Raw genomic sequence first — 135,115 nt, forward strand, 5'->3', positions numbered from 1 at the left:
AAAAAGTTGAAGAAGCACATACTATGTCATTTTTGAACCAAGCGGTCGTACATACTTTGTACTGTCAATCTGACTTCAGAAATGGTGGAAGATATGTAGTCTCCATTGTTTTGAAGAAAAATAATAATGGATTATTTCTTATTCGAAAATGACGCTGTCAAAGAAAGATCAGCCTTTACGTCAAGTGTCAGAAGCTTCGGCTTTTCCAGTTTCGGTGCTGGAAAACAGAGGTCAAGTGGCCGTTTTGGCTCTAAGAAAATGATTTTCGGTTAACGCAATTTTAGTGGGCATAAAATATTAGCAGCTCATGTTCTGTAAGAATATAACCCAGATTGTACTCCAGGTGATTCTCTTCCTTCCTCTAAGGATCGAAATACCCCGAAGTCGCTGAGTGTCCGCTATTAAATATGCTTGATCGATTTCCTTCGCGAAAGAATTGAAGAAATCTTTCAGATAGAGAGCAGTAGGCTTTAGGGATTCTGTTCAAAGGGAATAGGTTCAATGGCATTTTGAGAGAATAGTTTTATTCAGTCATTCGATCAGGCAACAAAAAAGATTGAATATCCACGAGCCTTATTATAAAAGTGTGATTTCTCTTTTCTTTTCGATTTAGCCTCAGAAACACATCGGCTTCTGTATTTTGTTTTATAATATTAAAATAGGCTATTTTATTATTTAAAAAGTACTCGATCTTATAACTAATAAACATTTGGATTGTTTAAAAAAATTCTTCGTATTTTAAAAATATTTCTTAAAAATTACTTTTAATTTTGAGATTTTTTGAATGAGCGTGATAATCTGATATAGTCTGCTCAAGGTGATTCGCAATCAAATGTTTCATTGTTTCGAGTTGCCGTAACATTTGCTACTTAGAAGCTGCTCGCAGAGTGATTAAATTATCGGAGGGTGGGGGGGGGATATGTTTTGATGGTTTGAAAAAGTAGAGAGAATCAAAGACTTGTACTACCAAAGTTGATCCGTTCTCTTACTGCTGTCACCAAAATGCACTTGACAACATAATCACTCTATAAATAGAAGTGAAACGCTAAATAGTTAGAATACTTCAGAAATCTAAACTAAAAAGCAGTATTCCTTCAAATTTTGCGTGCAAATACACATAGGCGGATCAAGCATGCCCTCTAAAATAATCACACATGTGAACTTATAAATTTTGACTTCTAAGATATAGTGCTTTTAATTAATTTCGCATATTTTAACTCATAATAACTAGTTCTATTAATAATATTTTGGTTTTAGAATTTTTCTACTACTCTGATTGATTTAATGAATCGTTATCGATAAGTAATATAAATTTAATTTTTTTAAATAGTAGAGGGATTTATAAAATTTATATTTTTTATTCGCACATATAAATATTTATATTAAATACTAGCCGCCTTTGGCGACCAGCCGGTTCGCCAATCTTAATGTGCGTTAAAATTTTAATAATTAAATATTTTATGCAATTCCTACTTTAATAGCTTCTTCATCAAAATATTTTAAAACTTCAAATTTTGATATATAATTCACTCATAATATTATAAACGCCTTCAGTAATAACGTAATATGTATCTCTCTAATTTTCTGTTAGTTCCCGTAGAATTTATACTATAAATTAAACTGGAGAGGATTAATCTGCAATTAATATAATAATATTTTTTTTACTGAAACAAAGGTTTTTTTTTTTTTTTTTTTTTTTTTTTTTTTTTTTTTTTTTGTAATATGATTACTGAAAACAGTCACTGAGCGTTTAAATTTTATTAAACTTTAACAATGTTTCATTTTAAATGCGTCAAACACTAAGAAAATAAAACGAATCGTTTAAAATAATCGGTTGAAAACAGGTTAAAAAAACTACTTAAAAAACGATGTACTTAAAACTATAAGCGTATACAAAAAATATGTAACTAACATAAATGCAATTTAATTACAAAAACATGCAACTAACCTAAAAATAATTTAAATCAAGAATCATCCGTTGATAATATTGTCTACTATCGGAACATAATGCGCATGCGTGAATTTTCAACGCCAGTTACGGTAACGCAAATGCGTGAATTTTCTACGCCAGTTGGGGTAACGCTATGCAGATTAGAAATTTTTAATTTCCTTTATTTGGTGTTATTTTAATTCAAAAGTACTTAAGAATGAATCTGAAAGATCGATTCATTAACAATGTTTAATTTTAAATGCATCAAACATTAAGAAAATAAATAGAATCGTTTCAAATAATCAGCCGAAAAATCTTAAGCCTAGCCTCATGACTGTTGGGGGAAAAAACTGAAGCCGTACTCATTTGGCGGTGGGGAAAATAAAAAGATTTTTTTGGCGGGAAAGTTAGTTTTTAATTAATAATTAAAATTCTAATTAAAAATTAAAAAAAAGGGCTATCCTATCTTTTAAGTTAGATCAAACTGCACACGGTGTGCAAATTTGATTAAAATCGGTTAAGTAATTTAGGAGTCCATCGCGGACAAACAATGTGACACGTAATTTATATATATATTAAGATTACCGAAGTAATATATCCGTATAACTTATTATTTAACTGACGCGCATATAAATATATATATATATATATATATAATCATTCAAATATTTATCAGTTTCAAGCATTAATTTTAATGTTATTGTTAGGATATAATTCTTCAATTATTTTGATAATCTTATCCAAGTCAAGGTTTTGGATGTGAATTCCTAATATTATTAGGCTTTTTAGCATTTAAAATATTGATTCGCAAATAATTTTTTACCTACAGCAGAATACTGAAACTCCTTTCGCATGTACATGTAGAAATAGGAATATTATAGCAATAAATAAATATTTCTCAAATTATATATATATATATATATATATATATACTAATTAGTAATAAAATCAAAATTAAGCCAAATAAAATAAGAATCCGGTCTGAAGACTTTTTCAAGGGTCACCCTCAGGCAGGGATTCAAAAAAAGGGATTTTTTTTCTGTAAGGAATCTGATTTTAGTCCAACAGTGTTGACCCCTCGTAAAATCCCCTGAAATTAAGACCTAAGAGATACACTGTTTTTACAAAAAAGAAACAATACAATAAATTAAAAGAAAACGACCACCAATTAAGCAAAAACTAGTCATGAATCTGGATTTTAAAGATTTTTTATGAAATTTAACTGTTGGGAACAAATAAGGATAGTTTAGAAAGCAAGTCTTAATTTTGTTTTGTTTTTTCGCGAAAGCTAGCATTCTTTTATCTAATTCCTTTTTCCCCGTGTTCTTAAAATATAAGTTGCATTAGAGTTATATTCATTAATTAATAGTTCTTTATAATAATATTTACAAATTATACAGATATTATTTGCTGATTTGTCTATTACTATAATAAAACATTTTTCTTTTAAATTTTTAATTCTTTTTTTAATGTTTTGCTAAAATAAATCCTTTGTTCTTTAGATCTATCAATATCTGTATTCATTTTTGTTTTAATTTCCTCTAAAATTCTCACTTTCTATTCTCCAAATCTTTTCCAATAGAAATTAAGATTTTATTATTGTTTATTTTTTCTCTTTATCTAAATTAAATTCCTCTTTCCATTAACTCTCTTAAAGAACTGGATTCAATAATTTTTAAATTTCCTGTAATAATATGACCTTTATCCACATCTATAAAATCTTTTTATCTTTCTTTGTTACAGTTACAATTACAATCTGTTTTATTTATTTTATTTAAATTTTTTGCTATTGTAATTATAATTACAAATTTGCTTCCTTAAAGTTGATGTATAACTAAAACAGTTGCTTTATCCGTTGAAGGAAAAAATATATTATTGTTACATACAATTTTAGGTAATTTTAGTTTTCCGAAGTTTATATCCAAAAATTTTATCACACAGAAATTTTTGTTTAAATTATTTTTATTATTAATTAGTAAATCGTTTTTACCAATATTAAGCTTACATTTAATTAAATCAAGAATTATACATTTAGTGTACGAATTTTTAAACTTTAAATCTCCGAATTTATTATTTATTAACCATTTAATTTTGTTATTTCTAAGACGAAAAATATATTTCCTAATTTTGTGGATGTTTTCACTATTGTGTTCCAGATTCTGAAATTCCTCAAAAATAATTTGAAAATTTCCACCTTTACCTCTCTTAAATCTTTTACTATAGTTTTCTTTATTTAGAAAATCTTTAAAAATATTAAATTTGTAATATATATTTTGATTACTTATATATTTATATTTTTGATTACTTATATATATATTTATGTATGTATGCAATTTAAATCTTTATTAATCTCCTAATTTTTATCTTAATTTAGCCCATGTTGACTTCATTTTAAAAGGTTCTCTTATTTCCTGATTAAGTTTCCACTCATTTTTTTATTTAATTAATTCGGCACGCGCTCTGTAAAACTGCTGAATTCAACAGGTTCTCATGCTCTAAGTGAAAGTATAAAAGTCCTTAATGCGATACTTAAAATTCCCTTGTCTAAAACGACACGTTTCAAAGAAATCCCTATAAAAATCTCATAATAAAACCATTGAAGGAAAAAATAGTGGTGTGTTCTGCTCTTGTATCACGATGTAGACTGGCATATTTCTTATCACTTTGAACTTATTATTATTTCTTATCACTTATTCTTATGCCTAAAAGAAACTTCATGATTGAGATGAGCAGAACGAAAGTCTAATTCATTAAAAAAAAAAAAAGCGTAGCGAAACAAAAGGTTAAAATGTGCAATTGTTGCCATTCATTTGCTTTTAAAACCTGCTCGTATTTATTATTTAATTCGTTTTTTTTTATTATTATTCACTTCTTATTCTTTTATTATAAATTACGTTAAATGAAAAAAAATTCTTTACATTTATAGAGAAAATGTACAACTCATGAATTCCCTTTAAATCAATTAGAAATAAAAATTTTAAAAAACAAAGTGCATTTTTAATTTTAAAATTTGCATTTGTGTGTTTTCTATTCTTCAAAAGATGCTCGGAAACTGGCTATATTCAAAAACTCGGTAAAAAAAGTTGCCAATATTTTGAGGGAATTAAAAATTATAATCTTTATATAAATAAAGGTCCCAACGACTACGTATGAATGCTATAGATCTCCTATAGGACTGGGCCAAAATAAACCAAACTTTGCGTATTTATTATTTAAAAAAGGGAAAAAATATTGTTAACTTTTCAAAGTAGAGATTTAATTAAATATTCAGTTAATTAGAAATAAACCGAAAAGTTATAATTTTTTTCATTATTAACTTCGGAGTAAATTATTCTAAAAGAAATGTTTTTATACCATCTTAAAATTTTCAATGATGCAATTTGCAACGCCCCTTTTCAATGATGCAATTTTATTTCCATGCAATTTTTCCCCGATTTTCACCATTTTCCGAATTTTAAGTATTAAGTATGTGCGGGCGATTTTGAAATAAGAGATTTTATCGGGTGGTTTTTATTTTTTTAATCGTCTGTCTCAGTTGACATTCTAATTTTAATTAAAAACATGCCGATAAAAATATTATATGTATTATTATATTATATAAAAAATTATTTTTTATACTAAAACTGTTATACATGAAATTATTTTAATTTTATGATACGGCGGATGTGCTAATAAATGAGGGCAGAGGGAAAGCGAAATCTACAAAACATTACAACAAGTTCCTCGACGTAAGATCAATGTTTCTCTCGTTAATCCTTGAAAGGAACATCTCCTTCAACGGGACAAGTGGAATTATTTGTCGAGTTACTGTTGCAATTTTACCCTCTTCTTTATTTTATAATCTCACGGTACATTCTTTTTTCTTCATTTATTTAACGGTAGAAGGAAATTGTAGAATCTGTCAGCCAACTGAAGACAAAGAAGACCTCGTTGATCTGCAAGCACTCAAATAAGAAAACATAATAAGTCTTTAAAAAATATTCTGAAATGTAAATGAATGTTAATTATATTTACAATATGTTCGAATAGATTGCCCTTATAAAAAGGAATGTCTTTGCTTCACAAAAAAACAAAATTAAAAAAAAAAATCTTGGATGCCCTACGAAATGTAGGAGGCCTTAGGCAGTTGCCTTTTCAGCCTGTTTGATAACTTGGCCATGTAATCACCTACCTAAAAGAAATTTTAAACAAGAATTGTTATCAAGCAATTGGAAATAAAATTTCTTCCGCGCAGAAACAATATAAAATGAAGAAAAGATACGGGGATGTGATTGTTTGTTAAGGTGAACGGAGAAAACTTTATATCTTGTCAATATTAAAGTTATCTATAAATAGTATAAAATGAAGTATCCTGAAAGCGTCTGTATGTTAAAAAAAGAAAACCTCGAGAAATACTTAACTGGTATTGTAGGGCATTTATTGGGGGAGGTTTTAGTATATTGGTCATATCAAAATTAAAAAAGGAGTTTTATAATTGCTATTTTAATTATTTTCTTACTACGATTCGCGCATGCATAAAACAGCAGTATCTGTGCTTTGTATGTATCCGCGCATGTCCGAAAACCTCAAATTGCGCATGCGCAAATAGCAAGAGCTGTGGTATGCATATGCGATATATTTCTTTGTTTACGTCTGATTTTAAACAGCGATTCAAAACTCATTATGCTCAAAAAAAGGAAATCAAACCTTGGCGGGAGCACATTAAATGTTAAAATTCTTCGTTTCTTGAGCGATAATAAAAGTGTAGAGGAAAGAAACGTTCTAGCGAATATCAGAGAAAGAATGTCCACACATAGGGAAGGAGATTCTTCTGTCCAGAGAAGTAACCGTCTCTCTTTAAATCACACTGCAATTGAATTACAGAGATAAAATGAATCTCATGAGGATCGAAGTGATCGTCTATCTGCTGACAGAGAAAGACATTTAAATTTGAGACAGAAGAGAAGTGAAAGAACAAACGTTCCTGATATTTGGTTCGGAAAGGAGTACTCCGTCCTGAATTACGATCTATGTGTGGATTACAGAAATGAGGCTTCGGTTTCAATAGGAATAATATCTATAGTCTGACCATATTGTTCAGCTTTTAAATGGAAAGATGAATAAAAAGGCATGTGTTGTTTAAGAGGGAAAGTTAAATTAGAAGAAATCCACCCCCCTCATGAACCATTACATTCACTTCTTACAAATGAACATCATCTTTACTCGATACCCCAGACCAAATTTATTATTTAATGGACACAGTTGTGTATAGTGAAGAAGTGTTCATTATCCAATTGAATTTTTAAATTCTCCTGATCCATCTGGTCTTCTTAAAGATAACAACATTAATAAACTTAATACTTTTGATTTCGAAAATTTATACACTAGTCTGCCTCATGAAAAATTAATAAAGGTCTGCACTTTTATATATGACGAATATTTAAATGAAAATATCATTCCTAAAAATAACTGGCTTCAGTTATGTAATTTTAATATTGCTGAAAATTACGTGTTTAATGGTATTAATTTTTATAAACAAGTCAAGGGCATTCCAATGGGAACAGCTTTCTCAAGTGCTTTAGCTAATATTTTCCTGCATTACTATGAGAAAAAAATAATTAAATATAATTTAATAAACGGGTGGAGATATATTGATGACCTACTTTTGATTAACTTCGACAATACTAATATTATTACTAATTGCTATCCAAAAGATTTAATTCTAAAAGATACAAATAAAAATCAACTTGAGGCTACCTTTCTGGATTTAAAAATCGAAATTGCTAATGATAAAACAATAGTTGGTATATACGATAAAAGGGATGATTTCAACTTTAAAATAACAAAACTATGTAACTACCATTCCAATCTAAACTCTAAAATTTTCAAAAATCTAATTTTCTCACAAGTTAACAGGATCAAAAGGGTTTGCAATAATAAAAATTCTTATATTGAAGCATCAAACAACCTCCTTAAAAATTTAATTAAAAATGAATTTCCTAGAAATTACTGTAATGTCAATTTTTTAATTAAACAAGGTATGGTTTGGGATTAATCCTTTGGCTTAAATAAAAATAGAACTTTCCTTGCATATTGGATTACTCAATAGATGGCGCTGGGAGCCTACATCTGTTTACATAATTTACCGCTAGTTTTTTAAAAACAGGGAATCACAATCAATAGTTTAAAGTTTTCTTGACTGTTAATGGTATGTACTGGCCTTTTCGTTTTTAATTTTTAATTTTAGTGCTATTGTTTGTTTTTATTGTTATTTTTGTTATTGTATTTTTACTTTGTTGTGGTTAATTTCTTCTTATTTGTTGTTTTATATTTCCTTTCTGTTAAAATGGTATATCTCTTGAGCATAATTTCAGGGGATTTTCGGGTCACGAGGAATCATTTTTAGACAATGTCTGTTTTTCCTCACAGAAAAAATCCCTTTCTTTGAATCCCTGCCTGAGGGTGACCCTTGAAAAAGTCTTCAGGCCGAATTCTTTTTTTATACTTTTTTTATATTTTTTATAATTTTTTTGGTTTAATTTTTTTTTATTTTTTGTTATAATATATATATATATATATATTGTAATGTGTAAATAAAAAATATGAAAGTGTAATTTTGTTTTCCTTTAATGATCTTTACAAATTAAAATGAAATAACTGATTCATAAGTTTCATAAACTTAAAAAAAGGTATCTATACCTTTTATATTTCATAATTTGAAATTGTAAACATAATTTATTTAATATATACTAATCTGAGTTTCATGTTCTTTCCTCTGAGCAAAGTGAAAACATCAAAGTCTCAATATTTATAAAAGTAATTACATAAGAAAAAAATATATAATAATTTTATTAGTAAGCTTTAAAATATTAACTTATCTAAGAGTAATTACTTATTTTTAAAAAGAACTATATTTATAAGATTCAACATTCAATAATATTTAAAAAAAAAAAGAACATATGTAATTTTTCAAAAACACTGCCATAGTCATTTGTTAAAATGTATCCTTTGGATAAAAAAAAAGGGGGGGGGAGAAAGGATATAGGAAATGAAAGAATAAAGCAGCACCAAACGAATTAAAAAGCGACATTAATTAATTATGCACAAACAATTATTCCATTGAAAATACTAATTAAAATTTTAATATACGAAATAAAATTATATAACTACGAAAATTTGGAGAAAATAATTCAAAATAATATCTTAAAAAAAACATCAGAAGTTTTTAATAATTGATCGGCTAGCGTAACATTTACTAAACAATGGTTTCATCTACGTTATCGGCAGACATCCCGACATGCGCAGAACGGTTGAAAATTGAACAGAAACGGTTTCTTTGGTAGCTGACACGTGACCGTGAATTGACCCCATTGACGATATCTAATTTTTATGAGCAAAATATTGGTTTTGGATTAAACGTATCAATACAGTTTCTGCGTTTTCGATTTCTGACAGAGAAAGTATTGAAGATTCAAAAACAGAATTTTTCTTCCAGTTATTTATGAAACGTAAAGTCCATGCAAAGACATTTATAATTTTATCATCATTAAAAAATCTAGAGGCATACCCGGGGGTTGTCTCTTCAGACAAATTTACACTGCTTAGTTCGGTTTTTCTTCTTTCTGTCTCTATCTCGTTAATGTCATAGCAAATATTATCTAATGGCCAGCATTCCGAGGGCATTAAGAGCCAATTGGGGTCATTCAGACTTCAGCATATATTTAATAGAGCTCTTGATAATAAATCAGACGGGTTAATATTTCCTGGCACATGGTGCCGTAACTGAGGTCTAGATAATTGTTTGATTTCTTTCACTCTATTCGTAACAAAAACTGACAAATCTCCTTGTTCCACCAAAGAGCAACTGAAGAATCAGTCCAGAGCATGATTCTCATATTTGGTAAGTCAAGGGCATTACAAACAGAATTCGCCAACCTTGCCCCAATGCAATATGTCATGAGTTCGAGGCGCGGTATGCTTAAAGTTTTCAAGGAAGCAACTCTAGATTTCACCCGTACAAGAGTAACTTTTACTCCATCCGAATCAAAAGATCGTACAAAAATACAGGCTGCATATGCTTTTTTACTGGCATCTACAAAAACATGAAATTCAGAAGCTTCTAGAATTATCATATAACACGGAATTTTTTACATTGTTCCATAAAGATTTATCAGTTAGACATTTACACAACTCTCCAATAAAATAACTTGGGAGTATTTCTTCCCAAGAAATTTTACTCTTCCAAGTTTCCTGTAACAGAAGTTTGGGGAGTAAAATGGCTGGGACTAAAATACCAATGGTATCAAATATTTGCTGTACAAGGGACAAAATTAATCTTTTAGTAACTCTAGTTTCACAAGTTAAAAGTTTTGAAATTAATGTTACACATTAGAGAATCATTATCAGGATCCCATAGCATACCTAAAACATAAGTTACAGCAGATGATTTGCACATATATTCACATGGAAAATTACTTTCCTATCCTCGGAGATTGAAGCAAGCTCTCGACATCTCCTTTTGCTCTGTTTCAATAAAATGTTTTTCTTCAGTAAAATTATTCACACTTATAAGACAGTTATCAACATAAAAAGAACTTCTTAATTTCTGCACCACGTCAGCAAAGTCATGAGCAGCGTGATCAAGGAGATGTTCAATTGATGCACTTAAAATAAAAGGGCTAGAAGTAACTCCGAATACAACCCTAGAATACCTATAAATTTCTCCTTCTTTACTAAGATAGAAAAAACGAAGATTATCCCTATCACGTGGAGCAATCTCAATTTGAAGAAAGGTCTTTTCTATGTCTGCACTTAAACCTATCGGGAACATTCTGAATCTATCAAGAATATCAGGTAATAATTCGATTAAATTGGGTCCAGTAAATAAACATTGGTTTAAAGACGGTTTTCCCTTTTCTCATGCCGAGGCATCAAAAACTTAGTATTTTGGTCTTAGTATTTTGGCTACTATTTTTAATAACAGGTTTATGCAGAAGATAATGGCATTTTTCGTTTAATTCTATTTCTGGGACTCTTTCAATAATTTTTAAATTTTCCCATTCATTGAATATTTTTTGATATTCGTAAAGATAACCATTATTTAGCGCTGTCGTTATAGTTTTCTCATGTCGTTTCGAAGCTAATTCTTTATTATCTGGCAAGTTTGAAGAATATAATTTCTGTGGTAATTCCACCTCGTACCTGTCATCTGGAAGAACAGTTAATTTTTCATGAAACTCTTTTAACTGCTCGTCAAATAATTTCCTTTTTGAAACATTTTCAGTGGGATCACGAATACCTATAGAATCAATTTCCCACAATTCTTTTAAGGAAATATCATTAACATACAAAGACAGAACTGTTTCCATAGTAGAATCTACAACTATTTCATCATTACTGGAACCGAGTCCAGTTTCTTTGAAAGTAACAGTCCATCCTAATTTTGTATGAATTGCAGCTAAGCCAAAATTTAACTGAACACCCTTTCCCGTTAATAATTTTCCAATTAGATCTTCTCCTAATAAAAGGTCAATTTCATCTTCGTTACAAAAAGCATCAGATAATTCGATCTTATTTATTTTTAAATTCTCTAATATATGCTGGTTTTCTACTTTAGGAACAAAAGCATAAATCTTACGTTCAGAAAAAACTTCACTGCACAATTTAAATGAGCCATTTAAATCATTAATGTCTATCGCATATATACCATGCTCTAATGGAGCAATTTCTTTCCCTCCGAATAGGCCATAAATTACCTTTTCATGTCTGAGAGGTTTTAGTTTCAAGTACTTAATAACTCTATCACTAACGTATGAACGGGAAGACGCACTATCTAAGATTCTCCGAACTCGAATTTTATTTCCCTGACCTACAGTTTCTGCACAGATAGTCTGCAAATATACTTTATCATTATAATTATTACTCGACAGATTATTTGCAACTTCACTACTTTCATTAACTTTAAATGAATTAATTCCTTTTTTATCAGAACACATTAAAGTTACATGCTGCTTATTACATTTTAAACATTTCAGTTTAATTCTGCATTTTCTACTTGTATGGCCGTAATTCAAACATTTAAAACAAATTCTCTTTTTAAACAATATTTGTTTCTTTTCATCATAAGACATTTTTTTTAGTCAAAAGACAATCGGAACTCAAATGAGATTTCTCACAAAATACACAATTTGGCTTACCTTTGGGTATCCCATCATGAGAAGCATTTGTACATGGCTGCTGTTGCTACATCCAGGACATCTGCAACTATAATTTTATTATTATTTCGTTTAACTATTCCATTGTTTTTACCAAATACCTCTAGAGCTAAACTTATCATCTCCTCAAATTCGACTTCATGACTCAAAAAACACATTAATTTTTCGAGAGATCTATGACTTACAGAGTCATCATTATGTTCCGAAACTCGGCTCCTTTCCCAGGCACTTTCAGATAGACATGATTCACAAAAGGCTCCTGAAAGTCCGCAAGTTTTTCTTTCGTGCGTCCCAAGCTTTCCAAAGCTCTTAGTTTCGTTTCCAACATGTCGTAGAGGCTCGCTAAATCAGGAGAATTCCTTCCGGCAGTAGCTGTTCGGTAAATATCATAATCTAAATCTTTTAAGCAGACAATTCCCTTTCAGACATTTTATAACTGCTACTATTTTTATTTTGTTAAAATATTATTAAAAAGTAAAAGCAAAGGATTTTTTTCTTTGATAAACATATTTTTTTGATATTATTTCGTTTATTTTTTGTATAATAGCTGATGATCAATTGTCAACCTTCTGTAATCTAGCAATGTTTGTAAGATATGCTGTTAAGTTGAAAGAATAAACAAGCCGATGGAATTTTAAAATGCTTGGGGTATTATTTTAGTTTTTATGAATTTAAGATGCTCTGCAAGCTATAGTTTGAAGCTTAAAAAAACGGGTAGTTTTCTAGAAAGCATGCAAAATTGTGGTGATGCGGATGTGATTGAAGAAAAAGGTGAGTAAATTAAACTTTCATTTTCCGTTGCTTTCATTTTCAATTATGGAAGATCTGTTGAAAAGACGTAGTCCAGTTAGGGCGAATTTTACGAAACGTTATGATGCAGTAATAACGGCGTTGAATGAAGAAAATTTAAATCGTGATGATATTGAAATAAAACTTTGTTCTTTAGAAAGAGTTGCTACTAATTTTGCAGAATTTGATGACAGCGTATGTAAAACATTAGTAGCTGCTAAATCTGAAAAATATGGAAAAATGGAAGAATATCGTGAAAAATTAGATGCTGCACGGATTCGTGTAAAAACACGTTTAGAAAAACTTTCTTCTGTATCCGAAGATCCGGAATCAGTTAATGTAGAGAAAGCTAAATTAAAACTTCCCGAAATAGAATTAATTAAGTTTGGCCGTGAAGTTAAAGATTGGCTTAGCTTTTGGAGCCAATTAGGCAGAATTCCTGAGGACGTTATCATCGACGATGAAGTAAAATTTCAATATCTCATACAGAGTATAATAATAGCAGTAGAGCGCGGGAAATAGTTGATAGTTATCCGCCAACTGCAAAAAATTATGCTAAAGTTGTTGACAGCCAAGGCTAGATTTGGCTGTGAAAAACTTCTTGTTGAATACTATGTAAGAGAACTACTTTCATTGGTAATAAAAATGCTGTTAATATGAATTCAAAATTGAATATAATACAACTCTATGATAAATTAGAGTCATATTTAAGGTCACTAGAGTCTATTGGAGTAACTACCGAAAAATATGCTGCTATGCTTTTCCCGCTAGTGGAATCTTGCATTACTGAAAATTTATTGAGAGTATTGCTAAGAAATCCAGAGACAAATAAAGTAGATGATACAAATTCGTATGACGATAAATTGTCGCAATTGCTATTATTATTTCACCGAACGGAAGTTGAAGGGGAAGAGAGGATTTTGATGGCAAAATCAGGCTTCAATTCCACAGAAACTCGAAGGCAGGGTAAAAAATATCTAGAATTCGAAACTCCTGTTCCCACGGCTAATGATTTGGTTTATGAAGCAAAATCTTTGAAATCTTGTCTATTTTGTAGAAAAGTACATAATTGTCAAGACTGTTTCAAAGCACAAAAATGTCTTTGGGAGAAAAACAAGATATTTTAAAGAAGAATAAGGCCTGCTTTGCCTGTTTAAAGGTGAGACACGTTTCTAGAAAATTTAAAGCTAATGTTGAATGTATCCTTTGTCAGCGAAGACATTGGACAATTATGTGTTCTGAAAAGTTCAATAACGCCAACTTTTGTCCCCCCATGTGCCAGCACTGATTTAGATATAGTGTTATCAAATCACAGTGGACTGGAAATTCTTTCGTAAACACTTTTAATATTAATTGAGACTGGTGGAAGAAGCAAAGTGGTAAGAGCATTATTCGATACAGGATCGCAAAGATCATATATTTTGAAATCTGCTATTAATCAAATGAAAATAACCACAGAACGAAGTCAAAATGTAACACATATAGTATTTGGCGGTGCTAGTTCCAAGAAGAAACATAATTGTTATAAACTGTTAGTGAGAAATTTGAAGAAAAATTATTCTTTTAAAATACAAGTTTTGGATCAGGGTATCATTTGTAGTTATATTCCTAACATACAAAAGTGTCCCTGGGTCAACTAGCAACAGAATAAAGGTCTCCAATTAGGGATTGCAATACCGGTATACAGGTAATTTGAGAAATTTATACAATTATACTGGTATTCACAAGTTTAAATGTCGTTTTTTTTTTCGGTATTTACTAGAAATTTTTTTAAACTGTCTCCACTATATGTTCAGGGATCGCCAACATAGCAAAACAGTATACATTTTGGTTTTTATGTTTCCTTAACGGATAAAATTAATTAGACAGTGAATCGTACAATCAAGAGAAGTGACAAAATACTGTTTCACAATGGTTTGTAAAACTCTCCGCGCTTTTACGCATGTGTTAGGATCGGTTTAATTCGACACAATAGGTGTGAGATTAAAGATGAAAGCAGGAGATGTCAGAGAGATTCTAATTTTTTAACAGCTAATGCAACAATAAATTTCATGTTGCAGTCACTGAAAGAACAGCACACATCACTATCTGAAGAATTATATATTACATTGAAAAATAGCACAGAAGAAAAGCATGCCGAAATAGAAAATGTCTTATGGTATTTACATAATTATAATGATTTTAAAAATGAAAATGGTAAAGAAGAAATGGGACTAACCAATTCAAATCTGATCAAGTTTATAGAAAATTTTCTTAAATTTTTTTACCCACAAAGTTATCAAAATTCAGAAGAATTCGGTACAGTTATCGAAGATTATGATGACACTAATGTCGATAGTGAAAAGGAATTGTCTCTTGAACAAAAATTAGAATTAACAATAAATAAAAAAATTTCAGCGAACCAAAATACAATGCAGAAATCAGCTATATCCAAAACCATCCGACGAGAAGTAGATTTATTTGAAGATGAGGAATTTAGAGGTAAATACTTGGAAAAAATATATCGCGCATTGCTAACAGTACCACGAACTAGCGTAGGTGCCGAAAGAGAATTTTCAATAGCTGGTAATTTTTGCACAAAATTACGTTCCAGACTTAATGACAGTCAATTGATACATTATGTTTTTTAAGATAACATTTCAAAAATTTGTAATAGTACCACAGACTGAATAGTGATATTTACACTTTTTTGTGGTTTAAATAAATAAGATGTCCCTTTACTTTTTTGTGATTATTTATATACTGTAATAATTTGTAAGTTACAAATTATTTTTTATGATATTTACACTCTCTGATTAAACTGGCAAGTAAAACAAAGAAACACCTGTGCTTTCTTTATTTATCTTATATTTCTATTACCGATATTAAAACCGGTATCCCGGTATTAAGATCTAAAAAATACCGAATACCGGTATTGAATTTTTGCTCCGATATTGCAATCCCTATATTCAATTCACTGATGTTGGGGAAAGCTCGATGTCTATAGAGTTGTCCATTGGAACTGATTATGCTGGAAATCTCTTCACAGGAAATATATGTCCCTTGTCATCTGGTTTGATTGCTGTCGAAGCTTATTTGGGGTGGAGTGTAATGGGCAAACCAAAAGCTGTTTTCAACAAAAACTCCTCTATATCTCTTTTTATTCAAAGTAATGACATTTCAGACCTGTGGTGACCAGAAATTCTAGGTATAATGTACCCATGTGAGACTGATAATTCAAAAGACTTAAAAAGTAAAGCTTTTGATTATTTTTGCAGAAATATAAAAATTGACATTTCCAGAAAGGATGGAAGATATGAGGTAAAGCTTCCCTGGATGCGCAGTCAAGATTAACTATCTACAAATAGAGACATTGTTGGGAAAGGGCTCGTTTCTACTAGCATGAAGTTGTTAAAGGGCGATCAATTTGAATTTTATGATACTGTCTTCGAAGAGTGGAAGAAAGAAAGTATTATAGAAGATTCTGAAGAGAGTCCTGGTCACTACCTACCTCATCGAGGAGTATTTAAAAATGATTCCACCACCAAAGTGCGATCAGTTTTTGACGCTTCATTCAAATCAAGAGGTAATCTCACATTGTTTGATGAAAGTTCCAAATTTTATAGAGACGATACCTTCAGTACTTATCAAATTTCGGGAGAAAACTTTTGGTGTTGTATCAGACACCAAAAAGGCATTTCTTTCAATATCTGTTGCTGAAGAAGATAGAAAATACTTGAAATTTGTGTGGTGGAAAAATGAGAGCAGAGATGCGACTAAAGTTTATCAGCCTGCCAGAGTAGTTTTTGGCCTGAATTGCAGCCCCTTTCTGTTGAGTGCTGTCATCCACCATCAAACAGTGTTATTTGGACCAGTGTTATCTTCTCCTTACCATGATACTGCTGTGAAGTTAAAGTACTCATTTTATGTCGACAATTGTGTGACATCTGTAGATTCAGAGCAGGAACTGCAACATTTAATTGAAGATTCCACAAAGCTGATGGCACAAGCCAAGTTTGACCTTAAAGTTTGGGAATTCACAGGAGAGGCAATTTCCTTAAAAGATCCCAAACCAACTCCTATTTTAGGACTTTAGTGGGAAAAATCAGAAGATGGGCTTTTTTGTGATAATTCTTTACTGGAAATGCCTCCCGATAGAATCACTAGACGTGTGATTTTATCTTATTCCAATAGAGTTTGTGATTCGATTGGTTTTACCTGTCCAGTCTCTTTGCAACCTAAAATATTATTGCAAGAGAGTTGGCGATCGAAACAAAACTGGGATTCAGAAGTCTCCACGGATATGAAGGAAAAATATTTCTTAAATGGATAGAAAATATTAAAATGTTGCATCTTGTGAAAAGATTTAGCAGCTATGTTTCTTCTTTTAGCTTTCACGTATTTTGCGATACTAACGGCATTTCATATGCAGCAGTTGTATTCATCCGATGCCAATCAGTCCATGGAACCTCTGTACAATTATTAGCTGCTAAATATAGAACAGTTCCATTAAAATCCATTACTATACCAAGACTGGAATTGCTTGCCTGTTGCATTGGAGCAAAACTCTTAAAATTTGTAAAAGAGAGTTTAAATATTGTAAATGTGAAAACACAGTTTGGGACCGACTCTACCACAGCTCTTCAATGGATCAGACGAGACGAACCTTGGAGTGTTTTTGTCCGCAATCGAGTGAATGAAATTCGGAAGCTGTCAAATATAGACGATTAGAGACATGTTCCAGGACCATTAAACCCCGCCGATTTACCCTCTCATGAATGCTCCATTTTGAAGCTTCCACGTTCTAAATGGTGGGAGGGACCCAAACAGTTACTCTTACGTGAGGATTTGTGGCCAGAATCTAATCACCATATTAATGAAGAGATTGTCTCTGTAGAAAAATGTGGCAAATCAATTAGTCTTGTAAACAACTCTCCTGTTACTGCGAGTTTTTTCTCTCGGTTTCCAGCTATACCAAAATAATTAAAATTTTGGATTGGATTTCAAGATTTCAGCATAATTCTAAGACCGAAAAGGAATCCAGAAAAGAGGGTTGTTTGACTATATCGGAAATAATCGGAAATAAATGAAGCAGAAAAAAGGATTATTAGGATGATTCAAGAAGAGTTTTTCACAGAAGAAAATCAGTTTGAGGTTTGAAGACCCTCAATGTCTTTAAAGATGAGGAGAGTACTTTAAGGATTAAAACAAAATTAACTGAGAAGGATGACTTGCAAAATTTTAGATACCTTATTCTTCTTCTTGGCAAACATAGGTTAGTAGAGCGTCTTGTCAGAGAGGCTCATATAGAAAACTGGAGTGCAGAGTGCATGCTGGAGTGCAGATTATACTATCAACATTTCGAGAAAATTTCTAGATTATAAAGGGAAGAAGAATCGTTCGTAGAGAAATTAACAAATGCTTAAGATGCAAGAGATACAATTCCAGGAACATACAGATCCAACCTATCGGCTTGCCTCAGGACAGAGTAGAAGAATCAGCTGCGTTTGAAGTGAACGGCGTAGATTTAGCTGGACCACTTACGCTTAGGGAGGTGAAAAATGTTAGATAGTTCTTTTCACATGCGCAGTATATCGAGAAATACACCTCGAACTAACATTGTCACTTGATACTAGATCCTTCCTCCTTTGTTTTCGGCGGTTCATAGCCAGACTAGACCGACCAAAGGGTATTTACAGCGATAATGATACTAACTTTGTAGGCGCTGAAAATTTGCTGCAAACACTGGATTGGAATGTGATCGAAAGAGAAACTTCTATCCAAAGAATAACATGGAAATTCATACCACCCTCTGCACCCTCGTGCGGTGGATTTTGAGAACGGATTGTACAAACGGCGAAAAAAAAACTTCTTAGACGTGTTTTAGGGAATGCCTGCTTGTACTATGAAGAGTTAGTTACTATCTTATGTGATTGTGAGTCGGTCATTAACTTCAGACCTCTTACGTACTTATCCGAAGATCCTAATGATTTCATTCTGCTCACTCCATTAATGTTTATACAAGATATTTCGACCGTGGGAGTGCCCGATTTAAAAGGCGTCTGAAATATCGACTAAATCTTATACAACACTTAAGAAACAGATTTCACCGTGAATATTTAGACATATTATTACAACCACGGAAGAAAAGCAATTATTATGAAGTAAAACCTGGAGAAATTGTCTTAATTGAAGTTGATGCAAAGAAAAGATTAATGTGGCCAATGACTAAAATTCTTGAAGTTTATCCAGGAAAGGATAAAAAAAACAGAGTAGTGCGATTGAAAGCACCAGGCGGTGAGATTGTTCGTCCTGTTCGTCGGATTTATCCCCTTTAGATAAAGTGTATGCAAGATGAAAGCGCTTTAAGTGAAAAACCTCTTACAACAAAAAGAGTTAGAACTGTAAAAGTGCCATCAAAAAATTTTGAGGACTTGAACAATGCAAATTACTTTGTATCCAATGCTTATTTACCTTATTTGCAGTTCGATTATTAATGAATAATCAAAGGTGGGAGTGTTCGGTAAATATCATAATGTAAATCTGTTAAGCAGACGATTCCTTTTCAGACATTTTATAACTGCTACTATTTTTATTTTGTTAAAATATTATTAAAAAGTAAAAGCAAAGGATTTTTTCTTTGATAAACATATTTTGTTAATATTATTTCGTTTATTTTTTATATAATAGCTAATGATCAATTGTCAACCTTCTGGAATCTGGCAATGTTTGTAAGATATGCTGTTAAGTTGAAAGAATAAACAAGCAGATGGAATTCTAAAATACTCGGAGTATTATCTTAGTTTTTAAGTTGCTCTGCAAGCTAAATTTGAAGCTTAAGAAAATGGGTAGTTTTCTAGAAAGCATGCAAAAGTAGCATTCTTCACAACAAGAGAAAGAAAATCATGCACATAGATCTGTACTAAAAGATCATCCCTACCAAATCTTATTTTCAACTGTTGAACCGCTTTAGAATAATTTTCAGATGTTATTGGAAAACTGGAAACCAATCTTGCAGCTTTAGATTCAGGAACAATCGCTTGATATAAATACTAGAATTTATCGATTTCAGATAACTCATCCAATTCATGAATTTTAGAAAAAATACTCCAAAATGTGAGGAATTCTTTCGGATCACCAGAAAATTTCTTTAATTCAAATTTCCGTAGTTTCAATTTCTCTGCATTGTTTTTTGAACATTATGAAACACGTCTGGAATTTTTATTCAAGAATGTCGCCACTTTCGATTTCAGTTCGAGATATCTATCTCGGTAATTTTCAGCCGCTTCAAAATTTGTTCTTCGCCAATGTTTGTTTCTTCGCCAAATTACGATAACGCGCCAAAGCTGGCAACCTCCAGACTGGCAAACTTATTATTTTTCGCCTTTATTATGTGTTATGATTGGACATTGCTCCCTCGCTTTTGAACATTTCGCAAAACACGGAACAAGACCGTTGTTGGCGATTTTTGAAAATTACGCAGAGGGTTAAACTCCGGTCGTACCTCAATGATTTCTATATGGTGGCTATTCTATATAATGGCGCTATACAGGCCAGACCGTTTGGCCTACAGTTATCAAATTTGGTACATGTATACCTTGGAGGTCGGAACGTGCACCTGGGGTCCCTTTTTTTTTAATTTTTAGTTAGAATTTTAATTATTAATTAAAAATGAACTTTCCCGCCAAAACAATATTTTCCTTTTCCCCACCGCCAAATGAGTGAGGCTTCAGTTTTCCCCCCACGCTAATGAGGTTAGGCTTAACATTTTTCGGCCGATTATTTAAATGATTCTGTTTGTTTTCTTAATGTCTGATGCATTTAAAATTAAACATTGTTAATTAATCGATCTGCTCATGATGAATCTGAGAAAATTTTGTTGACAAATTTTTGAGATATTAAATAAGAAAGATATTCTTTAGTGCCCATAAAGTTTAAACGCTCAGTGACTCTGATTGTGATTCTGTTTTCAGTAATCATATTATATAAAAAACTCTTTGTTTCAGTAAAAATATTATTATATTAATTGCAGATTAATCCTTTCCACTTTAATTTAATGCATAAATTCAACGGGAGCTAACAGAAAATTAGAGCGATACATATTACGTTATGATTTAAGGCCTTTATAATATTATGAGTGAATTATATGACTACCAAAATTTGAAGTTTAAAAATATTTTGATGAAGAAGCTATTAAAGTAGGAATTGCATAAAATATTTAATTATTAAAATTTTAACGAACATTAAGATTGGCGAACCGGCTGGTCGCCAAAGGCGGCTAGTATTCTATAAATCACTCACCAGATTAAAGTATCCTGTCGCGAACGCCACAAAAGTTACATCTGATTTCGTTTCAGAAGTGTTTCGATATATCAGGCCCTTTAACCCATTAACCGCTGCTGTTGCTTTGACGCAACGGTCAATATAAATAAATATAAAAAAAAACGATTAAACAAATTTTTGAATAAATTACAGTTTTATGCTAAAGAATAGCACTACTAACAAATCAGTGAAAAAATTAACTTAAAAATATTATTTTACACCTAATAATTGATGTTTTACTTTAAGTATTTTATTTTTTGTTCAAATTTCCAAACTCATTTTTTTTTCGAAAAAATAAAAATTAAAAACAAATTGGGGTTTGGTTGTGAAATACATTACGATGGAAAAGAAAGGAACCTCAACCAAAAAATGAAGAAAAAGCTTCAATTGATCGCATCAAACGAACCATAGAAGATAAAACTAGTGCAGATATTTTCAATCTTTTTTTTTTTTATTCAGATGTTTTGTCTACTTCTTGTGGAACAGACAAATTCATATGCTCATTAGAAAAATCGTCCGGATGTTACAGTGACCGAAGCCTATATAAGAAGATTCATAGGGATACTTCTTCTTAGTGGATACCATTCTTTGCCTCAAGAAGAAATGTATTGGTCGCTTGATAGAGACATCTATCAAGCGATTGTAGCCTGTAGTTCGAAATGCAATGTCGCGGCTACAATACAGAAATATAAAACAGAATTTGCACTTGGCAGATAATACTGCAATTGATATCAACGATAAATTGTATAAAGTAAGACCGTAGTGAAATTTATTAAATACAAAATTTCAACAATTTGGTGTTTTTTTCCCATGATTTGTGTATAGATGAACAGATGATTCCGTACAGAGGTAAACATTCTGCAAAAATGTTTTTAAAAGGAAAACCTATAAGGTTTGGTTATAAATCCTGTACTTTAGTTTTTTCACGTGGTTATGTGTTCAAATTTGACATTTATACAGGTAAATCAGTTGGATCCAACTCATCAGAATACGAAGAATTTGCCCTTGGTGGGAGCATTGTTTTAAATTTGCTCAATTTGAGTGAAACTCCCATAAATCATACCAACTACTTTGGCAATTTCTTTACCTCGTTTTCTCTACTCTCCAAGCTAAAATTTCTAAATTGTAATGTCCCGGGAACTATTAGAGAAAAATCGCCTCGATAAATGTTCGTTAGAAGACGTAAAAAGCATTGAAAAAAAAAAGAAAAGAAAAAAGGAAAGGGGTTATTATGATTTTCAATACGAAGAAAACAAAAATATACTTGTTGTTCGGTGGAATGACAACTCTGTTGTGACAATAGGGTCAACGTTTGGACAAACTGAACCATTAAAAAATGTTTCTCGATACTCTAAAAATCAGAAGAAAAAAATATTAATATCTCAACCTCACTGCATTGAGTAATATAATCAGAAAATGGGTGATGTATATTTGTGTGACAATTTTGTTTCCAATTACAGAATTAGGTTTCGTGGCAAAAAAATGGTGGTGGCCAATTTTTTCAAATTTCATCGATGTTGCACTAACAAATGCTTGGAGAATATCAAGATTTTCTGAAGAAGGAAGTGAAAAGTCACTGTTGGATTTTAGACGAGAGGTTGTGCTTCATCTGTTACAGACGCCCTTGGATAGTGATATAAATAAGAAAAGATCAGCTACAGGATGTACGAGCAAATTCAGCTTTACAAACCCAATACCCGAAGGACATTTTATTGTTAAGTCTACAGCCAGTGGAAGACTCCGTTGCAAGTATTGCACAGCCGAACTAATGTTTTAAACAAACTGCAATTTTTGTGAAGTTGCTTTATACCACAATTGTAGTAAAGCATATCATACTTGAAGTTTATATCACCTTATTCTTACATAATAAGCTTGTCAACTACATTTATTTCTTAGTTTTTTAATAAATTAAAATTTTTAAAGAAGTGTTTTGACTATTTTACACCCTTTAATAAGCTCACAAAAATTTCTAGTTTTTAAAACGTGAAGAAAATGCGGCGTAGTGCTCGGTGATAACGATAAACATTCGTACTTCTTTTCCGCTGACGTTGCGTCAACGGAACACCTTATATTTTTAAAGGTATGTGCAATTTCCTTATTTTTACATTAAATTACTATTATAAGAGGTCAAAATAATAACTTGTAATGTTTGCATCGAAAACAAATAATGATTTTGAGTTTTGACGTTTAATGGGTTAAATCTACTCGATTTCTTCTTTAATTTGATGAATTACTCAAAAAGATGATAAAATCTATCAGTAAATACAGGCATTTTAAAATCTTTATTTAATTTAGACGCAACATATTTTTATCAATTCACACTCAAAACACGGCTGTGTACAATGCTTATATACAATCAGTTACGAAACATATTGATGGAACAAGAGCACGCAGGCTCGTGAAAGTCCGTTCACTTCAGTTTGTTTTTAAGTGTGGACAGTCTTCTTCACAACCTGTAAGGCACGCTTCAGATTATTATATTTGGCGCAGCATAGCCAGTTTTGGCTCTTGCGCCATAAAAATCCAATATCCAATCCAGATTATTATATTCGTTAATACCCACTCTCCATACCACTGTTCCGAAGCAATAAAGACTTTTGCTGAGGAAATTCTCAACTTTTTGCTGTCGGGAGAAGTGGGCAAACGGCCACAGATGGAGGGCTGTCCTTTTTCTGAGTGATATTACAATCTTCCTCTTCGTTTCTCTGTGAACAAACCACTATTCTGAGTGATTTGTAATCCAAAATAGCAAGTTCCTCACAGTTATTCGCCAACGAGAATTGCAGGATCCACACAGTTCCGAGAATAGTTGGATCTACATAGTGATTCGCAAATGAACGACCTATTCAAAAATTGTGATTTGATCAAATCGTTCTCTTAGATTATCCGTTCTTTTCGTCACTTTCGTTCACCAACGGAGTGATGACATTCCTGTATTGAGTGTTAATAGTTTCATTCAAATCTCCATTTCCCGTGGACTTTTATTTTTGGTTTGAATCGTAGTTTGTTTCTGTCACATTTTTTGAAAAATGAGTGTATTTGGTGGAGGTGATCAACAAAATACTTCTTTCGGAAAATTATCTTTTGGAGCTACTACAAGGTTTTAGTTTTAATTAGTTGTTTTTTTATACAAACGACAGATTTCTGTATTTTTTTTTTTTTTTACTTCCAAGCAGATTTTTAGTCTCTTAAGAATTGCAATTTGAAAATGCGTGGCATTTTTACCTGAGAATATTTATGCATTCCTAACTCTAAAACCCGTTTTTTATTTGAGTTTGGAGCGAAGTTTTGAATAAAGGAAGATATTATTGACTTATAAAAATAAAATATAGCGTGCAACTATGTTTAAACCAACAGTATAAAATTTACTGTTGGTAAAGCATTCATGGTGTAGATGCGTTTATTCATTTAAATTTAGATGATCGCTAATAATTAATTTTAATTTTTGTTTCCATTAGTAACGAGGAAGAACATTCACAATGTTAGCCCTATTGCAGTAATTGCTCATTAAATGTTTGAGCTTATCTCAGAAGTGCTCCTTTGTGTTAGAATGTAAGAATTGTTATGATATTTCTCCTCTTTATATAAATGCTGCTAGTTTTGTCTTAGGTAAATAACAATAGAGAATTGTTATAAAAATGTGCATTAGCAGATAAATTTCTTTCCCTTTTTAAAAAGATTTTAGAATCGATACTAATTAACCAATTTTTGTAATATTTACGAGAAAAGTATCAGGAATGTATATTTCCATGAATGTTTGTTTCCTGTATCGTTAAAAGTTACAATTTACTATATATATTTGAAATAAGTATTGATGAAATAATTTTTTTTAGCTGTGATAATTAATTTTTATTTAATCTTCTTTTCCTGTTACATGAGTAATTTATATAATTTTTTTTCCAGTACTGCACCAACTAGCCTAACTTCACAAGCTTCTGGTGTTTTGGGTGAGCATTATTTATATACATAATACATGAAGCATATTTTTCTTACAATTTGGTTTATTTATTTGAATTTATTTTGCTATTGTGAAATTTTTCTTTCTTAACCACTACAAGGTAATAAAAATTCTAGAAAAAACATTTCTCTGAATTATTAAATATATGCTCCTTTAACTTATCTTTTCATTTTTTTATCATGTCATTTACAAAATTTGTAATATGAGTATTGCATTGGTTGTGTTTTTTAATTTGCGAGTTAATTAAATAAAAAGAATTACATGTTTTCTGGATTATCATGAAAATGAATAAAAAAATTAAATTAACATATATATTATGATCTGAAAGCAGTGAATTTCATAGTATGATGATATTAATTTGTAAGGTAGACAATAAATTTTCATACAGTTATGCGTCAACAGATATTATAAAAGTTTGTAGTCACCTTCCATCAATTTAATTTTTTTTTTTTGCTTGATCTGCATATTTTTAGATTTATGCTTAACCTTATTAATTTCCCTAGCACACACTTAATTATTTCATCATTATCAAAAGAGTATGATAAGAACAGAATTATCTGCAGCCATCTAAATTTTTTCTTCAAGAACTTGAATCTGTTCTGAATAAATTTAGATTCGTTAAGCTCAAAATGGAAAAAGTAATCCAATTTGTTATAGTTGAACTTTATTCAGATTTTAACCAATTTTATATATATATATATTGTAGATTTAAATTTCTTATTTAAATCTAGCCCTTCAAAAGTACTATTACTTTAATATTGTCAGCTGTAATTTTTTTTTTTTTTTTTACAACTAAGAAAATCTTAGTGATAAGAACTGAATTTCTACTTTTCTTAAAATAAGTTTTTACTACATTTGGCATTAACTTATGTTTGCCGAGCTTAATGCAATTTTGCTATCACTAAATAATTTCATTTATTTTGATGCATTACCATCTCCTAATTTAAAACCTATTATTACCAATATTATTACCAATACTCCTATTATTACCAATATTTTCTTTTTTTATTTTGTGTCGGTAAATGATAACTTTTCTGTTATCATTATATGATATTTTTATTCAATCTTGATTAGAATGTTAGTAAACTGTATAAATAGAGAAGATTACATTAAAAGAAAATAGATTATTTCATTCATAAGTACTCTGCCAATATGCGCGTGATTTTATTCTACATCTTTCATGAATAAATTTGGATAATCAGTTCTGGACGAGCACATATCATCTAGTATATTGTATATGTTGATTAGAATGTTTGCAAAAATTGAGTAAATATTTTTTTAAAAAATTTATCAGAAACCTAATAATAAAAAGACTTTTTCTTTCTAAATAGGAAATTTTTATTCTTCCTTGATTTTCATAAGAATGAGTTGAACACTATATTTTGCACATTATTAGGGATTACTTGCAGTACACACACACAAAAAATAATTCTGAAAAATTTGGACTTCTAAAAAAAGTCAGGAAATTTTTTTTGTAAAATCTGGGAAATAATAGGGAAATTCAAACAGTAGAAGTACTGGCCATCATGTAAATAACTTGAACATTTAACCTCGCCAACCATTGTGGTCTCACTAATAGAAAAACTTTATTTTACATTAAATTACTGTTAAAACATTCTTTGATAAAGCATACATTGGTGGAATCTGTTTTTTAATTTTTCAACTTTATTTATATTATTATAAATTAGAATTTTGTTATTTGTTACTCTTCTGTTATTTAATACTGTTGTTTAGTAATACATTTTTTTTTTTTTTGTATAAAAATGCTTATGCTTTGTTAATTTTTCAATAAACAGAGCTGTTTCTTTTCATATTTGATTACTGATCTTACTTAGATTTTAATAAATCTTTAAAATGTTGAAATAAAATTCAAATTTAAATATTGCATTTGGTATACATAAATTCAGAAACAGTATCTTTTTACAAGGCTCTACACCTTTTGGAGGATTTGGAACTACAACTTCATCTACTCCTTTTGGGGGATTTGCCTCAACAACAGCTACTACTGCTTCTCAATTTAGTGGTTTCGGAGCTACAACTACTTCCAGCACTCCCTTTGGAGGATTTGGAACTGCAACTACAACAAGTGCTACAAGTCTTTTTGGCGTTTCACAAGCAGCTCCTACATTTTCTTCATCCTTATTTCCTTCTGCTACTACATCTACCTCATCATTTCCAACATTAGGGCAAACTTCCACTACTCAACCAGCAGGAGGAGGAGGTTTTTCTTTTGGTGATTAAATTTTTCTCCTTGGATTTTAATAGAAATGTTGAATGTTTAATAGAATATTGAATGTTTATTGCTATATTAATTGCAATTTTGAATATCTATTCTTTAAAGTGATAATTTGCCAAAATTATTTGTAACTTCCAAAACATGAATGTATTGAATAGAAATGTCTTTTTATTGAATTAAATAAGCAGATTAAAAGCTTGTTAAGAAATGTGGACATCAAGGTTATGATAGAATGTTATCAATCTTGTCTTTTGTAGAAAGAAAAGTAATTCTCAATTTTTTAGAATTTTTGATGTATTAAAATATACTTTGAATATTGTTCTATGTTTCTTAACTTTGAATATTATTCTTTTTTAAATGTAAGATTAAAAGATTTTAAACTTTTCCAAAGAATGAACTTGTATTTCGAACGTTTACTAAACACTCGTATCTTTTTACATATTCATCATTCTATTCAGATTCTTTAGTAATATGTTGAACACTATCAGAAGATAGTAATGAAATAAGTTGAGTTACTCAGTTTTTAATAGGCATATTCATGATTTTAATATGATGCTTGAAATATGCTAGAAATGGACATATTTTTTTTCAGGGCTAAAACATGCTATGATATTGTAAATTTAGGTTACAGGTTGGTCAGATTACTGCACAGGTTCTACGTGGTATATTCTTGAGACTCTTGCTTCAGATTTAAGTTTTCGAGTTTATAGTGTCTAATTTATACCTTTTGACAATCTTTCCACTCTTCCATGTTCTCTTTTCAATTGTTTGGCTATAGTTTGATTCTTTTTACATCTTGTTCCTTTCTTATGTTCACTTTTGCTGCTCTTGTCTAATGTACCATGTAATTTCTGTGTGAATTCCTTATTTTATTTGGGATTTCCAGTAAATAATTTACCTTATTGAACACCTTATGCTTGAGTTTTACAAATAAACATGAATCTTTTACCAATACTTTTATATCAAGTTTCTTACTTTTAATAAGATTCTGTAATGAGCAAGTTACCTTTCATCAATTATTATTAAAATTTTCTACAAATTCAATTTTTCATATCATAATTATATCAAAAAATAAATTTTTTAAAGAACTTTCTTGTTAATCTAACAGCATATCCTTCTATTTAATTATATTAATTTGAAATAATTAATCAAATTAAATATAATTGCTTTTTTTATCTCGGAAAAGTTCTCAATGAAAACACAATAGATATTCATCGTGAAATATCATATATTTCATTAATTTTTCCTTCAACTTGTAAGTTCATGTATAATATTATCACAAATCATAAAAACTTATAAAATCTCTTTTTCAAAAGTAAGATGCTTATAAAATCAGATAATTTGTTGAAATCTGAAATTACACCACTTATATGGTGAAGAATGTCAAGACTTCTTCTTTATTTGTGTGAAAGAATAGAATATGATGGGAACATTCAGTCTAGAGAAACAGCGTGTTGTTGTTGGTGTTGTTTAGTTTACTATACTTCTATTTTCAAAGTATCGTACAAAGGCTATTAGTGATTCCCCCTTTCACCCCACACACACAATTTTTTTTTTTTTTTTTTTTAATTCTGCATATTTTTAAAAAGTTTCCTACATTAATTTTAACCTTTCAGAATAAAACTAAAAGTTTGGTTAGTTCATTTTTGCAATTTATATGTGGTTGCTACTCTATCTAATTCCATTGATATTTTAAATTTACTATACCATTAAACAAAATGTAAATATTTTTTCTCCCATCTGTAACATGGAGGTTTTCTGTATTTGAAAATAGAGAATTTACGAAACTGATAAAAATTTACAGAATTCATTCATTCCATCTTTTTTTAACATTTTAATAGAAATTTTTTAAATACAATAAAGTAAACTGTAGTGATAAAAACCAAATTTCCACTTTTCTTTGTATAATATAATTTGATTTATCATTCTGCTCATGTGCAGGGGGTTTTTTACTGTTTGGCGAGATAAAATTTTATGCAATTTTGCTGGCACTGAATAACTTTTTATTTTGATGCAATATTACTTCCTTTTAGTTTAAAAGTATATACTATTTTTGTCAATATTTTCATGTAGCTATTTTTTTTTTTTAAATTTTTTTAGTAAATCATAACTTCTCTGTTATTCTCATATGATATTTATTATTTAGTCTTGATTTGAGTTTAATGAAGCAGTATAAATAGGAAATAGATTATTTCATTCTTAAGTGCTCTGCCAATATGCATGTGATTTTGTATTACCTCTTTCATGAATAAATTTGGATAATCAGTTCTGAGAAAATCCCATCTGATGGAGCACATATCTTATATTGTTTATGTTGATTAGTGTGTATGAAAAAACTTAGTACAAATATTATAAAATTACAAAATTATGTTTATCTGAAACCTAAAGGATAAAATGATTTTTTTTTTGTTTCCTAAATATCAAATTTTTATTCTTTATTAATTTTTGTAAGAAAGAGTAGAATACTATTTTTTGCATACTATTACAAATAAATAACAGGAAAAGGGCAAGGGAAAAAAAAAACAGTATTGCTGGCCATTCTGACAGAAGAACCAAATAGTATTTGGAATTGAAATTTCAGCTTTGCAATTTAAAATGTAAATTTAAAATATTTTTATGGCATTCTATTTCCAGTTCATTTGTTTTAATGTGAATAAAAATTTTTTTAATTGTATTGTCTCTTGCATTTTCTTCATTCTGCAAAGCACTGGTCAAAATTAATATTAAGATATTCTTATGGAAACTTTTTTTTAATGAATTTTATTATACCTAAATTGTGAATGTGTTTATGAATTCAGTATCTTTTAGTAATTTATATGAAATTAACAATTACAATTAATGTGTTAGAACTAACTGTAAAGATATTTGCATTGTGATCTGAAAGTCCACTTTGAGCTGCATATTTTAGCTTATTGACTGAAACTGCATAACAAATCTCTTTAATGCTTTTTCCTTAAACATTTGGGTGCAGTTAGCAAAAAAAAAAAAAAAAAAAAAGCATGCATTTGAAATTTAATAGTGGAAATATTTTATTTAAATGTATTAATTGCATTTCTGCATCTAAGGTATTATTATGTATCTTGAATTTTTCAAAAAAAAAAAAAAAAAAGTAATTGAAAAGGCCCTTGAATTTCTTTTCTTCAGTATAGATGGGAATCCTGATTAGTGCCAATAGCATCTGGTATCTAACTCTATGAATAATCAAAGACTTTTTCATGGAAGTTGAAACCTAGTAGTTTTTCTATAACAATAAAAAAAAATCAGAGAAATATAATATTAATTATTATATTAACAATGAAGTAAATGGTTGCATTAGCAATCTGTTTAGCTCTTTTTATTTGTATTGTCATAATATGGCATTTACCATGATGAAAAAAACTTATTGCAAAACAATGGACTAACAATTGCATTTCTAAAGTAATTTTGTTTTATATGGAATGAATTGAAATTCTTTGAATAACAAAATAATTCATATTAAGTGCTTTTAAAAATATTTATTAAGAACTATGTCATTCAATATATATGAAGAAATTCTTTCAAAAGGTTGTAAGTTTTAAAAAAAATAAATTGTGCATATTTTTTAAGAATAACATTTAAAATGCTTTTTGAATATGAATTTTTTTCCTAGGTGGATTTGGAAATACTTCTACCAGTTCCGTAACATTTGGAACAGGTTCTCTAGTGCCTGCATCTAGTATTGCACCAACACCATCTTCTGTAGGTCTTGGTGGAGTAGATTTGCAAAATTCATCTTGTTTAAGTGGTATGAAATTTTATTTAGTTGTAATAAAAATAATTCTGAATGTAACCAAAGTGGCACATCATTTTTATAGAGATACTTATGATATTATAGTATTACTAGCTGACTCGGCAAACGTTGTTCTGCCTTATAAATTATTTTTATTGAATATTTTGGTTGTTAACAAATATATTGTAAGTGTGTAAGGATGGGATCTATGACAGAAAGAGGAATGGAGCACTGTAGATGATGATCGCCGACAAAAACTAAAAAACACCAACCATTCATTTTCTCAGTGTATTTCATTAATGTAACGAACATATACATTGTTAGAACTCTTAAAAGTGTAAAAAGTAATATTTTTTGTCCTAAAGTATAAAAATGAAATAAGGGAAATCAATATTCATTTCGAAGAGCAATTGAGTGTACGATATTTTTTCTCAGTCTGTTTTTAGCCAACACAAATAAGCTCGATAGTTTGCCCATGCGAGAACATGCCACGTGCGAAAAACATGGTGTGCCCAAATCTAAGCTGCAAACAGGCATCGTTTGGTCTTGCGACTTATTGATTGTCACTGAAAATGCGAATCTAATAGGAAATTGAACGTGTTTGAATTCAATTGGCACATCTGTGAGAATCACTGGAATTTGTGGCAGCAAAAAATTTCGGAATTTGCCATTCAAAATGGTGGTTTCGACAACGTTTTTCATCAATTTTTTAATGACCAATCGCGTGTCATTACACAGCCATGGTGGGTTCAAATTAAGAAGTAAAATAACCGGAGATCCAACTTTCAGTTGTAGAAGGTGTGGCGACATGCCTGGCAAATCCAGTGAGTTCAAAAACTCTATTGGGATAATTTACAGCTTTGTTAGCATCGCAAACTGTATCAATCAATTTGTATGATACCAAGTCGCAACGACTGCTGTATCTTGAAGTTTAAATCGTCAACGTCCACATTTTTTGCTGCCAAAATGGCTCTTTCTGCCAGCCTCGCATGATTTATGTATTATGCGCATACATCGGGAAATATGCGGTCAATGAGATCATTTTGCGAATCAATGATAGTGCAGAAGTTTGTGGGTCATTTTATGCATCCAGTATTTTCATAGGCAGCAACTTTTCCATCACTGATATCTAACAACTGGTCCAAGAATGTGTCAGCAGATGGATCTTGTAGCATTTGGACGTGCATGTTTCTTTTTAGCTGGACTTTTTCAACATTACATCACAGTAGCGATGATTTCAAGCAAGCGTTGATCTCCTCAGTGTACAGTGAACGTGGATAGGAACACCCTAATTACCTAGCGTTATGAAATATACTTTACGACCTATTCTCATACTTACCAAATGCACATAAAAAATTCCATGAAAATCGTTCAAGCTGTTTCGGAGGAGTATGAACACAAACACCGTGACATGAGATTTTTATATATTAGATAGATTAGCTGGACTTTTTCAACATTACGCCGCAGTGGCAATGATTTCAAGCAAGCATTGATCTCATCAGTGTATGGTGAACGTGGATAGGAACACCCTAATTACCTAGCGTTATGAAATATACTTTACGATCTATTCTCATACCTACCAAATACAAATAAAAAAATTCCATAAAAATCGGTTGAGCCGTTTCGGAGGAGTTCGAACACAAACACAGTGACATGAGATTTTTATATATTAAATTTCTTATATTTGACAATAAATAGTGTAATTATTGTATAATTAATAATTAGTGCATTTAAAAACTTTTGTTTTGTAAAATTTGCAATGCCTATTTAATATTTAGGTATAAATTTTATTTTGCATTTTTTTTTTTTTTTTTGTTTGTTTGCTTGTTTTGCATATGCTGTAAAGCTGATTGGACTGTAAAAATATTCAGTGTGAAATATTTTTATAGATTGTAATATGAACATTGAATTTCCATCTTCTTTATTTAAACTATAAAATTAAAACTATTTTTAAAATATCATTTTTAATTAATTACATTAAATTTATGGGAGTATTATGTACTAGTGTGCAGTACATAATTTTTAATTTAAAACTCCAGATTAGTAAATATCTGATATTTTAAAATATGGAAATCATAAAATTATATGAATGATTTTTTTTTGTATTTAATTTTAATAATTTAAGCTTTTAATAGATTTATATATCATTACAGGTAACAACATATCTAATAAAAAGTAAGTCCTTTTAAGAAATTTTTGTCATTTTTTTTATTATTGAAATGATGCTTTCACTTAATAATTTTTTTTTTAAATAAATAGGGATAGCAAAGCTGTAAAAGAAACACAGATACCAAATGAAATTGCAGTTACTGTTGAATCTTTCAAGTAAAGTTGTATTTAATTTGTTTTTTGTTAGATGCTCTATTTCTTTCAAAAGAATGATTTCCTAATTTAATAATTTTTTAATTAATTGCAATAAGTGACATTTATACTAAACAGAGCTTATTACATATTTGTTAGAAAAATACATCGAGTTTTAAATTGATATAAAAATAATTTTCACATAGTGATTATTTCAAAAGTTATCAAAAAATGATGGAAAGGAGATATTGAAATTTTCTTTTCTTTTACAAAATAAACAATTTTTTGCTTATGATCCATATCAGTTTAAAATTAGAATATTGATTAATTTTGTATGTATAATAGCATGTTCTTGCATTTTTTTTTCGTAGTTATTTTAAGACATAAAATTACTTCTTTTGCTTTTGGAAATGAAAACCTATTTCACTACATTAAAAAAAAAGAAATTTGAAAATTTTATTCTTAATTTATTTTAGATTAGTTTTCATTGCCTTGGAATTGATTCATATATGAAGTAAATAAAAAGTTTTTTGCATTGCATTTTTTTAAAATTTTATTACTTGATTGTGAAATGAATTTTGTATTACTTGATTGTGAAATAAATTTTGGGAGGAATATTTAGATTCTAGACTTTTTTAAAATATAATAATACAGCAAGAATAATTTTATTTATAAAATGGAAATTTTACTATTTATGTCTGTAAGTAAAAATATTTGAAATTAATATTTGAGCATTATTTTGCATGGTAGTGATTTGTTTTTGATGTTAAATACTACGATAATTTAGTTATTACTGAATGCATTTAAAAGAACCTTTTATAAATTGCATATTTATTAAAAGACAAAGATGTATATATTTATTAAACTTTCTTTTCAAATTACTTTTTAAGTTGCATTTATTGTTTTAAAATTATACCTTTATTATGCTTGAGTATAGAGGTATATATGTCAAACGTATTAAGTCAAAATGACTTAGTACATTTGATCAATATTTTTTTAAAAATATTTTCAGAAAATATGTGAAAGAGCAAAAAGCAATCCGTGAAGAGATGAGTCGAGTGTCCAGTAAGAATATATATAAAGTTCAAGAACTTGTAGGCACGCTAAAGCAACAGCTGTCCATAGTTTCCAATGGTCTCCACAGAAATGCAACTGCAATAGCAAAATTAAAGGAGGAATCAAATCAGGTTGGATCCTTTCAAATTTTTTTAATGCATTGTACGCCTTTTAATTATTGATATTTTCATGTGATGTGCTTAAAATATTTCCTATTCTCTGTTTCTGTGCACTTTTAAATTTTTTCTTTCAAAGATGAATAATCTTTTTGCAACACAGATGTATTCTACTATATATATATATATATATATATATATATATATATATATATATATCATTGAGAATTTTAATTTTTCACTTAGAATAATTTTTTTAAAAAATCCATTTCTCTTTCTCTCTCTTTATTAAATTTTAATACTTTATACTTCTTGGTAACATTGCTGTTATTTTTGTAAACACTAATGACTTTTTCATTCACTAATATTATAACCTTTTGTAGGAATATCTTATTTCCAGCGTTCTTGAATTAATTCATAATACATTGAGCATAGAATACTAATGATAGCGCATTTAAATTCTAATTCAATCAAAGGAGACTCAGTATTCAATTATGGGAATTAAAAAATAATCAGCATTTAAATGAATCTTGAAGACAAGGGTATAAGAAAAGGGTACAATAAATTCATTACATGTTATTTTGAATGTTTTGAAATAAATCATAAAAATTTGGAAGATACGTGCTAGTAATTATAATTCTTTATTGAACAGTGTACATATTAATCCTCCTTCATTTCCTTATTTTCAAATTTTATGCTTATGAAAAATTATATCCACTGTTAAAAAAGCTTTAAAATATATATCTTGATTTTTAGTTTTAGGTTATTGGTTTAAAACTATGGTTAAAATAAAACAAAGCAAACAACAAAAAAATGCACTTTTGCAGCAGGAGGAAATCAAGACCAAGTGAAAACGCTATCACTCGAGACTCTTTCTTCAATGTCTTTGAGAGGAAATACTTTATATAAAGAGAGAGACATTTTTGAGGAGCTTACTTTTCTTGCCAGTTTTATCCTACATTTTTCAGGAAGATTGAAAGTTCAAACTTTTAAATTACAGTAGATTGTTCATAGATTTAAAATATTGGTTCAAAATTAAAGAAATTAATGATTAAATTTATACTGAGAAAATTATTTGCTGATGCTGCAATTCATCACCATGTATATACATATCCTTTTTCCTCTTTGCACTGAATAAAATATAAAGTGATTACTATTTTTTAAATATCTTAAATAAAAGAATTTTTGAAAAGTAAAGTGAATATTCTTTCTGAAATACCTTAACTTTTTCCAAAAATTCTATTAAAATAAATGTTTGAGATGTAAAATGATATTTTATTAAATATCTCTTTTAAAAGAATGAAAATTGTCCATACGAGTGCTATAAAGCTAATATATAAGTTATTTCTAATTAGTGATTACAAAATTTTTGATTTATATGAATATCACTCAACAATCATAGAACTGCAAATCAGTAGATGACATCCTTGTAAATTATGAATAATTAAATAAGAAAAACTGTCAAATGGTTTAGAATTTTCAGCTATTGTAATTATGGTTTTACTAACAAACTTTTTCATTTTTTTTACTAGGAATTAAAGAATGCAGAAATTGCACAAAGAAATAAAGATGCAATAACTTCAATGCAATATGAAAATAATGCTTCTACGGAGTAAGAATTTTCATTATTTTTGCTGATAATGTTCAGAGATCCTAAAGACTTACATTTAAAATGTTTACTTTCTTTTATTTTAGATACTTTCATAATTTAGCAAATTCATTTGAAAAACAGATGCAGTCCTATAGACAACAAATAGAACAGTTGGAGAGGCATCTTTTGTCTTTGTCACAGCCTTATACTCTAACGCCAAATGGTTTGCTTATTGTTTTTTTTTTTTTATTATTATTATATTAATTGTAATGTATGCTGAATAACTGAATAAATTCTAATTTTAAACTTATTTTTTGAGAATTTTAAAATATTATAATCTTGCTTATTTAGGTTAATAGTTTGCATCAAAGATATTTTCTTTGCATTTTGTTTGGCCTTAACTTTTATCCTGCTAAATGTGTTTTATTTCAACTATTTTCTTTCTCGAGCTTGTCATTTTTAACAGTACCATGAGAACAGAAAAACTGAAAACAGAAATTTAATATATTTCTGTGTAATATAAACCATTCATTATATTATACAGAAATATACTATGCAAGAAATATACATATGTAAGAAAAAGAATCTCTTGTGGAATTTTTTTTAACACCCACACTAACCAAGCCTACCTGATTGATGGTAAGGCCCATAGTGAGTCAGTGGGAAAATCATAAGCAAAAATATACATGCAACATCCAAAATAAGAGTGATAGTTGATTACATAAAACAGTAAAATTATAATTATAAACAGTTCATTTAATGGTAAAAAATGTGAATAACCCTGCAAATCTCAGAGCAAATATTTAAGAGCATAAAGGTACAGACACAAAAATACCCCAAAAGTTATAAAAACCAAACAAGAAATGCATAATGGACAATAAATAATTTTTTAAAGAAATAAAATTTTTATATCAAAAGTGTTACAAAGTCTATTTTAAACGTAATACGAAATATTTAAACAAATAAAAACAGTAAACAATAATAATCTCAAGATTATTTTTATAAATTTAAAAGCACTTAAGACATTTTTGCAACATTAAAAATGATGATCACTTGTCAGTTCAAGCACTCAAGACCTCAACATATAAAAAAAAAATCAAACAAGCAAGCAAAAAAAAAAAAAAAGCCACTAGCAAGTTGGCAGAACTAAAGAGGTTCCTGAAGGTTACACCTCATGAGACTTGCACTCACTTTTAGTAGAGGGATTAATTGTGTGGATTTATTAATTTTTATTTTTATATTAAAATGTGGATAATAAAAGTTTTAGAATATAAAATTTATGAAATACAATATAATTTAAAAGTAAATATAAATTATCATATCTACAATTCAATAAAATTGGTTTCATATAAAGCAAACCCAAAAGGGAAGCATAAAAGAAAAACTTTTGATATGTCTAAATATATAAAAAGAGAGTCCAAATCGCAGTCACATGCAGTCAGTACAGAAGAAATTTCTCAAACAACAACAAAACTACATCAGCCCAAATGGCAAGTGTGAGTAAAAAACACCTCAGATTTGGTACAGTCAGTTACATAGAATCTATAGTTTTTCTCCAAATATTTCAGATACACACTGTTTTTCTGTATGTTTTTAAATCAGGCGACATAGTGTTGAACTGCAGGCTCTTTCAAATGAAACTCTTTAGTAAATGGTCATTTAAGTGTTTAGCAGTCAACATAATGCAATTGATTATATGGACATAAAGGTGAATTCATTTTTTAAAAATTTGTATAGATAGCAGGAATAAATCATATGCTGGTAAGAAAAGAAATTAATATTATTTGAAAACTTGGTATTCACATAGGACACACATGTCCTGATCCTTCTGCTTGATTTTGAGTCGTACTTTCCCAAAAGTATAGCCAAACTGTAGCTAGTTCTTTTGTGATTTTAAATTTTATTCAAGAATAAGGGTTGGAATATTTATTTTACCTTCCAAAGTGGCTAATTTCACATGGTTAACCAGCAAGCTGATTACCTAGATCGTTGTCATGTGCTTTGACCGAGTCGAACATAACCAGATCAACTTCTTGACAAAAATTGATTTTAATTTCGATTACAAAAGCAGATCTAGGTCTAGTACTCAGCAGATTCAATGGAGAACAGAATATCAGTATGAATATTAATTAATTCATTACTTTCTCATCTTTTACTTTTGCAAAAGATATTGAAAAGTCATTTTATTTACTTTGGCAGCACAGTCATGGACACAGTTCAAAATTGGTTCAATCTAAGCCAAACAACTTCTACGAACAAGGTATACAAAGCTTTGTGATGCAAATGCTTGCGTAAGTTTGGTGATTACATATAAAAAAGTCATTTCATTTTGTGTCACCGGTTTCATTTGATTCCTTATATTTTATTTTAATTTGAGACTTGTTTGTTTCTGGGATATTATTTATTGCCCTTTTTGCAAATTATCATAGTGGCTATACTATTTAATCCCAGTGATAATTAAGCTTTATAAAATTCGTAATAAAATGCAAACAGTTTTACTTCATTCCCATTTTCATAAAATCATCTCCTGGCCAATAGGTAAAATGTATAGAAGACTGCCATTTGTAGAGAGACTTACAGTACTATTTTGCTTGATTATTCATTAAAAGAAAACATGATTAATAATTTTGTATTCATTGTAGAAAAACTGTCAGTCTTCAGATCTTTCTCATGTTGAGATTCTTTTTCTTTCATATTTACTTTTCATAAAACTTATAAATACTTAACTGATTACTAAAGCATCCATGCTTAGACAGTATGAATATACATATCAATCTTCCATCATGTGATTCATGTTCTTATTGTTATAGAATGGACTGCAATTAGAAAAAGACTTCATGATACATTTGTCACTTTAGCTGCTCAATTACAAACAGTTCATCAAGAAGTTCAGGTAAGATTAAAATATTTTTAACAATTTATATTACAATATTTAAAAAATAAATTACTTATTAGACATACTATTTAAAGAGCTAGATAATTTATACATTTCTTAAACTTAATCATCAAGCTGTTTATACTGTATTTTAATGTTTATCTCTACTTTACTTATAATAAAGGAGAAAGTGTGTGTTTTTTCATCCTCTAGAAGTCAATTTATTTGATGTAGAGTTACCAAATTTGGTACAGATGTACTTTGGAGCATAGTAATGTGCACCTTGGAGCTTTTTTTTTAATATATAAGATTGTAATTAATTAAAAACATCTAAACATTTTTTTTTTTTTTGTAATAACTTTCAATATTTTTTTCCCCAAAAGACTTTTTACACTATTTTAAAACTTAACTCTTTATTAGGCAGATTTGCTCTTTGAAGCAGTTTGTTTTCATTGAACGATTTTTTATTCCAAATGCTTTACATGGGTATTGTAAGCATGTATTCTATGCAGATTTTTGGGTAATAATTAAAATAAATTTCTAAGAATTAATTTTAAAACGCTAACTATATTATGTATATCCTACTTACTTAGCATGTTCACCCATAAAGTTTTTCCTGCAACTTCTTATTTGTAAATTAAAGGATTAAAACGTATTAAAAGTTATCTTTTGTAATGATGTCAGTTTATTTGTTTTATATTTTTTTCTTGAATTTTGACAGTGTTAAAAAAATATCTTTGCATAATTTCCAACAGTTTATATCATGATAATGAGATTCAAACTATTTTCATTGTTTCATCAAATATTTTCTATGATTTTCTTCTATTATTGAAAATTATAGAGAGATTATCTTTATTATCTCTGCAGCTTATGCAAAGAATAATAAGTTGAACTTAATAGCACAGGGAAAGAAGATAATTTAGGGCAGTTTAGTAGCATTGTGGGCACTCTGTTATAATAGTTCATTTACAAAATAGGTAGAGAAGTATAAGTTTATTGAAATAACTAGGCTCTGATGTCTATCACAATTTGATTCTAAAATATATTTTTTTTGAGGAAATCGTGATCAAAATGAGTTACACAAAAGTGATTTATTTAAAATTAAACACAATGTTTTCGACAATCATCCCTTTACTGAAAAGGGCAAGTTTAAAAATAAAAACTCAAGGTATCTAATAGTTACAATAAAAGGTAAATGTTTTTTATATGGTAGACCTAGTATATTTGAATGAAAAATAGATTTATGTAATATTCCAATCTTGATACCACAATATTTAATCTACTCATGCAATGTAATTTCAGAAAGATGATAATTGTAATAAGATTTCTTCTATTTATGTAATTATGTTTAAGGAAAACTGTAGAATTTTTTTTTATATATATTTTTAAAATGTTCAATTTTTATGTACATGTTTCAGGTTCTGGTAATTTTTGTAATGTTGTAAAATTTGTAGAAATATTTAGTATTATTTAAAGACAAAAGATGGCATTTTTATTTATTTTTAAACAATAGTTAGTTAGTATTGAAATCTACTTACTTATTTATAATTTTGACAATGATTGAATATACATATGGCATACTTGGGTTTTTAGATGTGATCTAGAAATTATGTTTCATTGAAGATATTTTCACATTCAGTAGCTTCTGGTATCAATGGCATCTGATTCCTAAAAATTTCTTATTCCTGATAGCCTAAAAATTCTAATGATGAAAAAAAAAATGTGTGTTTATGTCTAAAATGCAATACTCAAGGAACCAAACAGTACAATTTTAAACATGAAACTAATTATAAGTAAATGTAAAATTTTTAAATATATTTAAATGTTTTGAAAGAATATATGAAAGTTAACAGTTTGTTTTTAATCTCTTGTTTTGTGTTTAATTTTTAGCTATATAAAGAACATTTCATAAATAGTCAAAAGCTAACTCATGGTGATATGCGATTATTTTTGGAAAAGTATAAAGAAAATATGAAAGATTCAATGCCATCTACACATCTACCAGCATCAGTGACATATGGCCCATCACCTTTTGCTGCTATGCAGAGTGCTGTGGGAAAGGCAATAACTAATGTATTTAATCGTTCACAACAACTGCCAGGTAATATTTTTACAAATCCTTGCACTGGCATTTTAAAATGTACCCTTAATCTTGTTTACAAAAATGTTACCTTCTTCTATGGACATATTTGTTCTTTTATTCAGAAAATGAAGTGAATTATAATTTTTCATCTAGAGCCACTGCAATAATTTTATTTTAATGAATATTTTATACTTCAAATATTAAAGTTGATACATTAAAAAAATGTATTTATATGATTCTGTTGTTGTATTTGACTTTTCCTTTTGTTCCAAGTATTTCAAAATCGTATGAATTTATTTTATATATGGAAAAGTAAACTTGTTCTCTTGGGGGAAAAAACAATGTTATAAAAAGTGTGATTTGAATAATTTTAAAAACTGGACTTAGAGAAATTGATGATATGAGAGAATATGACAATAATTGCCTTATCTATTGGGTGACATGCTTAAAATTAATGTTTTGAGTATAAATGCATGTTTATAATTTTTTTAGTACATTCGTTAACAAAGAAAAAAATAGAACACATCTTTTTACTTCACAGATTTTTTCTTATTTATTATAACACCTTTATAAAATTGGTGTCAATAGAAATGACTCAAAAGATCAGGTTTGTTCTTATCTACAAAAACAAGATTTTTCTAAAATTCAATTTAGACCTTTTTATGTATGCATATCTCAATTTCATGCTGAAATTCTTGAAATAAACTTCACTTTATTTGCTGAAGATTCTGCCCCAAAAGAGTCCACTCTCTGTGGATCATACTTTAAATCAGCCTAGTTTTTATTCAGAAAATTTTTAAAATAATCAATATGATCCTGATTTATTCTTAATATGAAAATGATTTTTCAAATTATAAATATTTTATTGTTTTTATTTAAAGATTCAGGTATTTCTATCACTTTTCAAATCAATTCATCTTTTATCCTCTTTAGCTGATCCTCTTTTTTCAAAAAATTACTTTTATGCTGAATGATCTAAACTATTTAAAAAAATAATTTCTGATTAAAGAGATGAGAATGGAGAACCACTGAAATCATGGCGTTTTTATTAAAAAGGAGGGAATTTATTTTTATGTGGAAATTATTATTAATTGGATATGAAACTTATTAAGTTCCATAGGGTTATTTTACTATGACAGAAATCTTACACATTTGATTTTTCCATAAAGTTTTGCAATATTGTAATTATTGCAATGCTCTAAGCAAATATAAAACAATTAAAGTTTTATCTAATAATATTGCATGGAAACAAAAATAATTTAATGGGTTGAAATTCAACTTATTCGGTCAAAGAACTACATGAAGGTTATATTTAATGCTATTGAAACAATATTTGGAATAAACATTTATTACTTGACTGCAGGCAAAGAATCATTCTTCAAACCATGAACCATTTTAGTGAGTTAACACATTTCAGATCACTCTGAAGTTTAAAAAGAAAGCGTATTTTAAATTATACTTGTCTGTTAACGAGTTTGCTAACTGAAAAATAATATGAGAAGGTTAAAATTTGTTATGTGATCTTTACATCAAAAACATTAATTTGAATCAAATTTTGGACAAAATCTATCTTTCCATTGAAAAGTTTGGACAGATAGACAAAAATTCATGCGAGTATGATAAAAAAAAAAAAAAACTGGATGAATGAACTGGTAAGCTGTTTTGTACAAGTTTAATCTTCGGACTTATATATAGGTGTCAAAATTTGAAATTTTAATTGTATCAGATAATTGAATTGGTGTCTGTCTGTTGCTAATTACTGAAATGCAATAAGCATAACGTGCTATAAATGTGAAATTTGGTTTGTAGTTTTGGCATGTAATCTGTTTTTTTGGGAATATTGAATTGAGTCAGTCATAGAAATCAGATTTAAAAATAATCGAAAAAGGGGGGGGGGTGAAATTTTCTGTGAAGAACAGGAAAATACAGAAAATCGTAAGTACCTTAATTCCTTTTTGTTTCCCATCATTTAAAAATTGTCAATCTCTGAACATTGTAAGAATAAAAAAAATCGTAGTCACAGCATCAAAAATGGAAAAACTATGTAAGTGCACTCACTCCCCCCCCCCCCTTTATTTTTCCTTTATAGATCAGTTTAATGTGATTTCAGAGGCAGTTGTTTTCTTCCTACGGGATTTTCGGATTGCAGCTAATGAGGATGCACGAGACTGCTGTAACTGCATTTGAGAAAAAAAATAAATTTCTCTGATAGAAAGAGAGTAACATTCCATCTGCAGAAGAATTGTTGTAGTATTTAGTCACTCGTATGGGAGTTCAAAGAATAGTTTTTTCATTATTATTATTTGAGAAATTGTGAGTTTAATCAGTGCAGATAAAAAAAATTTAAACAATGAGCTACTCAAAATCAGTATTTAATACAGATTGGAAGAATGAAAATATAAATCCTGACTTTGCTGAATGGGTTAAAGAAATTTCATTAAATCCTTTAACTGCATGCTGCTCGCTTTGTTAGAACACAATAAACTTAAGTAATATTTGAAAGCAAGCACTTATTAATCATGGCAAGAAAGAAAAACATATAATACTGTATGCCATTTCCAAAAATTCATTATTGATATTGGGCTTTATATATAATAAGAATACAGGAGCAGATGATTTAATGTCAAAAAATAAATTAATTTCGAAACTTTTAATTCAAAAACATTTATATAATTTGTGAAATATAAGAATGCTTATAAATGTGTATTCCAACTTTGCAAGGCTATTTAAAAGAAAAAAAGTACAACCTTGTTCATCAAAAATTGCAAACAATTGAAAGTTAAAATTCAATGCAATTATAAATGTTCATTGTAAACCCTTTCAAAAATAATGAATATTAACATTATCAAGGTGATAAGATAACTTGTCCCATACATTTTCAGTATCCCTGATGTGATGTTTTGAAAACCTGTAAATATGCATGTTTTAATTTTTTCAGCAACTGCTGGTAGCAGAGTGAACACCTGTTATTTGATGTAGTCCCGGGAGGGAGGGGTGACATTTCCATACATGCATTTCTCCATCCTTTCTAAGCTTCATGCTCCAAGCAAGTAGAAAAATTTGTAGGATGAATTATTTTACCACTTTGATACCTTTGCATTTCTAGAGGGGCTCATACTGAATACTTATAAATGTGTTGAATTTGTACTGTTGTCAACTGTTATTTTTGATTTCTAATGAACAAGAAGAATGTACTTTGTTTTATTTTCTTATTATAGAGCTGCAAAGTTGAGTTGCTCATTTATAAATATCTTGTATAATAGGTTTTGAGATATTGCTGAAAATTCAAAAAATTCCTTTAACATTGGGAGAATCATTTTTCGAAACGCTATTACTGTCAAAATTATTATCAGAATTCCACAAATTTTTATTAGGAGGTTTATTTAATGAAAATAAAGCGATTCAGCGGAAAAAGGAAAAATTTTAAGATAGTAATTAATCAGTTTCTCAATTCGAATAAGTCCATTCCTTTGAGATATTTCCATCGACACCAATTTTGTGAAGCTGTGATAGTAACAAAGTTACAAAGGATTCCATTTTTTGTTTTTGTTTACAACTGTAAATTAGCTGACTAAAATCCATTCTCAAAAATGAATGAAATGTTAACTGAAGATTCCATGAAAAACCAATTTAAAGAAAACCATCCTTAGAAAAATTAAATATTTTAAAATCAATTTCAGTGGGTTTAAAAGAAAATATATGCATATTAACTAATTATTAATAATCACTTTAAAATAATACTGACTTCAAATTTTAAAACACACTATTTTGCATTCAAAAAAAAGTTGAAAGGAAAATGTGTAGTAGCAGGGTTGTCATGCCACTGGGAGACAGGAAAAGTTGGGAAAATACAGGAAATTTAAAAATTATCTTAAACAAAACAGGAAAATGCAGATGAATTTGAACATTGTCATAAAAACAGGGAAAATACACTAAATTTTGTTTCTAGTTTATAGTAGCTATAGCTTCTAAAAACAAAATAATACCATTCACGATTGTGTAATGCTGAAACTCGCCCCTTTTTTGTGCCACCCCCCTTTTATGTATGTATCATTCCAGTTTCAATTTACAAGATAATTGCTCTTTTTTCATGAGATACCCGAATTGCAGCTAATGAGCATGTGCAAGACTTTTGTAACTATGTTAAAGAATAGGATACATTTCTCTAGTGGGGTTAGCAATATTCAGTCTGTAGAAGCAGCGTGGTGGTGTTTAGTCTATCATACTCGAGTTTATTGAATGCTTTGCTTATTATTTGAGAAACTATGAACTTATTTAATGTAGATTAGATAGTTTTTGTAAAATAAAACAATGAACTGCTCAGAATTAGTGCTTAACATCAAGAATAATTATTTAAAGCTGAATTTTTATGGGCATTAAAACTTGTAGCATGACATTTGTTCTTTACTGCATTCAATGATATATCGGAAATATTTTCACGTTTGTTTCGCTGAAAGTAAAATAGCTAACAAAAAAAAAAATTATGTTAAGCTGTACAGAAAGGTCATACTTTATTTGTTATGGATTATTTTTATTAGCCGACTAAAAATTTAACAGAAGCTGCAAAAATTGAGTCCCAAATATTTGAATTTGAAAAAATGAAATAAATTTTCTTTAAAAAAGGAAACTTGCCTTCTAATGTTTTTAAGTAATCATTAAATGATTTGTATCATGATAACAAAAATGTATTGTCTTTTATTTTACCAGAGTCCTTGTGTGACTTGCAGTTAAACAGCTTGAGAGATAATATATTTCCCCTCTTAATATATGAATTTTACTAAAGATATTTTTTTTTCTGTATGTAAATATAAACCTTCTTTTAATATACTATTTCAAATAATGTTAAATTGTTGCTTCCTTTCCTTGCTTTTTCAACTCTTTGAAATCATATTTCAGTATAATTAGTGCATGAGTGCTAATCATACATTATATTGAATATATGTACAGAGAAAACACAGATAATTTTTTTTTCTTCCAGATTTGAGTGGCAATCCTAAGTAGTAAATAATGGGAGAGATAGAGCACAGCCTACATTCTATTTATATCAAAATTTCTATACTATTAGCAAACAAGAAGAACAAACTGTTAACACTCAATAATTCTATCCTTCCCAGTCTTTTAGCAAAATAGCATCAGAATCACGAGAAAAAGAAAGAAAGAAAAAAAACTTTGAATGATATAAAAAAGAGGTTAACAAAGGAAATCTAATTCTCTACTTTCGAACCTGTTATGTAGTTACAAGATTGTAAATTAGAATTGTTTACATTAGATACATAAGTAACACTTTTAATAAAATCATAGGAAACATATTGTTTTACATATATATAGAAAGGCTTAATTTATTTATAAAATTTTGTTTACTCTTCTTGTTTGTTAACTCTTTCAAAAAAGAAAAAAATATGTATGTCATAAAGATGAAACTTTTGACTTCACATTTAAGAAATTTTGTTTCCTTAGGTGGCAATTCTTCTTTTGGAAGTTTAGGATTGTCTGGATTTGAAAGTGGTCAGTATTTCCATTTTTTTAAGTATAATCTTATAATTGTAACTTTTATATAACTATAAACAAATATTATATATAATATTTACACATTATATATGATAAATTGTTTTCATTGTCAAGCATTTTAATGTTTAAATGACTCTAATTTCAAATTCATACTTTTTGTTATGACTATTTAAAAGTTAATTGTCAAGCTTGGCCAGTATCATGAACTTATTTAAAAAATGGGTTAGCATTTTGTTATCATTGAGATAGTCTGTTTCACTGGAATTTTTTTTTTTTTTTTTTTTTTTTTATCTCTTTCTCTCTTTAAGCATATTATTAGTGTTGGCTTCTTTCAATCGTCTATTATGGGGGAAGGTGGGAACCTTCAATTTTATATTATTTTCTGAACCTTCAATTTTATATTATTTTCTAAATAAGTATGCATTATTGAAAAATGTGAAACGTTTTTGAATGCTTCTTATTACTCACTATCTATAAAAGCTAAATTCAAGAAAAGTGTCATTCATCTTATAAATATGTTCTCTATAAAATATATGTAAACTGCTTCTCATAAGGGGCATCTCCATAATGCAAATGTAAATATTTTCTCATTGTAACTCCATATTTTCCTTTTTAAAATTATTGTAAATATTGAGAAATTCTCAGTTATATAAAACTTTATACTAATCTGTTCAAAATAACTCGTGATATACAGAGAAAAAAAGATTTAGGGACTGTTTTGATATGTGCAAATATAGCAAACAGGTCTAAAGAGCAATGAAATAACAAATTCATCAATAATATGAAATTTAAATATATCCTTTTATTCTTTTAAATCAAATTTTTGAGGCAGCTGAAAAACACAAATGCTTATCCTTTATTGAAAACGTCATGCTGCTGATTTACATGCTCAAGTATCCATCAAATGATGCTTTAAATCATTTTTTTAAGTTTTTAAAAAAATTACTTAAGTTTTTTTTACCATAAACAGGTACAAATAATAGCAATTCATTTACCAAAACATTTTTACATTCATTTTTTAAACAATTTATTTTATCAAAGTCCAGTAGCTCTGCATTATTCACTCAAAAGGAATTGTTTTTGTATTTGATTCAATAAAATTTTATTTATTCACACATTTTACACTATATAATTGCGTATTTTAAACAGAATTTTTATTCTGTGCATTTTTCAGCAATTAAAGATCTCGCAAATCATACATTGATATACAATCATACAATCGCAATACATTGACTAGTAAAAAAGTGAGGGAATTAGTTTTTTCCTCAATTTAAAATTTATTTCAAAGAGAAAAATAAATATAACCTTGATTTTATGTCATTCAACTTATTAGAAAGAAATTAATGCTATATGTGGAAAGAAACTAAATTGAGAAATTACAAAGACACTAACTATGAAATAAAAACTAATTTAGGTTACATACCTTCCATTTCTTCTCCATCAGATTTTTAAAATTATTCTTTAAAGAAATCAATTACTTTACTTTGCTTCTGGTTTTGATCAATTACATCACAGATCCCATTCTCAATACATTTTGCAAACATTTCTCTTGGCCATCACTATATGGAAAGCATGCTTTTATTTTTTTCAAACATTGAATATTTCCTTTCACAAAAGGAATTTCATGTCCTTCATTATCATTTTGATTACCACAGGATCTCACCGATTTTCTAGGTATTAAATCACTTAGAATGATGTAATAATGTTTATATCGTAAGTTACATAATCTTCAAAATAATCTGAAATGGGGGACTTTCATTTTATTTTCAAATTCGTCATCTCTGACCTCTGGAAAACTGCCTTTTATAAAAGAATTTGAGATTCATTTATTCCCGAAATATCTAGGCTGAAGAAATCATTTGAAGAGTTTTTGTATTTACAGACTTTTTCTTGCCCCAGGATTGTATAGAAAGGTATTTTTCAAAAGTTGGTTTTGAACATGCATTTTAAAACTATCACAAAATCCTTAAATTATGAGACAGAATTTTTCTTGTGACATTGCTAGGAAAAAATTCCTCTCGAGTAATTTTAAATTTAATGTATGCGGGTGCCCTTTAATTGATAAACAAAATTATTTCTGTGAGCATATATGTCTATTCAATTTGCAGAAATAGTTTCTAAAAGTTGTTCTTCTCATTCAAGCTTTTTTTTTTTTTTTTTTTTTTTTTTTTGTCTGAAGTATATCTGGTGTGTTCTAGAGGAAAGGTCTTCACATTCTTAAAACACCTTGTTTTGTTTGTTTTTTTTGACGGGGGGGGGATTTCCAACAACTAATGGTCTTAACTTTTCACTCCTGTCTGGATTGGTGTTTCCACCTATTCTTGGACATTCTGAATTGACTGCAGCAGATTTGCTTGTAGAGTAAATTATGCATCATCTTAGAATTATCTGTCTAACTGTTAAAAGCTAAAAATTCTTGAATTCCCATTTTAGAAGTAATTTCTATTGCTTTCTCTTGAAAAACTCAGTCATTTATGGGAATGTTTTTTGCACAAACCCCGTTGAACTGTTTAAACAAGAATTTTTATTCCTCAAATGGCAATGATTTCAAAGTTTTTCTCTTGTGGGCTATTTTCCCAAATTTTCCAAATTTTGGTTCACAAATCTGCTTGCTTTACAATTATTTGCAAAGTTGATTATGCAATATTGATTAATTTAGCCTTTACTAAATTACAATGGCCCCCACCTTTTCCACCAAAGAAAATCGCTCTTTTTGATACTATAATTTTAACATCCAGAAGCCAATGAAAAGTCTCAAAAGAATGTCAGCTATCAAGATTGTAATTACAGCTGTTAAACACAATGTAAGCAAGCCCAGATTTGAAGAATCCCTCCTTTGTCTTTGTATGACCAAGGGGATAGGAAGAATTAAATAGAGATCTTAATTGAAAACAAAGATTTAAAGAGATGGGTTGGACTAGGGTTTCTGAAAACTGCATTACACTTGTTGGCAAAATGGCTTAGCTTCCCCCCCCCCCAATCGCAGTGGCTGGCCATTTTTGGAAGATTATGCAGAATTCTTCCCCCTGGAAAAACGTTAAATGCTAGAAATATCTTAAAATGACATTAAAGCTTAAATCAACATTAAAGCCAGAATTTTTTAACATTACTATAGGATATTATTTGAAACCATTGCAGGTTGACATTATAAGCGGAAAAATGTTAAACTGAGATTTCATTGCATTTATTAATTTAATACAATGCTGGAAGACATACTTTGTCTTTAGTTCCAGTTTAGCAAATTTTTATTCCTGCCAGATAATCCTTTTGTAAAATTAAATTGCCTCCCTGTTGTCAAAGTAAAAAATTATGCTATTCTGAAAGCTTTTGGCTACATATCCTAAAAACTATTTGATAGAATTGAAAAAATTTTGAAACATTGATGTTATAATTTTGATGTAAAAATTTTGTGAATTCCTATTTTTTAAAAATTTAACTTCCGAATTTCTTAATCAAAAAATAAAAGAAATGAATTTAAATGGTTGAATTTTGAAATGAATGAATTTAAAAATTAATTAAATGCATAAAATATACTTCTATAATTTAAAAGTAGACACGTAATTTGTCTTTTTAAATGTGCATTGATATCTGAGAGTAAGATTTATTGTTAGTCATTATATTATAAAATATGTTGAAAAAAGATGAAACTTGCATTATATTGGGAATTGAAAATTTCATTATTTACTGGTCATCAACCATTTACTAAAAATTTTAAAATGTTATATGTATTAGAACTCTTTTAATCTTTATAATTCAGATATGTATTTGAAATTGGATCTTACAATTTGAAAATATTGAGTTTGTATAAATCTAAATATGAAGATGACCTCTTCTTGAAAAAAATATTACATACCTTACAAAGTATATATTCCTACTGTAATAAGCATTTACAATTTCATTATGTAATAATTGTTTTACAGTAATGACCTGTGTCTGTGTTTTTTAATTTACTTAGTTTATACATAATTTATGCATTTCTTTAAGTTTATGCATAATATAGTAAAGTAAATGTAATTCAAACAAGTTTTTGGTAAAACTCTTCATTTTAGATATTACTGAGTTCGAAAAACACTTTATTCTGTCTATGGCTAATTTAATTGAACAACGTTGTATGCTAGATAGATTAAACATAATATACAGTCTTTACACCAAATTTGTAGATCTGTCAAATTTTGAGCAAAATCTATTTGGAAGAAGTCTGTCACTCTGATTGTTTGAATATAAGCTAATACAATAACTACAAAATGAAGAAAACTAGATAGGTAAAATTTTGATACACAGATTTAAAATCTATAATATAGACATCTATTAAATTTTGAGTCAAATTTAATAAGAGGTTGACCATCTGTTGGTCTGTATTTTCAGAAATATGTAAATGCTATAACTCAAAAAAACATACATTTAAATATATCAAATTTAATATGGGACTTTGTGATTACTGTGCAGTTTTGTGTTAAATTTTTCTTTTAATCAGTTGAGAAAAAAAGTGTTTAAAACGTAAATTTGATTTTTGGATACTATTAACTACATGATGGATTTAATCTAATTGCTAAATTCATGATAAAAGTTAATATTTGTAGCTATTGTGCATCAGTACCATTCAAGGCCTTCTCTGGAATAATACCATTTTTTAGTGAGTTTGCAATAAAGTTTTAGGGAGACTACTCCTACTCCCATTTATGCCACTGTTAGAATGTTAAAAAAAAAAAAAAAAATTCTAATCGACTTCCCTTTCTTTTTCTAACTGTACAATTGTGTTGAAATATCAGATATATATTTAATTGTCCACAATTAATTATGGGATTGTTGTAAAATAATTATCTATGAAAATAATGATTTTATTTGTGATATAGAATCATGGAATAGAATAACTAAGCAATTTATTTATGATGGAAAGTATTTTTGCTAATGGAAGGATAAAATATGCACTTATTGCTAATAACTTGTTGCATACAATCCACGCAACAGTGTGAAAATAATTTTGTAAAATATTTTTAAATAAAAAAAAGTTATGAAATTTGTTTATTTAGTTAAAATCTATTTTGAAAATCAATGTAAATGAAGAGAAAATTTCCATATAGTTTGAAATTCCATGCTCTTCTTCAAAAGAATAATAGTAACGTTGTATGATTTAGAGGCATTATGAACAGTTCATAATTATCTAAGTATTAAGAATTATTTTGTTAACTCAACTATTAAAGGACTATCTTATAGTATGATTTCAATCAATTGTTTCGTCTTTTCCAAAATTGTGTTTAAAAAAAGTCTTTCGAAATTTATGCTGTTCAGTTTTAAACCAGAAATTCTTAGCTACGTTGATATTGTTTCTTTTCAAAAATAGTTAAATGCTTGTTGATCAAAATGGTGCATTTAATATACAATGGGCATAATTTAAAATATGAATTATAGTTATTTTAATTTTATTGTTAAATATAAGGTTTTTCATCAAACCCAGTGTATTTAGTTGTTCATTAGTATATCAAATACCTTTTAAAAAAAATGTATAAATGTGTGATTTAATTCAATTTTGCCATTTTTTAGGTACAATTTCTAGGAGTACAGTGCTAAATATGAGTGCCAAACGAATAGCCCCCTTTCAAAATTTGACACCTTTTAAACCACTAGGTAAATAGTGGTAAGAGTTACTTTCGTCATGCTTTTATCATGTACTTTGTCATATTTTTTGGTGCTGTTTTTCAGATTTAGATCTTCAGTGAAATTAGTTTTAAAATCAAAAATTTCAACTGAATATGTAATACTTTTTTAGTCTCTGTTTTTAAATTAGCACTCTAAATTATTACTGATGAAATTATGTTTAATTATAAAGTAGCCTTGAAATGGATGGCTTAGATTGAATCTGATTTTATTTTAATATAATGAAAATGTGCCTTCTGAATTAATGTACTTGCTGACGTATCAAAATATAATAAACTTGTATTCTACATTATGTGTAATATATTTTTTCATTTGAGAAATTTGTGCATAGCTGAAAAAATTGAAGGAAATATAAGAATCGCCTATTGTTAGTTAAGACCTGTAAAATGATAAGCCCTCTAAAAAGTAGCATTAAATTTTTTAATATTATGATTAGACATATACTCCCAAGGTTTCATTAAATAAGATGGAGAGTTCTGTGAAAGCAATGTAGTTCCTGTAGAAACTTGTAATGAAAATTTACGGAAATTAAATTCTTATAAGGCTTTCATAGTATAAAGGTGTCAATAAGTACAATATTCTTCTTACATTTATCTATGCATATGCAAAATTTCATATTTCTGTTGGCACAATTTGCTAAATCATATTAATTTTTAAATTTATCACAAATTTGCATCAAGATATTTTTAGAAAAAGCAAATTTTATTATTTGTTTAATAGTATATCACCAAATAATCATGACTTGTCATGTTCATTTTCATTAGTCAACAATTACAACTGGAACTTTTATAAAGAAAGTAAGAGAAACTTAAAGAAAGTAAGTTATCACAGAGAAGTAACTCAAATCTTATCAATAAATTCTTTGCTTGCAGTTGCATGCATTATGTTAACTTCTCTAAAGGATAACATATTTCAATAAGGAGGAATATTGAAATGCTAATGATTTGTGCTGTATATAATTACCTCACTACAGATGAATACAATTTGTTATTTTCTGAATTCCTGGAATTCTTCTAGGAAATGTGTTTACAGTACAGTTCATTGATAGCAATCTGCAACCAACTTCCCTGGAGAGGAAGATGAGATATTATACTAATGATACGGAAATTGAGATTTTGTCATACTTTTCCAAGTTACCCTTATGCTAGTTTATGAACATTTCAGAACTCAATATTCCAAAAACAATACTATAGAGAATATTTCAACATGATAGCTGACAATTCATAGAAAAACTAGTATAGAACTGAGACTAGAACTGAGCTGATTTTCGATTTATTGGAACGATCAATTTTTTAATATCAGTTTGTTGGTATCATGGCCTATGTTGTATCTTGATTTAGTGAATCAATGTATATGAATAATATTCTTTTTAATGCTTAGCAAATAATTATTCAGAACTATTATAATTGGTACATTTGTATTAATCTCGTCTTTCAAACACGGAAGTAGGAAGGAACTTTATAAAAATATGAATAGTTATTTTTATTTATTTTTGAAAGATTTTTACCTAATGGCTTGAAAAAGATGGTGGGAAAATGATATAAAGAGGAATTTATTGTTTACATGAAAAAAACTTGATTGTTGCATGGGTATTTTTTTTATTTTATTTCTTTCAAAATTTTTATGAAAACTTATAATAAAATTATCCTCTTTCATAACTTTCTTCATTAACTTTCCAGTAATTATTATTTAAACATAATAAAAGAATTATGTATCTCCCTTTTTCAGATATATTATTATTAAAGTAATTAATTTTAAACTTCAGAATTTTTTTCCCCTAAAAAAGTGGTAAATGTAAATTTTTGGGATAATTTTTGATACTTTTATAAATTAAAAGATTCATATTGATACCTGTAATCCAAATGTATCTCTTTAACACCAGATGTTAAATATTATTATTTAAAGATCTGTTATAACATTTATGCAATTACAAATGTAAATATGAATGTTACTGACATTCATTCAAAAATTCATTTATTTAAATTAGTCTCAAATCGGATATGTTTAACAAACTATTCAAATATTGCCTTCATTTTTTAAGGAATTTTTTTGTTTAATTCTTTTTGTGCATATATATATATAATTACAAATGCGCATGACAGAGAATAGCTTTAATGACTGACATTTCACTTAAATAATTAATGGAGCTGCAAAATATTATAATTTATTATTTGTAGGCTTACCATATCACCAAAATTTTTATTCAGTCAGAGAAAATAAAATAAAAGATGTCAGGGAGATAGAAACAAGTGTCGAACAAAGTTTAATCAAGCATGAAAATAAATTGGCTTAACTGTTGTTACATTAATAATTGCTAATTTGCCTATGGTAACTGTTGTTCATATATTCTAAAAATGATGTTGGTTTTTTTTTTTTTTTTTTTTTTTTTTTTTTTTTTTATTGTCTTATGATTAAAAAAAAAAATGATCATATAGGAGAATTGGCCACATGGTGGCAAAAGGCACCAAGTTGTAACTTTTAGAAGACATAAATTACCAAATATTTTAATTGCTTGTCATCACCCTTAATTAGTTTGAAGAATTTTAATAGGTTTAGATAGAATTTTTCCGCAGTGACAACAACCTGTTACTCAATACTCTTGTTTTATCCAATAAATTATCTTTTTAATGACATGAATTTGATTTTTATACATTTTATTATTAATATCTTTTTAATTTACTTTGGTTTCATTCTGAAACAATGTTATGATGAAATTCAAACTTGTCCATTAAAACACACAGTATACTCAAATTTAGTATTCATATAAATTTTAACACTACTTTTGCTAGAGTTAAAATAAATTTCATTACCACTTTTATTTCATAGTATGTATGTAGTTTCATATGTAATTTGCACCCCATATTGTCTAATTGACTGATTTAATTAAATTCATCTCGTTGAAATTTTTTAAAAAATGTATGCCATGTTAATCATTCTACTCTCTAAAAAGTCATTAAATAGAACAAAACAAACTGGCCATCAAAGATGGATAATTTTTTTATAAAACATTAAAATTATATTTTAGATAAAAATTGGTTTTAATAAGAATTTTGTTTTAAAGCTACTTTAAAATAATCCAATATATTTTTTAATTTTTTTTCATTTTTAGGCATTTTCATCTTTATATTGTTGCTCTAAGTAGCCAAGAATACAAATTCCCTACCATAGTATATAAATAATCTTGCTAAACAAGCTTCAAATGAAATTTAAACTTTCTTTAATAAAGATAACAAATATCTCATTGCAATAGCATATAATATTACTAACCAAATATAACTAAGATCTGATGAGTGATTGCTCCATGAAATAAAATAAAATGTTTTGGTCAAATTTAATATTATTGATCTCTCGTATTCCGTATTAAAAATTTACTATTTATAGAAATCTGAATGTGATTACAAATATCTGGAATGGAAAATCCAACAGCCTGCAAAATTTCTCAGATATCCCAATAGCGAATATACTTAAGGCAGCTGGCTATTAGAATTTTAAAACCTTTTCTGTATATGTGGTTAATATATGTTATGTACTTGCTCTAATATAGATTTATCCATAAATGGTAACAATACATTAAATGACAGCTGTATGTAAATATCTTTAAGTTAATGGGAATTCTTTCCTTGCTGTTTTAACCCTTTAAAGGGCCATTTTTTTCTAGTCATATTTTGTTAAAATATTTTTAGGCTTGAAATTAGAATAAGAAAAGGGATTCATTTAGCTTATTATATAAATTTAATTTGATTAATTAATTTGGTTAATTAATAATTAAGTATCAAATCAAATCACATCAGTTTGCATAAAATAAAGAACTAAAGCATCTAAGTTTCTTTCTAAAAAAAATTTGTCAGAACTTATGCCAACCTACATAAATTCATACAAAGATTGATAAATTTGGTGGGAAGCATACTTCCCACGGCCCTAGAAAGGGTTAAAAGACACAGGTGTGGATCAAAGAAAATAAACCAAGCTCTAGCCAAGCACCAACAATAGTGACTTTTAGAATATTCACCTCCTTTCAATGCTGACTCAAATGTTTAATGCTGATCGAACTTTCGATTCCATTTGAATTTTCTTAACTATCAAGAATTAGTTCTAGTAATATTTTCTTATTAGATTTAGAGGCATCACTGTGAAGCTGCTTGAGGAAGGGACATATTTGTTGGTAGAAGGATATATCTATTATTAAGATATAATTAAGAAAATTTTGCAAAATGAATGAAAAATTTGCATGGTATCCTATTCAGGAACATAATAAAAATGATTCAATGTTGGAGGAATAATAGATGTTTACTACTCGGATTTATTTCAGTTATTTGATTAGCTTTGGATATTTTATTTAGATGCATTTTTTTACATTTTTAAAATCTTTTCATTATTATTATTAATATTTTTAATATGTAGTATTTTGAATTGCTTAAAATATTTTCTTCATGGAATAAGTTTAGTTTTAAGTTAAAGATTATTTTATCTGATAGAATTAAATCTGTAATTCTGTTTTTATAACCTTTTTTGATTTTCAAATTTATATTTCCAATTTCATAATGTAGATATAAATGCTGATTAAGTAATTAGGAATGATTTTAATATTCAGAAGCACAAAGGTGTTTTAATTTGGTATTTTTTCAATGTATTTTGATAATTTTGCATAAAGATTTCTTTTATTTGTCCATGTTATTTCATAATTGGCTGAAATTGGACCTTCTAAAACTTTTTATGCCTTAATTATTCTTCCATACTTACTATTCATGTTTCGCACATTTCAAAATCACTATTCTTTTATTTTTGAATTATATTAAAGCTTTATTTAGTTGTAATCATCTAATTTATTGATAGTTAAAATTCTAGTTGTATATTTAAATCTGAAGTTAATATTTTTTAAATAAAGAAAATTTTTATTCATTGCTGAATCAATTTTTTATAATATTAAACTTAATATTTCAAATTCATAAAAAGATTAATGCATTTTTTTTTTCCTATATTAAAAAACAGATATTTTTTTAAATCAGCAGTAACAAAATTAACATTTTGAAAATGACCCCATTATTGAAAAAAATGAAGTATTATGATAAATTGTAAAATGTTGATTTTGTTTTGACATTGGCACATATTTTATTGAAACGATTTAGTACAATTATTTTTAATTGTGCTTTTCCTTTCAATAAAATAAGTATTTTTATCATATGAAATGAACATTTACTTCATTTTTACAAATACTGAAAATGCTGTCAAATTTTGAGATTTAACACCTATTACTAGTCTTTCATTCTTAGTAGTCATTTTTAAGTAAAACATGGATGGAATATACGGATGATATTATATGTATTAAAGTGATTTTTAGTCAATATTCTTAAAGGGGAGAAGATAGGTCCTCTGTTATTTTTCAGCAGCCTTTTTATGAACAAAATTGGATTTTTAAATAAAGTTTGTGGGTCCACATATATAATTTATTTTGCTAGGTCTGATATTTTTTTCTGTTCCGTGGTAACATTAAAAAAAGTATAAGAAACAATAGATAAAGAACAATTGCTACAGTAATGCATCATTAATCACTACTTTATAAATATTATTGTATATTTAAAAGCTTTGATTATTGTAAAAAAAAAAAAAAAGTAAGCTATGTACACTATCAATCTTCATAAAAATAGTCGTCATACAATATTAGTTTCATTTATTTAATATTTATCTGTTGCCTACTTCAAAATATAGATTCCATTCTGTCGTATGATATCATTAGGATATGAAGAGAGCAAAGTAATTGGAAATTTATGAAATATTTTTTATAAAAAAAGAAAGTTATATTTTTATAAATGATGATTTTAAAAACATTTATAGATAGATCATCTCTACATAGCATTTAAATTTTTTTTTTTTTTTTTTAAATCTAAGTACTTATAACTTATTAGTTTCAATGAAATTATATTTGGTACCTTCATAATTTTTGACATGTTTAAGCAGAATACTTTGTTTTCTAAGAGTTCATTTTTTTTTAATTTTATTTTACTGTAATGTATTTGTCTATGATAAAATAAGCAGACATTTTGGAATTATTGAGAAATCACGTAACATATGCCATTAAAATATATTATTTCTTAAAAGATTAATTTAGGGAGAAATACATGCATTCACTATCAACCATGAATGCAGAAAATTTTTGGGTTAATTAAATTGTTTCTAGTAAGAATCACTATGGATTCTTTTTTGTTGATGCTGTTGTTAAGTGTGAATCGTTTTAAAATTATCAGGAATAGCATTATACAAAAGATAAATAGACAGCTCAGAAAATTCTTAATGCTATTTTTATTCTCCAGTTTAAAGAACAGCTATATCTTGTGTTTAACATTTCCATAAGTTAATCATTAATAAAATATTTTATATCTTCAAGTTGGCTACTTTAATTAAAGTGAATGCAGATCTGAAAAACAAAACTGCAACTTAGGCAGATTTTATTCTTACTGATATAAGATTTACTTTGCATTCAGCTCAGTTATTTATATTTTGACCCAATGTATCGAGATTTTCTTGTGTGCCACTTTTTTAATACTTACTGAAATAAGAATTATTTTAATGATGAGAAATTATTTAATATATGTATTATTATTATGCAAATGCTAAATGATTTTCTAAATAAAGAATAATTTTATAAATCCCTGTAATCCTGTAAATCCCCGTATGAGAAACTTGATTGTTAAAATTAGTCATATGGAAATACATTGTTAAACCTAATAGTGATTATACTTATTTATATATATCTTTAAACTTAGGAATTTATATTGCCACAATTTTTAATTTTGGTATATTACTTCATATACTAGTTGATTGCATGTTGGATTTCTCTGATGAAATGATTTCTTGTACTTAATTTAGAGCATAGATTCCTGAAGATTCTGTTTTCCTCAAATAATACCAATTTAAATTATGTGTATTGTTCTTTTTCTCCCTCTCATATTATATAATTCATTTTAGTCTTAAAAAGAATTTTTTATATTCAATTCTCTTGAAAATGTTTCTCAAGGCTATAATAACTTCCAAAAATTTAACATTTCATATAAAATTAAGAGCTACACAATTTAATCTTCAGATCCTTTATTTGTAAAATTCAAGAAAATTTTGAAGGGGTTTCAGCAGCTGATTTGATGAATGAAAGAAAGCATTTTCAATTCAATTAATTATTTATTTAAAGTCTTAAAGCAAAGAAACAAAAAGCATTAACATTGGTCTTGTCATTTTGCTTATTAAATAGTTGATTTTGACAGAATGTTTCTTAGTCATTAAGATATTGCAAGGCAAAATTATATATATGCATTGTATTTTGAATCTAAGAAAAAAATTCAATGCATAAAATGCTAAGTATGTAAAAAAAAATCGAATTGTAGACGTAAATTTGTTTCAATAGAGATTATTTATTTTACCATTGCCATTTAAGTATAGAAATTTTTTTAAAAATTTTTACAGAGAAATAATTGTTGTTTAATTGTTACCATTATTTCACAAAATCTTATTGGACATTCTTCTTCCATGTTAAACATTATTTTTTTTATTTACAATCTATTAAATACTGGATAAATGCAAGAAAATTGTTTTTGAATACTAAAACCTTTGAAGATTATATATCTACATGTTGAAAGCAAGTGTTATTAAAGAGAGAGAAAGCATTGAATAGTGAGTGTATGGATTTTGTTAATCTTTTTTCTAAAAGGAAAAAAAGTGGATAATTATCTTAATTCATAATGAAAATATCACACAAAGAACATTGCCCTTTCAAAATGCAAATCGCGATAAGTAGTAAATCAAAAGAATACCAAATATAATCAGCATAATGATATTTATATACAGAATTAAATTAATATAAATCCAACATCATATTAAAATAAGCCATTGCTCTTTATAAGGACAAGTGTATATATTCCTTTCACATATTTAAGGAAAATTAATCAAAATGTTTATTTTGTCAAAATGAAACCTTAATTCTTAATACTGAAAATAATCTGCATAATCGGTGACAAATATTTTTTAAAACGAAATATCCATGTACAAGTGTGCATAATTTAAAGATAACTTCTTGCTTGCTCATACTCAATATATTATAACTGTAAAAACTAGATGTTTTGATGAATCTATAAACTTTAGAACTTTCCAAGCTCAAAAGACTTATTTTTGGAATTGAGTTATTGTATTTGTAAGCACACATAAGAAGCTGTAAGCAAGACAGAATTTGTTATACTGTCTTTACAATTAATTTTAAAGGAAACCCTGTCAGGTGAAGTTTGAGTAAGAGAACTTGACACGAAAAGTTAGATACAATTTGGTTGAGTTTTAGCATCTACAGAATAGATTCATGTGAAAGTTTGAACCAAATCTCCATCAAAGAGCTAATTATCTGCCAGTCTGCACTTTCACATAAATGTATGTGCAATAACTTAGAGAGATGAAATTTAGTTTGTGATCTGGAAGCTAAAGTTGTAGTCATGTGGCGCAAGGACTTCCAAAATGCATATACGGTTTTTCTTCACTATATTATGAAGTACAAAATGCTCATGTGCGACTCTGAAATTTGAGCATTCAGTGTTCACAACTATGCCATAGATCTCCCAACTTTTATGCAGGAGAAAAAGGGAATAACAAATTTATTAGAAGTATACAAGAAGGTTTCAGGGAAATTATTCCTGATAGTTTTATATGATGTGATTAATTTCAGAAACAAAGTGGTTTTCTTTTTTCCATATTTGAATGTCTGCTACATAAGATTTAACAACCAAAATAAAATCTTAATGATTTCATTCTATACAACAGATAAACATTAAGTCAGTAATTTTTAAATGAACTATATTACAGGCCAAACTGCAGTACCTTCCTTTGGTAGTGATGCCACAGCATTTGGAAGTGATAGTTCTGCTATAAATAATCAAAAGCCCTTTCAACTACAGAAACCACCTGCAGGAAACAAACGAGGCAAACGCTGGACAAGTACATGATTGTATTTTTGATGCCATTATTTTTATTTACATTTATGAAATAAATTCATTTTTTATATATTTGTTTTCAGTTGAAGTCTGATTCTTTCTGTAAAGCATTATCTCCTTACACGCCAAAATCAAAAACAGTTTATAAATGTCAATTTTTAGTATTATTTCATTGTGAATCAAAAAAATACATCTGTAACTCTCAAATCTTGTAACACCTACTATTATATCTACTACTCAACAATCAAAAATTCTTCATTTCATTTTCTGGAAATTTTGTTTTTAATAAAACAGTTATTTCATTTTATTGATTTTTCAAAATGGTGAATGTTATTGAGCAAAGAACACGTGTAAATAGCAGATCATATGCACCAAATCAATTCTCTACTATCAGGTAAAGTCAGTATTTTGATCATTAATTGAAGTGGATAAAGTCAAGAGAACTGGCACTTGGTTTCCTCATTTGACAATAAAATACATTACTGAGAATCGCCTGGAGCATGTCAACCAATTTTGAAAGGTCATTTAGAGTTCCAATACATCACTTTTTGGGTAGTGTAAAAAAAAAAAAAAAAAAATTGCAATATGTTTATGGGACCCAAGAGATACTTTTTCACAGCAATTCCTTTCTGAAACATACTATTGCTGGTAATGAAACGAATTACGTAATGCAATTACAGCCCAAAAACCAAGTGAATGGCACCCGGTAGATAAAACAATACCGTTAAGATCATTCTAAAAATCAAACTGATCCCGCGATTTTTCTTTGATTGCATAATACATTGGATTATCTATTCCTATTAACTGGCTATATATGTCAATAAATAATAAGAAGAATTATTAATTGAGTGTTTTGTACCATTTTGTGAAGCAATTTGTTGAAAATGGCTTAAAATGTGATGAAAAGACTCGTGGATTTGCACCACATTAATGTAATTATTTCAACAAATATGAATCCACAATTTACGTATTCACTTGATACAGCACTGAGTGATTGTTTCTTATCTCCACTATTGAAATTGCCTCTTTGTAGTCATTGCTTGGAGTCCACCAATTTGATAAAAGAAAATCTGGTACAAACTGTGAAGTAGTTTTGCAAAAAGGACTTTAAAGCATGTTTTGATGATTAGAAAAAAACATTAGAAAAAGAGCATTGCAATCATAGGAAAATACTTTGAAGAAATACTTCTTTGTCACTATTGAAGGTACATTTTAGTCACAATAATATTAAATCACTTGTAATTTCATGAAGTAACATGCATAAAAAGTAATCTCAGATTATTTTTGATTAGTTAACCAACATACAAAAATATACAAGACAAGAAACCAGGAAAATAACCTGATATATTTAAAGATAACAATTTTTGCTTATTTTTTAAGAGAAGAGGTTAAACAATAGTTCAGAGTAATATTTTTTTCCCATTATATATATACATAATAGAAGTAAAACATTCATTTCTTATAATTTTAATTATATCAATATGGGTGTTAAAAATAACAAATTCATAAAACTAAAAATAAAAAAAAAATTCTAAAAGACTCTGGAACTGTCCAATGCAATTAATTTTATTTGTAGCACATTACATTGTATTCCAGACCGAAGTGGTATGACTAATAGGTTATGTGGAAAAGTTTTTATTCATAATTCAGATTGTTTAACTTAGAAAAGTACTAAGAGAAGAGTTAAGTGCCATTAACTTTTTTGTAATAAAATTTATTTATAATGATAATCAAACAGAAATACAACCACTTTACATTGATTATAATATTTTAACACATTAATCTATAGCTTCAAGAAAACGTACTTGTAATACTGGAACTAGCATTTGATACGCATCTTGAATGTAATTATTACTGTTAGAAGCCTACAAAAAAAAATCAATGAAGCATTAAGAGTAAAAATTTACAGTTTACAATAGTGAAGAATCATTTGATGATATGAGAATTTAATTAGAGCATTAGGTTGGATTATTATGCCCAAAGATTTATTTTAAAATCTTGAATATTTTAAGGCAACTATAATGATAACTGAAATATGGATACATTGGTAATAAAATAAACCAAAACTTCATTTTCAAATTATACAATGATTTTAACATAATTAACTTGCCAAAAAATTAAACTATTCAATCAAAACTACAAATAAATTTAAGCAGAATAAATAAACGTACCTCCACATAAACATTAGTTGCTAAAGTTTTAACATCAACATTTTCAGAAAACCCTTTCTTTTGCAAAAATTCCTAATAAAGAAATATCAGAATTATTTTTTCATATATATATGTAACATATATATACATAGTATTAAAAAGAAAAGTATTCCCTCTTCAGAGGGCTCGAATTTGTTTTTTTTTTGTTGATCCAATTTAAATAAAATTTGGGCCAACAAATGACGATCTTGACATTTATCAAATAAAAGCATTTTAACATCTAAATTCACCAATAACGGTGTGTAACACAAATGGTAGTTATATGCATATGTTTAAAATTAGAAACATTATTTGCGTTACTGCACATGCCTAATAATATATTTCAGATTTAAATAATTAAAAGAATTTCGCGAGAGCATTAGTTCTGCACATGATGTTTGCATTGCAAAAACCAGCAAGAATGGTCTTATTAGATTATCATCCCCTTGTTGGATTTGTTTCATAATTTAACAGGTGTCTACAATATAAACATTAAAGCTGTGTACCGAATCTTACCTAACTCTCTTCATTTTGTAGTTATTGGGTTAACATATATTAGAACAACCGAATAGACAGATTTCCTCTGAACAGATTTTGTTCAAAATTTTATAGAAATCCACTAATTTGGTATAAAAGTCTTATGCCTAATTTCCTCTGTCTACATCAAAGAGTTTTTGAGTTATCTTTGTCACAGATAGACAGATATTTTCAAAAAACTCTGGGAGATCTAAAACGTGGAGATTCATCAAAATTTCGTGATCGAATTTTTTTGACGATTACAATACTTTCTCTATACTGTGTTTACAAGAAAGTAAATTATTCTACCAGAATCAGCAGAACTCCATTGAAACTGCACTAACTCACCATTTTTATTATTTCATTAAAATTTTGAAAAATACGGTTTTAGCGGCCTCTCCAAAAGCAACTTCCTGCAAAATTTCCTGTTACTAACTTTAATAGTTTGTGCTGCAAGTTACTCTGTCAACCAGGACAATCCTCTATATGTAAACTGAGATTTCATTAGGAAGCAGAAAAACATATGCAAGTGTTACAAACAGAAAAGCAAAAACCTTTAAAAATTATAGAGTATAAACCTTAAAAAATAAAAGTTTGGAAAATCTTTTTTTTATTTAAAAATTTTAGGTACCAGATCTAGCAGAATTTTTTTTTTTTTTTTTTTTTTTTGTATATACGTATAAAAACTAAAATTTGGTGAGTTTGGTCAAAGAATAATTTTGTAATGGATAAAGACTTTGAAGCACACACATACTGTGAAAGAAATCATGATCACTGAAAACCAATGAATTCATATTAAAATTTCATCATCCTGAATTTTACTTTCATCTGCAGACCATATATATATTTCCTTGAAGAGATAATTGCAATTGGAATATAAACATGTGCCACCATAGGACATTGGTACCATGATACGCTCAGGGATTTTGAAACCATATAAGCTCAACAACATGAAATGCATTCAGAATATCATTTTCATGCAGGATAGCGCACTTTCTCATGTTGCCATTAAAGCAATTGCTAAGACAGCAATTCACAGACGCACAAATAAATAGCCATCTTTTTTTTTTTTTTGCCTCTTTGTTTGCGGGATATCACTTCCTGTGAATTTTAGTTATAGGATTTTCTGATGGAAAATATCTATCGTCGTTAAAACATCTGTGCCAAATCTGAAGGACAGCATATGGCACTATATTCCAATCAGCTGTGGAAAATATAATTCTGCAATTTATGCACATCGTTGAACATTAAGAGGGACATAAAAAAGTAAAACTGCTCAATATCATTTAAAATTTATAGTTTTGTATTAATTTTTTAAATTTGATAAATGTTAAGTGTATCTTGAATTATCTTTAGCTCAAATTTCCCCTCATTTGGGCCAATAAAATACATTCTAGAGGCCTCTGAAGTGGAAAACTTATTTCTTGTTAATCCTATACACACATTATATATGGAACTTCAGATTCATACTTACAGCTGTTGATTCCAAGCATTTGTGATATCTTGATGCCAAATTATTCACTTCAATACACATCACTGTTGTTAATCTGAAACAAAAAAAAAAAGCCATCACTAATACATTTTTACACTAATACATTTAGTAGAGAAAATGTATACAGACATTGCAGATTCAAAATATTACCCAGTGAGGTTTGTTGCACAGTGTTCCAGATCTGGGTCTAAATTCGGCTGAACAAGTATAAGTTCAGCTGCTTTGTGGAATGTTTCAATACTCTTTGCAGTAAAATCTGCTAAACTGCAAATAGCAGACTGAAATATTTCCTAATATAAAAATGAAAGAAAAATTATTCCTGAACCACATAAAATATTTAAGATATATTTAGGCTACAAACGTTTTTATAACTGACACACATTCAACATTTAAAAGTCTGTTAAGAAAAGCATAAGTATAAAAATCTAACACACTATTAGATTTTTATAGACTGCACTCTTTGTTGTTTTTTTTGTTTTTTGTGAAATCTGGTCTAACTCTCTTCATAATGTATACCAAATGCATGATTTATAAAAATAAATATTTTCCAGATTTAAATAAAAATTTAAATCATCATTTAAATGGCTGTGTAGAAAAAAATTAAATCATAATATTTCAGACTATCAAATTTTTCATTAAGAACAGAAAAAAAAATGACCTTGATATTTAAAATTCTTTCACATTTCAACTCAAACTGAATTTCTCTTCAGCATTATTATTATGTCTAGAGGATTTTGAATGAGATGGGGGGGAAAACCACGCCTTTATTTCTCATTCCAATACTTGAAAAGTCTTCCCCTTTATCTTGAGTCATTTATTTTATCATAGCAACAAATAATAATTTATATTTGCATATGCTTACAGATTTATTAAAACAAATAATGCTTTTGTAAAGAAACAATGCAAAATAAGAAAAGGAGTGGCAACTTCAGAGCTATCAAAAAAACACAAACTAAAATTTGATTTAAGAAATCTTTCACTAAAAATGCAACAAAGAGAAAATGATGAAGTTTAATCTAAAATAAGCAAAGAGTGATCCATTCATTATATTTATCATAAGTTTTAATAAATAATATATAATGAATAAATAAACCATGAAATTTTAAAAAATAATGGAATTATGTACTGATGAAAATTTTAATAATTTCATAATAATTAAAATAAAGTTACTAATTTCAGTTAAGAAAAGTTTGTCTTTTTGTTGGAAATTATCTTATTTATTTTAATAAAAATTAATTATTTAAATTTTATTTTAATGAAAAATTAAGCATGGGTATAGCAAAATAAAATTCGAACAATTTTCATGAAATATGCTTTCAGATGGAACTCTCAGTCTAGATAGCCTGTATAAACAGGATGGCCAGCACTTCTGCAGTTTGAATTTCCCTGACATTTCCAGGTTTTTAAAGAAATTTCCCTGACATTTTTTTCAGATGTTTCTAATATCTTCAGATTGATGTTTCTTTATTTTATTCTTTTTAATTATTGCACAATATGTTCTTCGCTTTATTTGAAGGATTGTTCAATTCTTTTAACTAAAATCAAAGTAAAATAAAATTTAATTCTCATAAAAAAAAACTATCATTTTCACTTCATCTTGAATGAATTTTGTAAATGTTTGTAACAGTTTCATATGCATCAAACCATATAAGAAAATTGATACCCTTCTCTTTTTAAAAAAGTGACAAGAGTATTTATATTGATTATTGAATACTCATATTACTACAATGTGTACTTGCATTGAATAAAACAAATTAATTTCTTGTGTTTAGCAATATTTTGAAATTATAAAGTATTTTGCTGAATGTACGGAAAATTTCAAACAAACACAAATTTTTTTTTTAATGTTAAAATATTAGCCTTAATATTCATTCCATGTCATCCATTGCTTTCATTTATAGGAAGAATTTAATAATTCATGTTCATAATGTTTAAAATTAAACAGTATGAGCATAAAAAATTTTTCACGGAAATAATAGCAATAGCACCCAATACTTCATAATTCAACAAAAAGATCTTCCAAGAAGAAGGGGAAAAATTATTGTAAAATATTTATTTAACTAAAATAAATTGTTTTCAGATTATAATAATGGGTCAGTATTTTACAACCAGTTTTCAATATTAATACCTAAAATTTATACTTTTGTTCTCTTAACACATGTATGATTGATTTGACAATCCAAGGGAAAAAAGGGGGGGGAGTAGCTCCATATACATCTTTTTAAATAAAAGAGATCCATTAATCTGTTAACTGGGTATGACGAAATATTTCAATGTAAAACAAACGAAATAAAAGTTAATTACTCGGTTAACAGATTAAAGCTTAAAATCATAACAGGGGCAGGAGCAGGATTTTAATTAGGCTGCCCATAGTGCGCTAAATCATTTTCACTAATTATATCAATAACTTGCCGTTCTGATTTTTTTTAAAAATGCAAACAAAAACTTGCGGTGAAAATATATATTTACACATATATGTAATTAATTAGATATGGTTGTTAATCTTTCTTTTCCATAATCTGTTTTAGACTGTAAGTAAAAGTTTGATTTTCATTTGTTGCCGACTTTGTTTCATTCTACTTATGAAAAAACACCAGCGAATTATCATGTTCGATAAAAATTACAGATTTATAAAAAGATTCCAGCTTTATAATAAATTTCCCTGATTTTTTCCGACCTCCCTGAAATTCCCTGATGATTCCCGGTTTTCCAGTCAGCTGCACAAACACCAGAAATCAACATTGTTGTATATAATTCAAATCAAGACTGATGGCAATTAATTTCATGATTTAGATTAAAAGATTTACTTTTAGATTAAAAGTTAATATTGGTTTAGTAATATCGTTTTTTGAAAATCTTTTTGTATTTTAGATACTTCCTGTTACTCTTTTAATTATTTACCTTCCAGTTACTTTTTTTCATTATTTATTACTCTGATTTTTTTCCCATCTCTATTTCCCTTAACTTGCATGTGGCTATTTTCATTCATTCACTTGATTTTTTAAAAAAAAAAAAAAAAGAAAGAAAAGAAAATGTGAGGGAATAAACTTTTTCAATATATAAGACTGTAATATAGAAAATTTTCTATCTGATTAGCACTGCAATAATGTGAAACAGAATATGAGGTGCCTGCCCCCCCCCCCCCAGGTCTGTAATACTTGTGTAGAGCACTGACATTATTCGGCCACCAGTTTTATTCTTTGATATTTCAGATTACAATTTAAAAATTATAAAATATATTTTTCATTTAAAAAATGAAACACCAATGAAAAATTTTGAAATATCCTAACTGAAACTGCTGCAAAAATATTAAAGGTCACTGTATAAAAGATACAGTGCAGAAATCATTCCTTACATCGCAGTACCACAAATTTCATTTTAAGATATAAATTTTAACAGTTAATAAATATTCCATACTGCATGTGAATAAATAAATGTATATTTTAATAAATAAATATTATTTATTTTTCAGAATATTCAATACTGCAAGAAACAATGAAAGTTTATTTTATATTCTTAGATTAGTTTTTTTTATTTTAATATCAATCAAAGGGAGGGATGAATCTTCATTTCACAAGAAAGAAAAAATTAGCACATTGTTTGGCTATTTCAGGAAGTACTGAAAATTCTATTGAGTTAACTATGATATTGCAGCCTCCTATTAATAACTTTTTTTATAATATTTCACACAGATCCAATTAATTTAAAACAAGACTAAAATATTTTAAATATCAAAGCAAATATAATTTTGAAGAAATATACATTTAGACAGTATGAGGTGTAGAAATAAAATTCAAAATAGAACTGTAATTGAGAAAATTTTGGAACTAATGTCCAAAGATGTAAATAAATTAGAAATCTCTGCATATGATTTTAAAGCATATTTTAACAAACAAATAAATATTTGCTTTATTTTTTCTAAGATATCTGAAAAAGTAACCTCAAATGCAAAAAATATTAAATCACCTTATCACCAAAATAATTTTACCTTAGGTGGGCTCTGCATGTCTTCTGAAGGACTTTCATAACTACTGATTGTCTCGCTTATTTTTCTTTGGGTCTAAAGTATAATGTCAAATCATATATGTATATTAATTTATTTTTAAAAAGATCTTAGCAACAATTAGAAAATATTTACATTTACACAACAGCAATAAAAAACAAATATATATAATAAAATATTATAATTTTGTTTAGGAAAGTTGATTTATTACATTTAAGGAATTCATTTATTATAATCAAGAATTTCATAAGAGATATTCTTATGTTAACCTAAATTGAAGTACAGCTTCTCAATTATCATGTAATTTAGATTGATGAAACCAAGCTATGATGCTTATGAAAATGTTAAATCTAATTACAATGCATTATTATCATATTAAAGTAATTTAACACATAAAAAGAACTTTAAAATAATTAAAACTTTCAAATCCGTGCATAAAACTCATAGCATTTCAAAGAGAAAAATAAAATACAAACTTACATTTATGATGTTTTCTACATTCAAAGGAAAACTCAATTCAAGAGTGTACTTTTTAAAAACAGCCTCAAAATCCTCAAAATTTTCACAATCTGAAAAACAATATTTTTAATTATAGTTAAAATGAAGCATAATTTCCTTATTGCACTTTATATTTGTTGTATATTAAAAATACATGACAAATTGTATTAAAAATTATTTTTATAAGACACATTGAGAAATTTTTACCAAAATTATTCTTCCCATTCCAACAGTTTCAGATGAGAAAACTGTATGGTAAAATATAAAACTGTTTATTTTGAAACGTGCTTTCTTGAATTTTTGGGGTGCAGATGATAATGAATACTTAGGGAAAATGAGCATGTTAATATTTTGGCCATTTTGTTACCATATGTATGTGATGTTCTTAATACCATATTCCTAATTGATGTTAGGGTCAATTTTGGACCTACATAAAAGAATAGGGCAAATAACAAAAACTGCACTCTTTGTGCTTTTTTTTTTTTTTTTTTTTTCAAACATGACCTTTATATTTTTTGAGCCTTTATACTGAGACCTGAAAAGATTGAAAGTGTTAATAAACCTAATTAATAATATCTAAAATGTTTGGAATTGATATGATTCAAAACATTACAACAACCACACAATAATCATTATATGTAGGCAGCCTTTCAATATAAAGTGTATCACAGGAATATTTAAAAAATATTCAGAAAATAAATTTCACAAAATCAGTCCGAAAGTTTTATGATAAACTTATATACAGAACTATCTTCATTCTAATTTTAAAAATTTAAACGACCCAAGAAATCAGGTAGTTATTAGTATTAGTAGGAAACTTTTAAATATATTAGGAAAATATAAATCAAAAATGATTTCTAATTATATTTGGAAAAATATTTTTAAATGAATACAAATCTCTTAATTCATTGATCAGAAATATATAATAGGTATAAATAATAATGAGAAAGTTACAATATTACTTTTTGCTCTTAGACTTTATATGAAATACACCAAATCATTCAAAGATCTTAGAAATTAAATTAATCTCTATTATAATTTCACGATCTTGTCGAAATTATCTATCAAAATTTGCAAATAATAATGTTTAATAATATATGTAGTACACTGTGACATGCAATAAAAAAGTACGTAATAACATACAGTCAGATTCAAAGATATATTAAAATTAGACATTATTAATTTGTCTGTGATATATAAAACAGCACTTTGTTATAATTTTAGTAAAAATTATTTAATACAAATATAAAGAGATACATTAATTTTGGAAATTTTTGTAGGCTTGAAGTGTTGGAAAAGTTATAAATTCAACATTCTTGCTTTATTAAGTTATAAAATCACATTGTTACTTTATCGTGCAGAAGTCCTTAGGAATATATTCTCAAAAGAACTAAGTCACAGAGTCTGTGTCACAGTGGTATCGCTTGTGATCCCAATCAAAAGGACTGGATGAAACCCCAAGGTTTATATTCTTGCACTTATTGTCTTTATAAATATAGACACTACATAGATCATGTAAAATATCAACTGCAACAACTCAACTCAACTTGTGCTGGGTGTTCCAAATTTTTGCAGCATGCAAATACGTACGAAATGTCACACCTTTCACCTGAGATAGCAATAAAAGAGATATCTTTTTGGGGTTGTAATATATTGATGCTCATGGTCATGGAGAATTTTCTAAAGCTGAGTATTGTGAGATGGACTTACTGTACGGTGAATGTGGACACAAGGCATTATCACCAGCAATGTTTCCCTGCAGACCCGCATCCTTCTCATCAAACCATCCTAAGTGTTGTAAAACCTTTAAGGGAGACAGTCTACGTCACAAGTCAAGCTCGATCATCAGACCAGCTAAGGTAGGACAGCAATTCAACCAGTTGAAGTATTAACATATACCCTCTCATATCCAAAATACAACACAAGAGAAATCAGTGAACACTGTGACCTTTCAAAAAGTCAGGTTTGGAAAATCCTAATCATGGTGCTCATTCATACCGACAACACCTCAACTGGTTTACTGGAAGGGGATGCCGAGAAACGTTATACATGGTACAACCTCATTATAAATCAGATACAGGTCCAAACAACATTATTGGCATATATAATGTAAATGGATGAATCATGCTTTTCATAGAATGGTATGTACAATAGGCAAAGAACTCATAACTGGATGCTGGAAAATCCTACATGTTTTACCAAGCTCGACATTAAATGTGGTTTGCTATTACCATTTGGTGTGCAATTTACAATAACAAGCTGATCAGCCCAATATTTTATGATGGCACGTTAACGGGTGCACGATATTTACAATTTCTACAGATCGTAATACCCGATTTTGTGGAGAACATGACATTGTTTAATCTGAAGAATCTATGGTTTCAATATGACGGCATGCATGTTCACAAGACATCTCCGTGAAACAGTATCTCATTAAGGAATTGCGGAACCAAATAAGTGGGTATTAGAAAATAATTGGGTATTATTTAGTAGTTTCAAAGATTGGCTTCCACTGTCACCTGATCTGATTCCACTTGACTTTTTCCTGTGGGAATACCCAAAATCGCAGATGTATACGACCCTTTTATAAACATTGCAGGACGTTAAAGGTGGCATTACAAATGCTAATGATAGCATTTCACCCTTATGCTCCAATATGTGTAATGTGAAATTCAGACGAGGATCCAAACATGCATTGCAGCTGACAGTGAGAAGTTTGAACATCTCAAATAAAGGTACATTGTTACAACTAACTGTTTTTTGTTTTTCATTCTCAGATCATTTTGTCACTTCACAGTGTAGGAAATCAAGGAAAAATAAATATGTGTTTTAACCATTCTATTCTTTACATTAATGTTCACAAGATGATTTTTTGTAAAAAACCTGTGATGTTCTACATATTTGTAAATCAATTTATAAATCACTATCTCATTCTGTTTTTGATAGGAATGCTATCTCCACAGTTTACCACCAGATATAAAACTGCCAAAGGGGATTTCATTCAGAAGAAGTTGACTACTTAACTATATCTAGACAACACTTTTATGAATATAGCAGCAGCTATTCCAACATTAAGAGACTTGTAAGGGACTTTATTGGGCATACTGTAAATCATTACAATTAATTCTGGTTAATGGGAAGTTTATTTGTTTTATATTCTTTTTGCTAGTGTTCATTACATGTTCTAAATTTTATGCAATAATAATTTAGTCTTATTTGCACATATCATAAATATCATGTTTATATCATTAAATGGCATACGTGTTAGAGCTTTTGTAACAAATGTGTTTATAATATTAGGTGAGTTTAACCTAATCTGCAAAATGAAAAAGAATAACAGAACAGTCCATATGGACATAAAACAGTATGGCAAAGCAGTTCTACCTTAGTCTGCAAGATATGTAGAATAAAACACATATGCTAAAATTTCTGGGGAGGGGGGGGGGGAGGAGTTCTAATTTAAAACTTTTCAAATAGACCTATATGTAAAATAAGCACATATTTTGAAAAGGCATGAAAAATAAGATGGCACTATTTTATTATGATACCTGGCAAAATTGAATTGTTGCCAAATTCTTCAGCCTTAAATACAGTTGACACGTTGTACTACAACAATGTTAATCCAACAAATTTTGTTCTAGCTACAATATGTCAAATTTGGGAGTTCAGTAGAAATTTAATCTTTCAATTGAAATCAGTGTTCTTTAAAAAGGCCTTTCCTTAAAAAGCCAGCAAATGAATGATGGTGGATGAAAGAAATGTATATAAATGTGCCAATATTTTTATTTTTATTTTTTTTTTGGAAATGAAGATGGCTATTGGCTTGTTTCCATTGTATTTAATATTTAATTTTTTAAAAAATGGCTTCTTTTATTTGGCTTTAAAATTTTCTTTCTGCAACTTAACAAATACAGTAGGCTTAAGATGGCAAAGATATTAATATCAGAAGCAAACAAGGTCCCTCAAGAGCTTTTATTGGTCAAATGCTGATTTCAGTGATGCATTGTACATGAAAGATTAAATTTCTCCTGAATTAGAACAATATAATGTATTGCAGGCTTCGAAAGCTGATAGAATGAATAAGTTTTTGGTAAATTTTACATACTGTAACAAGAATGGTATTTAATATTAAAGATTTAAGCGACAATTCGATTCTGCAATTTGCAAAGGTTTCAATACTTTTTATTTGGCTTTAATCCAGGTATCATGATGAAAACAGTGCCAATTTACATGATTTTCCCTTGTTCTTTCAAAATATGTGCTTATTTTACGTGTTGGTCTGTAGAAATGTTTTAAATTAAGTATTTACTTTGATCGCTAGAATATTCAATTTATCTGTCATAACTTGCAAATAATCAAAGATAGAATAGGATTGCCATAGCACTTTATGATCCACATGGATGTTTTATTATTTTTCTTCATTTGGTATATTAGATCAAACTCACCCTGTATTATAAATCATACATACTTGACTCTTTTATTTGTACCTCATGCAATACAAAACAGCCAATTTTTTTCTTATTGAAATGCTCATAAGAATTTCCATAAATTTTGCAGTTTTTAATTAAGGGTGTAGAGAATTTGGCTAATGCCATGAGCAACTGAAACCTAAGCTATGCCACTACCATTCCATAAATATTTTTCTTTCTAACTAGATTGAAAAATTTTCAAATGCTATTTATTGGATTCAATTCAGAAAAGAATACTCTACATGTAGAATGAATGTAAAAATTTTAGATTAATGAAAAACTGAAAAGCACTTCTTTTATTTCAAAGATCTTTTCATTCTTGAGTTGTTAACCAACCACAACATAAAAACTTAAAACAATCAATAAAAACTATTTACTTGACTAAGACCAATTCTACTTCATTGCATATCCTATCTTAACAATACAATATTGATGAAGCACACAAGTCAATAACAGACTATGAAAGGCTAATTCAACCAATTTCCTGAACAATTAACATGGGAGTAATAACTCACCTGAAGGATCATCCAAAAATGGTATGTTTTCACAAATAGATTTTATCTCTTCCAATCTTTTTTTAACTTCTGAATGTTTAGAATGTCTCAATAAAAGTCTTTGAAATTTAGCCTGACTTTGCTTTGAAAGCATTTCCAGTGCTTCAAGATGAACTAAACCTTGTTTTTCGTCAAAAATCTGGCTGTAATGTATATTATCTGTATCATCCTCAGAGTTTTCTTTAGACTGTTCATCTGCTCTGGCTTTAATTTCTCTTAATAACTAGATCAAAACAAGAAGAAATTATAAATAATAATAATAAAATACTATGCATTTAACAGAATATATATTTAAAACATTATATTGAGAGTATTAAACAAATTTCATACTTCTTTTAATATATTATAAGCAGACTTATATAACAAGTTAATGTATACTGTCATAATATATTAATATATATAATATATTAATATATATAGTATATTAATATAACTATATAATATATTATATATACACAATCACTATATATACTGTCTTTCTCAGCAGACAAAAAATAATATTTTTCCATATGGTGTTTCAACATCCTGATGTTTAAAAAAACTAATAATTTTTGCTTGGCACTTTTCCACGTGTGTAAATTTATCACCAATATGTGATTTTAAAACCAAATACTGAAATATACTGAAAATATAATAACTAAACAAAAAATAGCTAAGTTGAACTAAAAATATACTGAATAACATAAATGTATAAAACATTGAATCATGACAAAAAAAATAACACAATGTTATATCAAGAAGTTTTTAGTACATATGCAAAAGTGAAAACAGAATAACAACTGATGTCAGTTCTGGTTGGAGAAGGATGCCATTTGTAACAGTAACCATTATGCCAGAAAAATAAATCATACTTCAATGGAAAAAATTTTCATACAAATGCAGCATTACAGAAAGTGTGTAATAATTTGTAATTATTACACACATAATAATTTCCATTCCATACTGAAATTGATAGAAATATTTAAAAAATTTTTCTTTAATTGCATTTGTTTTTTATAGAACATATTAAACATAAATTTAGTTTATTCAGTACAATAAATTTGAAGAACCAAATTAAATTTCAATATAATTTCTTTGTGTTTAACATGTTCTTTCTATAGAAATTCATTATTGGCCTTATTTTTGTCCTCTATTTATTTCACCCTATTTATTTATTAAGTTAATTAAAGAATATACTTACTGCAGAAATGTCATTTAACAGATGGCATGACATAATTTCATTCTCTGTGTTTCCACTGTTTAACTATCACATTTGCAGACATGGGCATACAGATTTCGCGAAATATTTTGTCCAAGACTTGCTAGAAATTTCTCTGAAAGGCCTTTCTATAGAACATGTTAAACACAAAGTTAGTTTTTTCAAGATAATAAATTTAGTTAGTTTCACAATAATAAATTTGAAGAGCCAAAATATATTGTTATACTTAGTTTGGATAATTAAAACTAACAGTTGACTCACAAAATGAGCGTACAATTGTTATTATTATAGCAATATCCAAATAGAAAATTAAATAAACCAATTATTTTTTAATCACTTTCATAAAATTTTGTGTAGTATGTCTGCAAGAAATAATCGATAAAATTCATTGTATTCCTCATTTTTGGACAATGGAATTTTTAATTAGTTCTCATAAATTTTATTTTAATAATTCCGTAGGCAAACCTCTGAAAGATTGGTTCCACCAGAAAAAACAGCTCGTTTCTTTCTCAATCCAGGATCCCCTTCAGTGAGAATATCCATCGTCTTTTTACCAATAAGTTCTAAAGTATCCAATCCACCCATTATAACTTTAGAACCCTGAAAGAATACTTTTTATTAAATCAAACATAAATAAAAAAGAAATTAATTCAAAGTGAAAGCATAAAACAACAGAGATTAAAAAAATCTATAAAATTGCTAAATATAAATTTGTTAACAGAGAACATTAAAAATAAATACAAAAATGAGAGGAGCACTTCACTATTTTAACTTTTCCGGATCCTGACTATTGTTATTCAAGTATGTTGAATAACAATCTTGAAAAATAAAGAAATTTACAAAATTCAAACTTTACACTCATAATACTGCTTTAAATACAAAATACTAATGTCAAAAATAAAAAAATAAAGTCTCAAAGTATGTTTTTAGATTAAAATAAAGAAACACAATGTCAGAAAAAAATAAAAACAAATTACTCTTACCGTGTTTTCCAAAACTTTAGTCCAAGAAGACATACCTAGCAGCAGGCCACTTCCTTCATTTTCTTTCTCTTCCTCAACACTTGTAAGTTCCTTTTTTTCAGCTTCAAAATAGAATTTTTAAAAAACTTTTTAATAATGATTCTTCAAATAAAAAATTAACATGCCATTTAAATCATTCAATGAATCAAAAAATTAAAAAAAATAGAAAGAATGAGAAAAAAAAAAAAAAACAGAGGGTGCAATTCATATTAAAATGTTATTTATTTTATATACTAGGCGCCTTTGACAATCAGCTGCTTCAGTCAAATTATTACTATAATTTATTTAATTATAAATATATATCAACTATACCAATAAAATTTAAATGTGTATGTTGTTTGATATAATTATACATCAACTTTAAAGCTTTATCTGTGTGCTTGCAAGCAAGTAAGCACATGAGCACAAATTTTATTCTAACTGAAATTTCTGAATATAAGCAACTGCTAATTTTAAACAAAAATAGATGAAAAAAAACTGAAGAATAAAATTCCAATTATAAATCGAATAAAATCGTCTGAAAAAAATGTGTTTTCACTTTATTTTTTTAAATGCAATAAAGTAATCATTTTTGAAATATTTCATTTACAAATTTATTATTTATCAAATCATTGAAAATAGTTCTCTAAATTGTATATAAAAGAGCAGATAGCATTTTTAATACAGCTTGGCATGCATATGGCCTTATGTTGTCCTATCCTCTGAAAGCTCCTTTTGATATATTGTCTCTTGTAAACAGTACGTGGGTCTTCTCTATATAACATTCAACAGAAGTTCACCATCATATTGATGTTTTTTAATAACTATGTTCCAACTCCTTGATATTCTAGTGACATCTGTTTTCCTCTTCTTTATTAATAGCATCAAGATTCTCAGGAAAATAATAAAATGTGAATTTAAGAAATGTACTTTCAAACTCACTGAGTAACTCAAATCTTTGAAATTTTGTTTCCTTCCTTGATATATTTAAAGTTAATCATAAAAGCTCATAAGAACTTTTGGGATGGCTTCTTTAAAAGCTCCTCAAGCCTCTTTTTGATTCCTTTCCATTTTACTTTATAATATATACAAATATCTGAGCAGATTAAAACACTTTCTTTTACTTTTGCTTCCAAAAGTCCTGGAAATGTATTACCTAGATATTTAAAGCACTGTTCTTTGGATTGACAAATTGTTTCAACAAACCATGCTTCATATGAATTGGAACCAAGAGGATTTTACTAGGATCAAACAAACTACTACTTTTTTGCTTTCTGGTTTTAATGCTTTTCTATGCCACCACTCTTTTTTGATTCAGTGATTTCCCTCTTATCCCAATTAACCCATTAAATAAGAAGCATTGGTACTTGGTATTTTCTGCTTGTTGTCCAAGAAACATGGAAAGCACTTTTAAATCACCACATATTTACCCATCTACATCTTTATATTTCAAAATTAAGGAAAAATTATGTTAACCTACTTTCAACTACACAGAATGCCCTAATGGTACTGAAAGTACTGAAACCTACTTGCTCCCATTAACCTCAAAGCAGAAACATTGCTTTGAGGCATCTTTTTAATAAGTCAATAGAGAACTTCTATACATTCACATCATAATATAGATTAAAAATCTCCATTAATATGTAACAAAACAATGATGACTTCTGACACTAAATATTGATCCCTTCCTTGACAGATTGTAACACAATTGACGTGGCTGCAAAAATCAAAATTTTCAGTTTTTGAAAAATTTATGTGATGAACTTTGATGATTCTTCTTGAAATCAGCTGCTGGTTTCTGAGCACTTTTCGGTTGCAGGTTTATGTAATTGATACAGAAATTGCACTTTTGATTACTGAATTTATTTTGAATATATTTAGTGAATCTTAAAGATATCTTTTGCAGCAAACATTGATTCAAAAAAAGTTCCCCCCCCCCCACTACAAATAAAAAAGAATTTCAACATCTGAAAAGGCATGAATTCAAATTATTCTTCAGGTATACTCATTAATTTTAATATTAATGATTTTTTTTTAAATATCAGACACATTCAAATATTCATATAAAAAATTACAGCAAAATAAAAAGATTATAAATTTTTTTTAAAAAAAATGTAACAGAGGCTATCTTACTACTCCTTAAAGGTAAACAAGCACTAGAGCAGATTAAACAGACATTAAATCATGTATATTTAATTCTATTAAAACACAAATAGATTAAACAGACATTATATCATGTATATTTAATTTTATTAAAACACAAAGTCTGATACTGAATATAAGTATTTGCGGTTAATAAATCTAAAAAGGCCTTTTTTTTATTGTTCATTTTTTAGTTGAAAATGAATTACACTAAATATTTAGATTTAGTTTAGTAGTAACAATTTCCCATTTTCTTTTATTAACAGAGCTCATAAATTTAAACTATTATCAAATGACTAATACGAAATCTCCATAAACTTCAGCAGCAAAACCGAAATTACAATCATAGAACTCCTGACATATTTAATACAGGATTTTATTATCAGACAGCTTCATTTTGATATAAATCTATCAATTATCCAAGTATAATGTTCTGAATTATTAGAAAATATTACGTAAAATTATTTTTTGAAAAAATGGTGTTGAAGAGAACTAAAAAAAGGTGAGGAGGAATGCAATAAAAGAATATAATGTATATTATTAAAAAAATATTAAATTGTTTATTATTTGAAAATCTCTCATAATTGTAATATTTCCTTTAATACATCAATATAGAAGACAAAAACTAAAGTAGAATTAAAAACAATCTTCAGTTTTAATGCTCACTCATCAAAATAATTTCAGACTTAATGTTTTGTTTGTAGCCTACTGAATACTAATATAAACTTTTAACTTCTACTGACAGAACGTAATAATAAAAATAACTTAATTAATCTACTACATTAAAAAAACAGGACATTTAATTAGTAATTACTATGTTAATTGCTAAATTTGTATTTCTAAAATATAAGATTTCTTAATTTCCAATTTAACATATAACACAAAATTAATAAAAAGATGTTATCTATATATTTAACATAAAGCCAATACATTTAACATAAAGAAAACCAATGAACCATTCCCTAAGACCAATCAGTTACTTGATTTTTCCAGTGTTTATTTCATATAAAAGCTCTTGGCCTCTCTATATATGTATTATTAAGGCTCGCCTAACCTTCTTCACCCTGCATTTTTTGAGAAATCACAAAACATACCTTCATAATGCATTCTCTATAGGAAAATTTTGCAACAGAACTCCTCAGGCGAAATCATCACACCAATTTTGATCATTTTGATTTCCATATCATCTAGATATGTTATTGAAGTTTGATTGTCCTTCTTCATCCTCTATTTTTGATAGAAATTGGGAAGGGGGGGGGGACACAACATAATTTATTCCCTAATATAAAATTTGACACAAAAATTTCCCAGCCAGAAAAAACTGATTCAATTTCAAAAATTTTGATTTCATATTAATGTTTATGACCTATAGATACATTATGAATGGTTACTTACTGCTCCTTATTTTTGTTGGGAGGGGGGGATATCACTGCACATTCTTATTAGAAAAATCCCAGGACAATGTTCACCAGCCCCAATTACCGGACTGATTACAAAAAGTTTTATTTCACTTTAAGATTCATAACTTCTCAATATACTATTAATGGTCAACTCTTTCTTATCTACTTTAAGATATACTGCAAAATAAAACTGTTATATAGTCGTGAGCCATACCAACTGGAATGATTTTGTCATCAACTTGAAAGTTTCAAAACTTTGAAATTTAATTAAGTAATTACAATACCATGTCATTATTGTGCAACTTTTACTTATTCTATAATAATAATATTCTATTATACTTTTATTGCAATAAAATATAATGTATCAAAGTTGACTGACACAACTAAATGATTCTTACTAATACTAACTGCCTTTGGGAACTATATTAATGACATTAATATGGTCATATTAATGAATTTTGATGAAATATATTGTATGAGAAAACAAGGAAGCATTATTTTGAATTATAATTGCATTCTGCTATGCTTTCAAAATCACAAAATTAACTGTGCCAAAGATTGGCAAAATCTGTCCTTTGCTGAGGCTGCGTGGGGGGAGCTCTTTTTTTTTTTTTTTTTTTTTTTTTCCCTGTAATGTCTTTTGAAAATGAAGGTAGTGAGAGAAGATGACCCTAGCTGAGAAGATTTAGTTGATATGAAAATTAAGAAAATTGATACATCAGATATTTAATTAGTGATTTTGACTTTGCAAACACTGTGAAAGTACACACACACAAAAAAAAAAGGGGGGGGGATAATGCTTTAAACTATATTTCAAAAATACATAGTGGTTAAGAGAAAAGTACCATTGATTTGTTAAGAAATTCATATGAACACTGGCGTAAAAAACTTAATATAAAGTAAAAATAAGTAAAACTGGTATAGCATTTGTAGCTAAGAGAATAGTTCTTTAAATGGATGATGCAGTTTATGGTTATGATGGACAAACAGCTGGCTAGACTTCTAGAAAGAATAAATGTGATTTGATTTTCATTAACAAACTTTAATTCAAATTTTTCTCCAATCTTTTTCATTTTCAGATCTTTTTAGAATGCATACATTAGGATAAAAGTGAAAAATTGGCAACAGCAACATATAATAATGCAAGTATTTAATACATGAAGCAAACAGTCACAGGATCAAAATAACAAAATTCATGAAAATAAACCAAGGATTAGATTTAGATTTCTGGCGCAAGATCCTGTTGCAGAATATGCTGCTCCGAAGCAACTTAAAACTTTCACAGCAAGATAAAAAGTAGATTATTGTTACAAGAAGTGCAACTGACAGTGTTCAAACTAGACAAAAGTTAAGGAAAGAAGGTATTAAAACTGTAAGTTAAATTTCATGGATGATACCAACACCTTTAATGTACGAAAAAAGTTTGGATGATGCGACTCACCCAATAAAAAAAATCTAAGGTAAAATTGTAGGACTTAAAATGCTTCCAACGAAGATTGGTAAAACTTGCGCATTCTATTAAAATGTGTCAGATTGTTAAAATATCTCCACAATTAAAACATACTGGCGGTGGCTCGGCAAAAAGTAAAAAACTATGTGTCAAGCGAGTGTGACCAATGCGTAGTCGGGATAAAATTACATCATAGCACCTGCTTAGTTTTGAGGACCAGTTGGCCAATTGTGGTTTAATAAAGTGAAGCTTGTTGTTAGTTTCCATGTCCCATTGATTTTGCCACTGGCGATAGCACCAACTGATAATAGCTGTACGCATATCTTTATAAGAAATACGTTGGAGCAAAATTACGCTCGCTGACTTAGCTGCTGTATCTGCGATTTCATTTCCAGAAATACCCATGTGCGAAGAGATCCAGGAAAGCAAAACTCTAATATTTTTCAAATATAGAAGACGGTATATCTTCTTCACTTCCTGTAGAAGCGGATGACCGAGAGATGAAGAGTTTAGAGCCAGCAGAACACTCAGAGAGTCCGTGTAAATAACAGACTTATGGATCTGCTGTTCATCAATATATTTGAGGGCTAAGTAAATAGCAGTTAATTCCGAGGTAAAAACAGAAGTAAATGGATGAAGTTTATAACTTATAATGCGATGACCATGAACAAATGCGCAACCCACATGATAAGATGACTTAGAACCATCCGTAAAAATGGGTTCATAAGAACAATAAAATTCCCGATGATGTTTAAAAAGTGAAATAAAAACCGAGCTATCAGTGTCTGATTTTCTAAATTGTTTAAATGGGTCTTCATAGTGTAATTTATTTTCTATCCATGGAGCTGAATTTGGACTATCATCCGCATATATTTGTATATTGGTAAAATAACCGAGATACAAACGAGATTTGTATATCGGTAAATTCTAAATTTAAACAATTTAGAAAATCAGACACTGATAGCTCGGTTTTTATTTTACTTTTGGTAATATTCTTCGTATTCTTCATTTGGAAATATTCTTCGTATACGCAATCCCAAATGAGATATGTAGGATTTGCGCGAATTAAACACACGGTCGTTAACGTCATTCTGGATTTTCTAATGAAAAGGATGGCGTTTATTGGATAAAATACGATAGAAATAAAAAATGATAGCTTCAATCTCCTATTAGACAAAGGAGGTTCAAACGTTTAACATATAAACTAGCTACTGTTGATGTCCTGAATGCTCCAATGCACAATCGGGGAGCTTGATGGTGAACAACGTTCAAACGTTTAAGGTAAGATTGCCTAGCAGAGCCATGGATAACACATCCATAATTAATTGTTGATCGGATGATACCTCGGTAGACTCTTAACAAGCACGTCCGATCAGCACCCCACGAAGTATTGGATAAAACCATCAGTATGTTTAGTGACTTCAGGAATTTACTCCGCAAATGTGTAATGTGTGGAAGGAAAGTAAATCTTTTATCAAATATAATTCTTAGAAATTTGTGCTGATCCTGAATGGAAATTAGATTACAGTTCAAGAATAACTCTGGCTGCGGATGAAGAGGACGTTTTCAGAAGTGCATAGCAACTGTTTTCTGAGGAGAGGATGTGAAACCGTGTTTATTTGACCACTCTACAATATTATTTATCGCTGTCTGAAGCTGTCTCTCAATGTATCGCATGTCACGGGCGTAGCAAGAAATTTGCATATCATCTACATATAGAATCTTGCTAACAGTTGCTGGTATAACAGATAAAATAGGATTAAGAGCTAAAACAAAGAGTGTCACACTTAATATACAGCCCTGTGGGACACCTTCTTCCTGGCAATAAACATTGGAATAGGTATTCCCAAGCCGAACTTTAAAATACCTCTGGTGTAAAAAATTTTGAATAAAAAGAGGTAAATGCCCTCTAAATTTAAGGTCGTAAAGATTTTTTATGATCCCGTATCTCCATGCTCGATCATATGCTTTATTTATATCAAAAAAATACTGACACCAAATGATTCCTTTTTATAAAGGCCGTTTGAATATCCGTTTCCAAGGCCAAAAGCTGTTGAACGATTCTTTCGAAAACCGCTTTGAAAAGGGGAAATAAATTCATTTTCCTCCGGTATATGAACGAGGCGTGCGTTTACCATTTTTTCAAACACCTTACACAAACAACTGGTCATAGCTATTGGTCTATAGTTAGATGGCTCTTGTGGATCTTTTCCAGGCTTTGGTACAGGAATTATAATAGAAAATTTCCATTTATCAGGAAACATATGCTCTTTCCAAATTCTGTTATACAGGAACAAAATATTTTGGAGGGATCTATCAGATAAATGCTGCAGCATTGAATAAGTAATTCCATCCAGCCCCGGTGCTGTTTGTTTTGTGACAGATAATGCTCTGCTCAACTCCAAGATAGTAAAATCAGCATTGTAAGGCAAACGCTTTTTTTGTTTTAAAGCGTAATTTAATGTTTTCTTGGTATTTTTTGTGCGTGAGGAAAGGTTCCGTGTAATTACTCGCTGAACATACAGAGGCAAAAGCTTCTGCAAGAGCATTAGCCATTTCCTGAATACTGGAAATAACTTCCCCATTCTTCTTCAGGCAAGAGATGGAACGATCAGGATATATTCCGCATACTTTTCGAATGCTGGTCCACATATATTTGGAAGTTTCAACAGAATTTATGCTCGACACAAATTCAATCCACCTTAACTCGTCGTGCTATAGATTTGGCCTTTTGAAAAAGAATCAAATGATTCGTTGTTGGACGCCGCCTAAAGGTGTTCCAGGCCTTTTGAAGATCTTTTTGTGCCTGTATACAATCTTGGTTCCACCATGGTTTTTTATATTTGATTGTTCCTGATCCCGATTTTGGGATAGCAGCATCTGCAGCGTTTATAATAGTATCGGTTATTAAGTTTACAACGCTATTTAAATCATCATTCTCTACCATATTACGTGTTATCAGTGCCCTTGAGGTAAAGTCTATCCAGTCAGCTTTTTGAAAAATATATCGTGGTAGATGTGAAATATTTACACCACTTCCAGTTAAATGATCTCAAAAAAATGGGAAAATGGTCGCTATCAAGCAGGTCAGTTCCTACTCTAAAATTAAAGTACGGAGCTAGAGAAGGTGAGCATATAGCGAGATCTAGTGAATGAAATGTTTTGCACCTTTGATGAAAATATGTTTCTTCTCCATTATTAAGCAGGCATAGTGAACGGTTATTAATAAATTCTTCAATCAGCCGCCCACGAGGATTAATATCTTCCCCAGAGAGGGCTATGACCATTTAGATCACCAACTATGATGAAAGGTGATGGTAATTCATCCACTAGGGCATTAAGATCTCTTAATTCTACCGAAGTACTGGGTGGCAAGTAAAGACAACATATTGTCGTCAAAGAAGGGTTCAAGACTCGAACAGCAGCAGCTTGCAAATTTGTACGTAATGGAATGATAGACGAGGGTGCATTATGGGATACAAGGAGAGCAACACCTCCAGCAGCTTGATCAGATTCATTATCCTTTCGGATAAAGCTATAACGTCTGATTTTCATAGTGTCTGATGGTTTCAAATAAGTTTCTTGCAGAGCTATACAAATCGGATGGGTTTCATTAATTAAATCTTTAATATGAGTGATTTTGTTACGGAAACCACGGCAGTTCCAGGAAACAAATTTGGCCATCAATATTGAGATTTATCTGGTGGTTTTTTTCTTTTTTTTCCCCACCTGATTGATTTTTAGAGATAGTAGAAGGGTCTAACTCCATATCGGAGAACTCAGATGACGATGTATAAGTCTTCAAGAAATCCTCTGCCACAAGGAGTCGATTCAATAATGCTTTCTTTTTTGTTCTTTGCTTTGTATTTACTTGACAAGCTTTAAGAGATGATGTCGTGGAGATTTTTGTTTTATTACTGTGATTACGTTTGGCAGTTTTATCAATTACAGGGTAACTGGATGACATCGAAGAAACTGAGGAGACTGCTGGCAATTTTGTAGTTTTATTTGAAACTGAACTAGTGGGTGGTAATTGAGTTATGCGAGAATCGGTTTGGACACTACTGCATATGAGTGTTGCTTTAAGTATACCAGAGTAAGATGCACCAACTTTTGGAGTTCTATCATTTATTAATTTTCTTGTTTCTGCGAAGGATACGTTTTTTCGTATTTTTGTGGATATCACCTCCTTCTCCAGAGTCCATTTAGGACAAGACTTGGAGAAAGAAGTATGAGACCCAGAGCAATTAACGCACTTCATAGTGTCTGAATGGCAATTATTTATGTCATGTCCAGGTTCAGTACATTTTGCACACATGATCAATTTGCTACGACATGTTTGCTGTGAATGCCCGTACCTTTGGCATTTAAAACGCCTAAGAGGGTTAGGTATGTATGGCCGAACTCTACAAATTTGGTATCCTGCTTTGACTGATTTAGGAAGAACTGGAGTTTGAAAAGTTAGTACAATGTGTTTTGTTGGTATAAGTTGACCGTCACGTCGAATGTTAATACGACGCGCGGCGCACACTTACTGGTCTGAAAATTCTGTTACAAGATCTCCATCAGATAAGTCGATGAGATCCGACTCGGAAATGACACCACATGAAAAAGTTTAAAGTTTTATGTAAGGTTGTTTGGACAGGAAAATCTCCTAATTTGGTGAGTTTATTAATAAGAAGAGCTTGTTTCTCGGAAGTTTGCAACAAAAGGTCACCAGAGCGTAGTTTTTTTATATTTTGTACTTCACCAATTGTCGATTGTATCAATTTGTGCACAAGGAAAGGAGAAACTCTATGAAATGTGTTTTGAGTACTAATAATCATGAAACGAGAATTGGATGATGCTACAACGACGTGAGATTCAAGACCCATATGATATAGATTAAGGTTCGGGCTCGACGGCACCGCCCACCACGGAGCCCAACAAGGGATGGCAGCCACCGGCTCCAGACATTCCCAGCCTCGGCGCTTACCATGGTGCTAGCCGAAACCTATACGCTGGAAGTCATCCCAGGGGACAGTGACTACCCTTAACGCCAAGCCCAAGAAGTGACCCCATCGCTTGATCCCCTTGAGCAGCCCAGTCAAATATCTGGGATACCGGCTGATTGATACATCAGGGTCCTGAAATGTACCACCCGTCTAAAGGGTCGCCACGCACGGCGAACACGTGGGGTTTTTGGCTGTCCATGAGAAGCAAGAAGCAAACAGAGCGGCAATAGCTTCTCATGGAGAGCTCCCTCGCTTACCGTCGAGGGATGGAAGAATGAAGAAAACAGACGGGAAAGGGGGAGAGAGAAGAGTGGGGAAGAGAGAATAAACCAAGGAATTCAGATTGCTGTTTCACTTCCTTTGTGAAAAATAACTGCAGCTAATTTAATTATTGACTGAAGAAATTTTAGAATGCTTCAAAAAAGTCCAAAATTAAATTATTTGAATGATCTCACTTAAAACCTTATTTGAATAGAAAATTTAGCCAGTAAGCATAAAACGATAATAATAAATTTCATAGAAATATTGTTATTATGAGTGGGGGGGACAACAATTACAAGAATCAACTTTGAAACACACACACACACAAAAAAAAAGACATTTAAAAATCAAACAAAAATAATTTTATTATAGACATCAAATAAAGTAATTATTTAATAAATTTTATGAAATTCTCTAATAATACGAAATAATATAATAAGTTTAGAAATAAAGAACTATGCAAAGTTAATTAAAAATTATTTACTTCCAATGATAATGCATCGCATTTACCTAATATTGTTTATAGTATTTAGAAATTCCAATTTCTTATTGTAATTTGAACAGCTTTAAAAATGGCAGAAAATGTTTCATTTACAAAACCATTGCTTGAATTCTTCAATAAGAACTCTCAAATTTGATTAAAATAAGAATAGGAATAAAAAACTCAAAAACTCACAAATTTAGGAAAACAAATTTAATTACATGAATTGATTTACTGCATAAAGTAATATACCTGGTTAGACATATATATAAATATTCGAGTAGAATAAAATCTACTATATTTTATCCAAATTTTACATTAACAGCATTCCTCAAAAATTTATCAAGACATTTACTTTAACATATGAACCATTTATTTTGAAAGTATTCAATCCCATTTTTTCCCCTTGTTTTGCAAAAATGAAAAGTTAACATATTGTCAAATAAAAATATAAATTAATCGTGTGAAGTCCGGCAATGTTTCGACAAATTTATCATAAGGCAATTTGTTTACATCAATTTTGTTTAGATGAATTTCATAGTAAGTGCTTATTTGCATAGCCCTCAGATTAAAACTCCAAAAAAATGCAACTATTGCCATCTAGGTGATCGATAATTCAATGATGGTGATCTTGGCATAATCTGCAAATAGCCAAGTAAAACTGGGAATGTAATCATCTTAATGAATTTTTAGCATCTTATTTATAATGGAGCTTGGTGTTCATGGCATTACCTGAAAAATCACCTGAGTAAACTCGGAGCCCTCAAAAATAAACAAGTGAGAAATTAAGTAAAATAACATATATCCACAGATTGTAAATGAACTTGCACCATTTTCATAATTAGTCAATTTATAAAAGCTAAATATAAAATTAAAAATAAGATAAAATATATTTTGCATTAATTCAATGTTTACAAATAATAAGGAATAAAATAGGGCGAGTATTTTTTTAGTATAGAAATTAATTATATTTAAATTGTTTAACTTAAAATATTGCTATTATTTTATATTTCAATTGTTATAATATATTATATATATATATATTATTATTATATATATTATTACATAATATATATTATTGTTCTTATTTATATTACTATTAGATTTGATATGAAATTATCCATCTCTGGAAGAAAATAAAATAAATAAGCTTATCTTCAACACATGAAATAAAACAAATTTATTTCATATACCATGTCACAAAAGTCAATGAAATTTGGACTTGCAACATTTTTACAATCAATTGCTACCCATTTCTTTTTTGCAATTTTTATGCTATTTTTTTTTTTAAAGAAATTATAATATCTCATTTTAAAAAATGAACTTACACCATTTACAAAATAAACAATACATATGTGTGTGTGTGTGCAGATATAAATCATATATCAAGCTAAAATATAAGTAATTTATTATAAAAAAATCTGTATAAAGATATGTCTAAATTCCAAATAAAATACAAAATACCTTTTTTCTCATTCAAAGTCTGAGCTAGTTCCTCAGGTGGAGGAGCGCCTAAGGTACTTTCAACAGTTTCAAGAACGCTACCAATTCCTTGAGCTGAAACAAATATATGAAAAATCATAAGACAAGCCATTTTAAAACAAAGGAATTACAATAAAGCACAATAACATTTTAAAAAATCCATATTTCATAAACACCCATTTTTTTCTTTACCAGTAACTACATTCCTCTCTTTAAAAAATAGGCTAGAGAACATGAAGTAAATAAATAAATAAGATTCCTCATTTCCCTCTTCAAGATATATGAAATGTTTCTATTCATCTTTAAAATAGTAGTAAAAAAATTTTTGAATGCACATGCAAAGTAAGTAAAATAATTATTTTTTAGTACATGTTCATAGGAAATTATTTTAGCTTATTTTAATTCGTGTACAGAAATCTGTGCAAGAAAGCATGCTTACAATAACATACATAAAACATTTGGAGTTGTAGATCTTACATAAGAATCACTGAAAACATATTGCTCCAGAGTAATTATATCAAATAAAGGATTAAATATGATCAGAATTATTTAAAGAAATTGCACTGTATTCAGTTAAAAAGTCTAGAATAAGTTTTTTTTTTTTTTTTTTTTTTTTTTTTTTTTTTGAGTAAAGTTATTATTTACCAATAAAATTATATCAAATCTCTGAATACAAAAATCTGGATAGTTCAAAAATTGTCATTTCAACAGTTAAAAACAAATAACGTGAATTTTGAAAAAGCAAATAAGTATTCATTGCTCATTTTATCCAGCTGCACCATAAAGGGGACAAAAAGTCTAAAGCTTTGCATATCATGATTGTGGAGAAAAGCAGGGGGGGGGATCTTATATTTCCTGTTTTTTATTTTAATCTTCTTTAATATTTCAAACATACATTGGTGAGATAATATTAATTTTAAAAATATATCTGCTTATATCTATTAAAAATGCATTTTTTTTTTTCTTCTTTTTTGTAGATGCAAGTAAAATTTTAATATTTCCACTTGAACAATAAATTTGCAGCTTTAAGTAAGAATACAATTAAGCTGAATAATTAAATGAATCTAATTTTGATGCAACATCAAAAATGTAACAGAATTGATTACATTTACTACACTTACCCAAGATAAAATTATTAAAAACACTTGTTTCATAATCTTAAATCCTGTTTGTCTATTTTTCAGCAAGAAAAATTCAGCAGACAACAAAAATGAAAGAAAAAAAAAATATGTTTTTAAGAGTTAAAATGGATTAATAAATGCATGATACAAAAATTAGTACTTATAGATGAAAGATATAGTAAGCAATAAAACTTTACTTGCTGTACAACAGAGGAAAACCAAAACCAAAGATCCCTTAACCCTTTATGGGGCATAATTCTAGGGCATCAACAAATTATATTTTTTGGAATTAAATCATGACAATGCGATGATGTAAAAACTAAGTTATCAAAAGTTCACTGATTTGCCATTTAATTTATGAAGTAAGGAGTGGTAAATATACTTTCCAAAGATTTTTCAGAGGAAAATGAAAATGGCAAGCATACCTTCCACTGAGAGTTAATGGTAAAAATATCATTGAATGCTTACTGTTAAATATAATTACTATTTAATTTTAAGAAATTTAAAACAACTTTAATCATTTTTTAAAATTAGAAATCATGGAATTACTCAGAATTCAAATTCAGAAATGTCTTAATTACAGTTTGAAATTTACTTTACATTTAAGTGATTCATCACTTTACATTAAGTGATACATTAAGTGATTCATAGAACATCTAGGTGACCTATATTGCCTAAAAATAAAATTACTGCAATCTGATGTAAATTTTTTTTTAATAAGATCTTAACCACGTTTTGCATTAAAAAATAAACTAAAATGGCATAAACTATAGCATTCAAAATAATCAACATTTTGAAACTGATATCAAAATATGCATAAAATCATTAACAGGAAAATTCCAAATTGCAAGAAACTCCAACTATGTCAACAGTTTCTGTTCATTTTTAAAAATGAATGTTGAATTTAAATTAAATAAATTCAATAAAAAATTTTGATAGTTCAATATAAGAATATCTTAGACATAAGAAACACAATATAACGGTATTTCATTTCTGAAAACTACTTCGGGAATTAAGACTGAAGAACAAACGACGAAACTTAATGTTGTTACAAAAATCCTTGCATCATGAAGGGCAGTGGTAAGCATATGTACCACTTTTGAATTTAAATGATATTTAACTACAGATTTAATGAATTTCTGAGCTATTAAGGTAACTCAATCGAATTCTAATCATCTTACTATCCTATTTATCATTTTAAAATACTTTTTTGAGTCCACATAAAAGTATATATGCCAGAAAACTATAAAAAGTTAAATTGAATTTGGAAGGATTTAACTTAGTTATATTAGTATCCATAGCATATGAGAGCATTTTTGGGGTTATCTGTAACTTTGAACCCTGCTATGATGTTACCTGACTAACATCCCGTTCTCAAAACTTCTACACCGGAAGGCCCATGATGTCAGATTTAGCATGCACCAAGCCCACATATGCTATAGATTTTTAATGAAACCAAATCTCAGAGCTCAGTTGGCCCCAAAGCTGAGACTTCTCTACTAGGCTATCGCAAACATGAATTTGGTAAGGATCAGCTGTTCTAAATGCTGCCAAGTTTGGGACTTAACGACACTTTTTTTTTCTCCCCTCCCTTCCTTTAATGAAAGGCTTGCCTATTCTTTCTTGATTTGCTCTTTTCTGCTTTTTATCCTGAGCTATTCAGTTTTATGCAGCTTCAAAGAAAACTTATTTACTTTAAAGCAGATTCACTTTCTTTTGTTATAAGTTACTCATTGTTAAAAGATATGCTGATGTTCTTTTTTTTATTACAATTTACATAATTATAATTTGAAAGTTATCTTTCTTTTCTTTTTTTTTTACATGTGGCAATTTGTATTTTTTTTTTTTTTTTTTTTGCACAATATTTTTTTTTAATAATGAGTAAGTCTAGATATTATTACATGTGCTCTAGCTAAATGAAAAAATATTTACAGGTGTTATACCTCCAATCAAATGTAAATAGATTAAATTTTGAGTCCTAACATGGTTTGGGACCTAGTTGATATGTAATTTTCAAGATTTTAGATTTTAATATTCTATTTAATACAATATGTACCTGAGGAGTAAGAGCAAGCATCTTTATCAGAAATATCTCTACTGAAATAATTAATTATTTTTAACCTACTCACAAACTTGAGTTGAAAAAGTAGATACTGATGAAGCAGCAGAAGACAGTAAACTTGAACTCCAACTGCTAAAACCCCAAGATGAAGACTGCAATAATTCAAAAAAATTAAGGGAGAAAATTTAAAATATACATATTATTTGCATTAAATTTAACAAAATATTTTTAGCACTTAAAATTAAACTTTCTGCACTGACCAATGTTATGCCACATAACAAAGATTATTAATTAATGTTAAAATAACAAAAAATTACCAAGTTTTTTAAATTAACTGAACATTAAACTTCCAAAGAACAATTTTAATATCAGGAAAACTAGTTCTAAAATAACAAAACAATATTGTGAATCTTAATACAAAATACTTTTATAATAATAAACAAGTAGAACAGTTTTATATTACATTTAAGTGTATTATGAAAGTCATAGGCAAAAATTTTTAAATATAATTATTATGATGTTTTAACTCCTCAAATGCTTGCAATTTTTATATACTAACCTTTTTTTCATTTGGATCTTGCAGAATGTTAACAAAATCAGAAGGCTTTTCACTTTCGATTGGAGATTCCTTCGATAACTGCTTTTTCTTCTCCAGTCTCAAAATGACTCTTTCTCTATGAGTTTTAGATTCTTCAGTTTGTTGTTTATCAGGTTTCAGCAAAGATGTATCTGATTGTAACTCAGATTCACATTTCATTATTGTAGTACTGACTTTTTGGTGATAGGAAGGCTCTGAACTATCTGTTTTCTTCTCAGATTTTAATTCAGATTCTTTTAATGCATCAACACGTGGATCTGGATTATTACTACTTTCCGTGACACTTGAATTGCTGTCTGTCTCTGACACTTTTGAATCGTGTGATTTATCATTAAATTGAAATTTTGCAGAATCGTTAATAATTTCTTTTTGATCACTTGTAAAATGTTGATCGAATGACATATTTATACGTACGTCTATGTTAGTACTTGCCTCTAGATTACTATCACTAATCTTATTTATAACAGCAAACGACGCACTACCTTCTATTGAAGATGATTCAGGAGGCTCATCATTTGATGTAGGTTTCCGATTAACTTTACTTTTAGCCCCAGATGCAAAATCGGCATCTTCGTCTGCACTTTCAAAATTAAGGTCACTATCGCTTTCAGACATTTCTATGAGAAAAAGAAATATTTAATTTATTAACTATGCTAGAAATGAAATACGGTCAAATAAATTCTTCATAAAGAAAGCTGAGTTTAAATTCAAGAATTTGTATATTTTAATAGGAAATGTGACTTAAACTTTTAATTCAATCGAATTAAATGCATCTAACAGACAAATTAATTGAAATTCCAGATCACTACATTGAACTTTTACATCAACAAAACCACGTCACATCACATGTAACTTAAACTGTTTGATTGATTGATTGTACATGGAAAGTGCAAAGCAAATACGTGGTCCTGATCAGATCTGAGAAATTCATTGTTACAGGTGGCGCTCGGTATCGTGACCTCCGAGAGATAAGGCCTGCTGGCTGTTGTAATAAGTCATCACGGCTAGGCGGACGCTCCGAGAAGCACGGAGATTAACATAACGTGTTACTTGCGATGCATAACGTTATGCTTCCTCGACAATTTTCGTCAATTCTCTAAATTATGAAATAATTGCATAGATACTAATTAAAAAAATATTACTTTGTATTTAAAAAAAATTAACACTTAAATAATTACAATCGCGGTTTGAGAATTTCCGATATTGAATATCACAATTTCTTGACAACTTTCGTTATTAAAATCCCATTAACCGAATTGTTAAATAGGTGTATAATAATTGCTTATTTATTATCTGTTTGTGTAAAATAGATGTTTACATTAAATTTTCCGGTTTTTACAGATTGGAGTAAGTCGTTGCCACCGGAAGTATACCCCTGATTCTACCGGATGTGAACCAAAGTTCATCGGATATGACGTAACACTTTGTTGACGTCATACTGGTCATTTAGCGCGGTCTTTATCTAGCAATTTTTAATGACTAATCCTTTTTCTTTTTGCTCTGCTGTACGTGAGACGTGTGTATTGAATCTCTTACACCTTTTGTTTGCTTGTGGAGATAAGAATTCTTTTTGTTCTTTTATATATTATTAATCTATATTGTTTATTTATCTTTCATTATTTATTCATATTATTTAGAGTTTTTTTTTACTTTACTTACCTTAATTAGAATTAGAATTAGTATCACTGAACATACTAATTAGGGTTAGCTAGGAAACAAAAAAGTTTCTTTGTGCTTGTATTTTATATTATATACTTTTATATTTAATTTTACTATTTGTTTTTCCTTAGATTAATTAATCTTATTATTATCTATAATCTGAAAGATTTTAATTTCCAGATTAGTGCTAACTTGGAAAACTGTTTGATTGTTTTTTACATTTAATTTGTGTATTATTTTAATTTTTTAATTATTCAGTGGTGTATTGAACTTGATAGTTTCAAATTTATTTGTGGTATCTAATAAAAATCTGGAACATCTTCTGTATATTGAATCTTATAATTGTTTTCTGTTTTGCTCTGTGCTTTTTTGGCAGTTTGTACAGAATTTTGTTACTATTACTAGCTTTTGAAAGAATTCCATTTTATCTCACTGTTTTACAATGAGGGCTCTCTTTATTGGCGATTCCATGATCAAATACTTGCATAAGTATGTATCTGTTGAATCGCTTGACTTTCATTTGGACATTGTTTCCTATCCTGGTGCAACTATTGAAAGATTAGCTAGCAATATTTCTGTACACAAAAATTATGACTGGGTCTTAGTGCATGTTGGCACAAATAATGCATCTTTGGATACTATTGAAGTAATACTTAAAAAATATAGAGCTTTGGCCACTGAGGTATTACTTCATAACCCAGGTACAAGAATAATTTTCTCGAGTATTGTTCCAAGAGATTTTGATTTCCACAGAAAGGAGTATAAGGAATCAGAGTATTATTTACAGACACTAAACTACAAGGTTCGAGCCATAAACTGTGCACTTAAAGAACTATGTTATTTTCAAATGTTTTTCTTTTGCAGTTCTTACCAGCCATCTTGGAAAAACTATCTTGCAAGAGATGGCTTGCATTTAAACAGATGGGGTAATAAGCTGCTTGCAGGTTTTCTTGAATCCTTAACAGGATGCATTTCAGCAGATAAGCATCTAAAAAGGTATGCATGAATACATTTTTTTTTTTTTTCTCACAATGATTTTAAAAATTTATGCAAGCCTGAAGTCGATAATTTATAATTGGTTTTTGTTTTATTTTCGCAGATTGTAAAGACTCAGACTTCCAACTCTGTTTTTCTTTTGATGATTCAGAGTTTCCTCTATTGTCATCTTTTCCCACAGCATTTGTTTCTTCTGCTTGGCCAAAGCAAGAGTCTGCCATGCCAGTTTCTAGGCCCGTTCAACCTGCTAGGCCAAAGCAAGAGTCTGCCAAGCCAGTTTCTAGGCCCGTGCAACCTGCTAGGCCAAAGCAAGAGTCTGCCAAGCCAGTTTCTAGGCCTGTGCAACCTGCTAGGCCAAAGCAAGAGTCTGCCAAGCCAGTTTCTAGGCCCGTGCAACCTGCTAGGCCAAAGCAAGAGTCTGCCAAGCCAGTTTCTAGGCCCGTGCAACCTGCTAGGCCAAAGCAAGAGTCTGCCAGGCCAGTACCTAGGCCTGTGCAACCTGCTAGGCCAAAGCAAGAGTCTGCCAAGCCAGTTTCTAGGCCCGTGCAACCTGCTAGGCCAAAGCAAGAGTCTGCCAGGCCAGTACCTAGGCCCGTGCAACCTGCTAGGCCAAAGCAAGAGTCTGCCAGGCCAGTTCCTAGGCCCGTGCAACCTGCTAGGCCAAAGCAAGAGTCTGCCAAGCCAGTTTCTAGGCCCGTGCAACCTGCTAGGCCAAAGCAAGAGTCTGCCAGGCCAGTACCTAGGCCCGTGCAACCTGCTAGACCAAAGCAAGAGTCTGCCAGGCCAGTTCCTAGGCCCGTGCAACCTGCTAGGCCAAAGCAAGAGTCTGCCAGGCCAGTTCCTAGGCCCGTGCAACCTGCTAGGCCAAAGCAAGAGTCTGCCAAGCCAGTTCCTAGGCCCGTGCAACAGTCAGCTGCTCTGCTGACGAAAGATATTTCTTCCCTGCCATCTTCTAAAGGTAATACTCAATTTGTACTGCCTGTGATCCCATGCATTCCATTCAATCAGTTCAGTGAAAATGTTTTTAGTAGTATTCCCACATCAAATAAATTTTCAGTTTTGGCAACAAATTGTAAAATATTGCATGGTGGAGGCCCTCAAAATTGTTCCTATTCTAAAAACTGTGTTTATTGTGGGAAAACATATTCTACGCGGTCCTCGTTTTCAAATCACCTGAAGAAATTTAAATGCCCTCAACCTGTCAAAGACTGTTATCCTAAACTATGTGAAAAATGTTTGAAGTCCTATTCCTCTAAATCTTCTTTTTCAAACCATTTAAATCAATGCAACAAATCAAAAACTCGTGTTTTCTTATCCCCATCTGGAAAAAATTACAGTAGGGTTTTGGAAACAAATGCATGTCTAACAGAATCGGTGGCAGGACCTGCAAAGGATCTACAAGCAAGTAGAGATATTAAATTAACATCTTCAGTTTCAGATATTTGTCAAAAATTTAAAAGTCCTTCGAAAGTTAAAAATACATATCCTAGAATTTGTAAATTATGTTTAAAGTCTTATTCTTCTAAATCCTCTTTTAGCTATCATTTTAAGCATCGCTGTAAATCTGCGGTTCAAACTGTATCATGTTTGCCAGTTAAAAGTGACTGTATTGTATTGGATAATAACTCTCACAAGGAATCAATAATAAACCCCATTGCAGCTGTAGGAATAAATCAAAATGTACATAATTCTCAATTTATCAGTAATAATTATGAAAAATCCCCAAAAAGTTTAAAATGTGGTAGCATTATTCCTGTAAAACCTTTTAAAGGTCATCAAGAAACCTGCAATTTTACCAAGAAAAATGAACTGTTTTTTTGTGTACAATCTGAGTGCAATCAAGTCTTTTCTAATCTATGGCATTTAAATAAACATCATAGTGCTGTGCATCAAATTCAGAATGTCAAAACATTTTCTTTTGATTCTTTTAAAAATTTTAAGATTTGGTTAGAAGCTGAAAGTTCTTCTACTTATACTTTTTTCCGGAAATCAACAGGCAAAAAAGTTTTGGGTGATAAAACATTTCATTATTATGTTTGCCAATTTTTTTATCCTTCATATCTGTCAAGGATTCAATCAAGATTAGAACGACATGCTAATCGTAAAAATAGAAAAGGAGTAATACCTTTCCATTTGAATTGCCCGGTTAGAATTTGTGTGTGCGAACATAAAAATTTAGTGACAGTAACATATTATCCAGTTCACAATCATCATACTGGGTATGAAAATACAAGATACCACCCACTTAAAGAAAATACACGTAATTTAATTAAATCTTATTTATTGCTATCATTTCCTGTTTCAAAAATAGTAAGCTTAATTCGTGGTGATGCAGGCTGTCGGGATAAAAGAAATTTCTGCCCAACAAAAGAAGTTTTTATTTCTCGGAAGACTATACAGTCTTATTCAAGGCATCTACATAATACAATAAAGCCGATTAATGATGCCATGTCTGTTTTCTGTACTGTGGAGAAATTAAAAAATGAAAAATATAATCCCATTTTAATTTTCAAATTACAAAAGTCTGATACTATCTTTGGACCTTCTTATTTGGATAGCTTACCAAATTGTGAAAATTCTTTTGCATTAGGTTTTCAAACTGAAGCTCAAAAAGACATGCTTATGAAACATTCCCATAAAATCCTTTGTATTGATGCTACCCATGGCACAAACCATTATGATTTTTTTCTTCTTTCATTGCATGTGCAAGATGAATATGGTCAGGGATATCCTGTTGCGCATTTTATTACAAATGATTTAGATTTTCGTACATTAGTGGCTTTATTTTCTAGTTTACATTGTCGCATTCCTAATTTGAAAGTTAATACAGTCATGACTGATGATGATGGTTTTACTTTTAATGCTTTTAATTCTGTATTTGGTCCCGATATCAAGCATCTATTGTGTCAATGGCATGTATACCGTGCTTGGAAAAGGCAGTTGACTGTTAAAGTCCATGATAAATGTCTCCGTATGAGGATGTCGTATGAATTATTAAATATAATGAATGAAAAGTCTCTAGAGGATTTTGATAATAAAGTTTCAATTTTCATTAGTAAATATTTAAATGAATGCCAAAATTTTGTTGATTATTTTGTAAAAAATTATTCTGCTAGAAAAGCATTATGGGCTCCCTGCTATAGACAGTTTCCACATGGTAATACCAATACAAATAATTACTGTGAATCATTTCATAATCAGTTAAAAACTGTATATTTTGAGCGTAAATTTAATAGGTGCATAGATGAGCTAATTTTAACTCTTTTAAAGATGGAAACAGATAGGTTTTTAAAATATTCTTCTAATGTTGTAAATAATGTTCCATTAAATTCAAATTTCAATAAAACTATTAAAGAAAAGCATGAAATGGGTGTAAAAATTCCTATTAATGATATAGTTAAACATGATGATCAATGGTTAGTAAATTCACAGACGAAAAAGGGAATAGTATACTCAGTAAAAAAAATTACAGATGTTTGTCTTTTATTAGATCATTGCTGTTTTAAATGTACTGATATTAACTGTACTGTACTATGTAGTCATTTGTATGTGTGTTCTTGTGAAGACAATAGTAACCTTTGCAAACATATTCATAAAGTACATTTATTGTATTCTAAAATAAAAACATGCATAACAGATGATTTTTATCCTGTTGAAAATGAAACAAATGCACAAGGAATTGACCACCAAATCTTAAATTTGGAATTGAAAGGTAATGTTTCGTCTGAATGTTTTAACACAAAAGAAGCTGAATGCAAAAAACTATGCTCCGAGATTTTGGAATTAATTAAAATTCCTCGTATTCAAGAAACTATGCTAACTAATGTAGTAAATTGTTTAAATACTTTAGTATCTGGTATGCGTGGAGTTGTCTGTCACAAAGATGATCCTGCTCCTGTCGCGCCTCGGTTATATGTTGCTCCCAATCAAAAAATTCCCCCACAGATTAAATTTTATAAAACTTCTCAAAGACATAAGAGGAGAAAATCATTTCAGGAAAAAAATGGGAAACGGCAAAGATTAAATGAAAAAAATATTGATGAACCTGACAGTATTATAGATGAGATTGCACCTTTACAATCGTATCCTGTGGGAGAAATTTCTAAATGCTTTAGTCGTGATGAAAAAAGTAATGATGATCCTGATGGTCATAAAAAGGAAATTATTCCTTTAAAAGCTTATTCTGCTAGAGAAAATTCTGTATGTGCTAGCCTTAATATATTCAATAAATTTAGTAAGATGAATGCGGATAATCCTACTGCAACAGTAGTAACTATTAATAATATCAATCTTTCTTTTTATATATTAAAATCTTTAGATCCTTTTGTTACTCGGAAAGAAGAGAATTATCTAAAGTCTGTGTCACCGAGCTTTAAGAAGGGTTGGCTTTATGATTCTGTTATTGATGCTTTTCTTTTCCTGTTAACCGAGAAATTCAAAAATTGTAAAGCAATAGAATCCTTGCAATCAGTTTTAATTTTTAATCAGAAGGATATTCTTAAATTTTCTTGGATTCAAGAGTTGCCAAATCTAGATTTATTAATTATCCCTGTCAATTTAAATTGTCATTGGACTTTGATTATTGTTAATATAAAACTTAAAACATTTGAATATTTTGATCCACTTGGTGGCAGACCAGATAATAATACTGCAATTTTGATTAGGAAGTGGTCTAAGATTTTAAATAAATTACTTAATTCAGAAAGCCACTGGCAGATACTTTTTCCACCTCATATAAAACAAACTGATGATTTTAATTGTGGAGTTTATATAAGTTTTTATGCACATCAAAAATTGAATAAATTTTCTTTAACTCAGGACTTCAACATACTTTCATTTAGAGCCCTAATGTTTGAACAGATTACTAAAAACTTAAATTTTTAAATCTTTTATTGTGAAAATTTTAATTTTGATATTAATTTAAAAATAATAAATTTGATTAATTGTTAACCTTGCTTAATGGGAATTATCCCTTCTAAATTTAAACACCATAAACAAATAATTCCCAATGGTTAATTTTAAGTGATTGTCTAAAGTTTTTTAGCTTTCTCTTAAGCTTAACTTTTAGGAAGTTCTTTTATTATTAGTTTCACAGAAGATTTAATGCAAGTTATGATTGCTAATCTCAGTGAGAATAGATAATTTTGGAAATGGAGTGCCTTGATGGTGTCAAGAAAAGGTAAGTGACTAAATTCAAAAATTTAAGTTAATCACATATTCAAAACAGGAAGAAACAAGCTCATAATGGAAGCAATATACTAAAAACGACTTAATATAAGTATATGATTGTGTTACTTTAAATTGTTCTTGTCTCATTTTAATGGGTTTATTAAATGTTGTTTGTTATTTAGTGAATGTAATTTGAATCAGTATATCAATAAAAGCTCACTGTGACCAAAATAGTACATATATTTTTATAAGAAAAATAAATTAATTTTTTATACTGCAGTTTATATTGTATATATTTCAGTTTATTTATTTTCTCCTGTCTTAAAATAAAGGAACAAATTCCCAATGGTTTAGCTGAAAAGATTGTCCAGAAATTTCTGGCTTTCTTTTTAAGCTTTTAACTTTTAGGAAGTTCCTTTATGAAAAAAAAAAATTTAGTATCAGGATAAATCCATACCAGAAATTGTGGTGAAGCTTATAAGCCAGATAACAGTCTCTGGAAAGAGTGTACATTTTTGTCCAGGGGCTTGTTACTCGGCTACAAACCCCAACGTCACGAGTTTGCTCCTCGTCCTCATCAATCTTCCTCATTGGTGACCCTGGCTCTGAACTAACAAATGTATCCAAACAAGAATTCACGAAATAAATCAGTAAGTGACAGCTAAGAAATGGAACATTTTCCATGCTATAGCTGTGTTGTATTTAAAATTAAAATAGATAATATGAAAAGAATTATATTTCATTTGTTTAGTGTACATTCTTATAAGAGGGTGGGCATAGAAATCTGTATAAAAATTATTTAGATGTAGATGGTTGAAATATATGTAGAAATTTATAATGTTATATTATCTATTCATTGTCTGCATATTTCATCACTTTGCCATGCTTGTTAAAAATCTGCAAGGATATTGCTGAGCTTGATTTTTCTTCTTTCAGCTCATATAAAGATGTATAGTTCTCACACTCTGAAGTGAAACAAAACAATAAGAATATATTACATTATTACTTTTCACAAATTACAGATTTTTAATGATTCTATGTTATTTTATTTTTCCACTTATACCTATTACTTAATGATTTCTTTTTACATAGTTAATAAATATAATTAATCTTTGGTTATCAATTAATTTTATAAATGTCTCCCAGATACAGTTTTCTTTTCTTCATTTTGCAAATGAAACAAATTTATAAGTGCTTGGAATAGTATATAAAATTAGTGAACTTAATAAAATTCATCTATTTCTTTGGCACATTGGAGTACTGAGAGAATATCATATATTTATAACTAGAAAGAATAAAATAAAAATGTCAAAATAGAAACAAATTTTATATTTAACAAAATTATTTATGAGTTTGAAGATTTGTATTTTAAAAAAAAATGAATTATACAGTGGCAATAAACTATCTAGCAAGGTAAAAAAAAAGAAGAAAAAAAGTACTGTTTCCTGATTTTATGTTTTATATAATTTACTACACAGCACATTTTTGCAGTGTCTTGCTTGGAGTCAGTTGACTGAATATTTTTTGGAAAATGTGACTAGGTTATTGCCAATATCCAACGTAAAAGGCCATGTCTATGAAGTTAAGAATAAATATACAACATCTTTTTAGTCTTTTTTTTTTTTTTTTTTTCATAAGGTAATGAAGATATTTGTTAAATATTGTAAAATTTTTAATTATGAGTTAAGATTTTTTATAAGCAAAATAGGTATGTGATAAATCCTAATTTTAAAATGTAGTGACAAATGAATCACTAAAAAATCAGCTCATTCAGTTATAAAACTTTTCCTACCAAATGCTGATATTGATTGTTTATGCTCATAGGGTGTGAGTGGGAAATTTCAATGGAAAAAAGAAAGGTAGAATGTGAATACTGGATTTTATGACTATACTTCCTGCTTTTAAACTTTCAGCTTGAGAAAATAAGTTCTTGTCTTTTTTTTTTTTTTCTTCTTCTTTTTCTTTTTAAGGGAAGAGCTGATTTTCCGTTTTTTCTGTGAAATTCAGAAAGAATGAGTACCAAATTTATAGAAAAAAAAATAATTAAACTGTGTTAAAATTCTGTAAAAAAAAAAGAAGTCTCTCATAATATATGAACACTATATTTGGACTAGTTTTTCCTTACCAAATTTCATTTGAAGGCTATATTATTGCATGCAATTTTTTTGGGGTGAATTAAATATATTGGATCTAAAAAACTCTGTAAAATTAAGGTAATTTTCATTTTTTAAGAAATGAGGTTTCATTATAGTGTTGACAAGTTTTTTTAACACATAAACAGTCTGAAGAATTAATAATTGTATGAATTTTTTATCCAAGAAATTTATATCCTAATATTGAAGACAAACTATTTATTTTTATCTAAATGATGAATGAAATAGCTTGTCACTGAAATATTAAGCAATTTTTATTTTTAAGAAGTCAATCATGCGGTTATTTCTTTTAATAATTTTTCACATCTGATAGTTTAGCAACTTATGTTCCTTGCATTGTTTTTATTCGTGTAAAAAAAAGTTCATTTTAATAAAAAATATCTTCAACAGAGTATATGTTGATAGTCTGCATACAATTCTGCAGTGCCTGAATATGACCTTTTTATTAAATAGACAACTGCTTAGGTCCCTCTAGATATTTTTTTTTGTGTGTGTGGTATTTCCGATAGTTTCATTTTGTACTGTCGCCTAGTGTACAAAAGCCGTGCAAACTTAATTATTATTATAAATATTGATATTAATTTTAGAATATTTTTCTAGCAGTTCGTTATTTACTTTTAGAACATTGTTCTACCGAAAGTTTTATATTTTTTTGTTCGATAATTAAAAAAAAAAGCTGCATTATAATTTAAAATAAATATATCAAATGTATAATTAAATATTATTTAGATTGTCTTTAAAAAGTCTTAAAACTTATTTTGTGTTGAATTCTTCGAAAATTTAATTTGGCATTGCGATATACTGAACTTTAGAAAGTGATCCGCAATAAAAAAATTTTTTATTTCAGTTTGATGAAATTTTCTTCTTAAAACTGTTTATATAGATATTGTTGAGGAGAGGAAAAGAGAAACGACCCCTTGAGGGTATAATTGGCATTCGAAGACTTCGTTTTAGTCCGGTTCACTATCTGACTTAAGATCTTCAACTTGGAAATATTCTTTATAAGAATTTTTATTATGATGAATGGGTTTATTTTTCCATAGCACTCCTTTAAAGACTTTCATTCTAAATTTCTAAACGTTATTCTGTCTGACTACTAAAGAACACAATTGCCCCAATGATAGAAAATCGTTTTCAAATGAATTTTTTAGAATTGCAAATAAGTCCTTTAATTCGACTTTAAGAATACATTGTGATCAGAGACGTGTTGAAAAACGAGGGGATTATTGCTCCTAATTTATTTTTTTTTTTTCCCCGAACTTGCTCCACATTTTGGTACTTTTCATGATAATTCGACTGGAATATTTTATGTTTGATTCCTCTGATTTTATTGTACCGAAAATAATTACTAACGAATATACTTAATATCTTTGGAATGTGTGTGAGTATAAATCCAGTTACTACAGATAAAAAATTAGAAAGTATATTAAAAAATATTTTTAAAATTTTATATAAATTACAGGTAAAAACACGCACGGCAATAAAATAAATTTCATCGGAAAACTCATTTTTGTATTTTAAAAATAATTTAAAAAATGGTTTGTGTCTGATATGCTTCAAAATTATTGAAGGAAAAATTTAAAGTTTTAAATAATGTTTAGGTGAAAAATCTAATTCAAATTTTGAAAATCTCTTTCTTAATCCTTTAAAAGGTCATTTTTTTACACAATCATGATTTGTTAAAATATTTTTAGGATTGAATTTGGCTTAAGAAAAGTGACTCATTTAGCTAATTACATTAATTAAATTTTATTTCTTGATAATTAAGTAACAAATCAAGACACACTGTTTTATGTGAAATAAGGAACTGAAGCATCTAAGTTCCTGTCTTATAGAAAATTTGTCCCCTCAGGGGCTCACCTTCTTTAGGTGGGTACAGGTGTTCCAATCCCGAGGTACCCAGGGATCTTTACTCTTTCTTTTCTCTTCCTACTCCTCTATCCCTTTTCTCTTCTTTATCCCCTTCTCTCTTAAAATCCCCCCTTCCTCTTCTGTTTTCTTCATTCTTCCATCTCTGGACGGTAAGCGAGGGAGCTTTCCATGAGAAGCTGTCGCCGCTCTGTTTGCTTCTTGCTTCGCATGGACAACCAAAAACCCCACGTGTTCGCCGTGCGTGGCGACCCTCTAAGGGTCTAAACCGAAATGTACCACCCGTCTAAACGGGTGGTACATTTCGGTCTCTGATGCATCAATCGGCCGGAATCCCAGATATTTGACTGGGCTGCTCAGGAGGATCAAGCGAAGGGGTTACTCCTTGGGCTTGGCGTTAAGGGTGGTCACTGTCCCCGGGGGTGACTCTCAGCGTATAGGTTCCAGCTAGCGCCATGATAAGCGCTAAGGCTGGGAATGGGCAGAGCCAGTGGCTGCCTTCCCTTGTTGGGCTCCGTGGAAGGCGGTGTCGTCGTGGCCCGAATTTTTTCCCCCCTTTTTGCATGGGTTTTCAGACACTTTGCCATGTTTACCTATCACTGAAGATACTAGATTTCTAATATTACACACACCAGAGACCTTTCATAGTACAAAGATTGATTTCTTCATTTATTGGTGATGTGAAATCTACTAAAAAACTTCCATCCGGGGATCTTCTTAATGAGACCTCATCAAAAACACAGATTGCTACGATGCAGAAATTAACAAAACTTGAAGACTTCCCTGTAGAGGTAACTCCTCACAGGACACTGAATTTTTCTCGAGGAGTCATCTCTGATTTAGATCTTTTTGATTGTTCGGAGAATGAACTCATTCGGGAATTGCATTCCCAAAAAGTTTGTGCAGCTCATCGCATAAAAATTAAACGTAATGGTTCATTCATTCCAAACAAAACATGTCATTCTAACTTTCAGTAGTCCGGAACTTCCGAAATTTATACGTGCTGGCTAGATACAATCCAAAGTTAAACCATATGTACCGAATCTTCTACGTTGCTTTAAATGTCAGAGATTCGGACATTCGCAGGGAACTTGCCATGGCAGCCGTCGATGTGCCAAATGCTCAGCTGATGTTCATGAAACTTCAGTTTGTAGCTCACAGACCTTCAAATGTTTAAACTGCTCTGGGCTCCATCCTGCTTATTCCCGTGACTGTCCTAAATGGAAAAAGTAATTCAAAACCTGAAAGTTAGAAGAAATATTTCATACGCAGAAGCGAAAAAATTTGTTTTAGACAGAACACCCAAACCTGGCCTTATTATAGTGCCGCCATAAGTTCAACATTAAAATGTACTTGTTCTCAGACCGAATTACTTTTGTGGTCAGTTTTACCACACCGATGCGCAGATGTGAAATTAATTCGTCTATGCATTGGACACACATAGACATTTGCTGTTTGGTGAACAAGCTCCTCATTGTACGAACTGTGGAGTGATCAATTCTATTGCACATATTCTTACTCAATGTCCTAATTTTACTTCTGATCGTTTAACTCACTTTCATTCGCCTATTTCAAATTTACAGGACCTGGTGGGTGAGAAACCTCACTGAAAATTTTTTACTTTTTAAAACCTACTGGTTTCTTTCATAGCATTTAAAATTTATTTTTATTCTTGTGCCAAATCATTATAAATCATAGACCTTTTAAACTTTTGACGTTTTACAATGTATCCTTGTTTTATTTACACCTTTATGATGGAACTGCTTAAATATCCTTGTGGATGACACAACTTGTCCTAAATTGTACCTTGTACCAGAAAACTTAAACTATACCATACCATACTATAGAAAATTCGAGTCAGAACTTAAGTAAACCTACATAACTTCACACAAAAATTGAAATATTTGGGAGGAAGCATATTTTCCATATCTCTTGAAAGGGTTAATGAGCATCAGCAACGTAAGAAGTAACTTTTGTAGTTGCAGATGCGATGATCTGTTCTGTAAACCATTTTGAATGATTTTTGTCATGCATGGTGAAATTATAAACAGTACACAAGTCTATAAACGCTATCATGTTAGAAATATAATCCAAATCTTTGCACTATGTACCACATTTGGGTTCATTAAATTTGTGTTATATGTTGTATCACTTTTATTTTATTAATATTATATTCTTTGTTAGCACAATAAGCAGTAAATGAAAAAAAAAATTGAATGGATTAGAACCTAATAATGGACAGCAGGTCAAAATTAAACTCTGTAGAGGCATATAGGCAAGCAATACAAGTTTTTTTTGGGGGAAGGGGGATCTGAAATGTTTTGAATACAAAACGAATTCTAAACTGTAGTATATGAATAATAACATATCAATTACTCATTAAAAAATCAGCAATTTTGCAATTTCATGGGAAGAATTTTAATTATTTCCCTACAATAAGTATTTGTTTTTTGAATTTGCAATATCAGAGATATTTCATAAAATCAGTTTACATTGAACCAGGATTATACAACATTTATTTATTAATATTGTTTAAATTAAATATTTCCAGAAAATGAAATAGCAAAGCATTTAATTTTTGCTAAGTTTCAAGAGAAAGAATTTTGGCATCTTATTTGTTAGAAAGCTATTTTAATTTAAAAACAAATTTTAACAAAATAGCAAATTGTTAAAAGGAATGAAAAATAAATATTACTCTTTTTTTGCTTCACTATATTATGTGAAGAGATGAAGTTGCAATGTAATGTAAAAGTTTGGAAACTGAAGATTAATATAAAACCAGGACAAGGTTTATATAAAATTAGAGATATTTTAAGAACTTAAATCTTAAAACATTTATTTGACACTGAGATAATCGTCAACAAATGTAGTTGCTGAATGGTACCAACTTTAATTGTATTTAAAACAAATTCACTAATTCATTAATAATTAAACAAATTCATTAGGAGCTAACTAAGTACTATTTATTATGCTTGAATGAAACTTCTGTATAGCTTATTTTAAATATACATAATTTCTCAATCCTTTAAAAAAAATGTAACATGTATGCATTTTAATATCATACGATGATCATTATATTTCTTTAACGAGTAAAATATTGTATTAAAATTCTAAGTGCATTATATGAGGCCTCATACATCTGTATAAAGCCTTCCATAAAAGGATTTTAAAATATTCACCTTTACACGAAAAAAGATATTCAATAGATTGGCATATTTTACCTTCATTGGAATATGAAAGTTTTTGTATTGGATATATATGTTATTGAAAGAACTAATTCAAACCAATTCAGAAAAAAATATGCTGAAATTTTTTTTGAAGAAATATAACATGGCTATTTAAAATTACATTATATATATATATGTATTGCAAAATATTGAGTAAAATACAGAAAACGTGTTATTAGAAGTATGTCTTTTATTGAAATTTGGATATATTTTAAAATGGTTAATATGAAATAAAGTAAAAGCAGATGGTATTAAAATATTTCAATGTAAATTCACACACAAACAATTCAAAAATTCACACATATATGGGTTGCTTGATCTTCATAATTTATATCGAAGGAATAGCAATTAAGAATTGCACAAATTGTCGTGACATTATAGTTTGAGAAAGACATTTGTTTGACTAATTATGCTGAAATTGCTATATAAATAGAAATCAATGTCTGAGTCTATGTAGTTGATTTTAAGAAATAAAAAAAACAACAAAAAAAAACCAATTTTATATTTTTAAAAAACAAATTTTCCTTTTCACTTTGAATATGTTCAATATATGAGTATTTTTCCCCCTACATATTCCATTTCAATGCAAAATAAATAAATAAACAAAAAAAGGGCAATGCTTATTACGACTTGTCATGTAACAATTAGGTAAAATTAGTATTTAATAAGAATGTCAATAATTAGTTGGGCTTAAGTATTATTGAAACAAAAGGGAACAAAAAGTAAAGAGATGAAAGTATTTAAAATTGAGGAAATATGAATATCTGCAGCAATAAAGTTCTGATAGTTAAATATGAACATGATAATCATTGTTAAAAATTATGACTCAATACTTGTGAAAACATGATACTGATAGAAAGCCTTCTTTGCATGTTCTGCACGAAAAATAAAAAATCACCAGAAAATAAAATCTTTGAAATATATTTTTAAAAAAATCATTTATCTAAATATGCTACTTATTTGGTGATGCATACAAATATACTTTAAATCATAATCATCCCACATGTTACTGAAGATTTGTAAGTTAATGTAAACGGAATAACATTATGTACATGATAAAAAGAACTATATTTTTATGTTTACTATCCCACATATATCAACAATTGCTCATAAATTCTTTCACACTTCTGTGTCTCAAACCACTTGTGAATTTTCAAAGATTAACCAGACAGAATCTGACACACGTTTGCGGTTCATTTCCAAAATGTAAACATACACAATCAATCACGTTTGCACGTTAGCCAATCACATGTACGATTGCATTGCTCATATACATGGATATACGTAGCGGCTTTCTTCCGCGAGCTGGGATTGGTCAAAAGAAAAGTGAATTTTGGTACACATTCTGGGGTACACATTTCCTCCAATCTTCCTCGTTCAAATTTTCCTTAAAATGGAAACTTTTTAGTTGTCAGGAATTTTATTTTTTTAAAAAGGAAGCTAATTAATTGTAAAAGATTTACATGCAGGAAATAAAAATTGCTGTAAACAAAAAAAATTGATTAGTAACATAATGAGATTCTTCATTCATTTTTTTTTATGCTTTATATAAATATTGGATTTAAAAATTTTTACTAGAAATGTTTGTTAAAAAAATATAGCAAATCTATGAATTGTACTTGTATAAAGAAATAACATATTTTAATTAATAAATATGAATGAATTAAGGAATTATAAAATATGAACCATATGAAGACATATATTAGTAAACATTTATTTATTTCAACATAATAGCAAGGGAAAAAAATACAATTATTCAATACTCGTACATATACAAAATAGAAATATTATTAAAATGTGATTAATAAACAATTATTTTTATATACTATATAAAAAAGGCTCATTGCTATATAAAATAGGTACTATATAAAAAAGATCCATTAAAGGTACTATATAAAAAAGATCCATTAAAGGTACTATATAAAAAAGATCCATTAAAGGTACTATATAAAAAAGGCGTTCAGGTTTACACTTCAGCTGATGAATTGCTCAAGAAAAATTCAAAGAAAGATTTACATTTGTCAGAAAATACATCTTCTGAATTTTTGATGATAGATTGAATAATATTAATTTTGACATTCAATGAACTTGATAATCTATCACAGGGATCTTTTTCATTATAATCAAGAATATCAAATATTTTATTTATATTATTAACTTTAATTGGGAATGGGAATGGCTCGTGTTTCAAAATCCTTTCAATAGATCATTGTTAATACTTACAGCATATGTTATGGTAGGAATCATTAACAGATAGGTGGATAAATAACATATTCAAATGCAGTCTTGCTGTCATAGTTCTGTTTGGAATTTAAGATTTCAATTATGGAACGTTCAACTTGGACTTGTTTTAATCGTTGCCTCTTTTTTTGAAGGACTCATGATGATGACAAATATGTTGGTCAGCCAGGAAAAATACTTGGCACAGCATTTTCTTTCAGCCTGGGCTTCTTCAGAGGAGCAGATAATGTTTCCCCAGTACTTTCATTGTAGAAAGTAGTTCTGCAAAGCACCACCATCTTTAAAACGTCTTTCACATACTTGAAAGAAAAAAAAAATTCGCTATCATGTAGAATAATCTTTTAAAGCCTCATCAGTGGGATATCCAAAAGCAGCGACTTTATTTTCTTCATCATAATTTCCACGGCAAGCTAGAACTGAGCATTTATATGGCATCTTTTTTTTTTTTTTTTTTTTTTTTTAAGAAAAAGTAAAGTTTATTTACCAAAAAATAAATGATTTAATTAAAATAAAAGTTCAAATAAAGTAAAATAAATTTCTTTGATTTTAGATATCCATATTGATATTTATCTATATTGTAACTTTAAAACTAAAACTCACTGTCATGATTAAAAATACTTACGAGATAATGGATGCAACTTTATAAATTGTATGTAACTAAATATTAAATAAAAGATAAGCTTGAGATTAATTGATGTAAAAATTTAATAAAGAGCTTATTTAAACCGAATTTTTATACCAAAATTATGAATAAGAATCGAATAAGTAAGAACCCTGACAGGATTATCATAGATAAGCAAATGATAGTATAAAAATCGATTCGGTTTTTGACATAAAGAAATAGAGAATTTGTATGAATAGATTACAGCTTTTTATTTTTATTTCATTAAGTTCATTCTTAATCAACGCTACATCATTGAGAGAACAAATACTATTGAAAAACTGAACCGTAATAATAATCAGTAGTTGTTGTATGGTAAACTTGCTTTTGCATCTCATCCATTTCAATATGACACCATCTTGGATCAAGAAATAAATATAAAAGAAAAAAAGGAAGGCTTATAAATGCCAGCCATCGTTCACTTCGCGCAGAAAATGTGCAGTGACGATTGTTAATCGGCTTCTCGATCGACTAGCAGTGATGACTCATGCAGGAGCGAATGGTAGAGCCAGCAGGCTTTGTCTCTCGGAGGTCACGGTCTGATTCGTGTGGTCATGTTTAAAAAATAAAGCATGAAAATTACTGATTTTTAAGCAGTCGCTTAAATGCTGTGCCAAGTATTTTTCCTGGCTGTCAACATATTTGTCATCATCAACATCCTCAATTAGATAGAGTCCTTCAAAAAAGAGGCAACGATTAGAACAAGTCTAAATTGAGCGTTCCATAATTGAAAGCTTAAATTCCAAACAAAACTATGAAAGCAAGACTGCATTTACTAATTTTAATGAATTAAAAAAATGTATTAAATACCATACCTTTTCTTCCATTTGGACTATTATTGAAAAGAATGAAAATATGTTATTTATCCACCTATCTGTTAATGATTCCTACCATAGCATATGCTGTAAGTATTAACAATGATCTATTGAAAGGATTTTGAAACACGAGCCATTCCCATTACCAATTAAAGTTAATAATATAAATCAAATATTTGATATTCTTGATTATAATGAAAAGGATCCTTGTGATAGATTATCAAGTTCATTGAATGTCAAAATTAATATTATTGAATCTATCATCAAAAATTCAGAAGATGTATTCACTGACAAATGTAAATTTTTCTTTGAATTTTTCTGGAGCAATTCGTCTGCTGAAGTGTAAACCTGAATGCCTTTTTTATATAGTACCTATTTTATATAGTAATGAATCTTTTTTATATAGTACATAAAAATAATTGTTTATTAATCACATTTTAATAGTATTTCTATTTTGTATATGTACGAGTTCTGAATAATTGTATTTTTTTCCCTTGCTATTATGTTGAAATAAATAAATGTTTACTAATATGTTTCTTCATATGGTTCATATTTTATAATTTCTTAATTCATTCATATTGTTACGAAATTTCCGGGGTTCATTTGGATAGTGGAAGTTATATGGTGTGAAGAACGCTCACTCACCAGGCGGCAGTAGAAAATAAAACAACGACGTTTATTTACATGAAGACACACAGGACAGCACAAAGACTACAACTATATACAGCACAGAAGACGATTATCTTCAGCCGAGACGTGCAGCAACAACAGCATACACAGCAGCATATAACAAGACTCTACTGCATACAGTAGTCCACAGCTTAGTTCAGCACTAGCTTCACTCCGTCGCTGCTCCACTTATCTCTGGAAGGCCAGTTCTTTAACGTCGCTTCCGACTACAACTCTCAGATCTGGTTCACGACTCGGCAGCGGCAGGACTGCTTCATTTTATAGGTCTCAGGAGGTGGGGTTAGGAGCCTCTCAACCAATCAGGAACGTTCGAGGCATAACTCAGTTCCTACTGGACGGTCGGGAAAATTCTCGATGTTTCGTATATAATCTATTTTGGCGCCAAAGTCACCAAATTCGTCGCCAAGTCGCCAAATGGTCGCCAAGCACTGGGACCTCCTATGGAACCAACTATGCTGGGAAGCCGCATCACAGATTCGTAACAATATTTATTAACTAAAATATGTTATTTCTTTATACAAGTACAGTTCATAGATTTGCTATATTTTTTTAACAAGTATTTCTAGTAAAAAATTTTAAATCCAATATTTATATAAAGCATAAAAAAATGAATGAATAATCTCATTATGTTACTAATCATTTTTTTTTTGTTTACAGCAATTTTTATTTCCTACATGTAAATCTTTTACTATTAATTAGCTTCCTTTTTTAAAAAAAATGAAATTCCTGACAACTAAAAAGTTTCCATTTCAAGGAAAATTTAATGTAAACATCTATTTTACACAAACAGATTGTAACATGTTGTAAAATATTTCACATATTCAAATAATTTTTTTTTGTCTTATTTATGTGTTCAATTTAAGATTGTGCAATATTATTTTCAATGTCTGAATACAAACCGTCCACATATAACCTAAAAATTATTTGTTTTGTTTTGATTTAGCTTGTGCTGTATGGCAACATCTTGTAAATAGTGTAGTTTGTTTTGAATTTGTTTGTCCGTTAATAAACAGCTGTGATATGCAATCAGGGTCGTTAATTGCAATTAAGAACACTGATTAATGCACTTTTTCGTGAGTATATCACTCATCTGGGGATCTTTTGATCATTTGAGTGAATTGTAATAGAAAAGGCGTCCGCAACGATATTTTTACTGACATTGTTTACATTTCTGGCGTTATGCAACAGGGCATTGTTTTTGAATACAAACATGTTTAAAACAGCTAAGGGCTTCTTGAAAGAGGACTTGTTGTTTGTAGCAGAAGAAATTGGAGAGACACTGCCTGAAGGTAAAAATTTTTGAACTTAAAGATATTATTTTGAATAGCAAAGAGTATTTGGATGATCCATACTTTGTGACAAATATTTTAGTAACGGCCATGAGCCAGCGAAAACTAAAAGAAGATCAAAAACAAAAGCAAACAGAATACGAAGAAAGTGAAAAGATAAGAGAACACGAACTGAAATTGGCGAGAATCAGAGCAACGTTGCCAATTACAGGTGAGTCTCAAAATACTGTTATATCTGGTGCTAAAAAGAAATTTAATCTGCCAAAATTAGAATTTAGACAGTTTAATGGCGATATTAAAGATTGGCTACAATTTTGGAGACAATTTCAACACATACATGACGATGATGAAATCGCGCCTGAGAACAAATTTCAATATCTTGTGCAAGCTACTGTAAATGGATCGCGAGCCCGAGAAGTAGTAGAAAGCTTCCCGGCAACAGCAGCCAATTATGCCACAGCAGTTGAAAGTTTAAAAGCACGATTTGGGAGAGATGAACTATTAGTAGAAGTTTATGTTCGGGAATTATTGAAGTTGATAATCTCTGTTCAGAAACGAGAAAATATCGATGACATCTCTCTATGATAAACTCGAATCTTATCTGAGAGCCTTAGAGACTTTAGGAGTGAATACTGATAAATGTGCTTCAATTCTTTATCCCATGGTGAAGTCTTGTTTTCAAGAGGACTTTTTGAAAGCATGGAATAGAAGTGCTTCTTCAGCAGTCTCAACTGATGCTAAAGACCGTTTAACCAACTTGATGACACGGAGACTTACAGACACGGAGGGCGAAGAAAGGATTAATTTGGCTATGGCTGGTTTTGGCTTGGGTGCAGATGAAAATCGCCAATCATTTAAGAAAAAAGTAAGAGATTTTCCAATGAAAAAGGTACCTACAGCTGCCAATTTATTGACTACAGCTTCAAAAGAAGTGAAGAAAGAATGTGTTTTCTGTACTGGGAAACATTCGAGCCCAGACTGGTTTCAAGCTCAGACGATGAGTTTGGCTGAAAGGTATTATATTTTAAGAGAGAAGCAATGTTGTTTTGCTTGCTTAACACCAAAGCATACATCTCGTTCTTGTAAGGCATTTTTAAGATGTGTAATATGTGGGGAAAAGTATGTCCCACTTATGTATGAGTCTCTAGAGGCTAAGAATCAAGATTCATTCAAGAGTGAGAATAAGAATCCAAATGTTGAATATGGCCAACAACACTTCTAGTCCCAGGGTGTTCCTCCAAACGTTGAAATTAAAAATGGTGTGTGGTAACAAAGAAATACCAGTTAGGGCAATTCTAGATTCTGGGTCACAAAAGACTTATGTATTAAAGAATGTTGTTGAGAAAATGGGATATATCCCACTCAGAAAAGAAATTCTGATACACTCATTGTTTGGGGGCATTAAATCTGACAAGTGCGAACATAATTGCTATAGGATAAAACTGAGAAATCAAGACAACAGTGTTACATGCAACCTGGAAGCATTAGACCAGCCATCTATATGCGACAAAATTTCATCAGTCACTCCAGGTTCATGGATTTCAGAGCTTCGTGAGATGAAGATCAGGCTATCAGATATAGGGGAGGAGTCACAATCTGTTCAAGTGCTTCTTGGTTCAGATGTGATAGGGAAGATCATGACTGGCCAGCGCAGAGTTCTATCCTGTGGGCTTGTTGCCATGGAGACACTACTTGGCGGGACTCTGTCAGGTAAAGTTCCTGAGAATGAGATGTCGTCATACAATGCTATGCTGGTGGCCTCCCTCTTTGTGAAAGAGATGGATATCTCCCAATTATGGAGATTGGATTCCTTGGGGATCCAAGATCCTTCAGAAAAAAAATCAAAGAGGAGCTTTATAAAGCGTCGATGGAGCACTTCTTAAGAACTGTCAAGGTCGATGAAGAAGAGCGATTCCTTGTCTCCCTACCTTGGCTTGACGGTCATTTGCGTCTTCCAGACAACTTCGATTTGGCACTCAAACGGTTGCAAGTGACAACCCATAAGCTGAAGAAGGAAAACTTATTTCAAGAATACGGTGATGTCTTTAAAGAATGGGAACGAGAAGGCATAATTGAAAAAGTTCCTCAAGAGGAAATAAAGTCTGCTAGTCACTATCTGCCCCATCGACATGTGGTGAAGCCGAACAGCACTACGAAAATTAGGCCCTTCTTTAACGCTTCATCAAAACAAAAGGGAGCGGTCAGCCTCAATGACTGTTTGGAAAAGGGATTAAACTCGATTGAATTGATCCCTTCCATGTTAACAAGGTTTCGACTGTATAGGTTTGGCATTTCGGCTGATATACGGAAGGCTTTCTTACAAATAAGTCTATATAAGGAGGATCGAAATTTCCTGCGATTTTTGTGGCACAGTGAAGAAGGAGAGCTCATACATTACAGACATTGCCGAGTCATGTTTGGTGTTTCCAGCAGCCCGTTCTTGCTTGGGTCAAAAATCCAATATCACTTGGAGAGAAAGTTGGAAGGCCGTGGAAGATACCCTGAGTGCATTATTCAAAAGTTGATGAACAGCTTTTACGTGGACAATTGTTTAGCAGGCGTCAAAACCCAGTCGGAGCTAGAACGATTTATTGATGTAGCCACGGAGATCATGGCTGAAAGAAAATTCGACTTACGAGGGTGGGAGCACTCTAGCCCATCTGATCCAATAACAAGTCCTACAATCATCCTGGGAACGATTTGGGACAGACATTGTGATACTCTTTCAATAAATATTCCTGATTTGAGAGAACTAATGGAAGAGGTTATTACGAAAAGAAATATTCTTGCTGCTTCCCAAAAAGTGTTTGATACCTTTGGGGATTACTAGTCCAGTGTTGCTACTACCAAAACTCTGGCTACAAAATTTGTGGAAGTCTAAAATCGGTTGGGATGAAGAAGTAGATCTAAAAACATGGCAAGATTTTCTGAAGTGGCTAATGGAGCTGGAATATTTGAAACATGTTAAAGTACCAAGATGGTTACACTGTGATAGCGGATTTGAGCACATTTCATTGCATTTTTTTTGCGACGCAAGGAAACTAGACTATTCTGCGGTTGTTTTTCAACGAGTTGATAGTGGAAACTCTGCACACATACAACTGGTGCAGAGTAAAACTAGAATTGCACCTTGTGTAAAAAAGGAGACAACTATTGCAAGGTTGGAACTTCTTGGTGCTGCTATATCTGCTCGTCTTTCTTCCACTGTCTTGAAAGAGTTTCCAACAGACAATGTTTATTTCTGGACAGACTCTACTACAGTGCTGGCTTGGTTGAAGAAAGAAGAACCGTGGGGTGTATTTGTTTATAACCGGGCTCAAGAAATTTGGAAGCTGACACCAGTCAAAGCCTGGAGACACGTTCCTGGATCACTGAATCCAGCGGACTGTCCGAGTAGAGGGTGTTCAGCGAAGCAGTTTTGCAATTCGAAATCGTGGGAAGGTCCCAGTCGGTTGTATCTTTCATCTCATGAATGGCCTGTTAGTGATGTGGTAGTAGATGTCAATGAGGAAGAAGTGAATAAAGAGAGAAGAGCTATCGTGACCTCTATGGTGAATATTCAAACAGGTATTAAGAGTGATTATTTTTCCACCTATAGTAGGAACATTAGAGTAGTGGCATGGATTCTACGTTTTATTCATAACGTTTCAAATGCAACCAAGTTAAAAGGAAGCTTAGTCTATGAAGAATTCAGGCAAGTAGAGATTTTGTATTTCAAGTCCATGCAGTCAAATGCCTTTCAAGATGAGAGAATTCTTTCTAAAATGCAAGCATTTAAAGATGAGGATGGGCTTCTGAGAATAAGAACCAAACTAGCAGATAATTGTGAGAAGGAAGATTTCAAATTCCCAATTCTCTTACCTGCCAATGATGTCGTAGTGAAATTAATTCGAGAAGAGCATATAAAAGCAATGCATGCAGGCTCTTCGATATTACTCGCCCGGCTTAGAGAGAAATTTTGGATAATTAGAGCCAAAAGATTAGTAAAGCAGGTTCTTTCTGAGTGTGTGATTTGCAAGCGTTATAAAGCTAAACATGTTGAAGTGCCCTTCGCTCCACTGCCTAGAGATAGAGTTACTCAGACAAAGGTATTTGAAGTAACAGGTGTAGATTATGCAGTCCTCTTTATCTTAAGTCGAAAGGAAAGGCCTCGATTGTTTTATTTACTTCTGCTGTCTACAGAGCAGTGCATTTTGAATTAGTCCTATCACTCACTACTGATACTTTTATTCAAGCCTTAAAACAGTTCATTGTGAGAAGAGGCAGGATTTCAGTACTTTACAGTGACAATGGTACTAATTTCGTAGGGACAAATAATGCGTTGCGAGCATTAGATTGGGATAAAATTGCTGTGTACTCAATTTCTCAGAAAACCACTTGCAAATTTATCCCACCCACAGCAGCCTGGTGGGGTGGATGGTGGGAGCGTATTGTGAGAATGCTCAAAGAGCTTTTACGTCGAGTGTTAGGAAAATCTATTGTAAATTATGAAGAGCTCCTAACCATCTTATGTGACTGGGAATCAATAATCAATGCTAGACCTTTGACATACATACATAATGATCCAAATGAATTGCTACCTTTGACCCCAGCCATGTTTATTCAAGGAAAAAGCAACTATGAAAAGCCAGATTTAGATAAAGTATATCGATCTTCGTTGGTAAAGCACACCAACTATTTGCAGAAGTTGCGTGAAGATCTTAGACAAAGATTTAGAAATGAATATCTTGCTCTTCTGGTCAACAGAGGGACAAGGAAAAGTAATGTTTTAGAAGTGGGCGATGTTGTACTGATTGGGCATGACAATATTCGACGCATTGACTGGCCTCTTGGTGTTATCTTGGAGGTTTATCCTGGCAAAGATGGTGTCCCTAGAGTAGCGAGAATTAGAACCTCCCATTGTGAGAGGATCCGTCTCTTCTAAAGGCTTTATCCATTGGAAGTGTCAGCAAAAACTGAAATTGATGTTTTGAAGGCCTCAGGAAAAAGCGGTGTCGCGTTGATTCTCTATATCTATTAATATTGTCTATGTTTCAGCTTTTGTTTTGTTCCGAATGGCAACGGTGTTAAAAAAAGATGTATATGTAGTTTGGAATTCATTAAAAAAGGTTGTGTTTTACTTTTGAGAATGGCTTTGAGTTTTATATTTACGCCATAAACAAATGCCCTTTCATCCAAGAAATGACAAAGCAGAGTCTTTAATGAAAGTATCTGAATAAGAATATTATCTGATTCGATGTCAAACCGTGACATCTGGCGTCCGCGACAGGACTCGGTTGCTTTTTAAGAGTAAGTACGAAACATTTCAGCATTTATTTCATTATGGAAGCTGTTTTGAAAGATAGGAAGCAACTGAGAAGACTGTTTACTACAGCATGCAATTCCTTTGACAAGGCAGAAAATCAACTGAGTTGTGCCGATAAAATCAATAAATTAAAGCTAATTGAGGAGAAAGCTTTATTAATGATGGCATGTGAAGAAAAATTTAAACAGTTGTTGTATTCCGAGAAGACTTCCGATACTGAAATCGAGAGAGAAGTAGATGAGTCGGAAACGTACATTGATCGCTGGAGATCTTTAAAACAAAAGTTAGAATCATTTGTAGTAGAACAGTTATTCTCTAAAAATGAAAGATTTAATATTGGTACGAATACTGAACACTTTTACTTTTTAGGGAATGGCTTGAGGAGGGAGTAATTGAGGAAGTAGCCAAAAATGATCAGGCTTCAGTACATTATCTGCCTCATCGAGAAGTTATCAAGGAGAATAGCACTACAAAAATCCGGCCTGTCTTTGACGCTTAGGCAAAGGCAAAGGCAAAGGGATTTCCTAGTCTTAATGATTGTCTTGAGAAGGGGCCGAATCTAATAGAGCAGATTCCGAGTATTTTAACCCGATTTCGAAAAGAGAAGATCGGTGTTATTGCTGACATCCGAAAAGCCTTCTACAAATAGGTGTTTCACCCACGGAGAGAGATTACTTGAGGTTTTTGTGGATTGGTAATGATGGTCAGCTGAAAGAGTACAGACATTGCCGTGTAGTTTTTGGTGTATCGAGTAGCCCTTTTCTTCTAAATTCTACTATTCAGCTTCATTTACAAACTGTTTTGGAAAAAATAGGAACTGGAGAATCTTCGTATCCAAAAGATGTCATTCAAAAACTTGCTCATAGTTTTTATGTCGACAATTGTGTTAGTTGCGTTAAAAATGAAAAAGAACTACATCGTTTTATTAACGTTTCGACTGAGGTAATGGCCGAGAAAAAATTCGAGTTTAGAGGGTGGCAGTTCAGTGATGTCAATGCTGATACTTCTGCCGATACAAATGTGCTCGGCCTGGTATGGAATAAAAAATCTGACACTCTACGAATTAATACTACAAGTGTAAAAGAATTATGCTTTGAAAAGGTAACTTCTAAAGCATAAAACTTCTTAAAGGTAAAGGCGATCAATAAGCATAAAAGCCTAACTTAAAGGTAAAGGCGATCAATCTTATCTACAGCTCATAGATTGTTCGATCCTCTTGGTATATGTTGTCCTGTCATCCTAATTCCTAAATTATTGCTTCAAGAAACGTGGAAGCAGAAAATAACATGGGATGAAGAAGTTGATAAAATTACAAAGAATACATTTTTAAAATGGCTAAAAGATATTGACTGTTTAGAGAAAATTCGTTTTCTAAGATATTTTGGTTCAGAGATTGCAAATGGAGATATTTCAGTACATATTTTCTGTGATGCTAGTAAGCATGCTTATGCTGTCGCTGCTTTCATCCGAATACAGACTTGTGATTCAGTTAAAGTACAACTTATACAAGCCAGGAGTAGAGTTTCACCAACAGGAAAGGAAGGGATTACTATCTCTAGACTTGAGTTACTTGCAGCTACTGTCTCAGCAAGACTTTCAACTTCTATTTTGTCAGAGATACAAAGTGAAGAAGTTTACTTCTGGACTGATTCTTCGACTGTCTTGAAATGGATTATGAGAGAAGAAGCCTGGAATGTCTTTGTCCAGAATAGAGTGAAGGAAATTAGGGCGTTAACAAATAAAATTTCTTGGAGACATATCCCTGGTTCCATGAATCCTGCTGATCTCCCGAGTAGAGGTTGTTCAGCTCAAACTTTATTGAAATCTAACTGGTGGTTAGGAACAAGTTGGCTTTACTTGCCTAAAGAGGATTGGCCAAAAGGAAATCTAAGCTTAAATGAAAACGAGATTGTTCGGGAAAAGAAAAAGACCATAGTTCCATCTGTGACAAGAAGTTTTATTTCTACAAGTTTTGTTCCTAAGGAAGACTGGTATTACAAATATTTTTCGAAATACCAGAAAATAGTTCATCTAATTGCCTGGATTCTACAGTTTACCTTTAATTGTCGAGCTGAAAAAATTAAGAAAAGACATGGAGACCTTGATTTTGATGAAATTTTTGAAGCCGAGAAATTATTAATCAAAATGGTTCAAGAGGATTGCTTTGTAGACGAGTGAGATAATAAATTAAAAACTTTAGGAGTATTTAAGGATCAGAGTGGAATCCTCAGACTGAAAACGAAACTTACCTTTCGACAGGATTCAGAAGAGCTTAAAACTCCAGCTATTCTTCCGTCCGATCATGAGGTGGTCAAGAGATTAATACGATATTATCACGAGAAAAATGTACATGATGGTACCCAAATTTTAATAAATATTCTTCGAGAGAGATTTAGGCTTCTTAATGCTCGAAAAACGGTGAGATCTCTGATTAATAAGTGCACCGTATGTAGAAGATTTTCTGCAAAAAGCGTGCAAGTTTGCACAGCAACCCCTCCAAACGACAGACTCCTAGAAGCGGCTGTGTTTGAAATTTGTGGCATTGATTTTGCTGGTCCAGTGATCTTGAAAGGTAACACCAAATCCTGGATTTGCTTATTCACCTGCTCCGTATACAGGGCAGTGCATCTAGAATTGGTTGAGTCCATGTCTACTGAGAGTTTTTTACTAGCCCTTAGAAGATTTATATCCCGCAGAGGAAGAAGTAAAATAATTTACTGTGACAACGGAACTAACTTTGTAGGAGCTTCAAATGCGCTACGAGATCTAAACTGGAAGCAGATTATTGATGATACATCTATATCACCAATTCAATGGAAGTTTAATCCACCAACTGCCTCATGGTGGGGAGGTTGGTGGGAGAGATTAATAGGTATTCTCAAGAGTTTACTGAGGCGAGTACTAGGAAGAGCTTCTTTAACTTACGAAGAAATGATCACCATTCTCTGCGACTGTGAAGCAGTGATGAACTCCCGTCCATTGACCTATGTTACTGAAAATGATGTTACTTTGAGGCCTTTAAGTCCATCTCTATTTCTTCAAGACATTCAAACAAGTGGTGTTCCTGATCTTGATGATATTGGACACAGAAGTCTGAATAAACGTGGAAAAAAACAGAGAAAACTTACAAAAGGATCTTCGAAAAAGATTTAGATCCGAATATCTAGGAGCACTTATTCAAAAATCGGATTAAACAAGATCAGTGAAAGTGAATATCGGTGATGTTGTATTGATAGGAAGTGACAACACCAAGCGACTGAATTGGCCACTGGGAAAAATAATAAAGATTATTCCAGGTCAAGATGGAGTAACAAGACTTGTGAGACTTAAAACGGCAAATGGAGAATTACTAAGACCGACTCAGAGACTGTATCCACTAGAAGTCTCTAATGATGATCTTATTGTTGAGAACTTTTCAACTAAGAAGTTGGAAACTTGTAAAGAGTCTGGCTCTAACGATGTGTGTGATGTAAGCTTTGAGTCACAGTTTCAAAAGACTAGAACAGGTCGTACGGTCAAAATACCTAAAAGACTGGACTTGTGAACAATTTTAATTTTGTTAATTTTATATATCTTTCTTACAATTATGTGTAAGTTAAAGTTTTAATGTAAAATGTTAACTTAGGTGGGAGGATGTCACGTTGATTCTCTATATCTATTAATATTGTCTATGTTTCAGCTTTTGTTTTGTTCCGAATGGCAATGGTGTTAAAAAAGATGTATATGTAGTTTGGAATTCATTAAAAAGGTTGTGTTTTACTTTTGAGAATGGCTTTGAGTTTTATATTTACGCCATAAACAAATGCCCTTTCATCCAAGAAATGACAAAGCAGAGTCTTTAATGAAAGTATCTGAATAAGAATATTATCTGATTCGATGTCAAACCGTGACATCTGGCGTCCGCGACAGGACTCGGTTGCTTTTTAAGAGTAAGTACGAAACATTTCAGCATTTATTTCATTATGGAAGCTGTTTTGAAAGATAGGAAGCAACTGAGAAGACTGTTTACTACAGGATCCGTCTCTTCCAAAGGCTTTATCCATTGGAAGTGTCAGCAAAAACTGAAATTGATGTTTTGAAGGCCTCAGGAAAAAGCGGTGTCGCGTTGATTCTCTATATCTATTAATATTGTCTATGTTTCAGCTTTCGTTTTGTTCCGCATGGCAACGGTGTTAAAAAAAATGTATATGTAGTTTGGAATTCATTAAAAAAGGTTGTGTTTTACTTTTGAGAATGGCTTTGAGTTTTATATTTACGCCATAAACAAATGCCCGTTCATCCAAGAAATGACAAAGCAGAGTCTTTAATGAAAGTATCTGAATAAGAATATTATCTGATTCGATGTCAAACCGTGACAAGCGGCTTATCTGTTCACTCCTGATTTACCCACTGACCATGTTCCTGATTCACCTGCTGAACAGGTTCCCAATTCTCCCGTTGAAGGGACTGATATTTCTGAGGAGATACACCATACCAAAACCAGATTAGGAAGGACCATAAAAGTTCCTCGTAAATTGTACTTGTGAACTACTTTCAATTTTACAGATTACACGAGGAATTAAGTGTTATAAATTTAATTTGTTTTTATTCAGTTTGTAACTCTTCACTTTGCAAGGTGGGAGTGTTATTTCGCCAGTTCTACGCACACATTTAATGTAATTCACAACACAATCAGATGGCAGAGACTTTAGAACAACTCCATTTTATTCGCGGGCTTTCCACACTCTCTCTGTCTCTCTACACAGTCACTCTCGCGTTACAGAATTATTTTCACTTCACTTTGGGGGCGCCACCATACAATCATTTCACAACACCGAACATCCACCCCCGGGTTGAATGATACATTCAAAAACTTGAAAGTAAACAACAACAATACAAATGAACACATACCACTTAATACAATAAACAGTATACAACATTGCAAAAACAAGAAATACTCAATTTATCAAATATATACAGTTGAATTCACACAAAAGGTAACAAGTATAATACTCAAAAACAACCAGTGATCATAACATAAAGAGAAATTTTCGCACAAATTACTCATTTGGGATGGGTAAAATACAAATTTTAGTAATAGGACATTTAAAAACTCCATTTTTAGTTTTCACTAACACTACTCTGATTTTATTATCTTTACCATAATACACTTCAAGAATTCGACCAAGAGGCCAGTTACACACTGACAAATTTTCTTCTTTCAAAATTACCATATCATTTATTTTTACATTATTTTTCTCAAAAAACCATTTATTTCGATTTTGAAGTGTACTTAGGTAGTTATTTGACCAACGTTTCCAAATCTGTTGTACAATTTTTGTTAGTTTTTGCCATACCTTTAACCTGTTATCAGGCAGTTCAGTTAAACTCGGTTCAACAATTGCTGAAATCGGACGACCAACAAGGAAATGACCAGGAGTCAAAACATCAAAATCGTTAGGGTCACATGATAAAGGTAGAGGGGACGTGAGTTGAGAATTCCCTCAATCTGGTTAAGAATCGTTAAAAATTCTTCATAAGTGAATTTTAAATTACCCATAATTCGTTTTATATGATATTTGACGGCCTTGACTCCAGCCTCCCAGAGGCCTCCATGATTTGGTGCTCTTGGTGGAATGAAACTCCATTCAACACGTTCATCACACAAAAATTTACTCATATTATTGTTACTATTACTCAGAATTTTTCTCAGTCTCTTTACCTCTAATTGTGTGCCTACAAAGTTGGAAGCATTGTCTGAAAATATACGTTCAGATTTTCCTCTTCTACTAAAAAATCGTTTTAAAGCCGCAATGAAGGCTTCGCTAGTTAGATCTGAAACTAATTCAAGGTGACATGCTTTTGTGACCATGCACACGAAAACACACACGTAAACTTTATTGAAAACACCTTTTCTCTGATTAGGATATTTAATCCAGAAATGCCCACAGAAATCTACTCCCACTTTGTTAAAAGGAAAATTTTGAGAAATTCTCTCGGTTGGCAATTGACCCATAATTTGTGAACAAGTAACGGGTTTTGCTTTAAAACAAATTGTACAGTTATTAACTAATTTCCTGCACATATTACGACCATTTAAGGGCCAGAATCTCTGTCTAACAATAGACAATAAAGTTTGTGGACCTACATGCAATTGTCTCTTGTGAGTCAATACAAGAATCAAATTAGTTAACTTGTGATTCTTAGGAAGAATTATTTGGTGTTTTTTGTCATAATTTAAATTACTATGTGCCAGTCTACCTCCTACTCTTAGGACCTTTTCAGAGTCTAGAAATGGAGAGAGATTTTTTATCTTACTTTGAGGGCTAACCATACCCTTAGTGGACAAGTCCTTTAATTCTGATTCAAATTCTACCTGTTGCACCAACTTCACAAGCGTAGTTTGCGCTCGTTGGACTTCGGATATCTTCAATGGTCCAATTTGTTTGTTAAGTGGTTGCCTACAATTATCGATGAACCTGTAAATATAACTAAGAACACATAAAATTTTTTGGAAATTATTAGATACAGAAAGAATTTTGTTCAAAAAACTATTGTCCAAAGTCGCAGCCAAAGTTTTTCTCTCAAAAAATTTTAGTTCTTCCTGACACTCACTGTCATCACTAAGTATCACGTCATCATTTTTAGCGACAATGTTTTCTTCATGTAGGAAACTCGGTCCATTCCACCACTTCTCACAGTTCAACAGTGAGTCGGCGCTGATGCCTCTCGTAAGAAGATCAGATGGATTGTCCTTTAAAGGACAATGGTGCCACATATCTTTGTTTGTCAAGGATTATATTTCCTTCACACGGTTGGCGACAAAGACTTTCCATCTGCTGCTGGAACCTTGAATCCAACTCAAGGCTATAGTGGAATCTGTCCAAAAGTGGTTGGTTGCTGGTATTTTCTCACTGAGGACTCTTGATACTTCTTTTGCCAATCTCGCAACAAGTAACGCACCCATTAATTTCAAACGTGGAAGGGATAATGGCTTTAGAGGAGCCACACGGCATTTTGAAGCTAAAAGATACACACAAATTTTGTTAGGAGTTTTCAGTCTTAAATATGAGACAGCTCCATACGCTTTAATGCTAGAATCGGAAAATGTGTGTATTTCACACTCTGGGGGATTCTCACTATCACACTCAAGGACATATCTAGGAATCTGAAGTTTACCTAAGAAAGACGCTTCTGAACACCACTGTCCAAACTTCTCATTAACATCTGGTAGTAACTCTTCGTCCCAGTCTGTTTTACTTTGCCAGATTTCTTGAAATAAGATTTTAAATCTTATAGTGAAGGGGGATACAAATCCCATTGGATCAAATATTCTGCCTGCGGCCATCAACAAGAATCGTTTAGTATTTTTCCTCTTCAGAAGGAAGTCCAATAGACCTTTTAAATTAAGACTAACATAGTCATTTTGAGGACTCCACGAAAGTCCCAAAACACGATGTGGTTGGTTCACGAAATCGTTAATATTTAAATGGTCGAAATGTTCTGTCTGCCATTGTTTCATTAAATCACAGTCATTTGAAATCCACTTCCGCAAATTCATCCCTGCATCATCCATGATTTTTGCTGTTGTGTTTGACAAGTCAAATGCTGATGATACGTCGTCTTCACCAGCGACGAGATCGTCCACGTAAAAACAACTATCGAGTGTCCGCACAGTAACGGGATATTGTTCCTTATATTTCTCAATATGGGTTTTTATAGTTGCGGCCAATAGAAATGGAGACGAGTTCACACCAAAAAGAACTCGATTGAATCTATACACTTGAACATCGTTTTCACTGCTAGCCACAAGAAACCTAACTGCGTCTTTATCTTTTGGAGTCAAAGAAATCTGGAGAAAGGCTTTTTCCATATCAGCTAAAATGGCTATTTTGTTCAAGCGAAAGGATATCAACAAATCAAAAATGTTTGGATTTAAATTAACTCCTTGATGTAAACAATCGTTCAGCGATAATTGTCCTATTTCATGTGCACTAGCATCAAAAACTATACGTAATTTTGTTGTTAAAGATTCATTTTTTATTATCACTTGGTGAGGAAAATAAAACACTGGGTTATTTGTTGAAGCAAACGGATTTGTTACCCTCTCAATTATCCCCTCATCTAGATAACCCTTTAAAACTTTACAATACTCAGAATACAACACCTTATCATTTTGCATTTTTCTCATAAGACTGCTGAGTCGTCTTTGTGCTAAATCAAAATTATCGCTAAACTCATTACTATCTCTTTTCCACGGGAGTCCCACCTCATACCTACCATTTTTAAAACATATATTTTCCTTAAACAATTCTAAATTCACGTCCTCCTCACTAGTAATACCCTCGTCCTTGACACCTATTGATTCTAACTCCCAAAAGATCTTTAATGTTGTATTTAAATCACTATCTCGAATTAAACCACAGTGCATTTTGTTATTCACCTCCTCATCTACACTTCCGCTAGCGACATATCCGAACACTGTATTTTGCAAAAGTAGTCGAGAATTTCCTGTATAAATTTGATCTGGCCTAAGCAATTCATAAAATATTTCCGCGCCTAATGAAACATCAATTTTTACAGGAATATTAAATTTGTAGTCTGCCAGCTCAATATCGTTAGGTAAATCAATTGAAACATTAATCATTCTTGACGGAATTAAATCGGTTATTTTTTTGACAACTAGCAAATTAAGCTCTTTCTTAAAACTCATATCAAGATTATTTATGGTTGCCATAACACACCCATTAACCGTCATTGATGAATCATTTAAACAAGATACAAGTAAATTTATTTTCTCATTCCTCAACTGCAATCTATCCGCACAATCCTTCGTTATAAAATTTGACTCGCTTCCTCCGTCTAGGAGGCACCTCACTTCATGTCTCGCGCCGTATCTGTCTCGTATTAAGCATCGCACGGTACTCAATAAAACTGTTTTTGTTTTGTTTTGCAAAAAACTCGTAGCCACTACTGATGCATTTCTCTCGCTCTCACTTTGGGGGAAGGCAATATTTGCTGACCCTCCCTGACTGACGTAAGCATGTGCATTTGGATTCAACGGCGTCGAATCATTGGCTCCTGTTGCGGTTTGTGTCTGGGCGGAAGAGTTATCTCTTTTGGGATAATGAATTAATCTATTGTGCGGTTTCCCACAAAAACAATTTTTAGCTCTACACGGCTTCTTAACGAAACAATTTGAGGAAAAACATTTATAACATAAGCAATTAGTTTTCACGATATCTATTCTTTCGTCAACGCTAAGAGATTTGAACACAGGACACAAATACAGCGGGTGGGATTCCTTTGTTTTACAACTATTTACAATGCATTTCGCATTTTTAACGAAGACAGATAAACACTTGAAGTATTTTTTGAACCACGACTATTATTTTGATTACTGACATCATAACGCCGCGGTTCATATTTATATTTATAATTAGGTATTAAACTTTGTTCTCCTTTAATTTTTCCCTTCGACGATATGAAAATATCGCATTCTCGGCCTAACTCATGTGGTTTAAACCACGTCTCTCCTTGTTTTACGCCAATATGAGTAGTTAATTCTCTATCCAACGTCTCGATTATTTTATCTGACACTATTAATTCACAAATTGATTTTAAGTCTTTTACCTCCCGTAACTGAAAATAGTATTCAAAGGTTGCACTCAATCTAGATGCGAACTGCACATAACTTTCATTGGGTAACCTTTGCGCCTTTTTAAAGTGATTTAGACATTCTTGGGGTGTTGGTTGAAACTCCTTTAACACTATGGCTTTAAGTTTATCATAATTACTCAAATCTTCTTCTCGAAGATAAACCATTAAATTACACGCTTTCTCTCCAAGGATATTTAAAAGAATTTCGGGTTTTAATTTCTCGGAAACATCTTTGGTTTTAAATGCCTTTTCAATCGACTGAAAAAATAAATTAAATGACTCGGCTCTCTGAGGAATCGGAATAGTTAGAGTTTTAATACTCTTAATCAAACTCTCTACATTACACTGTTCCGATTGTTTTAATGTCATTTTGTGGTGGCTCACTCTCTCGAGATTGTTCACGCAATTTTGCAATTTCTAATTCCCTTTCTAACTGGGACAGTTTAATTCTCTCAAATTCTAGTCGATTTTCGTTTTCTAATTTTTCCCGCTCAAGTTTATCTTTTCTCTCTTTTATTTCCTCAAGTACACAGTCAACAATAGTTTGATACGATTCTTTATCTATTTTATAAATCTTACTCTCCTGTATTAACTCTCTTAAATCTAAAACTTTAGCATTATCAGGTATAGGTAATTTTAACTCCTCGGCAATAGCCTTTAACTCCTCTTTTTTAAACTTAGTAATACTCATTTTCACAAAAATTAACTCAATCACAAATGAAATTAATAAAACACAAATTAATTACGTCTTAAAAAACTAGATATAACAATATCAATATCATAAAATTTGAATAACTAACCTCTCACCAAGTAACAATAACAACTGAATCTCCGTGAAACCCAAACTTGAACTCTGAACAACACAAGAACTATCGCTTTCGTTTTCAATTAATTTTCGATGCACTATTTTCAAAATTTTTGTTCTTCGGTCCCAGCCACCTCCGGGTCGACGGACCATGTTATTTCGCCAGTTCTACGCACACATTTAATGTAATTCACAACACAATCAGTTGGCAGAGACTTTAGAACAACATTTTATTCGCGTGCTTTTCACACTCTCTCTGTCTCTCTACACAGCCACTCTCGCGTTACAGAATTATTTTCGCTTCACTTTGGGGGCGCCACCATACAATCATTTCACAACACCGAACACGGAGTATGTAACATATTGTAAAATATTTCACTCTGTTTATTTTTTTGTCTTATGTATGCGTTCAATTTAAGATTATGCAATATTATTTTCAATGTCTGAATACAAACCGTCCACCTATAACCTAAGAATTATTTGTTTTGTTTTGATTTAGCTTGTGCTGTATGGCAACATCTTGTAAATAGTGTAGGTTGTTTTGAATATGTTTGTCTGTTAATAAAGAGCTGTGATATGCAATCATGGTCGTTAATTGCAATTAAGAACACTGATTAATGCACTTTTTCGTGGGTATATCACTCATCTGGGGATCTTTTGATCATTTGATTGAATTGTAATAGAAAAGGCGTCCGCAACGATGTTTTTACTGACATTGTTTACATAGATAATAAATAATTCGTAAATAAGCAATTATTATACACCTATTTAATAATTCAGTGAATGTGATTTAATAACGAAAGTTGTCAAGAAATTGTGATATTCAATATCGGAAATTCTCAAACCGCGATTGTAATTATTTAAATGCCAATTTTTTTAAATATAAACTAATATTTTTTAATTAGTATCTATGCAATTATTTGATAATTTAGAGAATTGACGAAAATTGTCGAGGAAGCATAACGTTATGCATCGCAAGTTACGCGTTATGTTAATCTCCGTCCTTCTAGGAGCGTCCGCCTAGCCGTGATGACTCATTACAACAACCAGCAGGCCTTATCTCTCGGAGGTCAAGATCAGACTAGTGGCTAAATCACAATAAGCTATCTATGAGACGGACGAGTCCATTGAAAGACGAATTTTTTTGTAGGGATTAGGTTTAAGAAGAGACTAGTTTATGTTTACAAAACTACAGGAGTTTGTAAATTGTACAGGCAATGAATATTATACCAACTTGCTCTGACTGGTAGATTTCTTTCTTGCTGAATTTTTTGTGCTGTATTTGTTGTAACCCTACGTGTTGTTTAATTTGGTTTATGCGTACTTTTTCGTCTGCTCTTTTTCAAAATGGAGAAATTAAATCTTCCAGAGAAATGTAAGTATAAAGTAATTGAGAGTGATGAGAATTTAGCTGTTTCCCGTATTTCTAATATTATAAATAAAGAATTACACAGGTGGCAGTTTTTCAGTGAAGAATTATTAAAATAAGACTTTGAAACCAAGCTTTTATTTTAAGGAAAATGTGCGGCCAATTTATATTTCAATTTTCACGTTAAAATTACCTTAAAATATCTATATGCAGATATACTATATTTATTAAGATAATTCGATGACATTAAACGGTATAGAAATCATTATAATTCTTATTGAATATGCATGTAATATAAAATAACACAAGGAGAGATTTATTTTTTAAATTTTATATTAAAATTATTACCGTTAGATGTCTATCTGAAAATTTATTATATTTATTAAGATATTTTGATGAAATTAAATGGTATAGAAATCATTTCAATTCACACACTGAATATGCATGTAAAATATCACTAGAGGAGACATATTGAATCAAGAGAGATTCAAAATAAAGGAATTAAAAATCGAACTTTTTCTTTTGCTGATTTTCTGAATTTAAATATATTAAAATTTATCTATGTTTATCTGAACACAAAATATATAATTTTATGGAAAAAAAGTTTAAATTTTGATAAAATTCTTACTTTTGGCAATAAAAAAATGCTTCACTTATAAATTGAATTCTAAAATATGAAACGTTAATGGTGTGTATCAAGAAACAGATAGCAGATAAATGTTGTAAAGTGGTGAAAACTAGCTGCTCCTCGAATATTTCAACTCTGTTATGTATAAAAATCATAATATTTCTGACTTATCTTGAAATGAAGAAACAACATTCCCAATGGCTTCATTTTTTAATTATTGCCCAGAGATTTCTGGCTTTTCTTTGAGCTCTAAACTTTTAGGAAGTTCTTTTCAGTAAATTGGAATTTTCAGAAAACATAGAATTGAACTCTGTTAACTTATTAACTTAATATCAAGATTCATAAATATATAAATAGTTTATACATCTCCTTTAAATATTTATTTCTTGCATTTTTGTAACACATATTTTAGGAATGGATTAAAGAATATGAACAAACATCAGAAACAGTTAAGCGTGTTCAGAGAACACACAAATCAACTGGGCGACTTAATGTTTATAAATGTAACTTAATATGCCAGCACAATGTGCGACAAGTAATAATTAATATTTTATATTTTCTTCCTTCAAATGCATTACATGAGTAATTTTAGACACTTTTTATTTTATTACTTAGATAATAACAAGGTTAGATTTAAAGTTTATTTGCATGTGGCAAGAAACATATTTGTATCTGCCTAGCTACAGATATATTTAATTGCAGCAAATTTCATCATAATAAGTATTTGTATTATTCATGTTTTTGAATTGCATAATTTTAATAATATAAAATTTAATTCACTGATTAAATATTAATTCATTTTTTATTTTAAAATTATGTTCGAAACATTCACTAAAACATTCTGATACAGATAAAAATGAACTGGTAGTGCAAATTGTAAATTAATTTATAATTTTGAGTAGCTTTTATTTGATAAAGTAATTCAAAATATCCAATTTCGGTTTCGGATGCAGTATCTCTATAAAAAAAATTACATAATTTGAATTCTATTATTCGTAAAAAAATAAAGCAAACGCAGATATAGAGATCCAAATAAATAGGCTTTAAAACAAAACAATAAAAAACAAAATCTTTAAAAAAAAACCAACCTGCCTTTTTAATGCAGTAAGATTCCTTTAACCCTCGATTAGGCTTTAACGCTTATCCAACAGCATAGCTGCGGGAGAAACACGATTGCGTATGGTAACCGGACTTACCTAAGAAGAAAATAGATTCGCCCATCCAATCCACACCCGTGTTGTAATTTAGTCGCTAGTCGCGAAACTAATCAGGATGCTAGTAATTCTTATATGAAAATAAACAGCACAATTATCCCATGGTTTCAGGAAGCAAAATATTTAGGAATAATTATGGATAATTATTATGGATAAAAATCTAACCTGAAAATCTCACATAAATTACACAAGGAAAATTCCGAGAAAACTCGCGTAAACTATACCCCCTAATTGCTCGGAATTCGGAAATCAATAGGGAAAACAGAGTGCTTATTTATACTTGAATGCTAAGACCTGTCTTAACATACGCTTGCCCAGTCTGGGTGTATGCAGCAAAAAGAAACTTTGGCATAATAGACAGGTGCCAAAACATTATTCGCAGACAAATTACTAAAGCGAGATGGTTCATGAAAAATGAAGATATCCGGCACGCCTTAAATCTCCCCTCAATCAAAGAATTCATTAAGAAATTCTTCACAGATATCGAAAATATTGATAATCCAGCAATAAAAGAAATTGAGATATATATCCCAAACCCAAAGGACCCAGATTAATTTTACTTAAAAAACCCAGCCGAAATGAAACAAAAAACGTAATTCCAAACCTTTAACTCCATTTTAATTCACCCCTTTAACATTCATTAAATTACAATAGTTCCAATCCATCTAAGTTATTCCTGATCCATTTCGTCACTACTATTGGCTAATAACGAACAAAACTTCAGCCTATCCTCCACGCACCCACTCTATAGCAAGCTTGGAAGTTTTTCGCTCACGACTCTCCCAGGATGCACCGTTGCTGAAGCCCAACCTTCCTGCTATCGGATTGGATCAGAGCGCCACCCCACCACCTACTCTTGCGCACACCCTTGCTTCTCTCCCCACAGCCGCTTCAGTTGCTGTCCAGACACAAGCTACTACGGACCAAACTACTTAGATCAGTATCCAAAGTTCCAGTCGATGGTGGATGGCACCCTTCGGACGCCAGCGCCAATAATCTATTTCCTTGTGTATTGGGAAAACATTTCTGTTCTTATAGTCATGCAGAAACGGAGTGATTTATCCGACGTTCAAAAGGACATGATCATTGGCTTTCGGGCCAAGGGTGGAAGCATTTCCGAAACGGCTAATTTTGTAAATTATTCTCGGGCCGCCGTGATAAAAATATATCGTGCGTGGCAAAATGGCACTCTCCAAAATCAGCGAATTGACAAATGTGGTGCACCACGGATCATAGATTGTAGAGGTGAACGACGGCTGTGAAGATGCTTTCGGGCGAATAGACGTGAAACCATTAAGCAACTCACCGTTCAAATGAACCAAGGGGGCTACCAAAAGTGTCTCCACAGCGACGGTTCAGCGAACGTTACTGCGTATTGGGCCTCCGCAGCAAACTCCTGGTTAAGGCAGCTATGATGACTGCTGTTCATCGGCGATGAAGGCTGGAATTTGCAAGCTAGTACCGCAATTGGATTTCCACTGAGTGGAGACAAGTGACTTTTTCCGATTAATCACGTTTTATGCTTTATCGAACAGATGGATGGCGTATACGGCGTGAAACGTCTGAAAGCAAACACCCTGCAACAACTGCCAGAAGAGGTCACGCTGGCGTAAGGAACAGTATAGACTGTAGAATGTTTTCATGGTATTCTTTGGGTGCACTCATCATTGTGGAAGACATGATGGATCAACACAAGTATATATCTATCCTTGCGGACCATGTTCAACCTTACATACGTATTGTTCTTTCTCAGTATGATGCCATCTACTAGAAGGACAATGCGATGTGTTACAAAGTTCGCAGTGTACGTAAGTGGTTCGAAGAGCACCAGGACGAGTTTACCGTATCGGGGCCTCCGAGAAGAGTTCTTTCTCTTCTACGGGCATGGAATAGCAGAAAAGGAGAAACGACTAAGCGATGGTTGCTTTTCGCTTAAGCGTATTGCTTACATCCTTTTTCGTTCAAGTCTCTCTCTCCCTCTCTTCCTTAAATAAATTGTGCAAAATAATTTTCGAATTCTGTCTCTTGGAAGGGTGCTTCTTTTTCTGAAAATCACAGAAAAATTCTTTCAGATGAAAAGAGCGATATTTTTTTGAATGCAGTTTTAACAAGGTATTAATTCTTCATTTTTTTTTCTGCTTGTAAAATTTGTTCTACAGAAACACTAAAATTACC

At 30.1% G+C, this 135,115-nt stretch overlaps 6 protein-coding genes across 8 annotated transcripts; 4 read left to right on the forward strand and 2 right to left on the reverse strand.

Moving 5' to 3' along the window:
• The first annotated feature begins 24,112 nt into the window (after positions 1-24,112).
• LOC129963059 (nucleoporin p58/p45-like) lies at positions 24,113-61,378 on the forward strand. 3 transcript variants are annotated; one of them, XM_056077084.1, is made up of 14 exons: positions 24,113-24,313; positions 25,117-25,160; positions 27,099-27,404; positions 31,036-31,170; positions 33,309-33,330; positions 33,415-33,480; positions 34,469-34,643; positions 36,161-36,240; positions 36,324-36,442; positions 39,030-39,112; positions 40,985-41,195; positions 46,635-46,682; positions 52,227-52,310; positions 61,173-61,378. In XM_056077084.1, exons 1-14 carry the CDS (start codon positions 24,243-24,245, stop codon positions 61,310-61,312), a joined length of 1,584 nt encoding a protein of 527 aa, XP_055933059.1. In that variant the 5' UTR covers positions 24,113-24,242; the 3' UTR covers positions 61,313-61,378. The 3 variants fall into 3 exon arrangements, with proteins under 3 accessions (XP_055933059.1, XP_055933061.1, XP_055933060.1); XM_056077086.1 differs by having other exon boundaries at positions 24,115-24,313; positions 52,227-52,320; XM_056077085.1 differs by lacking the exon at positions 24,113-24,313 and adding an exon at positions 24,386-24,765.
• A 1,470-nt stretch (positions 61,379-62,848) lies between these two features.
• On the reverse strand, positions 62,849-94,095 carry LOC129963613 (protein FAM114A2-like). Its single transcript, XM_056078086.1, has 12 exons — positions 93,173-94,095; positions 92,681-92,765; positions 89,413-89,505; positions 77,203-77,303; positions 76,685-76,819; positions 74,983-75,244; positions 69,981-70,069; positions 69,486-69,557; positions 65,648-65,787; positions 65,480-65,552; positions 63,472-63,543; positions 62,849-63,165 (listed from the first exon to the last, which is right to left on the reverse strand). Exons 1-12 carry the CDS (start codon positions 93,824-93,826, stop codon positions 63,079-63,081), a joined length of 1,863 nt encoding a protein of 620 aa, XP_055934061.1. The 5' UTR covers positions 93,827-94,095; the 3' UTR covers positions 62,849-63,078.
• Positions 94,096-96,085: 1,990 nt separating this feature from the next.
• On the forward strand, positions 96,086-106,234 carry LOC129962997 (uncharacterized). Its single transcript, XM_056077000.1, has 2 exons — positions 96,086-96,824; positions 106,032-106,234. Exons 1-2 carry the CDS (start codon positions 96,086-96,088, stop codon positions 106,232-106,234), a joined length of 942 nt encoding a protein of 313 aa, XP_055932975.1.
• Positions 106,235-115,775: 9,541 nt separating this feature from the next.
• Positions 115,776-116,810, forward strand: LOC129962998 (uncharacterized). The gene has a single exon (XM_056077001.1). It carries the CDS (start codon positions 115,776-115,778, stop codon positions 116,808-116,810), a length of 1,035 nt encoding a protein of 344 aa, XP_055932976.1.
• A 109-nt stretch (positions 116,811-116,919) lies between these two features.
• LOC129962999 (uncharacterized) lies at positions 116,920-118,182 on the forward strand. Its single transcript, XM_056077003.1, has one exon. It carries the CDS (start codon positions 116,920-116,922, stop codon positions 118,180-118,182), a length of 1,263 nt encoding a protein of 420 aa, XP_055932978.1.
• A 7,878-nt stretch (positions 118,183-126,060) lies between these two features.
• LOC129963000 (uncharacterized) lies at positions 126,061-127,911 on the reverse strand. The gene has a single exon (XM_056077004.1). It carries the CDS (start codon positions 127,909-127,911, stop codon positions 126,061-126,063), a length of 1,851 nt encoding a protein of 616 aa, XP_055932979.1.
• Positions 127,912-135,115: the final 7,204 nt, after the last annotated feature.

This window comes from Argiope bruennichi, chromosome 3 (assembly GCF_947563725.1).
Source record: "Argiope bruennichi chromosome 3, qqArgBrue1.1, whole genome shotgun sequence".
Lineage (NCBI taxonomy): Eukaryota > Metazoa > Arthropoda > Arachnida > Araneae > Araneidae > Argiope > Argiope bruennichi.

Excerpts from the sequence above, each read along its gene's own strand:
- LOC129963059 (XM_056077084.1), top strand. The coding sequence starts at position 24,243 with ATGAGTGTATTTGGTGGAGGTGATCAACAAAATACTTCTTTCGGAAAA. Across the intron at positions 27,405-31,035 it reads AGGAGGAGGTTTTTCTTTTG|GTGGATTTGGAAATACTTCT; the intron begins GTGATTAAATTT and ends TTTTTTTCCTAG. Across the intron at positions 34,644-36,160 it reads TAAAGGAGGAATCAAATCAG|GAATTAAAGAATGCAGAAAT; the intron begins GTTGGATCCTTT and ends TTTTTTTACTAG.
- LOC129963613 (XM_056078086.1), bottom strand. The coding sequence starts at position 93,826 with ATGTCTGAAAGCGATAGTGACCTTAATTTTGAAAGTGCAGACGAAGAT. Across the intron at positions 69,558-69,980 it reads ATGTAGAAAACATCATAAAT|ACCCAAAGAAAAATAAGCGA; the intron begins GTAAGTTTGTAT and ends ATTATACTTTAG. Across the intron at positions 63,544-65,479 it reads AATGCTTGGAATCAACAGCT|GAATTTTTGCAAAAGAAAGG; the intron begins GTAAGTATGAAT and ends TTTCTTTATTAG.
- LOC129962997 (XM_056077000.1), top strand. The coding sequence starts at position 96,086 with ATGCCAGTTTCTAGGCCCGTTCAACCTGCTAGGCCAAAGCAAGAGTCT. Across the intron at positions 96,825-106,031 it reads TTCCCTGCCATCTTCTAAAG|TAGTCCGGAACTTCCGAAAT; the intron begins GTAATACTCAAT and ends TCTAACTTTCAG.
- LOC129962998 (XM_056077001.1), top strand. The coding sequence starts at position 115,776 with ATGGAGATTGGATTCCTTGGGGATCCAAGATCCTTCAGAAAAAAAATC.
- LOC129962999 (XM_056077003.1), top strand. The coding sequence starts at position 116,920 with ATGGAGCTGGAATATTTGAAACATGTTAAAGTACCAAGATGGTTACAC.
- LOC129963000 (XM_056077004.1), bottom strand. The coding sequence starts at position 127,911 with ATGATTAATGTTTCAATTGATTTACCTAACGATATTGAGCTGGCAGAC.